General features: G+C 37.2%; 1 long non-coding RNA gene across 1 annotated transcript; it reads left to right on the top strand.

Moving 5' to 3' along the window:
* Positions 1–8,218: 8,218 nt before the first annotated feature.
* On the top strand, positions 8,219–93,683 carry LOC148658819 (uncharacterized). The gene is made up of 4 exons (XR_015940575.1): positions 8,219–8,351; positions 76,823–76,907; positions 92,758–92,839; positions 93,378–93,683. It is a non-coding gene; the product is annotated as an uncharacterized LOC148658819 (long non-coding RNA).
* The last annotated feature ends 14,297 nt before the right edge of the window (positions 93,684–107,980 follow it).

The following is a 107,980-nucleotide window of genomic DNA, read 5'->3' as shown; positions in this document are numbered from 1 at the left end:
TCTAATTTCTGCACATAGAAATCTTTAATAAAGACCACACCAGGAAACTAATCAAGTAGATTTTCCTCATGCTGTTCAAAATCATTCTCTGTATAGGTGTTGCAGTATTGGAATCGAATCTCGCCAAGAATGGAAAAGAATTGTGTTGTTGTGAAGTCTATCCTCAAATCTCTACCCAAATGTGCTCTTCGGTATTCTAACAGAGGCTTGTGAATGTGGATAATCGTGTTCTTCTGAGTGCAGCACTTGAAAAACATGCATAATGGTAATGGAACAAAGATACCTTACTGACTGGGAACATTAAACTTACAGGCTCGTTTTGGTCCTCTTAGATAATTCGGGAAAGAGACATTATTGTGCTGCTTTTTTCAGAATGTATAGTGTGTCCTGATGCAGAACCTTAGTAAAGTGACATCCGTCATGTAAAAACATGTCCCAACACGGTGGAAGAAGTAACCGTAAAGGAAAAGGAAAAGGACTTTCACTTTTTACAGTGTGATACAGGGGATCATCTCTAAGTACAGGTAATTTGAAAGAACCGGTTATCAAAACTGTAGATTAATACACAGGACAAAATAATGCACAATTTAAGGGCTCTGACTTATACACCAGCCTTTTCAGCCCCTTTTGGGTACAGCTCATTGTTTGAGAACTGTGTGGAATTTGTCCAAGATAAGCATTTAGGCATGCGTGTTTAAAGGACCACAAATCTACCACAACCAGCCTCCAGACAGGTTCGTGTAATCATTACCAGAGAAGAGAGCGATTCCCCCAGACCCACAGATCATGCACAGCAGATGCTGGTGTCATTTCTTTATTTATAAACAGACAGTAAATTAAAAGTTTGTTTTGTGTGTTTTTATGCAGTAATGAATTTACATGCTTTTCTCTGTGCCAGTTTTGAAGGCAAGGGTACCTGTGTCCTTCTGCTTCCTCACGGTCTGCAATAATTCCTGTGCTGTAGATACAGTAGCTCATTATTATTCAGGGAAGGGGGACAGTGGGTTGGCTCTCAGGCCGTGCCCGTGCATATTAACATGCCAACTCATGAATATTCCACAAGTAACCTGGTGGACCTATTTCGATGGTCACATTGGCCATTGGAACACTAGGGCTGCCACTGGCTTCTTCCTTCAGAATCAGTTGTTTAGCTATTGAACCCTTATAAGTTTTTAGGAACCTTCGTTTTCTCCTTATAATTCTGTCTAGCTGCAAATTAACAGATGAATCCATTTAAAAGAGATAAAGAAAGAAGAGTTTCTTTGCCATATGCACATGTACTCTGGATTTCTTATTCACCCCGTTCTCTCACAACATGCACAGTACAACAGACGGCACCACACAATGTACACAGAACGTTACAGAACAGTAAGTAATAAATAGTGATAGTATGTATAGACAATAAACAAATAACAATAAATATGTGGTAGCCAAGTCAGAAGTGCAGAGTGCTGATATGACATGTTGTTGCATCAAAATAGCTCACTTATTGAATAAAAACTTTAGGCTCTCATGTCCTTTATGGCTTCAGTGTTCTTTCACAGTTCTTTATTTTATCTTTAAGGTTGTATTAGGTTAAGGCTTAAAAAATCAATTGTCTTGGCTCATTTCATTACCTGTGGTTTAGGCATAAACGTAACTTTCAGCAAGTCTTTTGGACCAATCACCAATCCCACGCCTGTTTCTTTACGTTGATAAAACCCACACCTTAATTATTTAGTACATCTTTTTTTGCAAGCTTATATGAATAATGAATGAACTGACTGATGCAAGGTGCTGTAGAAAAAAATAAAACTGGGCCCGATAATGCCTTTGTATTTACAATATCTTTGCTCGCAAGCTTCTAAGTTGTTTTTACAGTAGTTAATTTAAATATTCAGATGTAACATTTTTGAAAACTTAAAGGAAACATTTAGGAAATGACCTGTAAGAGACACAAGCCTAGAGTTTTAAGGTCTGGTTTGTCTTTAAGTTTTCCACATTACAACCCTTTAGTGAGAGAACTGCAAAAACAATCCATTCACACTTCCCTGCATTTTAGAAATTTGGAATGATACTTGTATGGTAGCAAGAATTGAAACGTCTGTTAGATTAGTGTGAAAAAGCAGAACTGCAGTTTTGGGAAAAGTCAACTTTTCCAGATGTACCTACATTAATATTAACACTAAACATAGGTGTTTGACTAATACTGAAGAAAGACAATGTTTTTCTATATGTATGCACTGTAACTTTGTAATTAGGAATCTGTGCTGAGGTTGTTAGAAAAATGTATCTTGTGTTCGATTGCTTTACATAGATGTTCATACTGTACCAGTTTGTGTATTCTTAAGCGCTGCCAAGCTTTTGTGGGTGTCCCTGTCCATGTGTGCATAAATGTATTTTCTTCCTTTATCTTCAAAGTCATGCAACTGCGATATGATAAATTTCATAGGAGCCAGGCAATAGGTAGGTTTTTCTCTGTTGCTGATAGAATGATTTAAATAATATTGCAACAATATTAAGGTTTCACATGATTTTGCTATGTGTACCTGAATGTTTCCACAATCATGACTTCAGTAAAGTGATATTTTGACTTTCTGTTCTTTAACATCTAATGTGCAGAAAAGTGTCATTGAGTTTTGTTCAGACACTATTTCAGATTATTCATGCATTGCTAACCTCTATTTTATTTTTTCATGGCACCAAATATTTTTTTGTTATGCCTGTGAAAGCTGATTTGAATATTTAACCTAGGCTACATTGGGTGCATACTTAGATTCAAGGTAATCTTGTTTTGATGAGACACTGTGACACTTTTGACACTGTGATATCTTTCTAGTTTTTTCATTGCCTTGTGTCAGTGCATATTACGGTCATCAGACTTCACATGCTTGAGAATTGTTTTCTCTTTCTTTAGCAGTTGCATAGCTACGTAGTTCGCTCCACTGTGGGTCAGTATGTTTTTTACCCTGTGAAGAATCAATACAAAAAAGGAAAAGAAGAATCAATACAATTGGGCTTTTACAGCAAATAATACATTTTAAGTGAATGAATCCTTTTACCGCTGTATATATTTTTCAGGCTGTGGTTAGCCAGTGGATGTTTTTTTTGAAGTTGTGTGTTCCCTTTAAGATCAAGCCTTTGCGGTAGAAGAATTTCCACTCCTGTCGCTGTGAATGGGGCCCAGGCTGGAGCTCAGTGAGGGGCCCTGTGTTTTGTTCTGTTACACATCAATAGGGCGTCAAGCGGGGTTTGGGTCTGACAGACTGTGGATTAAAGTCTTTTACCAGATTCTGTTAACCCCTCCTTCCTGACCCGCACACTCCTGACAATAGACTGAAAGGAACACATTCTTAACTCTTCAAGTACAAAGTTGTAATTTGCAGGTGGCTGCAGCCGGCACCACTTGTTTGGAAGTGAAGCAAAGTCGGGAGGCATAGAGAAAAATGGACAGTGTGACATCCTTTTCGCCATTCATTTCCTCCCAAAATATAGGAATGACGCTAACTTGATTGTTAATCATCAAGTAATAAAATAATATCATCAGCTTATTTTGTAAAGGAAGCAGCATCTGAAAATACAGGGTACCAGCGAAATACGTATATGGGCCACTAAATGTCATAGTTGTTGTGTGACTGGTATTATCTGTCTTAATGCTTGGTGTCTTTGTAACCATCATATGTATTACAATTGGAAGCCAATTAAAAGCTTTAACAGTGTTCTGAAGCTCGGGGTGTTCCAGCAAGCCAGTGGTTTTGTACAGTATGGCTTGTCTGGATCTGGTGTAAGTGGGAGTACACTGTGTGTTATCTCCCGTTTTAATTATCTTGGTAAAAGTCATAGTGTGGTTAAACCCATTTATCACGTAGGGCTAGCTAAGCCAACTTCTGTTTCATACATACTGATTTTTATTTTTTAAATGAATGTTTAAGGACAGTGATTTGTTGGAAAAAAAAGACAACTTTTGAACTGAATGTCATGTTTCAGTGTTGACACAATTACGTTGATCCACCACCAGGATGTGCTGTATGTAAAATACAACAGTCGTAAAAAAGTGCTTTTGAAAAATTTCCCGTTGAACTATTTTTCACAATTTGTTAATTTTTAAGTTTGCTAGAAGTCGTTGGTGTTATCAGCATCTGAAAACAATAAATTGGCAAAGTGCTTTCATGCATGGTATTCCTTTATCATTGATGTTTCCTAGTTATAACATCCAGATACTTTGTTGCTTATGAATCCTTGCCGTTTCATGTGCAATTCAGTTGTAAATAAATGTTAAAAATATATTTTTGAGTGCATTGTTATGTAGCCAACATACAGCATTATAGAGGCTAAAAATGACCCTTTAGTGACATAATTGTGTAGGATTGTTTTTTTCTAAGGACATGACAAGTACACAAGTATTCAAAATAATACCTAACTATTGTCATAGCTGAAGTCATGTTAGGATTAGGTTATGGTAAAGGTTAGGTCATTAGAAATTTATGTTATTTGGAAAAATAGTGATCTTGAAAATTATTTTAGTGTATTTAGCCTTTGTGGAAGTATTGTGTTGGCTGCTATAAGATCACATTCACAGAAAGTCTTATCATATTTTGAGTCATGGTTGGAATTCAGAGCATTGTTCAGCATCACCAAGGCATAGTAACCACGCTTGAACGGCAGGAGTTAATTTTTCCTTTTAAAATTAAAACAAATGGCTAGAGTAGTTTAAACACACTTTAAACACACACAAAAGTTTAAAGTTTTAAAGTTATAGTTTATAGTCCAAGAAAGGACAGTGAAAACACTAGTTTGGTAAAAAAAAAGTGCAAATAGGTAATTCTTCTTGAATGTTCTTTTCTAGAATATGGACGGGGGCGCTGCTTGTGCAGATAATACATTGTTCTCTAACAGAATGAGTCTGAGGCCTGCTGGGCAATTTTCTCCCCTGTTTTCATACCTGTAATTTAATGAGGAATGCTCAAAAGACATTAGATTCTTAACCAACCATAGCATGCTCAGTGTAGTTTTACTAAGCCAAGCACTGCTTTCCTTGCGCACGAGGTGCAGATTTATCTGCATACATCTGACTGGTGCTTCAGCCTTAAAAGTGCAAAATATTAAACACCCACCCGTCCCCTCTTAAACATTAGACTAGTAACAAGTATGGTATCTATCTGTCCCTTGCTGGTTTTTATGCCAGTGTAGTAAGGGTGAAGGAGCTGGTCTCACCTTTGCTGCATTCAGTAATTTTCATAACTTTTTACTCTAATAAAAAAACATATAGTAAGTGCAGCTGTTTGTGATGCATTTCGTAATATATTTAGCTTTTTTAACTGAGCAAAATTGCTGTATACCAGTTAAAGGGCATTCATTTGTTATACCTTTAATTTTTTCATTTAAAATGAATAATTGCATTTAAGAATGATCATAAATATTAAGACACCTACAAAATTAAATATAACGCTGTGAGAATTAACCCCTGCTCTGCATCCTCCCAGTAGCATTTTAATCTTAGAAATTCTTAAGAAAACAGGTTTATTTTCTTTCTGAAGAAATATCACATCACATATGTTTATTTTTATGTACGTATATTAAATTCATGTTCATTTTGCATGTTTGAACTTAATTAGTGCCTATCTCCTAAAAGGTACTGTATAAGAAAGTCAGGACATTCCTTTTAATTGTTTTTCTTTGTTTTACAGGATTATTATAAGATGAATGTTAAATGTTTGTTACTGCTGAATTTTAATAGTAGTTAAAGATTTGTTATTCAGTGTAATTAGATTTGTGACTTGTGTTGCACAATAGCTGTAGATTTAAGTACAACATGACTGGCCATGGCTTAAATCATTTAATATTTGCTGTCTCCTGACTGATGTATTACATTTCTTTCCTACACGCAGTGCATTGTTCCTTTCCTGCCTCTGTAACTGAACATAAATGTGAGACAGTATTAAAGACTCTGTTTGTTTAGTAGTGCTCATGTCCTTTAAAATATTGCAGTCATGAGAAGGAAAAGCAAATTGATTCTGGTGCTCAGGTAGAATGAACTGACAGGCATATAAACAGATTAGGGGGAAAGGTAGATTTGTATTGTAGAAGGGAGGGGAGGTTGTGTGTGATTGATTGTCAGATGTTTAGTTTGGTAAGTGTCCCAAAACAGCCAGATTAAAGCCTGAAAGTCATATTTATTTTTTTCCAGTCCATGTCTTTTGGTCTTCCTTGAAATGTGCAGTGTGATTATTTTGTATATCTGTTGTACACTAAAGCAGTAAAGGAACAGTTTGATGTGTGTATCAGGAATATTAATGATGGAAGATTTTCTGTGGTTTTTGGTCTGCGTTGCTATGTATGAATTCCTTTGCAGACTAGAGGGTTGCAGACTAGATGATCAGTGACGTGGTTCCCTCAAAGCAGACTCAAATTTTTTTTACGTAGGGTTTTTTTTATCTTAGTGGCAAGCTCTAAGAGAGAACTTTAAAAGGGCCATAACCAACTTTCTTTGTTAATCTTCTACAATGGCCTTAAAAGTGAAAATAAGAAAAGTAAGTTCTCCAGGATCAGAAATATGAGCTGGAGAACTGAAATGGCCAGACTTTAGGAGAGCTGGCCTTAACTTGCATTTCAATAAACACTCATGTGCCTCTAAACACGTTTAGTGAATTTTAATATGCGAACATTCTTGATGAAAAAACGATAAGTCAATGTAACATTTTGATTTCCGACTGTCATTTTACAGTTATACAAAATATGTTTATGAAAACAAAAGAGGAAGCAAAACTTTAGTTTTTCCAAAAATAACATTTTAGTTTTTTTTAAATGTAAGATGAACCAAAATGATTACTCCTGTTTTAATGCTGATCTTTTACTGCACTACTTCTGCTGACAACAAAGAAATTGATACACTTACCTGTAGATCAAACATGGCATTGATTGGCTAGCCATTCCCAGTGTACCAAGAGTGCAGCAAAGGCAGGGAAGACAACACAAGTAATAGGGAAAACTTTTCCAGTGTGTACGAGAGGGGAAGTATGAACTGTAAATTTTCCAAGCATCCTGCTGTAATCTGGAGAAAAAGTTAATTGTGTAGTGAAATATAATACAGCCTTGGCTCTGCTGCCAGATTCCTTGCCCTTCTTGTGAACCTTCACCCCTGACCTCGTCTGGGTCGCATAACCTTGTGTGGAGTACAGACAGCACCCGTCTCATTTTAGTCACTGCTTTTACTTTTTAACAATCTGTCTCCGTAGCACTCCCAAAAATACGAGGGACGGCTCACTGTAGAAATGTCACAGAGACATTAAACAGCAATGCTGGGCATGCAGCCCCTTTTTTCTGGTCTTTTTTTTGCAAACCATTTCTTACATCTTGATCACCGATGTTCACTGGTGTAAGTTAAACCTGGTGCGATAAGCCTGTGTAAAGAGGCAAAATAGCAATTTTCTCTGGAGAAATGTATCACAGCGGTTCTGCTTTCTGTGACAAAAGCACAACAGGATGCTGTGAACCACAAGCAGGTGTTGTAAATAATTTTATACTGTCACAATGCTATTGTAATGGGTTTAATTTTACTCAAAACACTCCATTGGTAAATGTGTTAAGTAGATATCTAGACCATAAAGGTATTTTGTGGACAGTGTAACTTATTGCTGTTAATTAAAACATGACTAGGATGTATGCTTCGTGTCTCTTTTGTCACAGTATTAGAGATGGAGCACTGGACGTTGAATTTGAAATGCACAGTTTATTGTTACATTGAAAGCACGTTTGTGTTTTTAGAAGAACTTGTGTTCATTTTGGAAACGTGTGCAGTTTAGAGACAAGCAAGCGTGCGGAACTGTGACAGATGGTTCTGCTCTCATGACATTCTCGCATATCTGCCAGGCTGCTTCTTTTGTGTGGAACCTGTAACCGAAATCAAGGTCTATGTGGTGGTTGGGGAAGGATTCAGGTTTAACCTGAGAAAGAAGGCCCTCATAGCAATGTGCCAACATGCCACATATACTGGCCTTGACATCCTATTCAATTGCACTAAAACCAAACATGAGGGGAAAAAAAGCATAAAAAGCTGTAGACAGGAGCAGTAGTTTTGTATTTTTTAAGTCCTTACTGTAATTTAAAGTGATTTTATTTTGTTCAGAAGCTGTGCTTTTTATTCATTTTTCCATTTGAGGACCAAAGGCCTCTTTCACTGCCCTTGAGGTATTGCTTATTAGTTTAGTAACATCATACCTCCCCATCCTTTCAGGAGCAGGGGTGCTCAGTTTGAAAACAGCTTTAAGAATTATCCAGACGTTCTTCTGCACCTGAGGGCTGCCGGGCGAGAGGCAATTCCTCAGACGCTGGGAATGGACGCACCTGACAAGTAGTTCTGGCCGAGTTACAAGGTAAAGCCTTTTGTCATCTTACAGTACACAAATGCATTGGGTTTATTTTATTTCTCCTTTTTTTAAGTGCTGCTTAACACAGAAGAGCACCACGTACCTTGCCCCATGTAAACATTGCATATTTCGCAGCCATTTCCTCCAGTAAAAAGTTTATATCTGTAATCTGTTAAGTCAGACATTTTAAACATCATCTCCTCATGTTTATAAACACTGTTAGGCTTCCATAATGAATTTATGGTAATGCATTTTTGGATTTCTTTAAAGATTTCCCCTTTGTACGAACTTTTAAGATAAGATCCCAGGACTATTTTAGCATTCAAAGTCAATAAAATGTCTGAGGCACAGTTTTCATAGTTGATAAAATGTGAAGAGCCCATTTAGCAGGCAATTGTTCTGAATTAAATTAATAAACACAATTCAGGCCTCAAACATTTAACATTTTCTAAATAAACAAGAGACTGTTTTATACAGAGTAAAATCTATCTCAGCCCTTGACCCATTAAATCAAGAAATCATTTCAACACAATGTGGACATTCGTATACAGGTTTTTATATATTTAATGTTTTTTACAGATTTCACAAATATGAAATAACATTTAAAACATCTGGGGCTGATAGACAAGTGCTACATTATAAATATTTTGACATACCTGGTCATTTATGTGAATTATACAATCTAGGCCAAGCAATTTCCCTATAGTTAGTGTTAGAAACAAGGGTTACTTTACATTTTTTTTCTGGAACTTTTAAATAAGATGACTAAATTAGATTTTAGTTAGATACTAATGACTCCTTTGCACCATCTTTTGAATTCAGTCTTGAAAGTAATGTTACATTGGGCATTTGTATTTCAATTCCCTAACACCTGAGGCTATCAATATCCGCAAATAATCAGTGATATAGGCCATTTCCATCCTAAAATTTGGTGGCTGAAATCAGACAGCTTTTCTCCAACTTTCTGTATGACATCCTTGTTTCAGTTTGTTCAGGTTTGCAAAACGTATCTCTTAATACAGCTTTCTTGTATAGCCCTTGGCAGTACATGATGAACTATTAAGTCTTGACTTGAGATGTAAAGCAATATGATTAAATCCAGCTCTTCCTTTTTTGCAGGATTAACATGGAGTACATGACCCTATCCTGTACTGGGTTTGCATTTGCAGGGTTAGGCTATGCAACTGCAGATTGAAAGAAAAAGAAACTGTAGTTGATGGTATTATCTCCCTTTACCTGTTACTCCTTTAAAAGCATTTAAATCCCTCTGGGAAACTGTGGGCATGGTGCCCACTCCACAAAACATGAATTAAATGGATAATTTGCCTACAGCAAAGATCAAGTCCTTTGTATCCTGGCATTCCTATGCTTGACTTTTTGCTAGATTTAAAAATAATGTTAGTATTACAATTGCTTAAATGGAAAAAGCCATTATTATGATAAATCAACAGCACTGCTTTTTAAATGAACAGTAGTTCACTGAGTAGTGTCTTCAGAAAGATTTGCAGAATATGTGAAGGTCTTAAATTATTAATTTTATTTTTTTAATTTTTTTTATAACGACAGTAAAATTGGAGAATGAGATGACTGCAGACAAGGGGGACTTCAGTTTTTTTGAAAACCTGGACAGGGAAGATTATGTTTAAGAGTCTAGCCCTGCATTAAGGCTGTCAGTGTAGCAGCTTTGCACTTTGGAGACTTTTTAAAACCCATAATTATCCCTTCTCCATTGAAAGAGAAGGTCTCCATTATATTTAAATGAGATTACATAGGTATTTTTAAGTGTATCGGTTTGCTGAAAGTAACTTTTATTGCTATAGATAAAGATGGCTTATAAGATACAGGCAATACCCCAACAAGTAATGTAGTTTGCGTTAAATGCATGGGAGCTTGAGGGAGTTTGGTTTTAAAGGGCTTGGCTTGAGGGCTGAGGGCCTCACTGTGCGGGAATGGTAATCAAACCCACCTATATAATGACTGGATTTGGCAGCAGTGGGACTGGTATAGGGTGACACCCTTGTCCAAAGTATTATGGGAAGAAAAGTCTGAAGTCTTGTATCGATGTCTTAATGAGCAGGTGATTGGCAGGAATTGGGTTTAGTCTTCTTCCCAGCCTTTCATTATGAGATCTGGAAGTGGGTCCATTGTCTAAGGTGGCCTAGTGAGATAGAACTGTGCAAAGGCATCAAGGAGAGGTCAGTGGGCTAATAAACAGAAAAAAAATAAAACAAGTCCACAACGGTGGGTACTTAATTTAAGAAGATAGTCTTTTTAAAAGTGTTTTTTAAACAGTACCAAAATACATGGAGACTGTACTGTAGTCGCAGTTTAATTATTTGAACACTTGTTGGATCAGATTTGTTTTTGAAGTAGTGAGATCTTTACCAGAGCACCCTCTTTCTCTGTAGTGCAGTATAGGAAAGTTGCTCTATACAGAACAAGACAATACTATAATTAGAAGAGGACAAGACTGTTTTATAAAACAAAAATTACCACTGAAGGTCTGCCTTAACTACTAAGCCATTTTTAAATTTCATTAGTTTCTGTACACTTAGAGAATGGGTTACATTATTTGTACAGGACCTAAAGCCTTTGAAAAATAGTCTGTTAATGCAGTCTAGAGGAAAAAAAGGCCAGAATAAGAGTCTGTTCCTTTCATAAATCTATTTTTATTAAGTCTTAAACTCCAAACTCGGCACTAAGTGCTAGAATGCTAACATATGCCTGAGAGTAGCAATAAATAATGTTAGATCTAACAGCACTGCAGACAGATATCTAAAAATTTCTTTATAAAACTTCTTGTGGTATTCCACAGATTTCTAGTAGATTTTTAGCAAGTTGTATAGCTGTCCACAGTCCCTGTGCTTCATTCTTCCCAGAGACATAGGGACAGGGGAACGGGTGCTGTGGCAATAAATTTTGCTCTTATTTGTTGGCCAAGGGAATATTAAATATCAAGGGGAGAGATTATCTGTCTGTAGTTGAGCTACCAAAATATTCAGCATAGGGTTACTCCTGGAACACTGTGCTTTTTTGTTACATTGCTAACTTTATTAGAATGTCATCCACCATTCTCCTGAGAATGTCTGCAACTTTTCTGCTACTCTCCCTAAGCCTTCTGTGATCATTTGGAAATGAATTTCTAACATATTCTAATAGCAACATATTGTATTTTTCTTCTGTCTTCTTTACCAGTATTCCTGTTTCGATTTATCTTCTTTTCAAACAAATACATTCGGAATTGCCAATCATTGTTATTCGCTTGGTGGTCTTTTTTTGGTAGTCACAAATACCACTAATGAGTTATCTCATTTGTTCAGACTAAGCATTTGAACCTTTTGGACTGAAATGATGACATTCCAAGCTTTTCATTCCTTTGCAAAAATGTTTTGTTCCAGATTAAGTCAAACTTGCTTTATAAACTATTTTAGAAAACAGAACCATTTAACTCTTGAATATTTGTTTTTTCTTTTGTAAAACAGTATGTGCACCTTAAATCTTTTGTAAGAAATTAAGAAAATCAGGAGCAAATTTTGCAAAGCTTTGAAAACCACATAAATTGTATATTGCTTTGTTTATGATGGTTTTCTGTTTTTAAATATCTAAAATTCTGTTTAAATTTCAGTCATTGTAGAATCTAAGAGGCCAAACCAATTTGCTGTGCCCTTGTTAGCGTAGGCGGTTGGCCAGCGTGTGCGCACCTTGGAAAAGCTCCATGGGTTTTGACTTTGTTTAATTTCTTGTGCCAGCTTTCATCACTGAGGTTTTGTTTTTTGTTTTTTATGCATGTTGCTGTTCCAAAACGGGACTGAGTTTGTGTTTATGCAACACAAAAGCAAAACTGTTACATTTCAGTAAAAAGCCAGATTCAATGATGAGGTTAAGTAAACCAACTGCTTTCTCCATTTGCGGTTTGCCTGTGCCTTGATACAGTATGTACATACTCTTTATTATAGTCCTTTATTTAACCAGGTGAAATTTTTTTCTCCATTGATTTATTCTGCAATGATGACATTTAGAGCTCCCGGTTATACAACTGGACATTATACTAGAACATTGTGAGTGCAACAGCAGTATCCCATCCACGATATGAACCCACTCAGTTCAGAGCCCCTAAAAACTACTCCATGCTGCAGTCACAAGAACCCTCAGTCCTATGGATTTTCTAAGTATCTGGTCATCTGTCTATACATATAATTTCAATAATTTGAATCACACACTTGGGATTTTCAAAATACAAAGATCTGGCATCGTCATGGATATGGATTCAAATCACACTGATAATTTAACACTTAAACTTGAACTTGAACTTGACTTAGACCCCTTGTCATGATTTCTGAAAATCTTAGACAAAGATTTCACATTACACAGATAACTGTGTAATAATTTCACATTACTTAGACAAATTTTTGTAATTAACATGTCTGACCACTGTAAGTGTAGAGATTAAAATAAAATGTGTGAGACAGGTGGGCTTTCCATCTCCTGCCACTTTTAAGAGCTTTTGTTTTTTCACTATTAGTGTGGACACGAGGGAGAGCAGAGGGGGTCAAAGTAGTTGAAACTATTATCCACCATATGATTTCTGACCTTTATGCACCTACTTGCAGTCCTTCACGCTTTTACTACTAAACCTGGATCAGACATCGGAAAAAAAGTGGAGAGATGCTATATAGAAACACAGATGTCTAGAGGAGTTCATGTGGAAAAAGTGGCAATATGTGAGGAGCACAATATACTGTAAATGAGGCAATGAATGACCATTTATAAGCATGGTTATAGATAAATACACCTAAACACTTTCATGAGTTTTCCATGTTTTTTCTTTTTTTTGGTGTGGTGGTGGTGTTTTTTTTTTTTGGGGGGGGGAGAATTAAAACAGTAAGAAGAACAAATTTTAGCAAATTAAGTTTCTAAAATTAGATTGGCTGATTTGGATGTCTTGATTATTAATTTAACATGAATGCATTTTTCTTGTTTTTGAGAAAAATAAATTCACTTATTGAGGAAAGAAAATGATGGACAGAGTAGTGAAGCCCAAAACTGAGATCAGCTCATGTTATGTTTATAATAGCAGAATTCAAGGGAACTGTTATTGCCTTTTAAAGGCATGCCTTGTTCTTTGTGCATTTACACTAGCGTGATAGAATGTAGCCATGACACAATGTAGTGGTGGGGGGGTCAAAGACCAAAGCTTCTCTTAGACCCCTCCCTCCTTTTCCAAGCCCTTATCCCTTACATAGAAATACCCTAAAATTGCTGCTTTTTATTTTTTTTACAGTGATTCTTAAATCCAGTATGACTGCCGAGTGACTTGGGTTTGTTTTTTTCTAATCACATAAAAACTATACTCAGGATTGTTTAGTCAGTGCCCTGGCCCAGCTCAGCACTTTGTGTTCAGTCTGGCTGCACCATCCCTTCTCTATTTAATCATCAGGTGCCTGTAAAAAAAAGGCTATGTTCATAGCATTGTGCCATTTTCTGACATTAACACTTCTGATGAGTGAATGCCTGTTCATTCCTATTATTTAAAAAATAATAATTTCCCACCACAACCGGGACATAAACTGTTATTGCTCCATGCAATTTAACAGTGCTGAAAACCTTAATGTCTGAATTTTTTTGGGATAGAAATTTCCAGGAATTCTGACTTGCACAATAGACATATACTCCTAAGAGAAGGAATTAATTTCAGCATGCACCACGTTAGTGAAAAAGTAATTGTACACCATGCTTAAGGTAAAGTTTGCTCTTGACAAAGATGAGCAGTACGTTGTCTAAATGAAGACATTCCCAAGAATGATAGACCTTGTAGCTTGCCAGATGCTGAAAAACATCCATTTATTGATTTACAAGAGTCATGCTTTTACCTTGACTGAAGACTTGAGGTAAAGTACAATAATATATTTGAAATAATCATTTCTGATGTGCATAAGGATGGTATGGACTATGACTGCTAAGAAGGGTGCTAAAGCTATAGTACAGCGAGGTTTGACAGCAGAGCTGTCAATAACCGGAAAGGGCATCTTCCAGAGCACTAAACACATTTGCTTAAATTCCAGATTATTTAATTCCATGTAACATAGAGTGGAATCAATTAAAATCATGCTTCTTTGATCAGTCTAGCTTTGGCGTGAAATAGGACTTCTAGCTAAAATGTGTCTGCTTAGTGCTTTGCAACAACATGAAACAACACAAAGACTTGTTTTTAAGATGCCTGTAGTGATTTGGTGCTCAGATCAATGAAGTATCAGTACATCCCCTGACTTGCTGGCTGAATGTTTCACTGAATCAAGCCCTTATGTTTTAGAACTTGAGCTATGTAATCAAAAAATATATTTTTATTTGCAGATAAATTTGTTCAGACTCACTTAAATGTTGGCATTAATATTTTTGAGTATATTGTAGTGTAGACATTGCAAGTGGACATTGTAAACTGAACAGCCTACCATTAAGTATTTTGGCAACAAAGTTGCCAAATAGAGAATTTTGCTGTTGTCTCCAAAAAAAAAACATTGAAAAAATTAACTAGTAGCAAGATGACTGAACAACAGGAATGTGGCTTTGATTAGCCACACACAGAGAGCCCAGATTGGACATTCATTCACTGAGGAATTCTTCAGTGTCAGTGGGCCTCTGAGAAAAATCTCAGCACAAACAAACAAAATATCAACTTACCTCGCCCAGCAGTATCGTTTAAAAAATCTAGGGATATTTGAAAATTTGCTGTTTGTTGTTCTTTTGCACACTCTCTCTTGTTCGCTTTAGCTGGCTTTTTAAATTCAATTTTGTTAACCTAGTTTTAACTTTTTCATTTTTGCTCATGGAAAAATGCTCATTTCAGTTTGCATGGACTCCATATGAAAAATGATCACTGTCTGGTTGACTGTTATGTTAGAGCCTTTTGAAGTAAATCAGAGGGGAAAAAATTCAATGTGGAAAATAGTTTCCTGTTGGTACCTGCTGCTGCAATTGACAGTAGTGTGGAGGAGTGGTTAGACTGAAAGTCCTGGATTCAAATCCCAAGTGCAATCAATGCTACTGTTGTACCTTTGATGAAGGTACTTTTCTTAATGACTTTAGTTAGTGCTCTGCTGTATAAATGGGTCTCCAGGTCTTATTTGTTAATAATTTGTTCTTGTTTGACTTACCTGTAAAAGAAAGGAAAATGGTAATGGTAAAGGTAATGATGCCTTTTCCAACCTTTCAAGAAAATAAGCACTACTTTTATGTAGGTTATAATTTGTCTTTGATTACAAAGATGGTTCAGTATGATGGAACTACTTGATTCCAGGTTTGTAGGACACCTCTAAAACCTATTGATAAATGAAAACTAGATTTCCCTCCTAGGTGAAGGATTCCTGGTCACAAAACCCAGCTTATGTTTGTAACCAGAAACTTGAATAATGGCAGACCGAACAGTGATGAATGTCTTGTGATCTCATTCTGCTTTCCAAATCTTCTTTAACAGGCTTGCATTGGCAATCAGATCATTGGATGGCTCTTAATCTGTGATCGGCACCCCTCCAACACTTGCATGCCAGACTTTAGCAGTTGAAGATATTTTGCCTGGCATGCTAGGGCCCTATTCAGAATATCTGCAATTCCACATTTTAATATTACTGTGTGTTTGAGCTCTCTCTCCATCATAATTAATTTCTCAGAAGCACGTCTGATTAATAAACCATCTAGATTGGCAAAAGGGAAACTGTCTAAAATAAAAATGTGTGGATTACTAATTCCCCATTTCCACTGTCCAAGTATTTACTAGCAAGAAAATAGGAATCATCTGTCTTTAACAAGAGCACATCTGGTAATTGAAGGGTAACTTGACTTAAATCTCTTTGTTTGGGATTATGAATTCCTTATCCAACTAATTTTTGAATTGGCAGTTGTTTTTAAGAGTGTGCTGCGGCAGTGTCTCCTATAACCACTCTGGAGAGAATGAGACCTGCAAACACAGTCTTTGAATATGACCAGATACACAACTGTTTATTTTTTGACTTACTATGATCTCCACAGTGCCTGACAGGAGAGTTAGCACCATTTGGGGGAACAGTGTCTTTCTCATTGACGTCATGTTAAGCCTTCAGGCAGGTTTTTGTTTTGCTGAATAGCCGAAGGAGAAGGAGTCCTGACTGGCTAATCCTAATCTTACCGTCACTGGTACTCTGCCAGCTGTGAACTGCCTTTTGTGAAAAATCGGTCATAGTAACATGACCTAGGCTCCAGCTCAACCTACTTTCAACAGTCACGTTTACTGATTGAGCCACATGGGACCCCCACAGAAGTCACTTTTTGACATGTCTCGTGTGTCGCAACAGAGACAGGCAACTCGTGAGACTTGGAACTTGGTGTATCTGTGCTGGTTTAGTGTCACGTACCACAAGGGAACCTTGTGTTTTCTCATTTTTTTTCATGTTTTTAAATCCATGCACACCTACTGCGCTCAGTGAATTTAGCCAGCAGGCACGCCACCTCCCTGATTCGCTGTCACATAGACCTGGGTTCTGATCTCCAACGATCTAACAGGTGAAGTGGAGGATGGTTTCTGTTAGGATCCAGGATGGGTGGTCTCCAAGGAAAACCTGTTGCTGAATAGCAATGAACAGGGATTCATGTTCAGGATGAAAAAAGTTTAAGATGTATATCTTGTGTATGACTATAATTATCTTGGGAAATTTTATCATCGTGATCGTTGTGTTGTCTTTTATCATATTTTTTTTGTCTAATATTCCCCGAGCAAAAATTAAACTAGTACTCTAGTGCATTGTCAAAGAAGAACTTTGCTACTGAAGGAAGTTTCGACTGTACGTACAATGCTTTTTTCACAAAACCGATCACTTGCCAGTGAGCCGACTTAATGCGTTTTAGAGATAACAACACTGTCAGCTGAGCAAGGCGAAAGAAACCTTTTTACTTGCTTTCAGATTTGATTATTTTAAAGTTTTGCAATTTTTTATTTAAAAGAACAATGAACTTTGTATATACAGTAAATACACAAACATATTGATGACTTACATCAGTAGCTTCTTGGGCACATATTTTAGTGAGTAGATAGGTTAGTTAATTGAGTAGTAGTGTTCCTTGAGATTATACAGTTGCTGATCTTAAATAATTGATAATTTCATAAAAACACCAAAATTACAGTATTTGGTATATAAATTATAAACAAAATTACCAAAATCTCTATAAATTTATTCAAATGTATCATTTTTATTAATGTTAAAACAACAAAATATACAACCTTGAATAATGAAGTTCACCTGGTTACTATCAGGAGGATAGAAGGTGGTGTGTCTGGGAGAGAATAAAATGTTTTGCTTCAACAGTCTATGGAAACTAGGAAACAGGTTTGTCATGCTGAATAAAAGGCATCTGGTCTCCACACCTGACCATCGTATCCATTTGCGGATTTGTTCTCAGGCTATAGCTGGTACAACATAACAAATTCCAAGAAATAACCTACTGGGTACTAATGTTGTGTTCTGTGGTTTAGAGAATATCAGAGCCAGCATATAGCAGGTATCAGTGGTGGGGTGTTTCACTTGCCATGAATGCTGTTTTGAATTTGATAGACCTGACAGAAGTCAATGTGTATGTAGAAGTCATGATGTGAGTATCGGAGGCACATCGTGTTGTTAAAGCCAGCCAGTGGGGCAGTTTGAGGATGTGGGGTGGAATCTGTTTTAACCCAAGATTGTGTTTAGTGTACTGTAGATTGAGGACAGTCTTAGTCATACACTGACGAAGTCCTCAAACAAACAGTTTTTCCTGTCATACAAGCTAACCAGTACCACACAGTGCTAGGATTACGTTAGCAATGTTGAGATCTTTCTGTGGCCACCTTTTTCTCACGACCTGAGTACAGTACAACATCTGTGGGACCAATTCACCAGTGCCTTCAACAGGTGCCAACTCTGATGGGCCAACTTTCATCAGCTGCTTAGAGCTGCACAGAAAGACTAGTGGAACATGCCACAGCAACCTGGTCAGAGGCTGATCAGGCTGTGCATCAGTGCTGCTAGGATAGTGTTACTGCTCAGGGAGGCCATATCTAGTGATAGCTTTGTAGTGTTTTCATTTTTAAAGTGTACCACATGTCATATCTATCATGATACTTCTCTGTATTCTTATTTCTCCTTTCTGTGATTTTGTTTGATATCCATATTAAAATATTTGATTACTCTCACTAGCCATTAATGGATAGATCCATTATTAGGGTTGTTTTTGTGTATTGGTATATTTGGAGAATTGCTCAGGACTTCTACAAAGAATGAGTGCTAATTTGTTCACTGTTATTATCAGTCAGCCCCCACTAAACGCAAGTCTATGGGAGAGAAATAATGGGAGGTAGAGAACCATTTGGAAAAGGCCTTGGACATCATTTGAAGAGAAACTGCCTCTTGAATCTGTGTTATTGCTTAACTAATTGAATGATGTTCTACATGTATCAAACACCTTTCATTTCTTTGATCCTTTGATTAAGAAATGAACAAAAACGAATGCTTCAATAGTCTGAGCCCATCTTGATATTATATAGTATATCCCTTTTTATTATCATTTAAAATTGATTCTTCATCCAAAGCATTACCTGGTAGAAATAATACCTATAAATGTACTTGTTAAAGATTTGCAATGCTTTGTCTTACAATAAGTTAGTGTCATTCTCATTTGTGACCTACCTTCCAACAACCATGCTCTCCAAGGTTAATTGTGAAGCTTACCATTTAATTCTTACAAATGCTGACATAAGACACTATATCTTTAAGAATAAAAACAATTTAGGACATGGTCTCATTTAACAATTTGAGAGCTTAGCAGCAAAATAGAGAATGGTGGGAAATTGACCTTGAACAGCCTAGTTGTGGGAGTAAAAGTGATATATACCCCTTTGTCAACAACCTCCTCCTCTCCGGCCATGTCCCAGTTGTCACACTACCCCGTAAGCCCTTCCTCCAAGTCCTCACTTCTGTGACATAGCGCAAGTGTGGTCTTCAAGTGCGTGAGTATTCAAGGGTGCACCTTTATAAAAAGGGGAATGGGACGCTCTCGCATGACAGCACTCGCTGGTTACACGGCTCAGCGTCAGAATGCTTTCTGCTGTTGATGCTTCTTTTCCAGTGGCTAAACGCATGTCAGATGATTATTGAAAAAAAAAGTCCATTCTCCGCTCATAATTTGATGAAATTGAATGTCATCTCGTCTATCCGTGCACAAAAGTAGTGACAGATTGTGTTCATTCATGTTGAGCAAAATGGTCAAAGTAAACTAAGGAAAACTTGGCAATACCAAGCTTTGTTTAGTCAAAGCTTTGTACTACTAAATGCATTTCATATCGTCTGTCCCAGTACCATAATGACTGTACAAGGAACATAACGACTTCATTCACGTTCATTTAAAGAAAACTTTATATGGTAAACCTGGTGATAACTTGAGGCTTTTTAGCATTAAATACAGTACGTGTACTATTTAATATTATGTGTACTAAATACACTGCAGGTAAATGAATATTCATCAGTCAAAACGGGGTGACGAAATAAAAGCTTTATGTAAAAACTTCGTACCTAGAATACAAACAGTATGAGTCTGAAGTAGCCTAATTAAATTTTGTTTTTACACAAAATATTATGAGCTATAAAACTGGCAACTTTTGTTTGCGTTGACAGTGCATATTGGGACAAGGCGTCTATGTCCCATTTAGTCTCTTGTGGCTCCAAGTCCAACTACCAGAAGCCTTCATGTTGTGGAATAGAGGCTTTGCTTGGCACTCCTGACCAACTTCTGCAAGCACTCTTGGTCCCGGTGTTTTTGTCCGCACGTAGGGAGAATTGCTAAGCAACAGGTTGAGAAATCAAATTTAAAAAAAAATCACTGGAAGTTTATACTGAGAGAGAAAAGCAAAATCGTTTGAGTGGTGAATGAAGGGAAGGATTGAACTATATGCACCAGGGATTTAATATCAAAGGTCAGGATATTTTATATAACATGTCTATCTTTGGTTAAATACTGTATGTCCGGAAAAAAGGTGATATGATCCAAAATGCCTTGAACTTACTCAGTTTACTCAGTTTCTCAGCATTTCAAAATATACTTTTTGCTCCTTATTCTGAAAGCTTGTGTCCCAAGTGCACAAGGAGACGAGGTGTCATTCATTCAACAGTAAAGTGAAATATATCGAAAAAGAAAAGCAACTTTTCTCCGGAGCTTTCCAGCCACATACCCGACACCCTTCCCCCAATCCCTCACCCTCCCCAAGTCTATCTCTCCAATAACAGAGCCTGTTTGGAGGCCCGGTTCATATTTTGTTTGTACAATGCATTCCTGCAGGCTCTTTATTTATGTCAATCTTTCTTTTGATCAGAGTCAGGTTACGCACTTTGTTCCTGTGAGTGAAAGAACCCACCTGTGAGGTTGAGGCCAGGCTGAATTCTTGGGAAAGTTTACCGTCAATTAATATGGCTAAATTATTTCTTCACGTGGTAAACTACTTATGTAAGCTGATCCAGGCTGGTGGCTGATTCTTTGACATCTGGGTTGGATATTTTGGACAGATGGCTCTACCTGCTCCAAGGGTCTTTTTTGTTGTTTTTTTGGGGGGTGAGGGGTTGGGGAGGTAGGAATAGGGTGTGTGTGTCTTAGGGTTTGGGGCGGGGGGGGGTGGCAATGTGTGTGTGTTGGCAGGGTGTCTACAAATTTTTTTTATGTTTAGCAGTAGCACCAGGGCAGGGAAATCAGAGCTGTAGGACTTTAAGAGGTCAGACTTAGCTTTGTTTTTGCTCTTAGACTTGTGCAGCTGTTTTATATTTACTCCATTTACATTGATGCTGAAAAAGCACATGTAGAGCTACTTACAAAGCCCTCAAAAATCTTACAATTTGTCCTGCTGCAGACGAAAGGAAACTGGAGAGTTATGTATTTTTTCATAGAAAGCACATGCACTAAGGCTGTTAGCTATGGATCTTTGGTGCCAGGCATAGGAAAAGCAGGTTTTCAGAAAGGAATCTGGACAGTGGTACAAGTTAAAATTATTGTGCTATGCTCTTTATACAGTAAGTGAAGCAAGTCCATCAGATTTCTCCTCCCTGCATCCATGGGTATCCTGAGGCGGTTGCTGACAAGCAGTTTTCCTTGTAGGGACAAAGTTGCTCTCAAGATATTCAGAACTCCTGCTGGGGGCCTTGGGGAGCATTTGACTGCATGTGACAAGTCAGCCAGTTCAGTCTTGGAAGACTGCGATTGACATGCAATTCAATCAGAACTGACGACACCCTCTTCATACTCTCTGTCCCAATGAAGGAAGCCTGTTTCAAATGGCCAGGGAGCCACAGATGAAGTTAGGGCCACCGCTGAAATGTAGAGTAGTCTGTGGTCCCAGTGTGTTCTTAAATGTGTGAGCTCTCATCTTAGCTCATTTTGTATTCTCCAGATCTGCATCTTTGTCAAACCTTATCTAATGTTTTTCCCTGCAGTATCAGAGCAGTGGCTGTAAGAAAAATATTCAAATTCATCCTGCGGCAGCTGCTGTAAACATGCGCAGTGAGGGGATGCTCTCTAGGAGACCCTCTGGCCCTTTCCCTAGCCCTTCTTGAGCTCTGAATTTACAACCACTTAATAAAACCCAAAATAATTAATCAAAAGCAATTATTCACAGCCTTCATCTGTCCTTCAGACTGGCAACAAACATTTTCTACATCTGTCCTCATCAGTTAACTTTAATTATACTCGGCTGTAATTTATCAGCTGTGCTTTAATGAAATACCAGAGACCAAGATATTTGAAAATTGTTAATTTCAGCAGTTTTCAACTCAAAAAAATAATTAAGAGGCAATACCCGACAGAGCAAGAATTTCTAGAGATTATGGTTTGCTTTTCTCTCTCTGTAGTAATCAAGTTGAATTGTGGCTTTATAAAAGAAAAGAAAAATATTTAGTGAGGTGAAAGCATCAGTTTATTTCTTATTTCGGGCACTTCACATATTTGTTTTTTGCCTTCCTTAGAGTCATTCTTGCAGACACTTCTCTGATACATTAACTGTTCATGTTTTTCTTTGGGTGCTATTTTTAATTTTTTCATTTCAGTGAGTCATAACTATTATAATGAGCACAATGAAGGTATCATAGGTTTTTACATTTACACGGTTCATGATGAAATCACAACAGTGTTCGTACTAACTGTGGTAAAGAATGTTTTGGACAGAACAAGCCAAAAGGTTCACTAGGAAACTTTCCCTCAAATTTCTGCCTGCTTTGTAATCACCTGAAGACATGCACGATTGTATGAAGTTTCTCTATATGAATGAGCTTCTTAATTTTCTTAAATTGCATCACCGACCTTGTTAAGACCCCTTGTATTGCTTTGTTATTTCTGTTCTTCATGTATGTAGCTAAGGATGGAAGAATTGAAGGATACAGCTCCTTAACACAGTAAAGACAAATTTTGGAATACAAATGAAGTCCTAACGGACTTGGGATTGCAGGGCTTGGTCTCTCATCCTCAGCACTAATCAGGGGCAGGCTGGGAGTAATTTGGCAGTCTAAATTGTTGCCACACATGGGGCTGGTTACTGGCAGGGTCAGAAGCCCCCAATGTCACACCCTGTCATTTCAAATTAAGTTATGCAAAGCGAGTCTGCCTGTTAATTTTCTTGTAGTTCTGCTGCAGGGCCCCTCGAGCATAATGAGAGGAAGTTATAATTGGGCCTAGCTGTTGATTGCGATAATTGCTACTGTCTGTATGAGGTATCTTGGCCTACTTTGCTCAGCCGTTTACCAAGGCATGACAGCATGCGTACTACTGCCACCCGCACCAGCAGTCTGGAAATAGAGGGGGGGTTGTGGTGGTTCTGTCGAGTCGAGGGGGGGCAGAGGGAAGGCGGAGGTGTGTGATGGGATGGGGGGTTGGGATACGGACACAGTCCCACAATCCTGTTTTTCCATAAACAATGTGCTTCAACTTTCGAGGCGACCTCTTGACCTCTCTTGCCCACTTGTTGACCTTAATTCTATGGTTTGTCTGGGAGGAAACACAACAACGATTCTCTCCCTTTGTTAGCTGGCTGAGTGAGGAAGGATTATTCCTATCTGGGGGCCCTCTGTAACTTTTTCTTTTTTCTCTGCCATGTGCTTCAGGGAAAGAAAGGGCCATCCACTACCTCACAATTTGGAAAGGTCATAACTGAATTGTGACCCTGGATATTATTTTACTTATTTAGCTTTGTCGTTAATGGAAATCGGATGGGCAGAAGAAGTATGTTTGTTGAAAATGAGACAGTGGGTTCAACTTTCTTTGCTAAGCAAAAGATCTAAGATTTACATGATCTGTGTTATTATTTTTATTAATAAGATATTTTTCATTTCTCTATATTTCTAACTCATTTTTCTCCAAGAGTGTAGTATTCTAGGTAATCAAAAACCAAAGAACAGGGAACCTCCTAATCTTGGTTATAAAGAAAAAACTTAAGAATTCACATTGTGTGGCTGTCATGTAATTTCTAAAGTGTAACTAATAAGATAAATACTAATTCACGACTATTAAAATTGCAGATTTAAATATTTACTGTTCCGTTCTACACAACTTCACTAATCTGCTGAACAATACTAAGAAGCACATTATGGGGATTCATGTTTAAAGGATTTGCAGCTAGCCTTTGTTTTTTATGTCTGACTCAAGTAATTTATTTCAGTCTGCTTCTTATACCCTGCCATAGCCAGACACGGATGGGACTATACCAGGCCATGAAAGGAGGTGTTCCCACAGCTGAACCTGGCCCGCTTTGTTATCTGCTGTTTACTAACCTGTTCTGGCAACATGAGATCAAAGTCATCAGCTGACTGGTAAGGAGAGCGCTAGGATAGAATTCCGAAGGAAAAAAAAGATCAAGTCTGAATATATAATAAATATTATAACGTCAACATAAATGTACAAAATAACAAATAAATAAACTTTGCAGCTGTCAATGGAATTACATTTTTTTTCCAAAGGAGAGCACTAAAATTGTAGTCCTTTTTTTAATTCTGAATGTTGACTGATGAAAATGCTTTTTGCAAGCGTGTGTGTGTTTCGTTCTTTAGTATCTAATTTCTGAACTCTGCTTCATAAATAAAATTCTAAGAAAAGATGTACTCTTAAAAGAAATGTGTTAAAAATATTAATGTCAGAGAAAAGAAAACTGGATTAGATTAAAAACATAGACTGCTAAAAACAGAAACACAGAGTGTTTTCCACAAATTCAGTCCAAAACACCTTAGTGTTTAGCAACTGTAAAAGCAGTCATCTCAAAGTGCTTTAACTGGTATGAGAATTACATGTTTTGTGTCATGGTATTTATAAACTAGCATGCAAGCTGTGAAATTAATGAAGGAATTAGAAATACAGAGGATCTTCAACATATCTCAGTGCTCACAATATGCTGTGATTTACTATAGTAAATAGGAGTACAAAATAATAAAATTAAATAATTTTTAGTATGAAGATTTATTTTGATGGTTCATAGAAAAATGGTACTAAATTCAGTTTCAAATAAGGTACTTGTTCTTCAGATCTACCACAGTTGCATAGACAACCGTACTAGACCTTTTGTTATATATGTATCTATACTGATATAACATTTTGTAACAGTAAAGCAATAACTATAGTATTTTGCTCTTAATAATCTTCATTATCTTATTAAAGAATGTTCAATTCTGTTCTTATTCAATGCATGTGAATTTAAAGACAATTCTTTCAGTACTCTACAATACAATGTACTATCTCATTAAATGACAGATAGATAAAACTGAGAACAAACTGTATGTGTGATTACGGCTGACTAGGATGGTTCTCTAATCACTGGAATGGGATCTTAAAAGATTATTGTTATGAATATATTAAAATCATTGGTTAGCACTGCTGCCTTGCAGTGCTGGAGCCCTGGGTTCATTTCCTGGGGTCTTATCTGTGTGTAGTTTGTATGTTGTCCTCATGTTCTTGTTCTTCCAATAGTCCAAAGACATACTGGAAGGTGAGCTGGCTTCTGGGAATATTGGCGCTTGTATGAATGTGTGTGTGCTTGTGTCTGTGTGGCCTGCCCCTGTGTGACTGTCGGCCCATCTAGGATGTAGCCTTCCTTGCACCTATTGCTTGCTGGGATAGGCTCTGTCTCCCCTGTGACCCTGTATTGCATGAAGCGATTAGAAAATGGATGGATGGTTAATAATGCATTGTACATAACAATCCTTTATAATTATTCTTCCAATCATATTTGTATTTACTGCTGTTTGTTCAGTAGAATAAACAATGTATCGCTATAAATGTTTTTCTGCATGCAGAAACTAAACATCAATATTAACATTCAATTTAGACGTCTTTCCCTCAAAGAACAATCTTAAAATCCCATGATGTTGAAAAGGTCTTGGTAATGTAGCTATGTACCAAACTATTGACACAAACTAAAAATCACAATAACACAGCATCTAGTTCTGGGGAGATCTTGTTTTCTGATCTCTTAAGCCTGAGAACCTATTTGATTAAGCCTATTACAGGACAAATCGTGGCTGGGGCTGCTCTTGGAACAAGCTCATTGATGTGTTATTATATTTTAAATGAGTTTAAATGAGTCCAACCCATCCCAGTCACATCGGAAGTGGAAACCTAAAAAAGTCAGTTGTTTTTTGTTTTTCAGAATAATTTTATATTACTTCCTTATAGATTGAGTACATGCTGTGTATGTGTGAGTATATATACATTTTTTAAACATTTCTTTTTCTTTTATTTAAATCTTAATGGACTTCAATTAAAAAATTACAAAAAACACTCCTTTTTAGAGCGTCCATTTAAAGTGGGAAAGATGCAGTTTGTCTTCTTGCAAAACAACAAATACAGATCAAAACACAAATAAAAGAAAAAATGCACCAATAATATCTTAGCATAAGGTAGTGTAAAAGCTGAAATTGCAGAGTGCGTTTCCAATCCTCTGTTGTTTTCTTAAAAAAGCACATTCTTAATGCGAGTTGAGGTGCTCTCTTTTCAAAGTTTCACAATTCTGTCTCCCGGTTCCTCTGATTCTGCATTCCTTCCAGGAGTCTTAAGCTGGAAGCTTAATAAAACTCTTTTCTTTACTTTTTTTCAAAACTGTTTAAATTTCGAGGTTCAAATTTGTATTTTAAGAAAACTCTTGAGCAGACATTTCTATGTAGTCTAAGCAAAGGATCACAGCAACACCTCCCCTAATGCTTACAAAAAGACCAAAAATGAAAAAATGAAGATCCTGCTGATGATCTGTTCATTTTTGTTAATTCTTCATTTGCAATTTATACAAAACAAGGCAAGCAGTGTATAGTAAGGCTTTGTACTAGTTGGTGTAAATCAATAAACTCCATTAAATGTCAAGCTTTAAACACGGTTTGGACTTAATTTACTACCAGTAAATGTCAGTAGAGATACTGGATGCATTTTCCCCCACCAAAAACAATTTAAAATAGATGTTAAAAGTTTAGTTTTATTATATAGTTTTATTAATTCTGTTCATTAATATCTCTGAACTCATACTTTGCAAAGGAGAGAGAAAAGAACAGAAGAAAATCTAGGATTATAGTTTCCTGTAGAAGATTAATACCAGAACTAATTGTCCTTCAATATAAAAAATAAAATAAATCAATAAGTAAAGGGACTGAACTACTCTGCATGGAATGCTCATGTAATGTGTGTTTGGACTGTTTCTCTGACAGTAGAGAACAAGGGCTACTCCAGTCCTAATTGCTAGCTTTAGTCGGTTTTCCTTTAAGATGCAACTCTGAGGCGTCTAACGAAGCGAGGCTACAAAGGAAAAGTAGCACCAGGGTTAACATGTCTCAGCGTAGTGCCTGGAACTGGGATTTTTTTGGTTTTAGACACCCACTGAGAGAGAATAATGAGTGTATGTTTCTAATCTGGGCCCCTAGGAGATTGCCGTTCCCTTGTCTTTTCACAGTGGTGGAAATCGGCAGGCTTTCGCTCTCTTTTTTTCATTTCACAGGCTAATTTAGGAGCTGTCTTTGATGGTTTCTCTGTGGAGCTTCTGTTTCAAATATCCAAATGCCAGGATTAGCAGGCTTTTGTGCTGTAAAAACCCAATTTTTGCTGTTTTTTTCTTTTTATTTTTTGCCTTTCAGATACTACCTGCCCGTAGAGAGAGGGTGACAAATGCCACATTGTTTTAAAGCAGTATTGAACATGTGTAACCTTTATATGTGCTGATATGAAGATACAGCAGCACTTTCACATCGTGTGTTGAAAGTAGTATTTTAAGGATATTCTGTGTTGTCATACAGCACAGAATATCCTTGAGCAGCACACAAGTTTTGTGGTGGATAGAATAGGAGGCAGGAGAGGAGATTAATTCCCTGCTGTTGTGTTTCAATTTAGTGCATTATTTTCTCAGATCTGTGGAACAGTTTAAGCAGTTCTATGGTAGCCTGGCTTTTATGGGATGGTAAACGAGAAGTTTATTTTATGGTTATTTCCTTTAAATTGCATTTCCTACTACAATCTTGTGTGATTCCCTGTTGGTTCTACTGCATGCAGCATGGTGAGCTGTGCTGACGAGCTGTTACCCCAAAACAACTAAGTAATGAGGCCCACTCATTGCTTAGATATAGGAAGTGAAGTGGAGAAGAATATTTATGATGCTTATGTCAGAAATCTCTGGGACTGCCCAAGGTTTTCCAAAAGACTGCAATACCTTTTTAAAATCATAAATACTCGTCAATTTGCCTATTTATGTAATTGACTGTTCACAACTCCCTTCTTTCCATGGTGATTAAGTGATGGATTCCAGAGACCTATATTACCTATAGGATATACAGTAGCCCTCCAGATTTAGACCTGTGGGCTCTTGACACTTGAAGAGGTTTACTTTTTCTACTTTCCAGTGTACTTGCTCTTTTGCAGTGTTTCATGAAGTATTTATGTAGCTTTAAAATAAGGACATCTTTTTTGCTTAAACAAATTTCTAGCCATGTGTCTCACAATTATACAGACTGCACCCTTATTTTTTTTTTGCTTCCAGAGAAAGGAGCACTCTCCTGCAGACAAAAGTAATATTTCTGTTTTTCACTAAAACATTTTTGTTTGATTAGACTTACTTTGTTTTTTATTAAAATTTTTAACAATTTGTGTGAAATATCTCAAGATATTGCTTCCTGTATGGTGTACTATAGAAATTTGATTTATAGGTATTATACTGTATGTTGCACAGTTGGGCTCAACAAAGTCAGCTATAGAACAAGGAGAATGTTCCTTATATCCTTTCCTTACTGTATATACTGTATATACATTTCCTTATTTGGACTGGTAGTTTGTTTTTGTTTTGCTTTAGGGGGTTGCAAATTAGATATTTGTCCTGGAGGTATTAACTTTTAAGCTTCAAGTCTATTTTGGTCATTTAGAATGTCGGGAATATTTCCACAGACTAACTCCCGATGACTCCTGACATATCTACAGGCAAAGCCAAATTCTGTCACATAATGTGCATGATTTCACTGAGAATGATCTTTTGACAGCAGGCCACAGATCATGAGCGCATTGAAGCTAAACTCTTAAGGAGGCAAAAATACTGGAGAGAGAGAATAAAAGTGTCTTATGTATACTTCCCAGTCTGAAAGACTCCAGCAGAAGCATGCATCATAAACCAATGTGCTCTTAGACTAAGTAAAAATACACCCCTCTTACCTCACAACCAATATCCATTTTTATAACCCCCCCATCTTAACACAAGTGTTTGCTGTTGCGTTACTCGTGGGATTAATTTTAGAAGGAGAGAAAAGGTGGTGGTGGTGGTGGGGGGAAATAAAATAACTGTCATGCGAGTCGACAGGCAGTGATTAAGGTTTTAACTGATCATCCTCCCTCTGACAGCTAACCAGCTATTATCTTAAAAGAATCAAACGAATGTTCAAAGCCCTAGCTGGGCACAGCACATGAAAGGAGACATCAGCCCTTGGCAGCTGACAAGCCAGAGGGAGAGACGGAGAGCGAGAGAGTGAGACAGAGAGAGGAGAGAGATCTTTATTTTCATTTCACCACAGGGAATTTTGACAAACTGATCCAGGAACATGGATGCTGATGTGCTTTACGACATCATAATAGTACATTGGTCCTCTTTTATTTATCTTATGTGGGAATTAGAAATAAAATATAAAAAGGGGAAAAATTTAAAGACATCCAACAAAAACAGTGCCCTGGATCGTGATCTAGCTTCACACAGTGCACTTATTGCAATGTATGGTCATGGATAATGAAGATTTCCCTATTTTGTATTTCTTTATATTTGTCAATAATTGTTTTAGTTAAATATATCTTGTACTAACAAAGTTAGGTGTCAGGTTTTATATTTTTGAATTTAATAACATTTCCTACAGTCCCTGCCCCTTTGCAGATCTACTTTAGGGTTTGTTTAATGAGAACTCAGTTTCACCATACGGTTTACCCTGGGGCTCATGAGGATTACCAATTTTGGTGCCTTCTGACTCTCGTTTAATAAAGATTCCCTTTTGTTTTAGTATTGATTGTTTTTTCTGTAACCAAGATTGAAAAGTAATTTGCAGGAATAGGCTTGTGCATCTCTTAAGCATTATTAACTTGTCATTACATTTTAAATGATGTTTTATATTTTTTAATGTTTATCGTGCCAATCCACATTGATAATCATTTGAATAATGAACATTTCTGTATAGATTACTTAGTTATAAAAGAAAGTTCCAATTTAAAAAAAGACTCATTTTAGCTTATTTTTATATTTCTTCATATTTAGCTTATTTTTTGTGTTAAAACAGCAATTAAAGAAAATAACTTTCTTTTAGGTTAATGTTAGATGTTCCAACAGATTTTATTTGCCAAGTTTTAAACTAGGTCTTAGTTGGATTTAAGCAGCAGGCGCAGGTAGTGGCCTAGACCTTTAGGAGATCCTTGTAAAATAAAGTCACACCACCATTTGACCTTTCAACTCCTGTTCACCCCACCTGCTGTCCTATCACTTAATTGAAGCTGACAGAGGTCAAGGGTGACAACATCGCATGACCTTCCTGAACCTCCACTGGATAGCCAATATCAAGGGCATACTGTCCAGGGTTCAAAAGAAAATAATCACTCATGTGATGTGTCCAGTGTGCTGATGCTCGGGAAAAAAACCTGATGTTCTAGATCCATCAATATGCAGTTAACTTTTTTATTAAAAGGACAATTTAAATGAAATGCGAGAATGATTCTGAACAGTGAGCACTACTGAGTACTTACATTTAGATTTCAGCCAAGCCAATTTTTATTTATCCCCTCCCAAAATCTAATTATTTCTACATTGTTTTTTCTTAAGAAAACTGGGCTGAAACATAGATCTGACCGGTAGTGCTTCTAAAGCAAAGGTTGGATGTACTTAAATAGCTAATGTGCATCAGGAGATGAAATGGAACTGGATGAAAAGAAATGTAAATCCACCTTATAAAGGGTGACATTCTGCAAAAGATTTTTTTAAAAAGCTTTGAGCTCCTCAGCAATCCATTCTCTTTTTTTCTCAAGTTCTCCTCTCAGGTGTGATTTGACAGTTTAGAAGAAAGAAGTTGAGCCCAGAGAGGTGTAGATCAGACAATCACACAGGCACGTGGCACAGATAAATCGTGGGCAAGAGTTTGCTGTGTGCTGCATGTTGCCTTTAGCACGTTGATATCTATAATATGGGATGGGTTGAAGATGTGACCCTGTGATTTTATGTGCATAGAAACAATGTTGTAAAAACCCATAAAGCAGCTCTCTATGAGAGCTGGGTTTTTAATCTGCATTTAACTGATTGTTTCTTCACCTCAGCACCTAATGCAATTAGTATTCAAGTTGGATGTTGTTGCCAAAGAGAGGTATAGCTCATTATATTAATTCTAGTTTATGAAACCAATAGCTTTGGTTCATATTCTTGTGCAAGCACATTTAATTAATGTCTGGCCCAGCAATACATGAATATTTTTTAATTCAGTCATCATTTGCATGTTGTGTAAGGGGGAAAAATTGTAATGTTCCTTTTAACACATACACATCAATTGATTAGCTAATCTGAAGCTCATATATTGTGTCAGCACAAAGTACGCCAAGAGAAACTCAATTCTGAAAATTTTAAATGGCTAAGGATGCTTGTGCAAGTACTATCACTGACTGTAAATTGAGCACTGCAGTGTTGGTCATTCTCATCCTGGTCATTCTCTAGTTGCTTTTTGATCTTAATGAACGGATTCCAAGCACTGAGGTTGACCAGAAAGGAATAATTCCTGAGAGATAAATTCATTTAAGTACAGTAATCAGTTTGGATTCGATGTGTTAACATGTTGATATATCTTTCAGAAAGAACAAAAAACAATAGGTACACCCAATAAATCACTGTGCAACTCAGGTATAGGATTCAGATGCATTATCTTTTCAGTTCCCTTTCAACCAATATTAGATTTTCTTTACAAAATCTTTCTCCTCTGTAATGATACAAAGCTATGAGAATGCTGAAGCAGCTAATCTGATTAATTGAGAATAAAATGAAGATGTGATTCTTCATTTAAAAACTTAAGGGATAATTTTTTGTGAAGCAGGGCATGATTTTAATAATAAAATTCCCCTTCCTGTGGCTGTGAAGTCTCCATGCATGCAGGTTAGGAGTTTGACAGTTCAAACAATTGTTGCTGTGACAGTTTTATGAGAATATGAACATATTTAAAGTAGCTTTTTTCTTAGGTAACAGCTTTATATAGCCTTGAAAAAAGATTTTAGTCAATTTGCTGCATGTTTTGCATGGTTTCACCTTCTTTATACTTGAATCTGATTTCTCATATCTGTATCATAATACCAGATTCAATGATACCACTTTTATAAGGGTAACCTTTTTGTTTAGAGAATGTTTATAGTCATTTTCAAATTTCGTTTTTCTCCATTGTCTGGGTTACTGTTTTTAAAACCCTTAGCCTGTTTAATAATATAATAATAATCATCATCACCATCCTGATAATCATAATCTTACCTTTAAAGGTAGCTTCTCAAAGCATTTTATAGAACGACAACAATGATGAAAAAATATGGAAGCATCTGCACAATGAACGTACACAATGAGAGGAGACAGTAGATGGGGGTATTGAATACAGTAGGAGCAGTGAGATACATAACAGAACTAGTTACGTAAAGTCCCTTTTAGAAGAAGAAGGGTTTGAGTCTAGATTAGTCTAATATTTTGATTATATTAGTTTATAATTTCTTAAGAACATTGCATTTGGTATGAAAACATTTGTCAATGGGCACCTGTCAAACAAGTTGAATAGATCAGGTGGGTAGCTGCGTCAGCATGTGTAGTCTGCAAAGGAACAAGTAATGGTTTATTCCATGCTGAAAAGAGAAGAGAGAAAACGTAACATTTCGGCTGTGAAACCTTCTTCAGGCTAAGTAGATGTGTGAGTCAGTGTCAGTTGTCCCCAAATAACATTACCAATCATACCAGCTGCCTTCTGGATAATTATGGTCTATGTGAAACCTCTGTGCCAGTCTGTGCTATGCCATTGTCAAGCTTTGAATGTTAGGGTACCAGGCCTGAATGAACCAAGTGACTCATACTGTCATGAAACACACGCAAGCATGCCAGCGCTCCCGCATTCCCACGAGCTCTGTTCACTCTAAATGCCCACGCACCAATTAACACCGCACACTGTTTAAACCCTCACTCTCCTCTTGTACCTCGCTCACTATCGAGGCCTCCTCCCTGAGCTCCGAAACTAGTTTCTAGTCTCACTTATCGTCTATTATTACTTTTTGGCTATCGACTCAGCGCTATCCTTTTGACCATGACTTCGCCTCTCATTCTTGGTACTTCATCGATTCGGAACCATACTGGCTTTGACTCCTCGCTTTTGTTAAAGACCACAACTTCTCCTCTTGTTTGGTACCATACTGTTTTGGAACTCAATCTACCTCCTGACCTGACTCCACCAGAGTTAGCCACACACAGGGTCCTACCTACTGCTGCCTCCTGCCTTGTGACACATTCCACTTGAACTTTGAACTTGCAACCAATTGAACTTTGTCCAAAATGTTTTTACAATGTTTTTGGAAGTTAAAACCTGTTGAATAAATCTGAACATTATCCATCAGTATAATCCTTATCTTAAATGTGGGCTTAATTATCTTAACATCTTTTATTGTTTCAGTATATTCCTGATGCAGTGATTTTTTTCTTTCAATGAATCTTGGCAGAAAGCTAAGCAAAGGACATAAGGAGACATCAGTGCAGAACTGCTAAATCAGCTTAATGATATACAGCATTTGTAGAGCTACTTTCATCAGCCACCACATCATAAGCCACATGCAACAATTAGTAGAGCTGTACTTTATTCATATTGAAGTGACCATGATCTGAATTAGTATGAATAAGTGTGTAGGTATATCCTAATATAAGTGTAGGAATATAAGTCTATTAAAATCCTCAAAGACATTAATAAATTTAGCTTAGTGGACTTCTTCAGAATCTGTTTTGAAATGCTAAGCAGTAGAACCTTTGATAACAGGAGGCTTTTTATGCATAGAATTGTGGGAGTCTGAAACAAGCTACCTAGTTTTGTTGTCGAATCTGGTACCCTGGGTTTTTTTTAAAGAAAAAAACCCAGATATGATCAATTAGCTATTAGTAATCAAACAAGCTAGATGAGCTGAATGGCCTCCTCTCATCACCTTTCTTATGCTCTTATATTATCTTACGCTTAAGAACACAAAACTGCTTTTCATTGAGATTCCCACCAACTGTTATTTTTCTGTTCCATCAAGGAATTGTATCTTGGAGTTCAGGCTGCAGAGCCGACTGTCCAAAATTACAGTAATGAAAAGAGAACCCAGATTGAAGCCTTTCAATCCTGGGAGAGAAGTGGGTGACCCAGTTACCTCATTTAGTGTTCCTATTCAGGCACGAGAGATGAAGATTTCTTGTTACCAAAGTGAAGCTGAAAAAGAACATTAAAAATCCCTCAGATGAGAGCTCCCACTGCATTCTTTAATCTCCAACTCATCTGACAGAATGCTGTTCTTATATTTACTCTGCATTATGTGCATGTTAGAACATAAAGGATTCACTTAAGAGGAGTCCATGCAGTCGGTCTACCTTATGTGGTTGTATGAATTTACTGTGTTCTCGTGTATTACATCAGTGGACCACGGCTGGCTTTACACTGTATTGTGTTAATTGAGTTATTCTTTAAGAGAAATCACAAGGCATATGAATGATGGGATGTATGCATATTAATTAGTGTATGACTGTTTCATGACGTTAAAATGGTTGACCTTTTCAGGATACAACTACACCACATTGAAGAACCTTAACAAGGATGAGACAACTGGCTTTGGTTGCTTACCTTGATTAAACATCCATCAAGAAGAATTAATTATGCTTTCAGATGTTGTAAAACGGTCATAAACTAATTAATATATCTATATAATTATATCATATATCTGTCTATCCTGTTTCTGTGGATAACATTGCATCAACTGATATCAGTTCACAATAAATTTTTTGTGATCCTTTAAATTTTATTAACATTTGAACTGTGCTAACATTTGTCTGAAAATATCTGATGCGGTGAATTATCACATAATTAAAATTTGATTAAATTATTTCTATGAATACTAGATTCTGTTATTATATGGGACTTTTGTTGTCAACAAAGAACTTAAAGACGCAAAGAACTCTTTTTGAGTTATTAATAATGCCTGTTAACTACTACATTGGGTTGCTTTAACTGCATAGCTCACATTTTTTAAGAAAGTAGAAACTAGTGTTAACCTGAAGATAGACCGGGGCAAGTATTTTGATAATGTGCAGATCTGCTCATGGATGGTTTACCCTTCAGATGTTGAAATCTGCCATTTTTACCTGCAAAGATTTCCTTCTGTCTTTTGAAAGTGTACTGTTAAGTGTAACAGTGACTTGAAACAGCCACAGAGTATTTCAGCCCTGAATCTTAAACATTTAGCTTTTAATGTAAACCAGGCCCTGCAGTGTGACTGCAGTCTTGGATGTTGATTTGAAATTTTTAACAGGCGAGCGAGAGAAAATCACAATTAAGACCCTCATCGTACATGACTTGATTGTCCAAATTTGAGTATTGGTGAAAAATTTACAAAGTTGCTCAACTTAACGGTCCCAGAAAAAGTCAGAACTACAAAAAGTTTGAGGTCCTTTTTATATTTAAAACTGCCTGGCACCAGAACATCTTCCTCGCCATGACTGTCACCCTGCTTAACCAGAACACATGAATATGTAATGTACTCAGTATTTAATAGCGGACCTGTACATGTTCTTTGTATGAAAGGTACATGTATTATTGAATGGGTTCTATCTTTTTTTGCACCAAAACACCAGATCAAATTCCTTGTGCTACACGTTATGTACATACTGTATCATATAAAGTGTTTCTGATTCTGTTACTTGATGACAATACTTGCAAAAACAAGCTCTCCTGTCCCTGTGATCATATTTAACTTTAAAAACAACATCAAAGTGGCTCTTCATTCCACGTAGGGCAGGCGTGTGTAAAGTGGGGACACACCCCTGCTGGCTCGCAGAGTCCAACTCTCCTCTGGCTTCATAAGATTCTGAACTGTGGGGAAAACTTTATTGCGTCAGTGTTTGCGCAGTCTGACAGGGGTATTATGGGGCCAAGGGGTGTGAATTACTTTACATCTAACTTATGGATTATAAATTATTATAGGATAATCCCCCATAGGGAAACTCAAACCTTCAATACAGACCTATTATTCCATAATGGATGTCTGATTTGTGAATTAGACACTCAGCCTGTCAAGTATAAGTTGATATAGCACTGTGCCCAAGGATAGGGAGGGGGTTCAGGCAGTAACTCACTGGCAGCTTGAGAAACGCAGTATAAATCTACAGGAGCAATCGTGCCGCGTTCCAGTGAGTTTGTGCTCCTCCTGCAACCACTTGCCCTGCTGACTTTTCCTTTTTTGAAAAAAAAACAGCTTGTAAAGAAAGCACACCAACACCACCCCACACCCCCAAGGCTTTTTTTTCTGGGCCTCAACTTTTCTGCGACGCACTGTGTTCCCCGCAGCTGGGCAGCAGTCTGCCACTGAACAGTGGAAACTCATAAGAATGACTGAATTTGTCTTAAGCTCTCCCTCCTCCTTGCCCTTAGGCAGCCAAATAAACTCCAGCAAGCTCTCCAACACCAAGTTTAAGTCATAACAAAACACAAATTATTTAGCCTGTTTTGTAGATTCTATACCTTTTTAAATTGTAGTTCCTTTTTTAGAAAATGGAGAGTACAGCTGTGTTTTCCTTATGAGCTAAGATCATGGAGCAGTGTGATTTCATGCACATTATGAGATATTAAATTTAAATGAATTTTTAAATTTGTTCCACTGTATTTGTTGATTATAAAATAAATAGATTTTTAACATTTTTTCCAGTGTATCAGTCTGCCCTTGTGTATTATGACCATTGCAGCCATGGAACAGACATGCAACATTTTAGTTCTGCAATTCTGCTTCTCTTTTCAATGTTAATCTGTATTTCATTTCTTTATTTACTCTATCATTTTACTGTTCCTTTATTCAGTGGGTAAAAAACACCATTGCTAATTATTTCATGGGCAATTGATTTTGGTTTTGGGAGAGCAGTAACTTAATAGAAATGTGAAGGCATTCATGCACAATTAAATTCAGACTGGCTATGTTTACTGAGAAGTGTTGCTGTATTCTGAAAACCTGCTGTGACTTGACGTGCCAGTGTTTGGTCAAGTCTTTTTTTCATTATACATTGTTTTTGAATGTTTTATTTTATGTTTGTTTGTACGATATCATGTAATAAATGCAGAATTCAGTTTGTCAAATCAAATTACACTCTTTGGGGCTGTGAGCTAAGCTTCTTCTATAAGGCTATAGTCTTTAATTCAAATCCTCATTGGGACCTAGTGTGCTACATATTCATCTGCTTTGTCAAGCAGTAAGCAGATCAGAGGAGGAAGAAAAGTATCCAGTTTGTGTGTTTTTACTAAATATGTAAATATTGCGAATGTAGTGTGTAGTGATGCATATAAATTGAGTTATAAGCAGATAAGCTCCAACTAGTGGGGGGCTGAGTTAGGTTTGGAGAAAATACAGGCTCACTTTTGGGTGGGAATGGCAGGCCCCCTTATTTTTATTTTGGTTTTACCTCTAAGTTTTGTTTTCAGCTTGTTTTAGACTGGGGGGGAAGTGTGGACCCCCAACCTTAAAACTGAGTTACCTCCGGTTACATGTTAAGTTTAAGATACAGTGTTTGTTAGACTGTGTTTATCAATTTTAACTTCTCTAAACTTATCAAGCACTCACTCACCCTTGCGTGTGGTAGTTAAGGTGTTCTAGTAACTTTACTAACTTAAGACATATTACCAGTAGATAGCTTGTTTCCTCAGCCAAAGTATTAGGGGTACGTTTGTAGAGTTGTCAGATTGGTGACTACTTTCCTGCCAGCTGTAAGTTCATGAGCTGGTTATTCTTTGAGAAAGTGTATAGAGAGGTAATACATGCCTCTTTCTGGATTGTGCTGGCCGCCACGCTGACAGCACAGCATAGGTTACAGTCATCTGCCAGATTGGGAAACTAGATATTCTAAATCACTAGTCACAAAAAATGGGGAAAAATACAGAAATAGTCTGTGTTTCCGGGGAGAAACAAAATAATGTAAAGCAGCTATTTAATTAATTCACTATACATCTTATTTCAGTATTTTAACAGTTAATTAATACTGGTTCAAGACAATTGCATCTGCTGTACGCAGGCAACCAGACACAGTCTTCCATCTGAGCTAAAGCCCCAGTCTTACCTGTGGATTAAGTTAGATCAAAGAATGATTGACACATTCTGAATGGGTGGAGGGACTCTTCCCCCAGTTTCTTCTTGTTTCCAATGAAACCAAGTGCAAAATCATCCCTATAAAGGGTGAGATAAAAAGCCAGAAAGCCCCAGATGAAAGATCTGTTTCGCTGACCTGTCATATTCTCCTTGTTTTACAACAGACTTCATGTCCACACGAAGCAAAGTGTTTTTTATTAGTATTAAGAACTCTTTAAAAGTAGCGGTATTTGCTAAAATCCCTTAAGGAGGAGAAAGAAAAATGTTATTTTTATTGTTCTCAGCAGGCAGCTTACAGTAGATTGTTATTTCTGATGTTGCTGGCAGGTGAAGCTGGTGTGTCGATGTTAAATGTAATTTCTATTCATTTTTATGTACAGAGGCTGCTAAAAAATACATAATGTATTCCACTGTTCATACAGGTACTGTATGCAGAAGCTTAAATAAGGCTCAATCTTACCCATTGGCATATATATCACTTGTCCTGAGTAACATTTACTGTACATAAGCTTATAAAACATACATTTTGTAAAATGTAATTTTCCTTAGTATATGAAATTAAACAATGCCTCAATTTCTTGATATAATCTGGAATTTATTTGATTTAATCCCTTTGATTCAGCCCCTGATAGAAAAATCTTCAGCCCTCCCTTGTGTTACCTACTTCATTTTTTCCTGTCATAGCTTTTTGGTTTCTGATTTTATTCTTTTCTTGCCTGATGTGCACAGACAGTGCCTTGTGTTGGGGAGCAAAATAGATCAAGTGTAAGTACCCATAAGCACCAATCATATGCCATTGTTTCAGTGGGCATACAAGTCCCGGTACCCCGGAAAGGCCATTTGGATTATGGTTCTCAATTGATGCTTTTTCTTGAAAAGTACAAGAACATTAACAGGCAACTCTGCAACCTAACAGAGTGCGCAGCGAAGATGACTTCAATTCATAATCACTTAATACATTTCCTTAATGATCCGTGATTGGCAATCATTGTCCAGAGTCAGGGATCGTTGGGCTTCAGCTACCTTGAGTATGACATTTAAAATAGTGCTCGGTCATTGACAATTGCCTCTTGCTACTCTGGGTGATAATCACATCATCGTGGAGCAAATGTGACTCCAACTCTGGCTGAAATAGCTGTAGTAGGCCTCAGTCCACTTTCAAATTCCTTTGTTTAAAGTTCAGAATCAACCTTATTGATTTGTTGTTTTTGCCTTATTTAGTTAAAGCAATCACTTTTACTCAGAGCTCTACCTTTACTCAGAGCTCCTTGGGTCAAACAAAGCTAATTGAGCTATTAATCAATTAAGTTAAAGTTTTAAAAGCCCTGTGTTCTCATGTTAGGATTTGGCCACAACCCCAGTGCAGGTGAGAGGAGGAAAAGGTTTCCAGGAACATGAAGACTGTAGTGGAGGCTTTGAAGTAGCAGTCAAAGCCAATTAGGAACTAGGGAAAAGTTTTTATACCAGGGCTCTGTATTGGGCTAAGTGGTTATTGAAGATTGAAATGGATTATTATTTTTTTTTGTTAACACTGTCACCTCATTCCTACACTGATGTCTGGTTGCTTGTCTTTTTTTCTTTATTTTTTTAATGTAAAAAGCATAGCAAGGTTTGCTTAGTTTAACAATTAAAAATGTGCATTGCCATATAATACATATATGACCACTACATCATCAAAACTACATCACTAAAGCTGAAGAGTTGTGCATCTTGTAGTTAGTGAACATTTTCAATATTTTTAAATGTGGGTATAACTTAAAATAGTGATCGCTGGAAACCACTTACCTAGTCCATCTACAGTCTAAAGTGATGGACGTCCATCATTGCTTCTTAGGCTATATGCATGGAAATTCATTTTGAGCAGATTGTTAACCCCCTCTTAATGCATATCTTTCTGAATGTATCCTGTAGAGTCCGTACAACATGTTTTTAAAGCCTCACTTCTTAATCAAATTATTTTTTTTATGAGCAACAACAATTTTAGTTTTTTCTTTTAAAGCGAAGCATTACATTTTTAGCATTCTTAAATTCTCTGTGGATGAATGGGACAGATCTTCTCTTCTGGTGCAGAGCTAATTAAATGTGTTGTCTCATTTACAGGTCTAAATGATATGCAAAATGTTTTCATCTGTGATTCTGGATTACTGCAGCAGATAACAAAACTTCATTCGTTTGGTATAAAGTTACAGATTTGGATGGTTTCTTGACTTTGCTTGAAGAGATGGTCGTCTCACATGTGTTTTCAATCTGCTGAAAGAGGAGGTACACATGTTCTGCTATATTAGCTTAAAATCACAGAGTTGTTGAGGTGTGTGCCCATGAATGTAGACTGTTTATTTTCTTAAATTAGAACTGGAATAGACTTTTAACCCAAATAATTTCTAAATCTTAAATTGCATGGGTTTTTATTATTATTTTTATTATTGTGTGTTAATGCTTGCCAGATGTATGATATTAGATGTAATCTATGGAAATAGTTTTGTTTATGTAATTTTATTTTTTGAGGCAGTTGTTTCCAATTAGAATGTTTAAAGGTTTTAATTGAATTAAATTGGATATTTTAATATCTATTGGAATGGCATAAGAAAACAAATCTAGCTGGACCACATGCAGTCCTGTGCAGTGCCTGGCTATGGTTGAAATGCTTATGGAAAGCTTGATTTACTGTGTTTTGCAAAATAATCTGAAAATACTCACAAAACAAGTCAATCAAACTTACGTTTGTAGCCTAAGAATATTAACTCATCATTAATAAAGCTATTGCAACCATCTGTTCTCTTAAAGACAGTCATCATGCAATGTCACAGTCTTATTTTATGGCAGTATTCTACCTCGGCAGCTTAATTGTGAAAGTATATATGTACTATATATTAATTACAAATATACACACACCTTTTGTTTGTGCATTTACTAAAAGGTTTGTTTTAATTTTAGTTATGGTTGAATGCTATGAATTGGCACTCTATCTCAGAGAATAAAGTGTTTGGTACCTGTAATAGGCATTTAATTCACTTTTATTGTATGTTAACCCTAACAGCATTGATAAAAGAGGATGAATTAGTGTATAGAACTTAATTACCTGTCATTTTATGTTACCCATAACAGCTTTAAGAAGAGGATGAAGGAAAGCATGTGCTGCTATTTATAAAGTTATGGGGTAATAGCGTCAATCACACTGAAACGATGAGTCTTCTGAGATGAGATTGAATTCATAAGTGATATCACTGTCAGCAGATGGAGTGTTCATTGGTTATGATGCCTGTGCATGCAAGACTGGACAGCAGCATGCAGGAATGGTTACAGCTCTGGACTGTGGATTGGTGGGTCATGGGCTTAAAAATGGGCTAAAAGAACAGAGAAGAATGATGTGAGTATACTGAGAAGAGGAGGCACTTCTTTACACAAGGACTGCAGAGTATATTGTAGAGTATGTACCGGGGTGGTAAATGGCCTTCATTTGTTTGGACATTTTCTTATGTTTCCAATTATGGTCCTGGTGACCCAGTGTCAGCTGATTTTCAGTGTATTTTCAATGTATTATGTAATTTAGCCCCTTATGAAATTAACAAGTTGATTCAGTTTTTTGTGTTGTTTCAGCTCTTAAACAATTGACTGAGTTAACTACTTAATGGTATAAGTAACTTAAAATTCACAGCATTTAAGCAACTGGAAATATCACAACAATGATGTGATGTTTGTGCTACTGCCTCACAGCTCTTGTGTCCTTGGTTCATTTCAATCCTTAGTAGCCTTTAATGTGGTGTTTACATGTTGTCTCTGTGTCCTGTGCTGGCTGGGTTTTCTGTCTCATGGTGACCATCTAAGGATAATATGGTTCCTGAAAATGGATGGATTTATTCCGTTAAGCTGACAGTGGTCTTACCAGAACCATGATTGGCAAGCCCCGTTCTAAATTAACACAGTGTCTGGTGCTTAATGGTCTAGCAGGCAGGGAGAGGCACTTGTGGGTTTTGTTTTGTCTTTCCTTTTCATTCTTATTGAGCCACTTTTCTTTTCAGACTTAGAACTCACTTAAATATGTTTGTCTTTCCAATACCTGCATATACACTATGTTGTTCAACTACACAGAGAATTTTTGTTCATCACGGTTGCTAAATGACTGCTGACTTGAAAGTTTTTAACCTCATGTTTCACCTTTTCTGTGTGTTGTGTAGTGGACTGATGTCTCATTTTCTTGTGCCACAAACAACATTAAATACAGGACAGTCGTATAAAAATGCAGTGGCAGTTGCGGTGGGAAAGGAGGAACCACAGCATAGCTGGGGCTGGACACTGCCGTGCTGTATTTTTTACACAAACCTTGTCAGTAATACTCACTTCAGTTTGGGTCTTCTCATTGAAAGGAAGAAAGGCACAGTTTGTTGCCAGGATACTGCAGAATGGGCACTAAAATCAAGAACTGAGTTTAGCCTCTGCAGTCATGCAGTATCTACAAAGGCAACACCCTTTAATATTAATATCAGATTAATATCAGAAGATTAATGTCAGAAAGACTTCATATTACATTGCAGTTAAAGAAATCCTCAGGCCGTGATAAAATGTTGCATGACTATCCTGTTGCATAAACACGCAGGCCCTGCCAAGTGTGCAACGTAAGAGTCCTATGCAGTAATCTGTTTTCTAACACTAGTGAGTTTAATATAGGATGATTTAATACTTAAGTGCAATCAGTGTTAAAGTGTTCGCAAACCCTCACATAGCCATAACACGTCAGGGGCTGTTTACAGAGCAGTGTACGGTGCCGGAGACGGATGTGAAAACATTAGCAACCCAAGTTTTCTGCACTTTCTGAGACTAGGTTTTTGAATTTCAGAAAGTGAGCAAATTTAGCCCATATTGAAAGCAGTTAACAGCTGCTTTCAAAAACAATTTCTGTCATTGATCTAGTGGTAGAATTATGCAAGTATACTATACATACTGGTATTTATTGATGTAATTGCACACGAACACTTTTGCACTGAATGTTTAAAATGTCTTTACCGTTCATATTCAGCATTATATTTGCATATCTGCAAAACATCATGTCTTCCTTTGAATAGTTTTGAATACAGCATATGCAGATACCTTCATGAAGCTTCCTTGTCTTTAGAGATGCAGTGAATGCAGGCAAGTCATTGTACAGTATGGGAGCCTGCCCTGTACTCCTAAACTCAGCTGTATGTGCACTGAGCCCATGAGTAGCTTGGAGGTGAGGGATTGAGTGAGACAGTGCAGGGGAGGGAGGTAGTGAGACTGTGAAATTCGGAGCGTTGCTATGCCTTGCTCAAGCATGAAGAGTGTTGATCCCAGGCCTGGGGGGTAGCCCGTTATCTGGCTAAATGTATGCAGCTGTATTTACTGCCACTGTTTGTTGTTCCCTTGGAAGCTCCAGGATGGGAATTTTCTGTGTCACTGCCTCAAAGGATTTTGGCCAGGCTTTGATGGTCCTGTGTTTTTATAGAAAGGGAATAAGATTTAAGTATTAGCCATGTCAAGCAGGATTTAACACTGTGGGCCCTGAACTTCTCACTGTTTAAGTACTCTCTGCCTTGCTGCATGCCTGTATTCGGGGGACAGTGGTAAATGTCCACCAGTATCAGAATAAAAACATGTTATATTTGGCTGTCTGACATGCTTTTCTGAGTATGCCAGCTTTCAATTACTGGACCTCCATTCTACCTTGTTGCCCTGCACCTCCTATCTGACAGCGCTGATGTTTGTTAGTGGGTAGTTGCCAACTGATTTCATGTGCTTTCTGTTTGTTCTCTAACCTGATTGATGCTTGGTTGTTTTTCATTTATTTATTGCTCTTGTCATCAGGTGGCATGGCAGTTAACCCTGCTCCTTCGCAGCTCAATTCTGGGTGGAATCTTAATTTACCTTTGTGTTTGCATTGGTTTCTCCAGGTACTCAGGCTTTCTCCCAGCTCTCAACAACATGCTGTTAGGTTGGTTGGTTATGGTAAATTGCCTTTTCCAAGAGGAGCATGTGTGGGGCTCATTCATTAATTCTGGAGTAGATATAAAACAAGCCCTGGCATAACTGGGATAAAGTTCACTTGAAGAAGAATAAGAGTCACTCTTCTCCTCTTATGTGACACTTTGCTTTGACATTTTGTTTGCTATACCATATTGCTGAATTGTAGCTACAATATTTTTTTAAATTTTTTCTGCTGTACCTCTTTTACAGAATGGTGCCTCACAGGATCCCTTAAAAGTCCGACTGCTGTTCATTTCTCTTTTGCCATCTGTAGAAGATACTGTCAAGAAGGATTTAGGTGCCTATTTTCTCCAATAAGCTCTTTAATTACAGTGTCACTTCACAGCAATTACAACTTCACCACACATCAGTGACATGATTGAATTGGGTTAGTTTTCTCAGCAGAAATGTTTTCTCAACTTCCTGCCCACCTTTAAATTTTTCCAAAATGTGTTTTTACACCACGGAAGCAAACATATTGAAGTTACAGTAAAAAGGACTTTACTAGAAACAATGGTCTTCAGAACAGTAGAGCTTGAAATAACATTGAGAAGACATCTCCCCTCTGGTCAAGCGGAAAACATTCTGCACCTTAAGTTACAACTGCTCTGATGTGGTTATGATTTGCCCACCTGAAACAGCTCAAACATTTGAGCCGAAGTACAATTCTGAACATAATTTCTGAAAGGCTATTTTATCAAAGATAGCTAACAAAACAATCATTTTGCTTTTCTTTAAATTGTTTTGTTTATTCAGTTTGACAATGACTTTTCTATGTTGCATGCAACTCTCATTTTATTGTGGTAAGGAGTTTTTCCTGATCCTGTGACTAAGGTCAGGTTGTGTGATGATAACAAACTTTTGCTATGCTAGTAGTTTTTCTGTTTTAGAGCTTAATTATGCCTTGACCAGGGGCTGTTGCTGATTTGACTAATAGCCCTGCTGTGCTGTGCTTAGACTTGCCAAAAGTGGGAAAAGACCCTATTTGTTTATTTTATGTCCTAGAAAATACTTTCTTGCAAGATTAAAACAGTAACACCTTCTTCAAAGATCACAGAAGCTAATACAGCATTTCTTTGTTGTTGTGATTTCAAAATATCTTTACTTTTTTAACAGTTGACCTTTTCAGCATCTTTTTTTATGCCTGAGATTCTCTTGAATCATTGAATAATGTATTTCTGAAACAAAAACTTCCTTTTATGGTTATATTTAATGACTGACATTGCTGTCCTCCTCAGGTAAGACACCTTAAAAGACAGAATGTGGATTCAAGACTTTTCTTAAATCTACCCCATGAATTGCTGTCTTAGAATTTCAAAAATGTCATGAAGGGTATGGCTTTTTGAAGTTACCAAATAAAAGTATATCATAAGATCCCCCCTTCCAAAATAATGGATTTGCATGATTCTGTCACATAAAAGATGATTCAGCTAAATCTGTTCTCTTACATTTTCTATTGAATCAGCATGAATGTTATACATTTTGGCTGCACTGTCTTCTATGTCACTGACAGCTATTAGATTCACTGTTGACCATGTTGTATTATTAAAGAAATAGTTTTTGTGATTGAACTAAGGCAATGCTAACATAGTTCTGTAGAAACAAGCTAAGAGTGTCATCTCAATGTCATATCAGGATCCTGTTTGATTGAAACCAGTCTTATTTACACACAGGTTTGTGGCCATAAAATATTTGGACTTTAAGAAATTAAGATGACAACAGAACGTTAGTGGGGAAATTTATTATTTTTTTTGGTATGGCACCAGAGGAATTTAGGAATATGTGTAGGAAGGACATTTAACATTGAATTATAAATAGTCTTTATGAAGTACAAATGATAAAGTATAATGCTAATACATGTTTTGTTTAATTTAGTGTTGCATGATATCAAAAATCAGTCATATGATCAAGGCCAAGAAGGGAAAGCAGGCTTTTCTATTAGAAAAGGCAAAACTGGGTAAAATCTTCTAGGGAGAAAATGGTTTCTTATAGACAATATTTAATTGGTATATTTTATTATATTTCTGATATTTAGAATATTACATTTAATTCATTAAATTAAAATGAAACTTTTGATTAAAACAATTAATGAAGTATTTATTTCTTACTCCCAAGCAATAAATTCCCTGAAAGCAAATACATTTTGAATCAAAGAACTAAACTCCAATGATGATATCTTAAAGCATACATACAATTCACAGATAGAAATATTGCGTAAGCTATAAGAAATAGATAATATAACAATAGTCCAAAATTACAACGCTTTGTCCATTATCATTGTTGCTGTTATGTATTCAGTTGCTTAATGCAGGCAATGAAAGTGTGTGGAGGCAGCATAGTGACTAGGGGATGAAGGAGTTAAGCCCGCCTGTGGAATGCAGCAGCAGTTTTGTTTTGCCTGGTTTGAGCAGAGCTGCACAGCCTGGCTGGGTCACCTGCAAGGGATTAGGCCGGGGCTCACAGACAGTTGTTGTTTGAGGAGCGTCTGAGCACGCCGGGGCAGAGGGGTGGGGACTGTCCTGGCAGGAGGCATCTCCATCCGTGCTGGGGTCATCCAGATGCCTGATCAGAGAACAAAAAATGAGAGCTCAGGGAATGGGAGAGAGAGAGAGACAGTTGTAATGTTGTCCCGTTGGCGGCTTTATGGAGGCAATGAAACTGACACATGATGTACTTACAACAAAGCAGGGTCTTTCCAGCTTCATCATCTTTTTACATTTCTTAAATAATGCAACAAGACTGGTTATGCTCAACACAAAATCATCACCATCAAAAACCCATTTTAGATCTTTGTGCCTACTGCCAAAAGCCTTCTCTTTTCTCTCTTCAGATTAAAATAAGTAAGCAAAATCAGTGTCTCTGAAAACCTAATCACAACAATCTTGGTAATTACAATACTTCTGCTATTGATATTCATGCTAAAAATAGTGTTAATAGCAGGGCCAGGAGAACAGTATCTGTTGTTAATCAGGCATTTTGAATGACTCCATAAATCACAAAACTAATGGTTCAGTGAATATTAATAACTCATATGATGATCTATATCTTTGTTGTTGCTTTTGAAAAGATTTTTTCAACCTCCCATTGCAAGCAAGTAGAGTTTCAATCAATATTAACTAAACACTATCCAACAGTAATGGGTGTAATTACATTGCTAAAAACCCAGCATTTGCAGTTTTTGAAAGAAAGAGGAATGGAATGGTGACCAGGAATGGACAGAATAATGGAGGTGTTGTCCATCATGTTGGTAATTTAGAATATGTCAGTGCTACGGTGTCTATTGAGAGTTCTGTGTGGTTGAGTCTGGCAGCTAAGGGCTTCAGAATTCTTTTCATTGATGAAACCACTGTTGATATAGTCTAGCAAGGATCTTCTCTTAAGAACTTTAGCCATATACAATTTCTTGTATTAGCAATTTGTCTTTTCACATACCCCAACTTGCTCTCCATGAGACAGACAGGGAGAGAAGCTTGGGGTCAGAGCGCATGGTCAGCCATTTTTACGGCACCCCTGGAGCAGTTGGGATTACAGGTGGATTCCTCTGCCGGCCACCAGATACGAACCAGCAACCTTCCAGCCACAGGCGCAAATCCTTAGCCACATGGCCACCACCCTTCATTCTTCTGATATTTTGTGTTGGATTAATCCGGGGTCTGTACTCCACAGAACTTTCTGCAGCTCACAGGATTTTACACAGTTTGAAAGGTGGTGATATTGTTTATAATAGGAGGTATTATTTATTAATTTCCAAATTTTACTGGGGAAATGATTTTCTCAGTCACAGGTTGCCAGCAAGTAGAGTTTCAATCAATATTAACTATACACTATCCAGCAGTAATGGCAGTAATTACGTTGCAAAAAATCCTTAACATAAGTTAATTCTCTTATAGGTCTTCTAAAAGTTACCAGTTTAGAAAGGATCAGAACTAAGCAAACATGAGTTTTCATCAGTTTACTAAGCTTATTGGTCAGGAACAGTTAACTTCGTCCTAGAACGAATCTGTATTTTCAAATGATCTCTAAATTATGCTGCCATATATTTCTAAACTGCAAACCCCATGCTGAAGTGCACCAAACAAAACTGGTCCAAGTGTTCAAAAAAGCTAGACATTTTTTGCTGCAAACCAAATTATCCCAATAATATAAACATGGTAGCTTGCTCATAAAATGATTCACTATAAACTAAGTCAGTTATAACTAGCATTATAATTGGGGACTTGTCTGCCTGTCTGACTTGTCCTGTCTGCTTGTTAAAGTTTATCTTACGAGAGAGAGTTAATGATCAATGAAACCACGGTCAGTTCCTTAGCAATGGTGAAGTTCAAGCCGATTTTACTCTGAAAGAGAACCTGTCTTTTTGGTTCTCTTGAGAATCACACAAAGTTTTATTCTGGTGCAAGTTCTCTTTCACTGCATTGGTATCCTTAAAGCAACAATGGCTATATTAGATCAGGTGGGTAGCTGCGTCAGCATGCATAGGCTGCAAAGGAACAAGTAATAGGTTTATTCAATGCTGAAAAGAGAAGAAAGAAAACACAACGTTTCGGCTGTGGAGCCTTCTTCGGGTTTAAGAAAAATAGGGCAGTCAGCAAAGACAATATAGCACGGGAAAACAAAAGCCAGGAGAGAGGAAGGGGCGGGAGCAGGGGACAGGCAGAGTGACCAATCAAGTGATGCAAGATCGAGAGAGGTGTGAAACGAAACCTATAAATGAATAGAGAGAAAACAAGTCTGTCGTTGAGAGAAGGGAGAAGGTGTGAACCAAGTTTCAGGATAATTTTAGTTTCTGATGTCTTTCTGCTATAGGAGTTAAAAAACCCTACTATGAGAATGCAGACGGAGAGATCAGTGTGATCATGGGCGGTGGAATGAGAAACTATGGGCTTGGATAAATCTTTAATCTTCACAGCCCTAACGTTCTCTTAAGCGACTCCGAGTCTCCTTCCTGTTTCCCCAATGTAGATGGCTGGGCATTTACTGCAAGAGATACAGTAAATAAGGTTGCTGGAGGCACAAGATGTCATCCGAGTGATCTGGAATTGTCCTGAGGGGCCTTGAATGAGTGTGGTGTTAGATATGTACTTGCAGGTGATACAGCGAGTTCTGTTGCAGGGGAAAGTGCCTGGTGTAGGTGATTACTGAGGGCGGTCAGAGGAGCTGTGAACAAGAAGGTTACGCAGATTAGGTGGTTGGTAATATGAGAAAAGACTGCATTTTGAGTGCTTGGTTCTGGAAATCGATGTCATCACTGCAGAGTCGTTGTAGCTGAAGGAAATGTGAGAAAGGGAGAGAGTTTTTAGTGTGTTTGGGGGGAAACGAGCTGTACAGAAGATAGCTGTGTGAATCTATGGGTTCGTAATAGACCGAAGTAGAGGGTCGGGGATGGTTAATGGATAAGTTGATGTCTAGAAACGGAAGAGTAGCGGAGGATATGTTAACTCTATATTTGAGGGATGGGTGGAAGTTGGTGAAGTGATGCAGAAAGTGCTCTAGCTGGTCATTAGATTATGTGGTGGCAACAACATAGTCATCAATGTATCGCTTGTAGAGGTTCAGTACAAAGCCAGTGTAGGAAGTGAAGAAGTGTTCTTCTACCCAGCCAACAAAAATATTGGCATAGCTTGGTCCCATTCTGGTGCCCATGGCGACTCCACTAACTTGATGGTAAAAAAAGGTTATTGAAAGTGAGTACCAATTCTGCAAGGCGTACAAGAGTGTGGGTGGGTGGATCAAGCACTGTGCGTTTGTCCAGCGTGTTCTTGAGGCCTGTAAGACCATCAGTGTGGGGAATGACGGTATAGAGCAGTGGTTCTCGACCTTTTTATCAACTGGGCCGCAACTCTGGCTAAAAGCCAGTCTTGTAGGCTGCATATATTAATCACTCAGGTGGGTAGCTGCGTCGGCATGCGTAGGCTGCAAAGGAACAAGTAATAGGTTTATTCCATGCTAAAAAAAAGAAGAAGAGAAGAAGAAAGAGAACACGTGTTCTCTTTCTTCTTTTTTTCAGCATGGAATAAACCTATTACTTGTTCCTATATTAATCACTACTAGGCCTATCTTATCTGTGTGCATAATAGCTATTATAATATTATATTATAATATATAATGTATAATATATAATATTATCATATTAATAGTGATATATGATATTAAGGAACAAGTAATAGGTTTATTCCATGCTGAAAAAAAGGAAGAGAGAAAAAACACGTTTCGGCCGTGGAGCCTTCTTCAGGTGTTCCTATTACTTGTTCCTTTGCAGCCTACGCATGCTGACGCAGCTACCCACCTGAACATATATGATATTAGTTGAAGTAGGTGGCTGCGTCAGCATGCGTGGGCTGCAAAGGAACACGTAAAAGGAAAAAGAGAAGAACACCCAAAGAAGGCTCCACAGCCGAAACATTGTGTTTCCTTTCTTCTCTTTTTCAGCATGGAATAAACCTATTGTTCCTTTGCTGCCTACGCATGCTGACGCAGCTACCCACCTGAACTACGTATGCATATATACAGTATGTATGTATAGGCAAAGTGCTTCAGAAGTTGCACTGCTGATGAAGGGCGACCATCCGAAACGTCCCGTTTCTCAAGCAACCTTGTGTACTACACCATAACTTTTCCAGCCTCTCTCTGTATATATATTTATATATTTCCATCACTGTATGGTTTGCCATGTTTAGCGAGTAGCAATGAAATTTTGAACGAGGCTAGTGTCACCGCCTGGGACACTTTTAAAGTAGCTCGCATGATTTTCTGCAATAACGAAAGTGCAATAGCAGTTTTTTCTGATTACTTATCTTGAGAGACCTGTCACTTGAATCAGGTGGGTATTGCTTGTCAAAATTCTTGTGAGTAGTATCAAAATGTCTTTTTACATTGTACGTTTTGCAAGCGCCAATAACTTTACTACAAAGAAAACAGAAAGGCTGCCTATCTCTATCAATAACAGCAAATCTGCTCCTCCATCCTTCCAGTACTTTCCTCCCCTCATTGCTGATGCTCCGACTTTTTTTTCCTGTTTGCATGTTTCATTGTCTGTATTTGTTTCGTTGACATTTTCTCCCTCTGGCTCATGTAGTTTTTCACCCCTTACAAACCACATACAGTATCAATTTTTCTTTCTTTTTTTATACGATCTAGCAGGCTACTAGGCTAGGCAAACCTGCTATGAGCAGCCTATTTGCACTCAGATATATGACGGGCGCACTGCGACGGTGATGGCAATATGAAAGTGTGTTCTAGTGATGCGCGTTATAGCCTACGTGCAATGAAATGAAAGATTCATGAAAATTAATCTTATCACCAGCAAATCTATTCAGAAATGGTTTTACATGACTAGAACACACTAGTAACACTGCAAACAAATGAAATTGATTAAAAAGGGGTCGGACGATGTGGGCTGCACTGTTGTGTGTGGCGGGCCGCATGTGGCCTGCGGGTCGCAGGTTGAAAACCACTGGTGTAGAGAGATGTGATGTCCATGGTGAAAATGTGGCATTCTGAGCAAGCAGATTCTCGTACACCGAGTTATCATAGATAAAACGCATTTGTATGCCAGCATTGGAAAATGCCAATTCTCTCTATTCATTTGTAGGTTTCGTTTCACACCTCTCCTCACCTCTCTCGATCTTGCGCCACTTGATTGGCCACTCTGCCTCTCCCCTGCTCCCTTTTCCTCCTCTCTCCTGGCTTTTGTTTTCCCATGCTATATTATCTTTGTTGACTGCCCGAAGAAGGGTCCACAGACGAAACGTTGTGTTTCCTTTCTTCTCTTTTTCAGCATGGAATAAACGTTTACTTGTTCCATTGCAGCCTACTCATGCTAACACAGCTACCTACTCTGAAAATGTCATGTTTGCTTTAATATACATCAGTTTTATTATTATTTTCCTGAATGGTTTTGAGTTTGATGTGAAGAGGTGACTCTTAGTACAGTACCCTCCTTCCAAAAAATATACTAGAAAAAATAAATAACAGGAGATATAATTATGAAAGAGGTGTGCATCATTATAGGGAATATTGATAGGTTGCACAAGGAGCATCTTAATGGATTGCTTTACTAATATCTTGTGATTTTACTAATTACCCTCTTCAGATAATCAGACCAATCAAAGAAGGGATTCTTAGACTGGAATTGTGAGATTCGAGGTTTTTTCTCTCCTCTCTGCATCTGTACTTAACAAAATCAGACTGTAGAGCACTGGCGGGCATTGAGTTCAAGGTTCACCTTGGTCAAAGGAACGGCGTTCAAACCTTGGCTACCTCTTACAATTTCACAGTCACTGCGACAGCGTCAGCTCCTCCAGCCTTTGTTAAACTGTGATAAGAGCTTTAACACAATAGAATCTTCTGCAAAGCTGTTTGAATGATAACCTATACAAAAAAAAGAGAGAGGGAGGCTTGTATAATGAAAACTTTCCAAGCGGGGGGAATTTCAAGGTTTCTCCAGAACCGACAGAATGAACATTCAGCTTCAAAGGTGCCTGGGTTATCAGCTTTGTTTTGTCAGAACTGGTGCAGGGTGGGTGGGAGGGGGAATGGCGGGGTGGAAAGCAATTACACAAACAAATTAATTAGGCTCCTTGACAATGGGTCTTAATGAGATGAAAAGCAGGTTCTGCACTGCCATTGTTAGTGTCTCAGTATTACTTCAGGCTTTTTTTCCTTTCATGATTATTATTAAATTGAAAAATTGCATTTGTATTTTTTTCTGAATTGAAATCCCGCCACTCCGAGATGCAATAGATCCCTAATTAAAATGTGCTTAGCTGCTGCCTGATGCTATTTGCATAAAAGTCTCTTTATCTTACTGTCCCAGCAAAGCCTGACTTGGTGTTGTCTTATTTTCTTTCTTCGTTTTGTTTACATCAGTGGGATGCGTTCAGCTATTGTGTTTAATATTGCCTAAGGGTGCCCTCCTAGCAAAAGGAAAGGTCATTAAATATGTTCATTCTCATATTAATTTTCTATAAGGATGTCATACAACTTTGGGAATTTGTGTAAAGATTTGTCTCTGTTACTCTGTTTTTGCAGGTAGATAAAGCACATTTTCAATTATTCGCTATTAAAATTGGACCACATAGCCATTCTGTTTCTAGTTTGCCACTGAACATTTCTAATCTCATACAAAAACACTTTTTGCATGTGTAGCTGAAATATATTCAGGATTTTTTTCTCAACACCAGCTCAAGGCAGTGGGAACTGTGTCTTTATTTAATTATCAACTTTAAGCAGTATGCAGTCATTAAATGCATCTCATTATATGTAAAAAGTAACTTGCTGCAGGTGCAGTTTACAAGAATTTAGTCTCACATATGGCCAGGAGTTTTTAATTCTTTTGACTTGCATAGCACGTTACATGCAGTACATCAAAACCTGTAAAAAAGTACCTTTAAGGCTTTCAGCTAGCAACAGGTTCTGACATCTCTGCTCATTTGAGGTGTTTTAGCAAAAATAAATTGAAAATGTAAAACTGAACAGTTGCAGTGTGGGATCTACAGTATGTTGAGAGATAGCAAGGGCAAATGCTCTCTAATTCAATTAACTGCTTAAGAAAAGCAACTCCTCTGGTGTTTCAGAAATATTTCTATCCGCGGTTTGTGTTATTCATTGCTTTTTTGTAACATGGTGATTGAGTTATTTAATTTGCATTGTAATCATTATGCATTTCAATTAGGTCGACAATTTTCCACCCTAGACTCTTGCCAGGATGATATAGAGATGTGGAATCAGACAGAACTATGGAATAACCACAACACTTTTTCTGTAGTTACCCTCTGTCTTTTACAACAGCATTGTTAACTAATATCAATGACCAGCACCCAGACAGATATCTAGGGATTGGATATCTCTTGCTGAAGGAAGTTGTCTAAAGTGAGGAGTAAACCTACAGATAGCCGGTTCTAGTCCCAGCTGTACCACTATATTATTGTGGCAGGGATGACCTGAAAATCCTGAACTTTTATGTTTGTCCTGCTAATGACCACTAAACAAATTAAGTAATCACTTTCATGAAAAAATGAAATTCTAAAGTCTAAAGCTTACCAGGTGCAGAATACCCACCTCAGTTCGTACACAAATTTTGCAGAATTCCCGGGCATTCAGCAAAGACCCCACCCAACATTAAATGTTATTTCAAATTATTTAGTTCTATCGCCTTTTGTTTAAAAATGAAAACTGCAAATGAACTCCTTGAATTATGATTTCCATATTGATTTCCTTTGTGCATACTGTTCGTACACTACATAAATACCTCTGTGACATAGTGTTTTTTTAAGGTTCCCCCACTTCAGTTTTTTAATGCTGCCATTACTATTAAATGTACATTTCATGACTCCCCCACACGACAAGATGGAAAAAAGCTCTGGAATTGTATTCAAAAAATTTTAAAAAAACTTGAAGTGTCTTTATATAATATAAGGTCAAATGTTTCTTTTTTGGCAGGCTTTCATTTTTTCCCCACATGAATAGTCTAATAGTTCCTTGACTGACATTAATACAAAAAAGAACTGCTATACTCATACCATTATAACTTTAAATTAATCCATGAAAAAGAAATCTGTTCAAGTCAGGATCAGCAGCTAAAGGCCTCTGCCTTTGAGTAATAATAGAGGAATTGTAAAGAAAAAAGAGAGAAAACCTGCTGATATTATTGCACTTGAAATACAGATGTGACATTTAAACGATTTCCACAGTTTATGGCGATGTTTACGGTCCACATAAATGATATCCTTTAAGTTCTCTCTCATTTAAAATGGAACACTAAATAGGCTCACCTGGAAATATTAAGAAAGAATAAGACACCATTTGGAAAAAGAAAAAGCTTCAAAACATCAGAGGAACACAGCTCTATTAAGATGTAATGCCCAAACCACAGGCCTGTGATGACATAGTGGTTTTGCAATTAATATGCAGTTAATCGCTGAAAATATTTTTTAATGATGTATGAAGGACCGTCACAGAGCAAATGCAAAATATTGTTGTTTTTTTTTAAAAGTCAACCCACCAAATGAAATAAAAAAGATAACACAATTTTTCCAAACAGAAGAAGAAACAAGATATACTGGATGTTCATACAGTTTATAATCTTTTCAGTGAGACTGCAGTGCCAACGAAGCTGCCAAATAGATTAACATAGATGAACAACATGCAAGGAGACTGTACTCAAGAAAGGCTCACAGATGCCTTACTTAATTACACTTTGCAGTGCAGTGCTTATCAGGGGATCTTTACATACCCGGAAACAATAACAAGGATAAGTATCTTTGGCAAAAAGATAAAAAATTAGAACCAGATTCACTTCCTTATATGAAAAGAAATGCATATAATACCTTGCAATATACTGTATATGTATTTAACGTTTCCTAGAATTATTTTTTGTAAGCTAAGTAAAAGTGAGGGAACTAACATTGAGAAAAAGTTAACATTTACTATAGCAAAGCTAGATAGACTTGTGGTAAACATTTTGACAGAAAATAATGAGGATATAAAAATTCCACAAGTAAAAAACTTGGTTAATGCCAGCCAACATTGTAGTCAAAAGTCTCTAGCTGTTAGATTCCGCTAATACAATATTACATAGAATGGAAGTCTAATGTGTTTTACATTTAGCACCCCGATCTTCTAAAATGTTTCAATGATGGTGTGGTCAAAAAGATAATGTTTATTTTTTGACTGCTGATAGCAGGTGGCATGTTTTATGAGCACTAAAAATGTTGCAGCAGCTGAGATGAACTCAGCTTTTCAGTGTTGAGGTCTGAGATAAACAAATTCCAACTGGAATGACTAATTTTGTTTACTGAGAACCTGCAATGATTGCCATTTGTCTAAGCCAAAACAACTGATGTCATTTCAGTGCTGCAAAAATAAAAATGTTCTAATTTGTTTTATAAAACTCATCTGTTGCTTGTGGAGCTCTTTCCATAAACAGCCATGACTCACTGTTGCAGTAAACAAACTGAACCGTGTCTGTGTAACTGGCTGGGTAGAAGTGCCGAATAACAAAGCCCTGCATTACCATGAGAAATAACATGTGTTTGTATGAGCTACTAAACTCTGTGACTACCTTTGAGTCCAAGCCAGAACAAATAAATAGACATATTACCTCAAAATGAGATGCACTGATTCTTAGGGAGAAAAATCAACTGCTGAAGTTTTTATAATTAGAAATTTGGGGGATTTGTTTCTAGACCACTGGGAAGGGCTACTTTGGAATGAACACTTAGAAAACAAATATTTGACAAAATGGATTCCAGTTTTTTCCCCAGAGGAGAGCTTATCTTTTATTTTTTTATTTTGGCAAGTTTGTAAAGTTTTTCCCAGATATTTTTTACTTCTTCAATTCACAGTTGTAAAGTTAATGGAGACAAGGTATTTTGCTTTGATTCTTTTATTGAATTTAGATGTAAGAAAAAAAAAACAGCACTGATTATCAACGTTAAGATAGGCTTTGGGAACTAAGAAAAAATAATAAGAACGATTGCTTATGGATGGCTCTCATAGAAGAAATGTAATTATATATTTTGCTTATAAAGAAAAGCTTGATGTTGACAATGCTTATTTGAAGGTGAACCTCTTACTAAATCCAGATTCTAACGTCTATGATAAAACTGAAATTGAATTTTCTGTCCCTTGAATAGTTTAATCAAACTATTGCCCTTCTTTTTTGCATTTGAATGATACATGCCATAAGTTTCTACTTCTTGTGTACCTAGTACCTTTTGATCAGGACAGTTCTGATCAAATGTACGACTGGTCCACATTAAGATTTGCAGTAGTTACTGTTGAAACCAATTGATGATTGTGGTGCAGTCTTAGCTCTGTTATAACCTTAACACAGCCTGAAGACAACTTCCAATGAAACAAAAATCAATGGCTGCATTTGTCACAATCAGAAAAAGTCATCATAATTAGAAAACAAAAAAGAAAACTAAGAAACATACCTTTGAATAATTAACTAGGCACCAAATAAGAGCAAAAACATTGGGCCATACCGTACAAATTACTGAATTAATCAGTCAAAGGCTTTCTTTTACAGGAAATACAGTAAAACGCAGGAGGCCAAATCTATTTTTCTCCACTGCTGCACTACATAAAATTTGGTCCTAGTGACCTCTTTTTTCCAAACTATTTCACATCCTCTGGTGTGCAGAAATTCTGTCTCCACAATGTGCTTTCATTGTCTTTGTGGAATGGACCTCTTTTCAGGCAGTGCTGGGTGAATAAAACCAATCCTGGCTCTTGCATTGCAATACAGAAGTCATAAGGAGAAATATATTGCCTAATTCTGATCGTAGAAGAATCTTCTTTTATAGAGACATAATGACTTAAAGTTTAATCTCTTCTGTGCTGCCTTCATAAAAAGAGCACAGTGTTCCATTTTGAGAAAGTTAAATTACACATTTAAATGGAGAGGTGCAATATACTTAAAGTGGGATGATGATGGCTACAGTTAATCAGCGAGTGCCCCATTAAACTGGAATAGGCAGCTGCGCTACAACCTGGTGGCCTAGGGCTGAAGAGTTGGGGGGTTTTGTAGGTTCTGGGTCCAAATGTCTATATGCTCTTCTTCAAAATGTGGATCCTAGTTCTAGCTGACGCTATTTAAAAAAAAACTAAAGCGAAAAGTTCAGACGTAAATAGGAGTAGTTAATTCTCAATTTTCTGCTTTGTCCTTTTGTTTCCACGAAAATTTGGAAAAATGGTCGTGCAGAAGATTAGAGGCTTTCAATCACTTGTGCTTGAGATTTTCCTCCAGTGTTTCATCCATGTCAAACCAAAGCTCTTGAATATAAAAACCTAAATGCAACAAAGCAGCACTGAGCCTCTTGCCATCCAACAGAAAATAAGGTAACTTTTCATATTCCTGGTTATGTCATAGTGCCAGCGGTGTTACTACTTAAAACACAAAAACCATATCATGTCAAAATTTATTTCCTTCAATGCCCTCTGCTTCTTCCCCTCTGAAGTAAAGAGTGGATCTATTTTCTTTGACCCTATCCCTGACTATGGCCTTTTTTCTGAAATTTTATTTTAATTGAGAATGGAATAAATGTAATGGGGGCTTATGTAGTTCTCAGACTCCATTAGGTGATCATATAAAAGTTACCTCTTTATTTTTCAGTAATCCTATTTTAATTTGAGTGGGTTTGGGTACATTACATTTGGAAGACGTAGAGGCAGGTGAAGTGAACTAATTATTATTCAGTCTTGCAGAGTGAAAAAAAAAAACAATTACCATATTACACCTAATAGTAGGGCCCTGTCTTAAACCTTCCGATTATGAGTGCTTATTCAAATGTTTTTATATTACTATTTAACAATAGCAAAGCTATACTGCCAAGGCATATTTCCAGAAAGAATGGTCTTTTTAAAATATTTTAATTTCTTTACGTCTGTGTTCCTCACATTGGGAAATATTAGAAGTTTACAGTATTAAAGAATTGCAGCCAAAACCCTGTGTAATCTCTATTTCCTGCCAGGAAGATTTTGTTGGTTTCTCAATGATGAATAAATTCTTTCCCTTATGTGTAGTATTTTTGTTGTTGTTGCTTTGTTGTAAAAAGAATGTACTTCGATTTTAGCAGTGAGACATTTTTAGAGGACTCAAGTGTAAACTAAGCTAAAAAGTGAGACCAAACTACCTAGTTATATTGTTAAATACTTTTTGTAATACCGTTATTTCTGTCAAGAACTTGTTTGATTGCTAGCATTTAATAAATCCAGTAAATTGCATGGGCTTAATGGCCTCCTCTCATTTGTAATCTTTCATATGTCTTTACAAGTGAAACAGGTACAGTATGTGACTTGAAGAAGTAAGGTGCTCAGAGCAGTCATTCCTTTTGATACCTTTCCTGCTGAATGTCCATTTTAAGAGTGTATAAGGTGATGAGTGTATCCTCAAAGGGTGTGAAATCCTTTTGAAATCAGGCAGCATGTTCTTTCACCCACCTTACAGGTAGAGGCTGACAAAGTACGATGGAAGGCCTTAGAATCACCTTTCCTGCTGATTTTATTGGAAAGTCAGTTTCTCAACACTGGGGGAGGGGAGAATGTTTCTCAGATAATGAAAGTTGTAGTTACAGAATATGTTTTTTTAATCCTCCTGTGTCTTCTGTACACTGACGTGATGTCAAAGACTTCCCAGGCTGAATTTGTCCCACGGTAATCACTGATCATACTGAAGTCACATAGATTTTGATAATGACGGTAAAATCTAGAACATTATTTGTGACTTCAGCTCCCCCTTTCTCTCATTTAAAGCTTCCTCTCTCTCACTCTTCTGCCCCTGGACTTTTTAAACATAATTACAGTGGTACCGTGCTATAGTAGAACATGTTAGCGTTCTGTAGAAGCTGGATCCATCTCAAAGTTGTAGAATTATTTTGCACCACCTTCTTATTTCTGCTATTCGTACCACTGTGCTCCCTGTCTATAGTGGCTACAGATTCTATTTGGCTATATTTAAAATAAATTTAAATTACTTTATTTAAATCATTTTTGCCATCATTTTCCTCTTTTTCTTGGGTTTTGACACTGGTGGTTAATTACTAAAAGCTAAAAGTTCTATAACGACTGTATGTATAAGCATCCTTTTTTATCCTGAGAAGATACAGAAGTAAAGAATTCTATCCTCAGTACAAACCTCCACCAATCCTCTCTGTTACATAGACGCACAGGCAAGCAGTGCTTTGTCTCCTGTGTACTGTGTATTTTTATTAACTGCCGATGACTTGGCTGACTGCTCCCTGCACTGTCCCAGCACCCCTTCAGTTTCCCCACCCCCAGTGCAACACAGCCCCCATTGAGGTGAACTGGAGCAGAGGGTATGTGATAATGATGTCATCATGAAGCCACAGGCTAGTCCTGATGCATGAATAGGCTTCAAGCAGATTGACTTTCTAATAGCTATCGCCCTGGGATTAAAATGTGTTCTTTTAATGATGGGAAGGGCCGCATTTGTTCTTTAAGGCCTAATTTTAACTGTGTTGAAAAAGAGACTTAATTTTTTTATTTCTCTTTTTAACATTGAAGCTGGGGTCAGAGTGTTCTTGTCATTGAAATAGAGAGAGTGTGGGGGTACAGAACTGCTCACAAAACAGTTTAGAATATCTGATGTGGGCATTTAAAATGTTGACATTTCAGCACAGTTGCAATAATGATCTTGCATTTTAGAAAATGTACTAAGGGAAACAGTGGAAAAGGAGGATTATTAAAAATAAAAACAAAGCCCTTAGTTCTGGAATCTTGCAACGGTTCAGCTGCAGTTGCTGTCAGCTGGGCGCCTCACATGTGGGCCTTTCCTGAGGAGGCTGAGGTGAGTGGCAGCAGCGCTATCTCTGCCATCACACGCGGCTGCTCGTGTTAATGGATAATGCCCCGTCCTGCTACAGTCTTTGTTTGCTGGGCTACATTCATAAATATGCATGAAGATGGGGGGTTTCACTAATTACTAGATTCGTATCATGAATATGTATAGTCGCATCTTTTATTAGTGGATTCGCTTAAACATATTGCACACTAGGCTTCATGTATTGTACGACTTGGCTAGTCTCTCACCACTGGAGTGTTTGACTTTGATTGCAAAGCTGTAGCTGTGACAAAGTGCACAAAATGCAGACAAGCAGGAAATCCAAACATGTTCCAGATTGTCTGGTTCCTGTCAAAAAAATGTATGCCTCTTTATGTGCAGAGCATCACTATAGATACATCATGAGCAGGAGTGCAACCAAGACAAAACAGACGGAATACAGTATATAGCGCCCCCTAATTGGGCAGAGCGTAACAGTGCAGCATTGCTGCAACAAGCAGGTAGTGCATATACACATGCTTGTTGAGGCAAAACAAGGCTAGGAGATGCAAAAGATGATCTCATCTGTCTAGGTACCAGAGTTGCTTTAATTTCTCATTTCTGTCATGCCTGGGTGAAGAAAATCCCTTTGCTGGTTTCTCACTCTAAGCTGCAGTTTGACAGTGGCTGCTGGTCTCTTGTAGAGACTTCCTCCATTACACAGATAAATCAGGATTTTTTGTGATCATCCATTTACTGTATCCCACACTTGAAAGTTATTATTAACCTCTGTGCACCAGCACTGCACAATCTACCAAAAAACTTGGCTCTGTTATCTTTCTGGTTTACAGGCAGCATGTAATAGATAATTTTAAGTAGTTAACAGCAAGACAGGAACTGCTTTCTCCAGGTCTTTAACCCTTATGATGCAAACAATTGCGTACTGCAAACTGTAAGACGGGCGCTTTGTGATAAACATAAAAGCAGCTTTATGCTGTTCTTCAGAAATGTGAAGGAATGAATGAAATACTTGCGTTGCGTTTAGAGATACTTATTAATGTGTTTGCTGATCAATTGTTAACATAAAATAAGGATGAACGGTTTGTTTTAAAGGTGGTACTGTATGTACAGAAAAGCTTTATGACTACCACTGTTGTGAATTCAATCCATAATGAAATACTCAGTCATGTTTCTCTAGATTCAGTTCTGTGATCTGAACATGCTTGCCTGTCATTTTGACTGGTTCCAAGTTAGTTGTCCCATATTGGGTTTATCTGTTTTCCGACAGCTGGCTCTCAGGTCTATTGTTCCCTGCGGTAGATGCTTTGCTGCCAAGTCAATGTGATTTCTTCATTTCACAGGGTCAGATCATATCTGTGGACTATTGGCTCCAACTTAATAAGGAAGCCAAATGCAACACATGACCACTGTCTGCTTGAGAACAGAATAAAAGCTCAGATCCGGACTTGGCACAGCTATTAATAACAATAATTCTAATAACACTAATAATGAAATAAATTGCATTTATATAACTTCTTGGGGGAAAGAGCTCAAGGTGTTTTACTAAAACATAGAAAGAGAATTTATCTAAAGTAGTATTTGTAAAATGATCCATGATATTTATTTGGCACTTGGAAATCCAGTAGAAAGTTGCTCTGTGAAAACTGGGGTGTGAGAGGTGTGTGTGAGTTGTTATTGCATACACCCCCATGTTGCCACTCCTCTGCATTTTGAAAGCATGCTGTAAGTATATGTTCTGTAGTTCCGTTCAGCATGTTAGCATGTAATCTCCAGTCAGCATGTTAGTTTCAGTTTCATCTGAACAGTTTCAGGTTCCATCACCTTGGAAGCCCTGAAGTACAATTCAAGAAGTTTAAACAGCATTAGTTCACAACACCTTCTGCTAAAATAGAAAATCAAGCCTGCCAGCTTCAGAAACTAAGTAATTAGATGTTAACATTTAGGATTTTGGCTTTTCTTTCCAAGCAACATATCTTTTTTTATTAACTGCTTAGTGCAATTAGCAACGTTCCTCACATCTGAAATAGCAATTCTAGCAGAATCCATATTCGCTCCTACCTCCTGTGTAACGCATGACTGTTTAAAAGCCCTTAAGTCCCTGTCAGTGAGTATATGAAGAGACTTGCACACTTATTCTGGTGTGAACCAAAAATCTAACTTCATCGCTGCCACTTCTGACATAACACTTTTTTTACTTTAAAGTTACAAGGTCTGACTTTTTTTACTTTAAATTGCCCTTTGGTAAAAAAAAAAGGGCAAATATCTATAATGAGACGCTGTTATTTTTTTGGGTAAGATCATGATTTCGTATATATGGGCAACTTTAATACACTCTTTTAGTGAATTCCAAGGACAAGGGAAAGTAAAAGCAAGGCTGGAAAGCTTTATTTTTAAAGATGTGTTGCAGTCTTGAACATTCTAGTGGAATTGTACATATCTCAAATGCAAGGCCAGTGGCTCCAATTTAGCTCACATTCATGTGATTTGACATGTATACAAAATACATGGCATTAAGTATTTTCTAGTATGTACTGTTTTTCCACATGGACAAATCCGATTACAGTAGCAGTATCTTGTGCCGCCACAGGAATCTTGGTTAAAGTTAACTATATTTTTATATATTTATATATGCAGGCCTTCTTTTCAAGATAGAAAGATCAAGGTTGTGCACTCTTCTACTCAGCATGTGCACACACAGGTCTCAAAACCTGTATCGTGTTTATACAGTTAATGAAATGCACAAATGTTCACCAACATGGAGAACACTTTAAAGAACAAGCTACTTTAAACAGAATGCTCCCTGAGTTGTGAGAAGTACTGCGGAGTCAAATTATTTTGAGTTATAGCTGACATCATACATTTTTTTTCCTTTTTTAGAAAGTTGAAATTTCCATGTATTTTTATTTTTATTCTCTCAGAGGTTTTAATCACTATTAAGTGGATTAGCTTTAATGATGTGAGCCTTGTACTTGATCTGTAGCTTGGGGAGACGCTGAATGCTCTCCTCTGAAACTTGCACTTGTTTCAGAGCTGTGTGCCAATTTTCGCGAGATCTTAAAGTGCTCTGAAAAACTGCAAGCTCCTGGAAAGCCACATGGGTCTCACAAGGCAGGCAAAAGACAACCCGAATGAAGCCCATACCACCTGAGTCTGAGTCACTGCTGTCACAGGTGGATCCCGATCTCAGTAGCTTAATGATGTAGTCTAGACACACACCGGCACTGATCTCTACCTGTGCTTCAACCAACTACTTTTGCTAGTTGAACTCTGGAGCCCCGCTAATCGCCTTCTTTAACCCTGAATAAAGTGATTGAAAAACTGATGGTAGCTATTAAAAATGTTAGTAAAAATACAATACAGTAATGGAAGCTTCCAGTTTTGCATGAATAGAAATCCACAACCAAATTAAAGAGACTAAGCCTCAAAGTCGTGAGTAGTTTAATGTATAAATTGTACCATAATTTATTCTGTTCTTATCATGATTTATAATAGTTCACCTGTCTAATAATATATAATTAAATTAAATGAAACATCCATCTATCCAATGTGTTCACACCCTCTGCTGTTTTTGAATTTACAGAAATGGAGTCATAAATGTATAATAGACTTGTACCAAAGAAAATTAATTTAACTGGAACTGATACTGGAAATATTATGTAATAAAAGGTAGAAGGACTCCCCCCTCAAGAAAAATGTTTTTTTTTTTTTGCATCTGATATATGAATTATTGGAAATTTTCATGCGTAGGCCCTGGGAAAGAGTTTTGATTGTTTTTTCCAAAAAAACGTCCTCTGTTGAAAACGTGAATGCGTTGCATCTGCTATTCTTGGAACTGCATCAGAACCTCTCCTCCTAAGTTCTGACCTTTCTGTTAGGCTGTGTTATATAAACCTCCTCTCTGTTTGTACAGAGTGATATTTAATTGTTTATTTGGACATGTCAGGTTCCTGGTGTTAAAAGCGTGTGCTTGTGGGTAATTGGTTTGCTAGTGTCAAGTGCACTGATGTCATCCTCCTGGTTTTACAAGCACAAGAGCTGGCGTCGACCGGGGCTCCAGAGCGAGGGGGCTGTTGAAATAAATTAAAATGTTTACTGTTACATGGGAACAAACTGTTCCTTTGGCAGGAGAGCCCTCCTCAAATTCCCCGTTGTGTGTGTGTTTTTGTCCTGGAAGATGAATCAAAGAAAAAAAGGGGGGCGAAACAAAAGGCTTATCAAGCACTTGAAGTCGATTTACAGACTGCATCTGTAATCCTCTCTCTCCAACACCTGTACCACTTTCTACAGAGAGATAGGCACAGGCAACAAGCAGCATAACGATGTGCTATGTTCAAAAAGAAGAGCAAGAGATTCTTTTTTCATACATCATAAACCAGAAAGGAGTCCCTTTTTAAAACTGATAGCAAAGTGGATCTTCTGTAGTTTTCTTAATAAAGCTCCTGTGATCTCCAGGGGTCGGGTTATTCTTTACTGGTCTGTCGCAGTCTTTTATTGGAGAAGGCATGAGGCAAAGGCTGTGATCCCAAAGGCTGTGCTGCTTAAATGGAGCTCCCAAGATTTACATGGTCAGTAGTCTATTGTGTGCCACTGGCAGGTGTCCTTTCTCACAGGGTTAAGCAGCCTTTCTAGCGAAGGACATTTGGATTTTGTTGCAATCTACGATCTGGGAAGGATTTAAGTCATTCATTCTTCCTCTTCCTTTCTCTTCTTTCTTTTTAAAAAGGAAAAAAATGATCCCTTCCTGACACCACCTTTACCCCACCCCCTTCAGCTCACTTCAGTGTGTCTTTAAATAAATTTGTCTCCATTTATAAGAAAATGGAGAAAATGGTGAAAGTTTTGGCACTCAAATATCATTATCAGATCCTGAATGTTTGCCAAAAAACTCCTAGCAGTCAAAACAAGGTTCCCAGTGTATAAAATTAAAGATTTGTTAGTGTTTTACAGAGTGAATTATCAGATTACTCGAGGAAGATGGTTATCGTGTTTAAAGAAAGGATTTTAAAGACTCTTAAGTGAAGGTGGAGGCGGCCGTCAGTGTTTCCCGATACCCTTCAGCAACAAATCTTGGCCTAGGCTTGTGCCGAAAAGAAAGGTGGAATACCTGTTTCTTTCTAATTAAAAAAGTGAGGTGAACTTGGACACAGACCTTAGCATTTGCTCTCAGACGAAGCGAATAGACTGCTTTGTGCCAATCTCATTCTTGAGTAAGAGACCATTTTTCACCAAAACAAGACATAAAAATTTGTTTGGGTTGTCTGGAGACCAAAATGACAAATTAAAATTGTCTTCACATTTTGTTCCATAATTGCTTTTAACATCTGTGATACATGTCGCTCATAAAAGGAGGCGGGTGAGTTCTAGTGCCACACTATTTCAGCAGTGCTTTACAAACAAGTATTTTTTCCACTGTTTTTATGTTACATATGTTGTGTTACATATTTGCTTATTAAAAAACCCCAGAAAGTCTGTCAAAGTGCCACCATCCTTTACTAAATGGTGCGTTTGGGAGCCAGAAATGGCTGCAGTATTTTAAACAGTTTTGTGCACAAGGTCTGTAGTCACTTGACAGTGTGGGAGGTTTTGGACTTGCAAGTGGTGCAGAACAGGTCAGAGGCCAGCCTGGGCCTGAGCATGTTAGAGGCCAGCCTGGGTCCATCACTCCACTGACAGCCTCGAAAGTGACACGGACCTAATGAAATGAGTTAGTCAGTCTAAAAAAAGTTTTGACTTGAGATGGAAAAAAATCTCTGGTGCTAAGCAACAAATCCGTAATCCCACTTAGAATGCATAAAAAGGCAGAAATCTAATCCCCCATAAGTAAAAAGTATACTCACAAATATAATTACCATGTCAATCTCAAGGGGGGGTCTTCCTTCTACAACTATTTGTGGAGCAGGGGGTGGGGTGGATGTGCTAAGAACAGGGGAAGAAATCGGTGGGATGGGCTGGAGAAATAGCTACAAAAAAGGAATTGTTGCAATTGCATATGTGTTCTTTTAGGAATGCAGAAACATCACATTGCAATCAAAAACTACTGATGAAAAATGCAAAACTATGTTTTACATTACAAAATGAATATTATTTATTAATGATACTCAGACTATTTTATGAATGTGAAAAAATCACTGTGGAAGGAATCAAATAATGACAATAAAAAAAATCAGAATTTCAGCTGATTTCTTTTAACACTTTAAATAGTTATCTTACATTATTCCTTCCCTACCACTGCTTTTATTAAGGTATTTGTGTAAAATTTATGTATTCTACTCCGACTTAAGTCCTATGTTAAAGATTTGTCTGAAAATGTAAAAGAATTTTCACATATGCTTTGTTTCCATTTTATTGACACATTTCCCCTAATAATGTGCTATAGACATTTAAAATGAGTACTACATACTTTTTCTGTGCCTTTTAACTAGTATAGTTAATTTCTATTCTTTGGGGACTAGAGTAGGAAAGCAGCAGTCACATTAATACAGATGCCAGCACCCAGGGGCTTTCTTTGAAACATTTTGACATAGTCTAGAATTAAGAAAATAGAAGTTAAAAATTACATGGGGTTCAGAGATCAAATGTCTTAGGTCAGTTGTACACTATAGATGAGGTTTCCATCCTCCAATACTTCAGAAGACTTCTGGAAGATGCATATTCCTGGCTGACAACATAAGTCTGCTATAAATGTTGGTATAATCATATTGTTTTTTTCTTATTTTATAATTAATATAATTGCTACTAGTAGTACTATTTTATAAAAAAGAAACTATTAATATGCTACAGCTTTTTTGTGATCTAAGAAAACAAGACAGCAAACAAAAATATTGCAATTTTTTCAGGTCTATGAGCAAATGATAAACCTGTTCATTTTTAAGGGGGGGTCCTCCCTAATTCTCTACAAACACTGACAGGGACCGGAATTACTTAAAAAAGACCTTGTGGATCCGTATCAAAGCATAAATGTTGTGCTCAAACAAATATTTTAGCCTCTATGTTGCCATATCTGATTTTTGTTTTGTTTTTTTCTTCCCTATCTGGAAAACAGAAATCACATTATTTGTCTCCCCTATGTGCCTTGTAAAATTGACCATTTTATGCTGTATTCAGATTCAATAATATGGTAAGCAGATAAATCTGGTTGAAGAAAACATTTCTTAAATAGTTTTTTTCATTCAGGCCAGATGCATTGTTAAATTATGAGGAGACTGCATTTTGGCCCCTCATGAAAGAAATTATAGTGTCATAGAACTAGCTAAAAGGTACAGTCTGCCTGAATGTGGTAGTAACATATGAAGGTACTCTTTCTTTTCTGTTGGCTTGCTTTATTGTTGCACTATTAAGTACTTATACTAACACTAGAATTTTCCTCGCTTAGCTGGTAACACGAAAAAGACATCAGAGATGTGATAAGGAAATATGCAGATGTGCTTTATTGCCTATGTCATTAAAAATGCCCCTGTTTGTCATGCCTTTTATCTTAAAGCCAAGAAAGTGTGAGCATTTTGCAGCAGAGCAAAAGCAGTTATAAGCTGGCTACAGTGTACATGCACATCTGTCAGAAAGGTTAATAATGGAAGCACTTATCCATATCTATTTACCCTATATATAATACAGAAACATGAGGAGCAAGGCTTGCCCATTTAAGGTGAAAACCTTTTGTTGTTTACATAAGAATTCTGAAACAGTGTGACGGTAGAGAGAGCACACAGATATTTTTATTGCTCTTTTTAAAACCAACAAATGTAGTGGCCTCTTCTAGGTTTTGGTGATATATTAAGATTCTCTGAACAAGTACACTTTATGTGGGAAAAAACGCTACTTCTGCTTCTTTTGCTATTGCTTGTAGATGATAAGTCTGGCCTTGTCTAATGCATTTGTGATCTCAGCCATTACATATTCCACCTATGGAATACAGCTTAATTCAGGAAGTGATCCATGCTTTTTATTTTGGTATGTGGCAGATATTTCGGGTAGCTAAATGCAATACTAGGATACCCTCGTTTCATACAAAAATACAATTGTGCCGTTATAAATATTTATCCCATAAATATAATATTTTCCCATAAATCCCATGGTTATAGATATACATGCTCTTCATATGGTTTTACACAGCTCCTAATTGCTCATAATGCATTAACTTTGGTGAAACTTTTATGGATGGACATTTATTTATTAATTTTTTAGAAATTTAATGAGCCTTTTGTTTGTTATTATTAGGCTGATTCTTCTTTCAGTGTTTTTTCACTATGTGGAACACTTGCTACAATGTTTCTGGCTGTGCACAGTGCAGTAGGTTTCCATGGAAAACAGAAAAGGAAACAGAATTAATCAGAAAGCATTCTATAAACAGCTGTGTTCCCTTTTTAGGTACTGTTTAGAAGGACGGCAAGACAAAATAAACATTCTCAAGGAGCCTTCAGCTCTTTCTAATAGAGAACGAGTCACAGAACAGGCTGCTACTTGCTCTTAGAAGCGGCCCAGAGTAACATTGTCTTCGTGATGAAAGATTTTCTTTTTTCCCTTCCTCCTCTATTTTGAGTTGCTTGTTTGAAACTGGCGGTCTTTTGGAACGGAACCCTTCTTGACCTCTCTGCAGCTCGTAAACCCCTGTGTCTGCAGCTTAGCTGGATGAGAGGAGCTGTGCAGCACAGCTCATGGGACTCTGGGAATAACAATGTACAAGAATCAGTTAATCAAGCTGGTGAGCAACATCAACAACACTTACCCATCTATGTAAAAGGAAAAAATAATTTAGATTATTATTACAGTGAACGTAAGATTCATGTTTATTCTGAGCCCTTTTAGGTTTTAATGATTTGCAGACTCTTTGAATATTGTAAGGAAATAGATTTTTTTCTCTGCTAAAAGAGCCAAAGTAACAGCACCCAATACTGCCTTGTATATTAGTCTAAAAGGCAAGACCCTCACCTGCCTCAAACTAAAATACAATGGAAAGTTTGATTATGAAGGATTACGTTTTCCATACGGATAGACTTTACTTTTGAGAATTTAAGCATTTGGGCCAGTGACATCACAGTGATGGTAATAATAATAATATTATAGCATTTTTTTATTTTTTAAGTGTCTGTTTTGTTACACTGTAAACAGGAGGACTTCTGTGTTGGCATCCCTGGATAGTGCCAGACTGTGGTGTCATTACTGAAGGGTTACTGCAGCTTGTAAAAGCCTTGTTAATACAAAGCCCTGTTCAGATGTTAATTGGCTAATTGACTAATTAATTTTTTTATAAAGGCATGTTGGCGGGAGAGAGGAAAAAGCTTGCGCTAATTGAAACTGACTAATTGTTTAATTATGTCTCTGGAAAGAGAAGAAAAAAAGGCCTTGGCACTGAAGAGTGGCGGGCGCGATGGAGGAGGAGGATCCCTTTCCCGAGTCGCTGTTCTGGATTTGCTCTCTTTTCAAGAGCTGCAGTCAGGGATGAGCTTTAGGAATAGGGGACAAGGAGACATGTGGCAGCACATGGCAGCAGACCCAATTGGCAGTGTGTGCTGAAACAGTTTCTTCTTAAGTTCTGCTTTTTCCTCACCCCTTGGGTTTTCAAATTTGTAAGTATATGAATGTACAGTATATAGCGAGTTCTACTCTTCTGAAATCAGGCTCCTCAGAATCTTTAGGAGATACTTAATGGGGTTGAATGCTAGCAGTCTAGCGGTTTTATTGATAAGGTTGTACAATGTCAGGATTAACCCTATGAACCAATTTACCATTCTGCTGGAGAATGGACCCCAGAGAGTCTAGTTTTGGAGTTAAATGCATTTGCATCCTCACAATCATAAAAATATGCAGTTCGACATCTCTGCATCTCGGAGCCCTTTCGCCTCCTGGTGCTAATGATCTGTGACCAGTATAGAGGTCTATCTGGGTGTGAACCCTCCTGTGTTTGTGGCTGTGACACAGAGCATTAACAGAAATGTACATTTCTAAATGCGAATACAAACCACTGAAAAATGAATCTAAGGAATTACAATTAAAACAAAATCCTTTTAGGACATATAATCACACTTTTATCTTTTAAATATTAGAGAGGAACAGAATTTTGTTTTCTCATTTTTGTTCTGACTGTCAAACCTCCTCTGCAATCTCAGATGACTTTCTGGTCAGTTCAGACTGCCTCTGCAAGATATTCTCTGTTTAACTGCTGCTCTGACATTACAGAGAGGGAGAGGCAGTGACTGGAGCTCCATTTTAATTAGCCATCCTTAACTGTTTGTAATCTGTGTTGATTTATTGAGCAAAGAAGGGGGGAAAATTAAATGAGCAAATGCAGACAACGCAGAGGCAGGTTGTGTTGAAGAGCTCTGCAAATTCAATTTGATTTCTCAGGCTTTGCCAAAAGACAACCTAAAATTAAATCCACATTCCAGAAAGAAACTAATGAATGGAATTAAAGATGGCGTGATAGTGTATATTGGATCATATGGATTCTTGGCATGCTTTATGTTTGTATATGCTTTTTGTGACGAAGTATGAGAAAACAAATTCTAATGACAAAAGCCATAGGCTTTCTTTTTCTTCCATTTTTTTGTTGGATTCAGTTAAAACAGAAGAAAAATTAGCTGGAAGCAGTCAAACAAAAACATCTTGTTCTGGTCTAAATTGCTTCGTATGCATGTTAATTGGAAATAAATCCCTGCAGTATATTTTCATCTATAAGCACAGTGGGTGCAATTTTAAGGCGATTAATGCTGGTGGTAAAGTATAAAATTCTGAGGTTATCTGCTTTTGTTACTTAATTGTAAAACTGATAGTATCACTTGGCCTGTCAAATTCAAGTAGTGCATTCTGCAAATTACCTCCTTAATCATGAATGTTAAGTCTCACACACTCACAAAAGAAGGGCCCGAAAAAACAAGGAGTTGAGAAAGACTGCTGAATTTATGGGAGCTATAGAATGCTTCCAGATTCAGTGATTAGACTGGAATCTGTCTTAACTATTTCTTGCATGCATTCTTCTGAACACTGAACAGGACCAGAAGTAAGGCTTTTACTCCTTGGATTTTAAAAAAATGTGTATTATAAAACAGAAGACTATGTAAAAATGGCAATATTATTTATATTGCAAAAAGGTTGTGCTTAGCAGTAAAGAAAAATCACACCGACTTTTGTTGTTAATGAAGGCTAAATATTTCCAGACCCTGTATTATGAGAGGAGATACAAAAAGATCAGTTTGCTTTCATGTAATTACGCCTCAGCCTATTTTTAGGTAGTTTTGTCATCTGAAATACAGTAGATTTGACAGTTCTGTACATACAGTATAAAAACATGACGTTCTTTCACACTCGCTTTCTTTATCTGGGAAGCGCAGGGAGTTTCTTACTCCTTAAGGGACAGCTGGAAAAATTACAAGATCAAGTTTTCTCTCAAGCTACATGTTAATACTATCATTCTTAAACTTAAGAAATAAATTAATTCTTTACTGTGTACATCTAGACATTATACCTATAAACTATGAAATAACATGCTGTTAATATATCCAGAATATACAGTATTTGTTAGTGCTCTTGTTGCAAGTCTATACTTCTCTGGTACAGGTTGAGAAAAGAACAGTAACGACTCTGTTACCCAGATTTTATTTGGCCTGTTTCCTGCAAAGCATTTTGCTGGTCTTTTTTCATTCCTTACTATTTTTTGGCGCATTTAGCGAGATGTAGCAGCCCACATGTGGCATTTCCACTTAGTGACAAATGAGCAATGTTGATATTGCTCTCCAGTTTGCCAGGACATCAATTTGATTCCAATTCATTATTAGGATTCTTGCCGTTTTATTTCTGTAGAAAGGAAATAATCAGCTGTTTGTGAAGTTGTTTTATCTCTTCCCACCCCTTAGGAATTTTCAGTGCACGAAGAGGGAAAGAGGGCAACAAATTAGAATGGTGGACTACCTGATCAGACCGAGTCATCTCCCTTAGTAATCACGTTAAAATTGGCCCTCTCTTAACACAAGGAGAAATTACGTGCTAAATTGCAGCATTATTCATCTGGAGTGATACAAAGGTGTCTTAAAGATGTAAACCCCTTTCCTTTCCCTTTATACCTCCCCAATTAAAAATAATTACAGGCATCATTATTAAATCACATTTTACCCTGGTCTGCTATTTGTGCTCAGAAGCACTAATGCTTTATTAATACAGGATAATATGTTAGGTACTGTAAAATGGGACAATGAAAACCGAGCTGAAATTTAAACAAGGAAAGGAGAGAGAGTTACGTCTAGAGACATGTAAGGGTTAATCCTACGCTCAAGAGTAGAAAAAAAGACACAGTTTTGGCTTTGGATTTTCCGGTGTATCTTCAGCTCCCCACTCTAACGTCTTTATTATATCTAGCCGTCTATGCAGAAAAGTGGAATTCTCCACTTGTTCTGACACCTCTTAGGTTTTCATCTTTTAGAGCTGCAAGTGATTAAGCTGGTGGACATGTCTAAAAATAATATCTTGGTTGACTGATATCACCGATCCTAGTTTGTACACTATGTAACCATCACTTTTCATTGTGGTCACTGGGGGAATCTGCTGGTTTTTCCAGTTCAGAATATATACATAATGTTCCTAAATATCATAATGGTGACTGACTTTTGGGAGGACTTTTCCTTATATACTGTATTTCAGCTCTATTTTTGCAGTTTCCTGCATCTCCTCAAACTTTCACATTGCATCCGAAAGGATGTGGGTTTGGAACTCTTGCCTCACCTGCCTCCTTAACTGTCAAGTGCCGCACTCTGGGCCTGCACAGTCTCGTTCTTGTGCTCTACCACTCACTGCTGGACGCCTGCCCACATTTTTGAGAGGAAGCCAGATTCGATCACAGAAGAGGGATCAGTTCAGTTTTCTCCCAGGCAGTGTTTCTGGGGCCTATTTTATTCTTAGTCATCCTATCATGAATTGTGTGTATGCTTGAGTGACACTGTATTTTCAGGGTTGTAAGTGACCTCCGCAGGAGGACAATCTAGCTGTTGTTAGCAACTCGTTAATTAATCATTAGTAGAACTCGGTTGATACCAGGTTAATGATAGTCTGTTTATCCCTCATAATACACTCCAGGATAGATAGGATTCAAAACATAAATACACAAGACACATTACAAATGAAAGAGAGCCATTTGGACAAAATAGTCCATAAATGTAGTATTCCTGGTTTTTTGACCATGATACAGCTACTGTGTGTATTTCAACCATATATTAGACCTTGTCTTAGACACTTGCCATCAAACTATGGACTAGTGAGGGAAAGGCACTTGTGTTGGAGGACAGGTTGAACCGTGCAGATCAGTGAACACTGGTTCAAAGCTGGGGAATGTCATTTCAGAAAGTCACAGGGATTCTCAGGGTGCTGGGGCGCACCAAACCCCACCATGGTCTGGTCAGCCTTAGCTGGCCTTTTTGTCTTTGGATTGTGACACAGCAGTGTCTATGGATTGGCAGGTGCCCAAGAGGTTGCACTAGAGCAAATCAGATCAGCAAAGAGCTACAGCACTACTTGACCCAATTCAGGTGTTAGTCACATAGGAAAGTACTGTATGTGCGATTCTCATAATTACCATCCTGACACAAAGGTGGCTACACTGAACCAAACTCATTAAAAATGTACTGTCCCATACTGAGATCATTAAAAAAACTGTATATTTATTTTAAAATAGTTAATGTTCAAATAATCTTAAAAACAAGGAAAGGCAGACATAATATGTGCTAACATATTTACATAGACATCCCAAAATAAATTTGTGAATATGTGAAAATATATACATATTTATAAGGATTATACATAAGTGTCTGTGTATGTTCAGCACACACACACATATGAATATTAGTGTCTGATTTTCTTGGAACATTAATTTCCAGCCCTATTTCCATATTATTAGTGTCCAGTTATACCCAGGACTAATTGAACATTAAATATAAAGAAAGTTAATGAAAATGTCCTTTATCCCTGTTAAACTGTGCCTGAGACTGCATTTATTAAAGAGAATTAATCTGAAGACACCCCTTGCCTTATGGTGAAAGAGATATATGTGCATATCACCAGTGTACTTATTGTTGAAATTAAAGCAAATCGGTAACACATTAATGTGAGGTGACTGACAAGGACTTCATTGTTCTCGTTTTGCAGAATGTCTGCATTTCAAGCCCAAAACCATTTATTATTCAGAATTTCTGAATTATTCTCATGGAAAGGTTCTTCTCCAAAACAAAATTGCTTTGGTATAGCTGAACAGGCTTTGGAGAATTGCTTCTGCCATGGTAAAACACAACAAGGGTTTGCAGAGCCCATTATAAACTGTGGAAAACCATGTCAAAGGAGTGCAGTTGTTTGTCCAAGCATGCTAAAAACCATAGTAAAGATATGACAATATTGTTGATATTTATGGGTGAACTTTAGGAAATGTCTACTTGTAGCAAGTGGGTACATTATATTAATAGATAACCTTGAAGCAGCAGCTCATTTCACTGCAAGCAGATGAATAGGAGAGTGCAAAAGAGAGACAAATCAGTGCCATTTTCTGTTTTATTTAGTTATCTTCATGGACCTTAGGACAACTGATTGTGATGTGCTATGCAACCAAAATAATTAAGCATTCACATTTGTTAAAGTATTACAAAATGCATGATGTACTGTATGGTGCATTCATGCGGATTTACATTTAAAGTATTTGACCTTTATTTGACCTCCTTTGGCAATGTTCAGTGGGTGTTTCCCACACTTCCAGGAAGGTAAGTGTGATATTATACAGCTGATATTAGCAAGGAACTGGTTCACAAAACATAAGGCTATGTAGCTGTGCTTGTCCAAAGTCCTACAAAGATACTATACCTATCTCCTTTGTATGATTTGTGTGACGGTATGGAGTAAAATGGACACTATGATTTTATTATTAAAGTATCCATTTAAAATAGACTTTTATTTTTAAAGCAATGCAAGGGACAGTAAGAAATTGGCATAAAAATTTTGCATGGGTTCTTTCAAGACGTTACTATTCACCCAGCGTAAACGGGGTTAAAACCATTTAAGAATAACTAAAGAAATAATATTCAGCCAAAAGACAATAAATAACATTTCATATGCATATTTGTAATTTAACATCAAAAGGCACTCCAATATAGAGCTCCTCACTAGCTATACTTTAATGAACACCTCCCCCCCCACCCTTAATCACATTCAAATTGGTTAGTGTTCAGAAAATAGAAATATGTATTAGATAGCAATAAATTTTCATCATTGGCTAAGCCTGCTGCTTAATTGTCCTGTCCCAGGGCTTTGAAATTTCATTGTTCGTTAGGTGCTTAAGTCCCCCATCTCATTTTGTCTCTCTGACATTAGTGCTGAGGGCTCTAATACTCTAATAATTTGAATGGGGATTTGCATGATAGAGCGGGGAGCATTAAAATAAAAAAAGAGAGACTGAAAGAGGGGAAACTGCTTCTTTCACTTCAAAAGTCACTTTGTTCAAAGTCAAATCACAATATTTAAAGATGAACTATCTGTTTTCTGAAGACCCTGCCTCAGACATATTAACTATATACTGTATATAAACACAGTATATACACATACCCATGTATGTCCAAATGTGTTTTTGTCAACATTGTTTTGTCTGAAAAGAATGCAGGGTGGGTTACCTAAAAATAGCCATTGGAGGAGTCTGGGAGTCATCGGCTCAATCCATGTGTCAGCAAAAGTGGGGTTTGGTGTACATATACTGCCTTCCAAAAGTATTATGATTTCCAATTTTCTGAAATTAAAAAATGATGCATATGCTCTTTTTAAGGTAAAATACTTTATATAAACCTGAATGGTCAAAACTGAATACTTCTAATGGAAAAATAAGTTACTGTCAATGTCAGCAAAAACTAAAAAGAAATAACTGAAATGTATTGACTGCATAGTATTCAAATCTGTGAATACTGTATATGTGCCGAAAGCACCTTCAGCAGCAAATACAGTAACAAGTCTTCTTAGGTAAGTCTAACAAATTTGCTTAGTGCAATGCTTGCCCTATTTCTCTGCAGATTTGCTCAGTTGCTTATGGACAGTTATATGCGCCATCAATGTTCACATAAGGCTTGAAACATTTCTCAGTTCTGATGATGAGAAGGACAAGAAATTAATGCTGCCACCACCATGCTTGACAGTAGGGGTGGTGTTGACTGGGTGAAACTCTGTGTTGTTTGCACTGGAGTTAACATTTTGCATTTAGACCAAAATGTTTGACCACAAACCTTTTGCTACGGTTTACAGTAACACATAGGTGCTTTGTTTTAAACTGCATGTGGGAGTTGTGGATATATATTTGTGATATCTTTTTCAGTTCCATATGAGCCCCCTTTGTGGAGTGACTGTGATATTGCTGACCATTGGACATTTTCTACCATCTCAGCCACTCTATAAACTCTGTAAGTATTTCATAGTTGCCATTTGCCTCAAAGTGGCACCAATAACCAGTTTCCCTGCCCTGTTACTCCCTTTGGAAGGAAAGCTTGATTTAGGCAGTCTGGGTTCCTTCCATTTTTTAATGATCAAGTTCACCATGCCCAAGAGATATTAAGGACCTTTGAAATGTTTTTAAAACCTCGTCCTGATTTGTGCCTTTATACATCTTTATCCCTGAGTTTTTTTGAAAGCTCCTTGCTTTTCACAGTCGAATCTTTGCTTCAAATTCAATATGTTACTGAGGGACCTGATAGAGTCAGGTGTTTTTATTCTGAAATCATGTGACCCACAACTGCACATAGGCAGAGGCCAATCCTGGACCTGATGACCCACACACCTGTTTTTATTCCAGCCGTAGCCTCAGTTACCAATCAAAGCCTTCATTGACTTAATAATAATAAGATTAATTTGAACTCTTAACATGTTGGATCTTTAACGGTTTTATTTTGTAAGTGAAATAAAATCACAAACTTGTGGCTAGAAGCAAAATGCAAATATTCCAATAAAGTAACTTCCTAGATCAATGAAGGCTTTAGTTATCTAATTCTGGGATGCACCCCTGGTACAAATGTTTTTCTCTTTTTAGAACTCCTGAATGGAAATTTCAGTAGTGTTCTCCAGCATGATTTGTTTGCAATACAGGTTGCCCTTTGCAGTTATACAATTATCTGTCTGCACAACTTAGAGTGCCCTACTTAGAGTTAAGGCCACAGAGGCATCAGCTCCACTGTTAACAGGAATGAGTCATGTGGTAGGGTGCTCAGATCCCTTCGTCATGGGAACAACAGACTGAACCCTAGTAAGCACGATTTTAAAAGCATCCAATCAAAGTAATCCTGTTATGTATTTGTACTGTGACGTTTTCTAATTGTGATATTAATGGTATTATACTGTACATGTCATTGTCTCTAGAAGGCCTTTTATATTTAAAAAGAAGCAACATCTTTTAGATGACTCTCACAGTTCACAGTGGTTTTGATGTAATGTGGGCTACTGCTGCTCTGGCACTGAAAACTCATGCTCACATCCCGCTGGCTGCCTAACAAATACACCATCTCTTCCATCTTCAGTCCTACCCCACGCCTGAAGAAATCAAGACTGGATCCTCTAGATAAGGGCTGTGCTGCCTGGCCTGCTGAACTGTATCTGTGTTCGTATTCTCACTATTTACTGCCAATCTTTTTTCTTCACATCAGCAATGAAATATGAAGGCTTTTAGACCAGCTGATGTATGTCTTAAACAAAAGGCCTGAAGTCACAAAAGTTTCTATTGGTCAATATAAATTGCATTTCACTTTTTTGGTGGTTAAAGCCAGAGTTACACTGCACTACAATTGCCACTAGTAGCAATACTACTAATAATGTAATCAAATCAGAAGTACGTGGAAGCTCAGTATTAAATATACAGCCACAGAATGCTCATTTCATATCTAGTATTTGGAAGCTTATTTCCACAGGGTAGAAGCAGTGAGTTCCTGGCAAACAGCAAATTGGTTTGTAATTTGCAATTGGAGTTTGGAGTTTAATGTTTTAAGCTGTTGCTTGTATCAATAAAATATGTTTATGCAACCATTCATAGTGCATTTTGCACATATCAGGTGAATGAAGAAACATCTGGGTGAGTAAACACTGCAGTACAGTACATGAAATCTTGTTTTCACTTTGTTAGTGTTTTAAGACATTTGGTGAATGGCATTTTCTTTCTGTCATCCATACAATTTTCTTATCCCCTTTTCTGAAAACTGCATTGACTTCATTAGGCCCTGCAGGTGGATTCCCATTTGAAACAGGTGCTTGCCTGTGGGTCCCGTCAATTCAGTACATGTGCTGTAGAGTTTTCAATGCGACATTGCAAAGTCCTTTTGTATTTTGCTCATGGAGATGATTTTGAATAATTCATTTTTACTTGTCTTCTGCAGTTTTAGGAAAAAATACAAAGAGCAGAGTTTTTTTTAATACCTGTGATATGTTTGAATTTCGTTCATTTAAAGATTCAACTTTCTTCTCAAGCAGGACAGGAAAATCTGCAGTGGCCCTTAGGTCTTTCTAGGAGACAAAGCAAAACATATCTGTATTCAAGGTGAAATTTACTAAATTCTATTCATTATCTGAATGCTCTTGGACTACAAATTAAACTACAGTTCTTGTCTTTCATTTGAGTCACAATTCAACTCTTGGCCATTCGCAACTGGCCAAGCGGACACAATTTCACATACCAGGGAATGCGCATCTTTAAAGAGCCTTGGGCTTGATTCCTGAAGCAGTGCTTTTTAGTTATCTAACTGATTAACAAGGAATTAACCAGCAGCATATGTGCAGTATATGTTGCAGACATATGTATTGGTATCATTTATCTTAAACAAGGTTGTTCATTTGTTAAATGCAGTAACCTCTGTTTATAATTGCACTTATTTGTCAGTGATTTCTCTTTTTACGTTTAGCACCGAGCTATTCATCTAAACAAAAGGTAATGCTGTTGTTCTTGTACATTCAATGATGTAACATACATGGTATTATTATATATAGTGTGTACACTATGTCTGTATCCTGCGCATAATTAAAAGACTGGTATCCGTCTATCTGCCAGCTGCCTGTCTAATAGGTTGAAGGTTGGTGGTTTGTTTGACAATCAGTTTTTTAAAAAGACGTTGCACCTCATCCCGAGTGCACAGACATCTTTTACAACTGGGGACGATCTAATCAATTTATTTACTGCCATCTCCCTGAGTTGCATCTCCTGACAGCTTCCTCCAAACAATTTCTCTATCTGAATTGCAATGGTACCTTTTTTTGATGTGCCCCCTACCTTTTGTGTTTCGCACACAACAGCAGGATAATCAAATACACTGAGAAATGATGTACCAAGCAGGATCTGATCCAGTGCTGTTGCATGCATCTCTGGTGCTCTGGGAGATAGAAGAGACAGCAGTTTTACTGCTAAATGCTCATATAGGGCTTCATTTTCGTTCTTGCATCCGAGTACTCAATTTGGACCCACAGATTGATAGACGTGAGCTTAGGGATATTTTTTTTGCCATGAATTCATTACGAATAATGCATGTTTAAGTAATGAACTTGTACCATCAAAACTGAATTAATTATAAATATAAAATGTAATAATGGTAGGAATCTTCAGTAAAATTCTGATTTCTGTTCACTATTTGATATTCCAAATGTATTAAACTCCTGTGGAACTATTAATGTTATATTAATTATTTAAAAAAATATTTTGATACCCGTCATCTATCAGCACGCTGAAGATTACAGCAATGATCTCTTCTGCTTGGTGTTCACTGTCTTTTTTTTCCATACTTGTGTAACTAAACTTACATATCACATATCTCTGGATTGTTTTCATCTCCTAAATTTCAATTTTATTTGCTTCACTAATCAAATATGGTTTGCTTGTGACACACAGGTTTTAACCAGCCTTGCAATTCTTTGTCTCAGTACCACTTGGAGTGGTGATGTTGATCTTAGGTTTTTGCTCTTTCGTTTATTAGTCCTACTGTTTATTCTGATGGAGAAGAAAAATAATCTAATTTTTCAAGCCACCTCAACCTCACACTGGAAAGGGCTAGATGAAAATGTGTAAGAAAAGGTTGACACTGTAGCTTTTAAGACTTGTGACGGCATCACGGTACCTTAAATATGTAATAAAAGCCACAATAGCAATCACTCAGATAAGCTAGAACACACTCTCCTTTCCTGTGGCAAGGGTTGGCTGGAACGTGTAAAAGAGCTTTTATTTTGAGAAGCATTAATAAAACTAATATCGCAATCATCACATTTAATAAAACATCAAACAGAAGTGCGATGGGATTCTGTGTTCCGGGTTTCCTTACTCAGTTCTGGTTTTATAATGGATAGGGAATTGTGAGATAAGAGCTGTAATCCAAAAAACTTGATGTTAAAAATGAAATAAATGCTGCCCATTAATCACAGTACAAAAAATAAAACTATGTAAAAAAATATTTGGTACTTTTCAAGAAGTTAAATCTTATTAATCATTTGTAATTTTTTTGGAAGGCAGTGCAGCTGATGTCTAATGCAAGCAACTGGTGGTTGTTCCTTTCTAAAGGTGCATTGTAATGTGTTTTGCTAAAGGATACCACTTAACCCCTGAAAGGTTATATTAAATTGTGTGTTTAGGGACATTATATTGACTCTATTGTGAAAGTCCTTTTTTGAAAGTTTAATGATTATTAACTGTATGTAAGCTCAACACAGAAAACAGAACGTAAAATATAGTGTGATCTTTACCATTGCTATGACTGGACAGTGTTTCATGTGCGGTGGGTTGTCTGTCAATTTCATGAATGATTCTTTAAAGTAATAAAGTGTGTTGCTTCCAGATGTGTAGTTCAGTAGTTGTAACTTGTTTAGATTTCCCAAGGTGCTTAAGGAAAAAACCATGGCTTCCGCAAAATGTTCAATATTCTTACTTCTCTGTAAATGGTGAAACATATCTGGGGGAAACACCTCTTTATGAATTGGGCAGCAAATCAGTGTCACATAATGGGCTAAAACTATCCTTGTAAGGAGAAGTAGCAGTTGTGTTCAGATTTCAGCACCTTTTTTGGTGACCAGTGGATAGCATGATATTTCCAGATAGGCCTCTGTGTGTCCACATTTGGAAAGATTAATGGCAAATATTGTTCGCGTGACCTTTCTCCAAAGAGATGGAGGTGAAGCAAGTCATTAATGCTTCTTACGTGGTAATTAACGACCCCCTCCTCCCTCTTCCTAAAAAAAATGGCCGCCCGCAGAATGGATGTGATCATTTAATTAGGGTTATGCGTCAGGTTTGTAATCGTTGAAGAGAGGTGTCAGATTTTAACTGCTGCTCTAAATTATAAACCATATCGCTGTAGAATGTTTGAATGGCATCCTCTTTATTATAAAGAAGAGGGAAGACGCAATTAGACAAACAGCATGAGTAGCCCCACCACCACAACCAAACTCAACACAGAATTCACCTGCTGCAGATGGAATTCAGTTTTTAAAAACATTAATTTTAATTTGTTTACTAGGTTGAGACACTTGTTACAATGTATTTTTGTATAACAACTTAAAAATAACAAGAATAAGTTCTTGTCCTGGTGCGTATTTCTCTATTAAGAAACACATTGTGGTTAAGTGGTGATATAAACATTTTTAAAATGTATTAATATTTGTTGACTTGGCAAAAACAACTGCTCGAAGTAGTTTCTGGTCACTGCTTCTCCAAGCTTCTCTAGCACTCTTTGAAGGGTACTGTGAAACCTTGCAGTTTTGTCCACTCCTAAATTGAGTTTAATGTCTTCTTTCCTCAGCTTTCTGTAACTGTCTTTTATCTAGAATCGGTTAGGAGAATGTTGAATACCTGCCCATTGTGTCTGATTTCATTGTTCTACAAATACCTTTAAAATAGTGACCACTGACTCTTTTGTCTCTATAGTGTAAAAGTGTGTAACAGGTGGAACCAGCTGTTAGCATTCCAGTAGTCTGAGTATTGGAGCTGACAATTATATGCAAGGATTTTAAAATATTGTAAAAACATTTTGAATGCAGGAGCAAATAGAAATGCTCACTGCAAATAATATTAATAATATGATTGATATGAAATAAAAACAATACCCTGGATATCATAAAACGTCTTTACCATGAAGGTATCTTTTTTTGTCTGAATGTCCTACAGACACAGACTCATGCATTGTGAACATGTTTGTTAATGGTGATAGTGTTCATTAAAGTAAAACCTAAAGGGAAGAGATTTTAACACTTGGAACAGGAGCCACGTCTTTACACAAAGGTTGGTGGTAGTCTGGAACAAACTACTCAGTTATACTGTTAAAGCTGATATCCTGGTTTCTTTTAAGAAGCGGATGGATGAGTTGCTCAGATCAGTTAGCTTCTAGCAAGCAACCAAGCTAGATGGCCAAGCTAGATGACCGAATGGCCCCTACTTTTTGCTTTTAATCTTTCTTATGTTCTTATGAAAGCAGTACTATAGCTCCTGGAGCTGCAACCCCATGTGCAGCAGCTGGTGCTCTCTTAACTGATCATTGAGCCTTTGAGACTATTTATAAATATTCACCACTGATGCCAGACTGCTGCACAAAAAGAAAAGGAGCTCTGTAGAGGCTGGCAAAGGCTAATGTCGAAAAGCCACATGTTTAAGTTATGTGTCAGGCCTGTTTGCATTAGCTTGTGGCTGTCAAGTTGGCTTCACACCCATCATGTGTGCACTGTGATTGATGCTACCGATGCGCAGCTGAACTTCATTAACGGAAATGTCATCTCCATTGCTGAAACAGACAGTGGAGCTTGAGCCATATTTTACCATTTTAATCTAATTGAATTTAGTGTTAAAAATGGATGAGTGCATATTAATTGTTCCTTGGTGTGGGATGTCTGATGACAAAAAAGACCTTTTCCTGGTGAGTTGTACTGAGCAAAGTCATGTCTGTATATTCTGATCTATCATTATCTGTTGTTACCTTGTAGCTACAATAAAACTCATCACTATATTTGAGAGCCAGCAAAGATTTATCACAATTGGCTGCTGAATGACACTCAGAAACGGCCTTTTCTACATAGAGGAGAGGCCTCTACTAAATAAAAATATAAATAAAAATAAAAGCCCATCTTGCTTTTTTAGAGAATTGCTGCATAATAATAATTGGCTTAGGTATGTATGACATGGTCACTCAACAACCGTTCAGTTATTTTTGTAGTTTTTGTCATACTAAAATGCTTTAAAGGAGAACATTATAAAGGTCAAAGCAAAAAAAAAATCACTATTAATCTGAATTATACACCTTCATGCAGTCTGTATTTTTATAAAACAAGTGACTTAAGTACAAATAATTCAGTAAATGAGTTGTGAAGGTATTTGTTTAGAATATATTTTAAATATATATTAAATATATAGAATATACTTTTTAGGAATTCCAGGGTATCTTCTCAATTTTGTATTACTTAATGTTGCCTTATGTAAAAAAGATATGCAAAACACAAAAACAAGGAATAATTTTAATTGGACCTTTATATAGTGTTTTATTTCTTCACTTCTCACAGAGAGTTTTAAATGCCAGGAAAGTCTTTAGTGGACTCCAACATTTCACACGTATTTTGTTCATCTCTGAATTGAAAATCATCAAAAAACACTTTGAACAAACATGCACCTTCACACTAACTCCAGAAGAAGAATCTTGAAGATTTCCAAACATTCATCATGTCCTTTAGAAAAATGGCACATGGGCTTGATCTTCATTGACTTCTTTAGCCTCTGAGTGGCTTGCTACCAAAACTGTCTCTCTAAAAGATTGCTTCAGTTTGGCCCCAATAGCCCAGTAACGTGTGTGGGCATAAAAGTGAAGACTGCAGCTGGACACTTTTCCCTTTTCTAACAAGTTCTCAGATTCATCAGACCTCCACTCTTTTTTTGCTTTTCATTCTTTTTTCCCCTTACTCAATTTGGCCCAGCTGTGAAAACCATCCTTTAACCAGGCCTGTCTCGCATCTCAGGCCATGCAGTAGGTGAGGCCTGGGAGGCCTGCATCTGTGAGACGCTGTGCCTAATGCAGACCACATGTTTCATCTGAAAAGACAGGCTTTGCTGGGTGCTCTGCACTATCTGAGTAGAAATGCATGATTAGCAATGTAAAAGGGTCTGTTGTTTGCCTTGTTTCACCAAAGAGCCTTCCTGAAATTCCTCTGACAATTCTGTATCACAGGTGTATTTTTGAGCCTTACCTTTGTTCAGTTTTGCTCTTTTTGCTGTTACATCCTTCGGCAGGAGGAATGGTAGGAGCAGTACTGGTTATAAAATAAATCTTTTATTGTTGTTCTAAATTAACACCTGTTTTGTACATAAGTGAAAATAACGCAAAAAAAGTCTGTAAGGAGCACATTTTTCAGGATACTAGTCTAAGAAGTAATAAAAGATGTTTAAATGTCTATTTTACTTTTATTTTGCAACAAATGGTATGCAAATGTTGGAGATGGTATTTTCTGTTTTAAAAGACAAGTGGTCAAATTAATATGGCGTAGAAGTTTTATTTATTCTGGTCTCCAAGCTCTCCCCCAAGTCCGTCTACACTCTATGGGGGACAGGGCCTTCTCCTATTATGCCCTAAAGCTCTGGAATTCTCTCCCAAAGGATATCAGAGAGTCACCTTCTCTAAACTCCTTCAAATCCAGACTCAAAACCTTCTTCTTTAGAAGAGCCATTATTTAACTGGCTCCGTTCTTTACTTCTCTGCTCCTACTGTATTTAGTACCACCATCTACACATTCTCATCGTGTTTATCTTATATTTTTTTATTGTTGTTTTTTGTTATTGTTGTTGTTGCTGTTGTTTTTCTGTAAAGCGCTTTGAGAATCCAGCTTTAAAGGCGCTATATAAAATTAAGTTTATTATTATTATTTATGAAATGCGAAGTGAGGGGGAAGGGGGAGTTAGATATTTATCATCCCATTGCTGTGTTTCATCAAATATGAGTTTAAGAGAGACATTGGTTTTCCAAACTGAGCTAACAGCTTATACAGTATGTGCACCAATGAGGTGAGATGGGTTCAAAAGGAATTCTCTTCCCCTCAGGGAAACTGCAACACACAACCAAGGGAGGAAAGCGTACTAGATGGCTTGAAAAATTAAATTACATGAGTAATGACGTTTGTTGCAATTAATAAGTGCGTGTATCCTCATTTCTTACTTAGATATGACTTGCCTAAAGCCGGGTTTCCTGCTATGTTTAAAGGGCCTTTTTTTTAGCAGTTAATTAGCTGCTTTCACTGTTACTGCCTGGGCAAGGTGAGCAGAGTGACAGTCACTCTGACGTGGGGAGGCAGCTGCGCTTTGCAAATCCCTTCTTCCCAAACAATGAGCTGTTGAAAAAGTAATTGCTGCCTTGATCTGTTCAACACATGGTGCTTAAAAGTTGTGTTTGAGAAACCGGGAAGCTGGTGCTTCTACTGTATGGATTCTTTGTGAACTTGGATAAAATTTATTAGATGAAAAAAAGATAGAAAAAAGGTGAAGGGTGGGGGAGAGGAGGAATGTTTTTTTTTTTTTGGTTGTATATGAATGCTAAAAATTAATTATAACTTACTGTCTTTCTAGCAGAACTAGATCCGGACCCACAGGCAAAAATGAAAATTGCATTAGAAATAACCCAAGCTGTTATTTGAGTGAATGGCAGGAGATAAACAGGGCTCTGTGAAATGAATAACCGCCTGTACCATCTAAATAAACATAACATCTATTTCTTCATTATTAGATCCTGTGAATTATTCTTTCTCCAAGCTCTAGGTTTGTCACTTGCAAATTCTTCTGAAAGTACCCCTGGGGTGGGACCATTCCCGTATTTTCCTATTCATTTAGAATTTTGCTGAACAATCAGCAAGTTGCAATAAACAAAAGTTCAGCAGCAGAGAAAAAAGGGTTAGTTAATTTCGGAGAATGTGACTAAATCAACTTAAATGTGGACTGGGAAATGTTTAGAAATAGCTATTGCTTTCATTGTTGGCCTCCCTTACAGAATGCAATTAATTGTTTTTGACGCAAAGTTAATTTGATAGGAGCACAGCATGGCAATGAAATGGCAATTATTTTTTGTAAAAAAAATGGTGCATACAGCTTCCAACACAAGTTGTACAATAAAGTTGTGGTTTCACAGAACAAAAAAAGACTTATATTGCAATGTTGTCTGACAAGCTAGCTCTTGATGTCTGCATTAAACCTACAACTGATGATTTACTGCTCTTCATAGTAGAACAAAAAGAAGAAAAAATCAATAAGGACAAAGTTTTTGCTTTTCATTTAGTCCCTGTCTATTGAATCTGAGCTGTAATGTTATCAATTTATCGGTGTCAGTTGGCTTTCTCGAATCATTAACATCCCCTGTTCGTGCTACTGGTACACAGTGGCAACAGGACACTGTCAAAGATTCCTCACTCAGTTGAACTGATGAAATATTGACCAGTTGCTATAGGATCTAACCCTATTGATCCTAACTTATCCAGCTGTTTATATCTGAACTAAAGGTTTAGCATTTATTGATTCTTTCCTAACAGTGCTCTAAAGGTGTTAGCCTCTGCTGTCAGCTAATTGGTTTAAACAGGATGAAGAAGGTGTTGGGACCCTTTGGCCTAAATGCCTCCCTTAAGGAATTCTTCATTTTAAAAATCAAGCATATACAGCATACATTATCTGTTACAGATAGTTTTTTAATTTGAAATTATAGTGATGCTTTTTCTAACTTCATCATTGTTTCAGACAAACTGTACAATTCCTTTAAAATATCTGACTAACTTGACAGTTTTTTTTTCTGTTTCTTTTTAATTGTTGAAGTGTGGTCTCATTCAGTAATACGAGACTCATTTTATTGCTAACAGGAGTTCATAAAATGCCAATTGTGCCCAAAGTGAGACAATTACATTGTAGTTCATGTTTCTCACGTTCATGTAGGAGATCACAAGTAGTCCAGTCATTAATTTAAAGGACCTGTTACTAGGCGTTTTCTGACTTCATCCAGTCTGTGCCACTGACGTGCCATGAGATGCCCTGGAGAGCTATTGAATCTCCTTGTGGTCCGTAGCATCGGTTGGTAAAGCATTAATTCAACTCAAGCTCTATGTACATTTCTTTGAAGAAAAGAAGCACCTGAAGAATTCTTCATGGTACGAATGGAGAATCCTTGTGCATTTCTAAGGCACACGCTCATCATGGGACTGCTCTCACACCTGCTGGAGTGTATAAATCCCGATCCTTTTCTTTTTTGTTTAAAAGTTCATTATGTTAGGTACATTCTTTTGGAGGTGTAGTGATAACTGGACTCTATCCACTTTGAGCCAGGCATTGTATCTATGGAGGCAACAGGTTTTAAAATACAGTACACCCAATCTTCCCTTTTGTTTTACAATGGGGGGAAATACACATCCCACTAGTCTATAGTAGCAAAGTGTGTAAACACCATTGAAAAACTAAACCAAAGCTACAAACCAGATTTTTATCCTTTCCACTGTCAGAGACTGCATCTCTTCCAATGCATTTTCTGAGTCTCTTACACTGTTCTTTTACAGAACTCAAAATATTTGTTTAAGAGCTCATGTGTTTTTTCTTCATACAAGAATGTATAAATCAGTTGATTATTTGCTAGGCAAAGTTAGCTGTGTCCATTACAAATTGGAATATAATTTGTAAATGGTTACAAAACATCGTCTTATTTTTTTCTTTTTACAAAGCTTGTTACATTAGTTAATTGAAAATATATTTGCTTCCTTCTTTTGAGTGTATACAGATATACTGTAAGCAGACCTAAAATTTCAAATGGATTAGCATGAAACACCTGCAATTCAGTGTCTTATTTACAACCTAACTTTACCCATAACCTTGTCTTACTGGCAGAGACCTGAAAGGGAAAAAGTAGCCATTTTTTGCTATCATTATCTCCTGGAGAATAAGGTTAAATGTAAGAAAAAATGTACATTGACAAAAATCAGTTCAGTTTCTTTCATCTCCCTTTTTAAACTGTCTTGTAAAGTTTCTATTTAAAAGGTATAATCCTGTCAAGTGTATCAGTTTGGCATTTTCCCCATTTCACGGCGACAATGACATTACACAGTCATCTTCGCGTCCCAGACCCTGTGTGTCACCAACAATGGAAAAAAAACGGATTGAAATGGAATTCATAAATAGAATTCTACCCTTTTGGCTTCAGCTCCTGCTGTGTGTTAGGCTGACAAAAAAAACAAAAGGGAAGGGAGATGCATTGTAAACGTTAAACTGCTTGTAGGAAATTTGGTTACTCTTGGTCATGAATTAACATTGGTTTAAAGTTGCAACATAACCATGATTGGATTTCATTTCATAGTGAATTGAGGCCACACATATTACTTCTGTTAAATGTTAACTATAACATTTTTTCCCATGTTGGCATTATTAACTGCTTATGCACTTTGCACTATGCTAAACCCATTCCAAGAGTTTGTAGTTTTTGGCCATTGAGAAGTGGCACTGAGTATATATTGCAGTATATGTTTTTATGTAAACGAGATTTGTCTGATGTGTCTCTTCAAGCCCCAGGCACTAAGTCTAGAGATCGTATCACTTTTTTTCTGTAAATAGGACAAATTTGTGGTCTCTGCTAGTTAAATGTGCATAACTATTTAAAACCTGTATTATTTTATCCAATGTGTGTGCACATGATCAAGATTACAACAAACAAAGGAATTAATAACATCTTCTTGTTTTTTACCCTGCATTTCTAGCTGCAGAGAGAGCTGGAGGCCACCAAGTACTTTACTGTGTTTAGCAGTTTTGATCAGTAATATGTTTTGAAAAGAAGAGAGAAAACAACACAAAGGCCTGTATACTGTATACTGTTCGGCTTCAGATCATACCTGTTTCTAATACATCGGTTTCCTACAGTCATCTTGAAATCAGAGCATCTAGTCATGCAAAGTAAAAAACATTTCCAGTATGAGTCTACTTGTGTGCTGACATTCTAGGTAGCCTTTACATTAGTAAAATTTGTATTTTAAAATATACTGTTCCAATTTAACACCCAATCACCTTTATAATTAAACAATGTACTTCTTAAAAAATAATTATTCATGTGATTTTTATCTAAAGTGACTTATAGAACATCATATTTTTTATGATGTACCAGTTTGTACAACTCCTTTGATGGTATAGTTTGGGATAAAGCACTTGGCTGAAGGGTACAGCAGCAACTTTCTCAGCAGGGATTGGAACCCACAAACCTCTACTCAGGGCTCAACATCCTTAACCATTACTGCGCAGACAAACACAAACATCAAAAGGCTAATGTTGAAGTCATCGTTTTGAATGGTTTCACCAGTGCCATGAAAGAAATGGCAATGAAAGTGTTGATACCTGTATGTCATGAATATATATATATCAAAAGTAATAATAATAAGCATCAAAAAGGAAAGAAGAGCTAAGCATAGGTGATATTTTAATACCACAATAGAGTAATCTGTAAACATATAATATCTAAAATCAAGATCTTAACATGTTTGTACTACTGCCCGTAGAACGTCTGTCATGCTGCAGGACTCCGTTTGGTAACATTGAGGCAGTAATGCGCTCCTGAGGTTTTCCTACTCTTGCCTTCTAGATAGCATCTCTAGCCGATCTTTTGAAAACAAATATAGCCAACAGCTAAATTCAAGTAAGAATCATCCTTCTTTCAGAGCTCCACCCTCATCTTCATGTATCCAGTTCAAAGTTCCTCAGTTACCCTCAGTACGTGCATTCATTAAAACCCTGAGATCAAGTACCCCTGTCTCATTTCTATTAATGTTCACTATCCTGTCAGTTTAAACAGCCAATGGGGTAATCTCTGGAGGGTAAAATTATTTGCTTGATGGATATTAAGAGGTTTGGAGAGGGAGGTGAGGGGTGGTATTTACCAAAACCTAGCACAATGTAATGTCCTCTTGTTTACCTGTCTGTTCTAAAAAAGACAAGATGTTGTCCCCTCATTGCTGTTACCCCTGTACCACCCTTCTCTCCCTTGCCCTCCTCCCTGTCCATCACTCCCTGAGTAATCAATACCATTGCTGGAAAGCTAATCACTCCTTATTTCTTTTCATCATTATTTTCTAGAACACATCTCTTCCTCTCTATATATGCTATCTCCACTTTCTCAGTTTTAAAAGAAAAATTCTTGAAGGAAATATTTCTGCTTTTCTTGATAATTATTATTTTTTTATTTATTTGTGCTTTGTTGTAACAAATCGCATATCCTTTAAGTATCATCTTCTGTTTCCCGGTACTGTGACATTTTGGCCTGCTTTTTTTGTTCCCTTGATTCTCCTAAGTTTTTCTCTGCAGACAAAGAAAGAAATCATTAGTGCTTACACACATTCTGTACACAAAAATTACAGAGATGCGGCAAGGAACTATTCAGAAACATAAATTGACTTACCTATGTTTATGTTTTACCTATTTATATCCTAGTTGTTTCAGTTGAGAATCATGTTTCGAAGATTCTTTACCAGCAGAACTATGACAGTTCTGCAAAAAAAGTGTAATCTTTGGTTAAGCCCTATCTGATTTAAAACTTGTTCAATCAAACACTTGTTTGTAGATTTACATTGTAAATATATCCTGTTTCAGAAATTGATTCTGAAATAATTTGTATGAGGTACTCTTGTTAATTTTGTTAGTCAGATTAGAACTATAAACTGTTCCTCTTCTTAACAGCAGATTGACACAAACTGCCCTATTCATGGAATATTAGGCTGGATTAGCTTTATGATACACCTCCCTGGCTACTTGTACATTCTGAATTCAGGCCACAATTACAGTGCAGTCTCAAGTAAGGGCTCTTCTGATGATTCAGTATCCATTTCCTTGTCCATAGCTTTCAGGTGAAGTTTACAAATGGTCCAAAAATGCCAACAAGTATCCATTGTGAAGAGCTACAAAGAAATTAGGAGTTTAACTCAATCTTTAAAAGTTATTTAGGAGATATTTTATTGTTTGTGGCATGTGTTTGTAACTTCAAATTTGAAAGGATGTATTGTTATCCCACAAGGGGGGAGAGAAAGCAGTTGTTCTCTACTGAAAGACAATGCGGTTTAGGTCATTAACAACAGTCCTAACAGCCAACGTAAGTCATTAAAATATTACTGGTGTCAAAGCCCAATTTTAACTGTGAGCCAGTCTTGAGTGACAAGAGGCAATGAGGTACATACACCAGGGACACAGGTGTGCATTGCTCCATTGCTTTTCCTTTGACAATTTATACATTTCCAGTTTAAACGTGTTCACATCTTTTACTTCCAAACAAACACCAATGTTACTTCAAGTTTGATCAAACACAAAAGAAATGTCAAGTTTTGTATTTTTTTTCAATAGGATTTTGGTATGTTTACTTATGCCTGCTGAGGGATTAAGCTCACAAAATACAAAGTGCGGTTTGCATATTATAAGTGTGATTATGATTGTTTTTAACTTTGGAAAAGTGATGCTGCAACATCTTCCACTCCCTGCAGATAAGAAAATCACTGAGGCATTTGCTGAAGAAACCGACACCTCACCTTTACATTTTGGTGGGGTTTACATAGATGAAATTCTAATTTAAGGCAAAAACAAAAGCTTTCAAGTACATAAAGTTTGCAGAGACGAGCTGTAACCCAGGGACGAAGAAGAAGAATGAAGGGTACTGCCTTTTGTAGAGGCAGCTTTAGGGCTGTTTTCAGAGTGCTTGAGTATACTTACTGCTAAGAAAGGATTTCCCTTTAAAAAAATAGCTAGCTGGCCCTGTGGTTGACTGGGAGGAGGCCTGTGTTCTCTCTCTCCAGCCTGTTTCCCCCCGCCGACCTTGTTGTGTCTGCTGATAAGCCTCAGCTCTCAAAGGAGGCTGAGGGCCCCTGCCTGCTTTCGTGCCCACAAGCCTCACTCTGCTAGTGCTGTGAAAATAACAGCCCTCCTGCCACCGGCTCCTGAACTCTTACTCAGCCCAGTCCCTGATGAGCAGTCTTCCCACCTTGTGTCACCGGCCTAATGTAGAGCCCTGTATTCATTTTCTCTCTTTCCCTTTTCCCAACTTGTCCTTTTTTTTACTACACCAATTCAATTATCCCCAACAGAATGGGAAGGGTAGGGAATTAAGGAGATGGGAAAGGACAAAAAAAACTAAAGATCTTCATTCTGTCAAAATCATCTGCTGGACTAATCTCTTTAAAGGAAAATAGGTTTAGTCGTCAATAGCTATTGCATATGTAAGGGATTTAATTTGGCATGTTTGTCAGAAAACTGCTGGCCAATAATACCGCCTTTGTTTTCCTTAGGTGACATGTGGCAGCATGTGACGACAGGAGGCCCATAAAAGAGCAGGTGAAGGATCCATGCCTTGAATAGCAGCAGATAAGGGTAAACTCCTTTTCTTGTCAGATTGTGCCTCATTATCTTTCCCTGCCAGTCATTACTACCAGTATAAATTAGCATGCTGTGTGACGGCTATTATTGTCAGCGTCCCTTTTGCTGCATTCTCTCTCGCTTGCTCTCTGTCTTTTCTTTTAAGATTTATTGAGCATGCATGAGAGTTTATGTCCTCCACTGTGCCCAACCACCAGTGCACTTCAAACTCAACTTACTGTAAAGTGCACTGACCAACTGACAAATAGCAGCCTGAGAGCTTTTGCAAAAATCTTCAACTACTAGTGCTTTTTTTTACCAACCATTTATTCTCTGGGGCTCTTTTACATAAAAGAAAAAAAGTTGGGTTTATATGAAATGATATCTTGTTCCTAATCAAGCTTAATTTATGTAGATTTTTTTTTACTCATGCAATGCTTGATCATTACTTCTATGATGACTCTTGCCAAAATACCTACTGTATGTGTATTTTGCCACTTCCGGGTAATATATTCTTAATAAATATTCTTTCCACCTTATTTGTCTTCTACAGAAGATGTCTCCAGCTTTAATCCTGGAAAGCCCCAATCCAGTTCGTCTAAGAGGTCAATTTAAATCACATTATTGAAAGATTAGGAAAACGTATGTTTTTGATCAATTAAGTAAATAATTTGTTCATTTAGTTGAGCTCCAGTCCTTGATGAACTAGATTTTTGTTCCTACTGATATCTAAATTCATCAAACAAACCACCTGTGTAATTGTCTGTGATTAAATTGTTCCAGTTTTTTAGACGTTGATGAGGGTGGTGACCTATCAAACCTGACCTAGATCAAACCTGGTTGTCCAAGACCTGGGTTGGAGACCTTTGTCCTATACTGGTTAAATGAACTTGGGAACAGAGGAGGCTATGAAGCTATTGAAAATCTTGAACTGTATTTTAATGCTAGTTCATGACCAATAGTAAACAAGCTGTCAAGAACACAAATGGAAAGTTCAACTAAATGAACAAATTAACAGGGGTGTGCACTTGAGTACACAATGTGACCTGAATATAGGAGGTTTGTCTTAATACAAAAACCCGCTGTCCTGCCAGGTTGTCCAGCTAACCAGAGTATCAGATTCTCTGAAGTCATTCAAAAAACAGCCAGACAAGATTGTGAATGAATAAGCTACTAGCAACCAAATAAGCAGGATGGGTGAATAACCTCCCTCTCATTTGTTACCTTTTCTTGTTTGACATGCATGCTCTTTATGTTTCAACCAGTAGCTTCTTTCCCTAGCCACTGACAGTTAAGGCTGCCATTTTCATGTGTTCTTGAACCATTGTCTGCTTCACCCCAATCTTGCACCATGTCCTTCAGTGTTTTTCGTTCAAAACAATTGAACTACCTTTGTCAAATGTATTATTTAGTAATGACATTAATAATAAAGATAGAGGGAGCTTGAAAGATAAAAACATAAGAGTGGTTACCAATGAGAGGAGGTCATATTGGCCATCTTGCCAATTTGGGAAATGGAAACTTGTGCTCCAAGGATTTAATCTTTCTGTTTCTAGAAGGAAGCCGTGGTATTGGTTTTAACCACCTGCACATGGCTAAACATGGCTGGGCAGCACTGGTCTACAGAAAGGGCTCATATTCTGTTTTAAATGAAATCCCATGTAGTGAAACGTTCTTCAGACAAAAAAAAAGTAATGTAAAAAATGGCAGAGGAATGGTAGTGCGTATTCTTCTAAGTGTAAAGGCTTGAGATCTGAGTCATCTTGGTGAAAGATTACACTGTGGTACAATGAGTACCTTTTGAGTGAAAGAGAACTCTCCCCAACCCTCTCCCACTTGCTCTTTACATACTCCCGATGATTTGGTCACGCTGACATGAGCTAAAACCTTGCATGACTAAAGCAATATTGTCATTTTTCCTGGATGAAGAAATGTTGATCTAAAACTGATAACTATCTTTCATCTCAGTGAAGCCTGAAAGGTTTTGGGAAGATAATGCTGATAATTTATGTGGTCTACATAATAAGCGTTACTGCCTGTTGTATTCTATGACTCGATGTGACGTGCAGCAGCCCTAGCTCCCACCCCCAGTCTCCCTTGTGTTTCAGGAAGTCAGTGTTTACACGGGTGCTGGATTGACGTTAGAGCGTGACTTGTACCTGCAGACTATCAGGGGGATACATGACTCACTCTTCCTAAGGTCAAAGCCAAGACAAAAGACCAGGGAAAAAAGTATAAGGCAGATCAACACCCAGACAACAACAGTAATATTCTAAGGCTTCAAATTTAAGCTTTTTTCCCTGTAGAATTATCTGTGCAATCTTTCTGAAAATGTTTTGTAAGTATTTGTATTTATTGTATATATCATTTTTTTATTAATGCACTTTTTTTAAAAAAAAAGTTGTAGACGACCACGGTGGAGACCTTTGGTTACTTAGAGAAATAAACCAGACGGATGCTGAAGTTTAGTAGCTGAAGCAAGGCAATGGGCCAACGCCAGCAGGCTCCTCTTTCAGCCACTCAGCCCACTGATGTCCTTCTGCTTCACTTTAGACATATTGACTCCGACCAGCTCTGTAGGTCGTAGCTATGACAAACTTTGGTCACTGAATTCAAGAATCTGCTCTTTTTATAGTATTAACTGTTAAGAAAGGTATTAACTTTCTTTGGATTGCTATGCCTTCTGGCTGATTTTGTCGTGAGTATTATTATTAACTGTATCCACCCACATTAGAAAAAAATTCCTTGTGTATGTTTCTTAGTCTAAGGGGCTTGATGTGAAATAAAATTTAATAATGTTTATTTTATAAAGTACCTTACACTGTGCATAGAAAACAGAATAAAGATGTATAGGAAGTTTTACATAACATAAAAATAAAATTAAGTCTTAGAGAATGCTGTTTTGAATAAGTACGTTTTGTTAGATACTTAAAATGAGTTCATGTATATTTGAGCTAATTTCAATGCTTTGTATTAGAATCCCATTAGAAGGTAATAGGAGTTTAATAATCTATCAGCAGAAAGTTTAATGTAAACAGTCCATCCAACATTTGGTCACAATGATTGGAAAGCTCTTCAGGAAAAAAAGTGTCTTTAACAGGTAATGTAGGAAATGGCAGAAGAAAGGAACAAAGTGAAATGCTTGTTTTAAAGGTCAGTAAGTCTTGCACAAGAAGGTAAACAACATGTTTTGTGAATTCCTTCTTCAGCATTCCCAGGCTCCCAAGACTTACAGAGTTTGACTTTCTGCCAAGTATGAGAAGCTACACCCTGTACTTGTACACTGTTGAAAAAGTAATTAATTTTCAAATCCTACATCTTGTCAGGTTGTTAGGAGAGCGATTAAAATGATTCCGAGTTCAGAAAGGCACGTTATCTATCACCATTTTCTATGGCCCTTCTCCCTGCTTCAGGAGAGAGCTGGTGCACGTCCGTGGATGCGGCTGGCTAAGCGCTGACATCAGCAAGTCGTAAACTCCCAACGATGTTGAGGTGGAAAATATTAAATTAAGCATTTGAGGAGAAAACAAGCTCCAAAAACTGTAAATATCTGAAATGCTTCCAGCAATAAAATTTGGAGGCTAAAGCATTGATCTGTGTCAGAAATAGTGGCAGGGTGATCTCATAATTGGCACTGGGCCACACACAGTATAGTAAAACAAAAAAGTAAAATTTTGAAATGTCGTGACTGGAACACAAGGACAGAATTCTTCTGTCGGATGAGTCAGATAATGCCTTTTGCATGGAGGGAACTTTAGGACATCAGGGTGGGGCTTCTCAGAGCTGTCTAGTTGTCCCTACAAACAAAAAGAAACATTCCAAACTCAACACTAGCAATTTGGGAAATTCAAGCTCAAGTGAAAACCAACGTGAACCAATACATTAGAATGAGATTAATGTCACATTTTTAAAATCGGAAACTTCCAGTTTTCTAAAATGTTTATAAAAAGGAAAAATATTTCCTAATTGAAGCACTTTGTCTTTTCTAATTTATTTGTACAGTTCAGTGTAAAAAGTGAGATCTTCTTGCAGTTGTTACAGGCTACCGTGATACACAGTAGCCACTTTAGAATGCTTCTTGCTCATCAGATTTTCTCAGTGTGTCTTTGCTATGAAAGGTGCTTGTATTTATATGGAGTGTCATCATCGCTAGGCCTTTTGCACAGACTAGTGCAACTGGTTTCCGATTTATTAAATTAACATTTATTAATTTATTAATTAATTTGAACGGGTGGCAGGGAGCTCCTTTGTAAATCTGAGCCCTAGCATGTGTGCTTGTTAGAGCATGAGGATGCATGTGCGTGGGCTGTCTGTGTGATGTGTGTACTGCATTCTCATTGAAAATATTGATATTCAGATCATTATCAGGGTTCTAGAGGGTTTTATTGCATAATTCTAATACGTTTTAAAGCTGGACTTGCAAAGCATGTAAATGCTTGTAGACTGAGCTTCTGATCTGCAGAATTAAGTTAGCTGTGAAAATCCTTCAGTTATCTGATATAAAACACTGCACACAATAAGTGTGTCACTCCTGCTTTTCACCACATTTGTTTTGTATTGTGGCTTTTCTGTGATAATTTTTTGATGTTTTCTGGAGCCCAGCCACACACTGTGTTGCAGGAACAAAAAAATAAAAACTAAAAGATCCAGTGCCCATAGCGGCAGGTACCAGGTAACCATCATGCATGTGACTCACTGTGTTTCACAATGTATTTGAAGGCTCTATTGGCGCTTACTAATACTGGCAACAGGATCAGGAACATTAGGCTCTCAGAAACAAAAACAGGCTAGAGTAAACGTTCGTTTGTTTTCATGTCTTTGCTGGCCTGGAACAATCTGAGCCCAGGCTTCTGTAAACGAAAGTGAACAAATGTATCTTTGGCTTATATCAAGCCTTCTGCATTACGATTCCCATGCAGATCTGAAGGCTCTCTGGACCTTGATTCTTTACCAGAGCGGAATGTATCTGTGTGTAGGAAAGCTTTACAGTATTGGTAACTACAGTAATATGTTTCCAAAGCAAAGTGTTGTGTGTGTCTACAGATTTCTCCAAAAAAATTTTCTCATTATAAGCAAGGGGGGAAAATAATGAAATAATGAATTAATAACAGCATGGCCTTAAATGTATAATATTTAGAATTAATGTAAAACTGATTAGCTGAGGAAAAGTTCTGAATGAATTGCAATTTCTGTGTCCTTAAATGTCATGTTTCTCCAATTGATTATTTTTAAAAGAGGTAGTGAGGAGAAGCCAAGGATATTAGATTTTGGGGTAGTCCTGCAGTAATTGCTAAAAGAAAAGGTAAAAAAAATCATCTTTTAATGATAAAATGCTGTGTAGACCCAATTTCTGCTGTTGGTTCTTTCATTGCATTCCTCCATTGTGTTTCAAGCTCTTTCAATGCCTTGTCTCCTGTCATTGTAAATGTGAGAATTCCAGTTCATCCGAGGAGTAAATATTTCCGTTCATACCAGACAGAACTGGAATGTCTCCAGGGTTTTCCCTGTGTGTAGGATTTGAACCCACAACCTTTACCAACTATTACCTCTTTGGGCTCTGCCAGAATAGCCCGGGAGGTTGTTTACCTTACAGTAACCCAAGAGTGGATGTTGGACGGTGCATGAAGTAAGGTATGTCGTGGTTTTAGTGTGGAAAACACTGTACTTCCCTGTGCTCTGGACAATATGGATAATTATAATAAAAATGAACGTTTTGTCGACGTTTCAGGAAACTTAGGAGAAATGTGATCCATTTCTAGATCAGAGGTAGCAGACCCCGGGGGAAAGGGAGCTAAATTAGTGAAAAAACAGAAGTAAACTGTAGAATACTTTATTCAGCTGTGATTAAATAGAAGTTTTGTTCAGCCTCTGTCCAGATGTTGAGTCTATGTGTTTTATTTTTACATTCTTGGCCCTCGGCCCGTATATATTTTGGATACTGCAGGGAGTATATAATATCCCTGGAAAATGATGCGGTCTGGTACCTTTTAAATAACATTTCCGCCTTTTTGTGCTGTTTTTTGTGTTTTTCTTTCCATGTTATTTCTTTTATTTCAGAGTTCAGTTTGAGAGGTGCTGGTATCGGACTGGCTTTGTGTGCTCAAATTTGTGTTTTTTTCTTTTACTGTGCTAGTTTTATCCCTGGCCCAAAAATAAGGAAGGTGCAGGGCAGGAAATTGAGGATTTAAATCATGGGGGTCAGACAGGAGACCTTGGACACAGCTGCACAAGGGAAATGCTTTTTGCACAGAATATTTAACACTTACATTTTAATACTGAATTGTGACATTCTGCAAAAAACAGGTGCTTTTAGCTCTTATTATTTTTTAATCTTTAATTAAGAACAAATTCTTATTTTCTGTGATCATCTGGAGACCTGCTTAAAGAGCAGGCCGTTAACTGAAGCAGTGCAAGTAAAGTACCTTCCTCAAGTGTACAACAGCAGTGTCCCACCTGGGATTTGAACTCACAGCGCTCCGGAGTCCACAGCTCTGTGCCTGTCTTTTTTTTAACTTAAATTATTTTTGTCATTAGATTAGTAATTTTCTAGAAAAACATTACACTGCAATATAAGAAAAGGCTTTCTTTTCCCATGATCAACATCCCATCATCCTTTCCTCATTTTCAATATATTTTTTACCAAATAAATAGGAAATCTGGAGAAATCCATGAGAGAGATGAATTGATAGCGAATCCTAAACAGAAAACAAAGCTGGTTTTGGACAAGTCAGTTGGCTCAACCACAGCTGATTATCTAAAGCAGCTACAGCAGCTTGCTGGCGTTACTCATTTAACTGCAAAGATGTTTTTTTTCTCTCAACAATATCTCCAGATTAATTGCATTAAATGTTCAAATAATAGAAGTTTGTAATTCAGTAGCAAAAATGAATGAGAAGTAAAATAAAGTGGCAAACTGTTTGGCAGTAGTGAGCCATTTGGAATGTCGCTGCTCAGTACCTTAATACCAATGTACCTTGTGAACTTTAAGATTAAACCTTGGCTATTCCATGCTGCAGTGGCCTGGAGAGGACAAGCTAGCTGGTTGCTAGATGCAATCTCTGAGAAATCTGTATTGCAATTCTCTCTAATACAAATGCGAAAAAACAAGGTAAACCAGACCGTCATCTTCTGTTTGGAAGTGTTCGGCATCCATTCCCTCCTCCATAAAGAGAAATGGAATGACCAGTTGGAAGCAAAATCCCAGGCTGTGATGTCTCACTGACCCCAACAAATCCCCAGCTAAGAGGCAGATTGAGGGAGTAAAAGTAACCAAGGCTACCTACTGTACCTCCCTGGAAAATTGGTGGAAGGAAGGGGGGTGCTTTAAGCAGGGGCCTGATTTTGGGATGAAGAAGAAAAAAGGAGACATAAGACAAGTTAGCAGCTGCCTACAGCTGAGTTAGCAATAAACACCTGAAAACAGTTCTCAACTTTCTTTTATTTGGAGTATTAATGGAGCGGCGGTGCCAAGAGTGGAGGCTCCCCTGTGTATTTCATTTGTTGAAAGAGCGTCTGTGCCTGCCACTCCAATTAAAGCAATCTGCAAAGTGAGAGAGAGAGGGCCAGGGAGCAGCAGAGCAGCATCTGGAATTGAGCTGCTTTCTCAGCCAAGTCGCAATTGTTTAGTCTGAAAAGAGGAGTTTAGGAAGAAAAAAAAAAGAGTTTCAGTTCAGCAGCACTATGTTGTGCTTTCACAGTTAAAACAGTCAGATGGCTGGACATGACAGTGATAAGTGATAATGGAGTACTGGGCTCTACCTGCAGGCTGCTCCGGTATTAACAAGCCTAATGCTGTTCCCCCATCCAGCATAAATAGTGCTCTTTTAGTGGCATTAGTGATTTTGTTATTATTAATTTATTTATTTAGCTGTCTCACGAATCCTAGGACTTATATTACTAATAAATTTTCAACTGTAGGCTAAATATATATGTATACATTTAGAGATCTTACCATGACTGTGCAGCACATACTATCAGGTTTGGTTATCTTTGTAATTTAACTGCTGGATTAGATTAACGGATGATTAATGTCAAAACTCTGTATGTCAAAACAAGAGTTGGCCATAGAAACACTTTTTATTGTCAGTGACTGTAATTTTAATTGTATTAGTTAAAAATGATATATACATGTTTTTTGTAGCTTTATAAGTTTTTGTTATTATTCATACTGCCTTCACATGGTGACTTCAAGTTTCATTTTAGCATTTCCCCTTCTCCCTGCTTTCTCAGTGTTCAGCTCCTTCAGTGTTTCCCTATTTCCCAATTGGGAGGTCCTGCTTCCTCCTCTGGCTGTTACTGCAGCATGAGACCCCTCTGTAGCTCTCAGGTCAAGTGGCTTGACCTGCCCACTGAGAGTCTCTGAGCAGCACACGGATTAGAAAGTTCCTCTGTTTTAGAGACTGGGGTGCCCTGCAACTTTTCCAGTTCCTACTACTCTCAGAAAAGACTCTATAACAAGCTAATGGAAATCCTGCCTTGTAGGTGCCATATGCAATGTGCTTATTAATAAAAATATTTATTAATAACTAAAATTATGTATGTAAGACAACACCTTAATATATCTATCCATCCATTGGTATGCTTCTGCATTCCTTATGGGGGAATGAATATTTGTCAAAAAATAGAAAGTAGAAACAGATGGAGAGTTGAACTAGTAATGTAACCCTTATAAATCTCAGCTCTCTGAGGTAGTTCAGCACAACTTTCATACAGTACATTAGAATTGTTTATTTTTTAAACCATAATCTTATATTGTTCATGTATATTATTGTATTCCTGTATTTGGTGGAAAAAATGAAGCAGAAAAAAAGATGTGATCCCAAATGCAGTGCTTCATTACCCTAAATGCAGACTGAGACTGATCTCCACATCTTTCTCTGAGAGAGAGACCTCAAATGTTGACAACACTCAATGTCTGGTTTACCAGAATGTCTACACATTTGATCTGCTTAATTGAGGCCTTCTCCCGGAGCATCCAGCTCAAATTTTGCTTCCCATTCCTGCAACCACAAAGAAAGCTGACAAATCATCATGTGAGGATACTCATTTCCTGCGACGCGAGCTGCTTTTGTATGACGCGCAAACTCATAGGGTGCAGTGTTTTTTTAAAGATGCAATTAAGCAGATTTCATGGGATTAAAATTAATGGCGGGGTACCGGTTTCTGTTAAAAGGGATTATCTTGAAAGCTATAAGTAAAACCCCATTACAGAAAAGCTACTCAGGCACAGCTATATCAGTATAATGGTGCCAGTAATACTGTGAATGTGTAGCCTACTCCACAGGTCTTAAGCTGATCAAGTTTTAAAGAGGCCAAGAAATCCTGCAGGATTTTGGCCTTTAAGAACAGAATCACATGTGCTGCACCATAAGTCTAATGTTTCAAGTTTTTCTACATGTTTAAATGCAGCGTTTTCCCTATAACAATTTTTCAGGCCAATAGTATCTGTTGCATGCAACCTCAAAACCAGGAATAAATGACTGGACATGTTAACAATTTATTGCCAGAGGCACTGTACCTCCAAGGGGACGCCAGTATTCTCCTGTCCCCAGTGTTTCCAACTAGTAGTTGAATTTGCTTGAGGTCTTCGGTGCTGGACCTTGGAATGGAACCTGCAAGTCCTTGGTTTAACCTGTGGCTGTTTCCTGAAGAATTTATGTCGCTGTATTTCAGAAGCACCTATTCTGGATGAGTTTGTAGCAGTGTTTTTGAATCAAAACATCTCCATTCATCATAATGCTGTATACTCACATGGTCATTCTTGAGTTATTGTCTTAAATAAAAGGTATTTTGAAAGTGGCTTCTAGTTCCTCCAAAAGTTTTTGAGCATGTATTGAAAGCAAATTAATTTGTCTGCAATTTAAATTAATAAATTCGCAAATCGATTAAATAAATTGGTCCTGGTTGAGGACTCTATTATGATCACTGTGGAATTGCAGCCTAAAACTGTATTGGAACCAAGCTGATTAGAACAGATATCATTCTGCACCCTGTGTTCCTTATAGAGAAATTGACTTTTCTTCACCAGTTATACCCTAATTGCAACTGAATGAAAGGATCTTGATCTCTGGAAAAAGAGTGAGCAAGAGAAGAAAAACTTGGTATCACATTTTTGCTCCTAATTTCTCTAGGTTTTAAGTGCACTGTAGTAGCTCTAGCTTGTGCAGTAGTTGTCAGATATAAAAACAACAAAATCAAAATGATAGGTACATTTAAGAAGAAAAGACAAGGCAAGTGAGCATGCTCACGGTTGTTTCAGAGGCCTCAGTGACTAATGAAGCAATAAAAGTAAATGGCCTCTCTCCTCCTTGGGGTCTTGTTTCAGTCAAAGCACTTGACTTTTCAGCATTCTGGAAGGGGATGAGTATAAAGTTTCAAAAGTGGTCAGGTCTCATCCAAGTGTACCCCATGGTATTTTGAACCCCCCAGGGCTACCAGCTACAAATAAGAAATAATTACATGTTGCTTAGATTTTTGTGTGTGAGAGGGAGTAAGTACATGTGTTTATATGAAAGCACTGAGAGTGAAATGCAGCTTCCTTTTTCCCCATCTAGATGTGGGTCTGTTCTTCTTCAACTGAGGCGCAAATAATATAGCTGTCATTGGCAGTATGCTGCAGGTATACTTTGTCTTCTACAAACTCATAAGAAAAAGCTGACATCCTCTTCCAAAGGAAAACTAGAATGGGTTTGCGGCCTCTACATGCTCTGTTCAATTAAATACTCACATGCTTAGATAACACTTTTCATATATAGATATGAATATCCAGCTATATAAATGCATACTGTATATTGGAAATCACAATTATTCGTTTGAGAGGTATTTGTTGAATTTGTTTTAAATGTAAAGAACTAAATAGTACATTTATATCAAAACATCTCCCCTAAGATACACAGTAAATCATTTTGAAACACAAAAACATGCATGTGCAGGGGGACCTGGTGCAGTGTTGAGAGCTGGTGGTGTTTAATTTGTATCGCTGCTCAACTTTTTCAGATGCCGCAGATTCCTTGCTCTTGCACAACTTCCAACCAGTGGAACAAAGTAGCTTGTTTTCACTGCATCAACAATCACAACAGTGATATTCAAGCAAACTGTATTTTTTAAAACATTGGAGTCGGGTGTTATTCTTTTTAAACTCTTACCCACAATTTGGATTGCCAGTTGCTGTACTAGTTGCCTTGGCTTCTGTGGAAAGTCATGCCAGACTTGACTGCCGTCTCTGAGTCACTTATAGTAGTGCCTCTTACAAACAGTGGTGAATTTGGGTGCACTAAAAGACTCAGCCTCCTGTTGCTGGAGAAGTCCACACCATTGGCTGGGAAATACCAAATTGTGAGCCAGAATTGTTCCTTGAGAAACTAGTCAAATTATATTTGTATTAATTTTTTAGCAATTATTTATTCCTCTCATATTTTTTTTTTTTTCTTCTTGCTCAGAAAACAAAAAGAATTACAAACTGCACTGACAAAACTACTGTTTCTGGGGTCTAGAATCCCTTTTTTGGGAGAAATAAGAACTCCTGCTGTATTTGCTGGAATCAGAGGAATCTGCAGACCTGATGTCTGAGTCTTATAAGACGAGAGTTGAACAGCCTACACTTTAATCTGTTCGTGACATTGCTGTCTACAGTAGAGCTTTTCAGATATCAAATTTTCAAGAGAGAAGAAAAGCTTTACAAAACCTAATAGGATTGGCACTGGAGGAGCAAAAACTGACTGTTAGAATCACAGAACTGTTATTTGGCTATTATCAGTAATGAGACAACCGCAGAGGAGTGGCATAGAGGGGCACTTTGGATGAGCGCAAATATGCGTGTCATTGCTCATCACTGGACACCGCATCTCTGTCCTGTATATTTTAAGTGCACTGTACTCCTGTGCTGTTGGTGTCCTTATGCTGGCACGTTTATGACTTTATGGTGTTACAAAGTATTGAAATTTACAGTATTATCTTCAATGTGAAATCTTGTACAGGTATAAGCATTTTTAGTTTTAGTTTAGTTTTTAACAAAGTGATTGTCACTCTCTGCAGGCATAAAGCAAAATGATGTAAAGTGTTTGGTATATTGTTTTGATAATACAAATAAACCCTTTTGATAATTTGCAGAATATTTCAGTTTTAAAAGTCAGATGCATTGTGTATAGAAATACTAAATCTTGTAGATAATAAAAAATGCACCTTGGTCATCTGTGAAGCAGGAAATGTACTTTATCTTCAGCTTTGTTAAGCAATTTCTCTTGACTTAATTGAATGCAACACCCCCTCTGCAAACACTATTTGTGTTTACAAAAATGGTATTGCAATCCCACACCTTCCCATACAAAAAATAACAAAATCTAATGTTCAGGCTTCAGAAGCCTTAAGGTGCAGCACAGGATGAGAAGGTGTTTGATTCCTGTCTTCTGAGAGAGCCGTCAGCAGTGTGAATTGTGCAGGGCCTGCAGAGCAAGGACAGTAGAGCCTGTGTGATGATTCGCTCTTCTGGTGGCCCAGGCGCAGTTGGATGCTTTCTGTTGTGACCTAAAAAGAGATAGACTGCCCTGTCCCTTCACCTCTACTGGTCTGTAAATCTATCAGTGAAATAAAATTAAAGATGAATGCTGTGGCAGGGTTCAAATGGAGTGCTGCTTTAATTTCAGATTCCATAACTCTGCCCAGCCTGGAGAGGTTGACAGCCTGTATAGAATAGACACCTGCCCTTTTAAAACACTACTGTAGGTTTTAGCCAGTGGCCTGCTAAATAGACTACGTCCCCTGTGCATTCCCTGCCCTATTGCCGGCATTCACTTTTCTGCTTGCTTTGTCCTTGCAGCTTGCTTTAACTCAATTGCTTTTTATCAAATTTCATCACAGACCCATTTCTCCAATTTCTCTCAGGTTTCCATCTCCAAACTTTTTTTTTGAAGCGAAGCCTGTGTTCGTGACACACGTCTGCTGCTAAAATTAGCCTTCGTTTTTTTTTAAATGCTATTCTAGCTTTGTCAAAGAGGGCAGCAGAATAAGACACTTTCAAAAGGAGATCTCTTTAACACAAAAGACATGCCTCTTAAAACTAAAATTTTATGTTTAATTTTTTAATATAAGAAAATGTAACGTTGGCTTCTGGTAAAAAGCTGACATATTGTCATGTTTTTTTATATTGTGACTTTAAATGTCACTGCACAGTAAGATCCAGCTAAAGAAATCCTGAATCTTATATTATGTCCATTTGCAGTAGACTTTTAATGAAGGGGTGTAAAAACATTTCCATAAGAATGTGACAAGTTACATAGTCCAATACATCACTTCAGAATAACGGCTACATCAATCTGGATAGAGTGCAGATAACTATAGTCAGGATTATTTAATGGATAAGCCATATAATTACCTTAAAGTTTATTTATTTTTACATTTACCGATTCAATAATATATACTTAGCCTGCATAGATTTTATATCAATATTGCACATACAAAGTATTGGACATGCATGCTAACGTGACATGATCAAACTGATTGGTTCTTATATACAGTATATAGTCTGATTAACTGCTGTATGGACTGTGATATTACTTCCAAGTTTTCTTGAACACGTGTGCACAGAGGCACAGAGGCAATTCATTTTATTTCTAATGAATTACTACTTAACAACACTGTATGAATATTTATTTTTGCCTGTATTCATCAGCTAGACTGGGGCAAAGTCTCACAACATGTACTTTTCTCATTTCTGACACCAATTAGAAATATGTTCTCATATATTTTCTGTTGAGACACAAAGTTTACCTGTCTTTGAGGAAAGAGGCTTAGAGTACTTGTAACCACAACTGCAATGATTGTGAATGGGCTTGACCTCAAATATGCCAAGGTACCCCTTTCAAAAAATCAATGTCTCGCCTATTGGTCTCCAATTCCAATTACAAAATTGCTCCCTCTTGCAATGCCTATTTCTGCACACAAGCACCAGTCTAGCAGTAGAAATCAGGTAACACATCTCACAGGGAGAAAGCTAATAGGCAACACATGCCACAGGATGACCATGCACAGTGCTATAGTCATGTTGTGAAGGTGAAAGAGTTTCTGAGGTAAGAAGTTGTAATTCCGGTGAATGAAATGGCCAACACCTAATGGTCATGTAATCTAATTGAAAAACTATAGGTAAGCAAAAAATTGTTTGGGAATATATGGTTCAAATTTAATAAAGATATTGTGAATGCCTCAGTTTGTGCACCTGTTTTATGCAAAAATGTCACGGATGCTTCCACGAAAGTATTGTTTAAAACTTTTAAATTGCAGTGTCTCTTTCCCTTTTCACTTTTACTACACTTCACACTTCCAACTTAACAAACGGCAATGACTGAGACATGTTCAACAGAATTAACTTTTAAAAGGCAGACCTTAGTGTACAGGAGTCTGCAATGAAGATGAGAGAAAGTGCAGGCAGGCAGGATGGCTTTGCTCAAGCCATTGGAAGTTGAACTGAGCACAGCAGGAGTTCTTTCATGTTCTGTGTTATCTTGTTTCTCTAGCTGTTGTTACTTTAAAATTAATAAATTATAAGGGATGGACCTGTGCTCGATGGCAAATGTACTGTTTTGTAATTATAAAAAGTGTCATAAAAAGACTAAAACTGGACTTTTATATATATAAAAAATTGTTTTCTATGTTAGTAATACTTATTTGAAATTTACAGTACCTAGGAAAACCCTAAAGAAGCCTTTTGTTTATATTTGTTGATTTACTGTAGTGTTTGTATGTTTTTACTATGATTGGTTTTACCATAGTTTTGCCATTTCCCACTGTAGTTCTTGTACTCTGTTTTACTGCACTGGACCATGCACATCACATCTTACACCATTTTATTTTAAATGCTTTTTATGTCATCTTTAGTATAATACACCATGTAATTCCCATGGTCCAGTGTAATATAGCATGGTGAAGCCATTTTGAGGCCTCAGCAAAATGTTTGTAAAACCCAAGTAAAAATGCACAAATGGTAAATATAGAAAAAGCACACATTTATTATGAGAAGCGTATGTTCAGGGTACTGCTGTAGTACTGAGTTGTCTTAGCCAAATTATTTGCAATACTGTATTTTCTAGGTGTTTTTGTTAGGTTAGAGATTGTAGAATAAGATATGAGCACTGTTAGAGCAGTGTATGGAATAATGAGCATTGG

This window comes from Lepisosteus platostomus, chromosome 7 (assembly GCF_059453375.1).
Source record: "Lepisosteus platostomus isolate fLepPlt1 chromosome 7, fLepPlt1.hap1, whole genome shotgun sequence".
NCBI lineage: Eukaryota > Metazoa > Chordata > Actinopteri > Semionotiformes > Lepisosteidae > Lepisosteus > Lepisosteus platostomus.
Note: the sequence above shows the minus strand (reverse complement) of the source record. Positions and strands in the feature narration are given on the sequence as shown.